This window comes from Mobula birostris, chromosome 4 (assembly GCF_030028105.1).
Source record: "Mobula birostris isolate sMobBir1 chromosome 4, sMobBir1.hap1, whole genome shotgun sequence".
NCBI lineage: Eukaryota > Metazoa > Chordata > Chondrichthyes > Myliobatiformes > Myliobatidae > Mobula > Mobula birostris.
Window position 1 is genome coordinate 21,497,467 of NC_092373.1, and position 144,179 is coordinate 21,641,645.

The following is a 144,179-nucleotide window of genomic DNA, read 5'->3' on the forward strand; positions in this document are numbered from 1 at the left end:
TGTGTTGTGAGGAGAGAGTGTTGATAGGGCAAAATTGCAGTCAATTGGATGAGTTGCAATGTAAAAGGTGGACAACATCAAAAAGGATGAATACAGGACTGGAGGTGTTGTACCTGAATGCACACTGTATATGGAATAAGGTAGATGAACCTGTAGCACAGTTGCAGATTGGCAGGTATGATGTTGTAGGCTGAACATATGGCTGAAAGATTATAGATGTGAGCTTTATGTCCAAGGATGCACATTGTATTGAAAGGTTAGGCAGGGAGGCAGAGGGGATGGTGTTGTTCTGTTGGTAAGAAATGAAATCAAATTCTTAGAAAGAGGTGACATAGGGTCAGAAGATGTTGAATCATTGTGGACAGAGCTAAGGAACTGCAAGGGTAAAAAGACCCTGATGGGAGTTGTATTCAGACCCACAAACAGTAGTAAGGATGTGGCCTACAAATTGCGATGGGTGATAGAAAATGCCCAAAAGGGCACTGTTGCAATAATTATGGGGGACTTCAATAAGCAGGTAGATTGGGAAAATTAGGTTGGTGCTTGATTACAGGAGGAGGAATTTCTAGAGTACCTGCAAAATGGCTTTTTAGAGCAGCTTGTGGTTGAGCCCATGAGAAGATCAGCTATTCTGGATTGGGTGTTGTGCAATGAACTAGAATCAATCAGGGAGATTGATATAAAAGAAACTTTAGGGGAAAGTGATCATTATAAGATCGAATTTGCCCTGAAATTCAAGAAGGACAAGCTAAAGTCCGATGTATCAGTATTACAGTTGAGTAAAGGGAATTACAATGGCATGAACGAGGAGTTGACCAGAACTGACTGGAAAAGAACACTGGTGGGGATGATGGCAGAGCAGCAATGGCTGGAATTACTGGAGGAAATTTGGAAGACACGGGATAATTACATCCCAAAGAGGAAGAGGTATTCTAAAGGAAAGATGGCACAATCGTGACTAATGAGAAAAGTCAAAACTAACATAAAAGCCAAACAGGGGGCATATAATAGAGCATATAATTAACATGAAGTTAGAGGATTGGAAAGCTTTTAAAAACCTATAGAAGGAAACTAAATAAGTCATTACAACTCACGTAAAATCCTGGAGGAGCTCAGCAGACCAGGCAACATCTATGGAAAAAAGTACAGTCGAGGTTTCGGGCTGACACCCTTCAGCAGGACTGACTAGAGAAAAAAAGAGAGGAGTAGATTTGAAAGGTGGGGGAAGCGGAGAAAGAAACACTAAATGATAGGTGAAACTCAGAGGGGGAAGGATGAAGCAAAGAGCTAGGAAGTTGATTGGTGAAAGAGGCAGAATGCTATGCAAGAAAGAAGAAAGGGGAGGGGTGGGGAGGAGTACCAGAGAGAGGCAATCAACAGGCAGGGGGTGGAGGCATTACTAGATGTTTGAGAAATCAATATTCACGCCAGCAGTTTGGAGGCTACCCAAATGGAATACAGCAGTGGTCCCCAACCACCGGGCCACGAGGAAACGATATGATTTGGCAATATGAAACAATATGAGTCAGCTGCACCTTTCCTCATTCCCTGTCACACACTGTTGAACTTGAAAGCATGTGAGGTCATTACGCAGGTATCATCCATGTCAGTGTGGGAAGAAGATCAACTCCTCGAGCTTGCAAATGACGACGGGCTGAAAAGTATGTTTGACGTAACATCTCTGCCGGCATTCTGGATCAAAGTCAAGGCTAAATATGCTGAGATAGCCACAAAAGCACTGAAAACTTTGCTTCCATTTCCAACATATCTCTGCGAAGCGGGGTTTTCTGCAATGAATGCAACGAAAACTAAATTGCGGAATAGATTGGACATAAGGAACCCCCTTCGAGTATCACTGTCTTCCATCACCCCTCGATCTTGTTGCAGGGAAACAAGCCCCGGGCTCCCACTGATTCAGCGATATTTGTGTGTTGCAATGATTTCATATGTTCATATGAGGAAAATATGCGCTGTGTGTTTAATATTAAATTCCATATAACAATTACAGCACAGAAACAGGCCATCTTGGCCCTTCTGGTCCATGCCGAACTCTGACTCTCACCTAGTCCCACCAAACGTAGCACCACACATTTATCAGCATTAAACTCCATCTGCCATCTTTCAGCCCACTCCTCCAATTGGTATAAATCTCTCTGCAAGCTTTGAAAACCTACTTCATTATCCACAATTCCACCTATCTCAGTATCATCTGCATACTTACTAATCCAATTTACCACCCCATCATCCAGATCATTAATATATATGACAAACAACATTGGACCCAGTACAGATCCCTGAGGCACACCACAAGTCACCGGCCTCCAATCTGACAAACAGTTACCCACCACTACTCTCTGGTGTCTCCCATTCAGCCACTGCTGAATCCATCTTACGACTTCAGTATTAATACTTAACGATTGAACCTTCCTAACTAACCTTCCGTGTGGAACCCTGTCAAAGGCCTTACTGAAGTCCATATAGACAACATCCACCGCTTTACCCCTCGTCAACTTTCCTAGTAACCTCTTCAAAAAATTCAATAAGGTTTCTCAAACATGACCTTCCATGCACAAATCCATATTGACTGTACCTGATCAGGCCCTGTCTATCCAGATATTTATATATACCATCTCTAAGAATACTTTCCACCAATTTACCCACCACTGACATCAAACTCACAGGCCGATAATTGCTAGGTTTACCCTAAGAGCCCTTTTTAAACAATGGAACAACATGAGCAATACGCCAATCCTCTGGCACCATCCCCGTTTCTAATGACATTTGAAATATTTCTGTCAGAGCGTCTGCTATTTCCACACTAACTTTCCTCAAGGTCCTAGGGAATATCCTGTCAGCACCTGGAGACTTATCCACTTTTATATTCCTTAAAAGTGCACTACTTCCTCTTCTTTAATCAGCATAGTTTCCATAACTTCCCTACCTGTTTCCCTTATCTTATACAATTCAATATCCTTCTCCTTAGTGAATACCGGAGAAAAGAAATTGTTCAGAATCTCCCCCATCTCTTTTGGCTCCACACATAGCTGTTCACTCTGATTCTCTAAGGGACCAATTTTATCCCTCACTATCCTTTTGCTATTAATGTAACTGTAGAAACCCTTTGGATTTATTTTCACCTTACTTGCCAAAGCAACCTCATATCTTCTTTTAGCTTTTCTAATTTCTTCCTTCAGATTCTTTTTACTTTCTTTATATTCCTCGAGCACCTCATCTACTCCATGCTGCTTATATTTATTGCAGATAACTCTCTTTTTCCGAACCAAGTTTCCAATATCCCTTGAAAACCATGGCTCTCTGAAACTTTTAACCTTTCCTTTCAACCTAACAGGAACATAAAGATTCAGTATTCTCAAAATTTCACCTTTAAATGACCTCTATTTCTCTATTACATCCTTCCCATAAAACAGATTGTCACAATCCACTCCTTCTAAATCCTTTCACAGCTCCCCAAAGTTAGCCTTTCTCCAATCAAAAATCTCAACCCTGGGTCCAGACCTATCCTTCTCTATAATTATATTGAAAGTAATAGCATTGTGATCACTGGACCCGAAGTGCTCCCCAACACAAACCTCCGTCACCTGACCTATCTCATTCCCTAACAGGAGATCCAATACCGCCCCTTCTCTAGTTGGTACCCCTATGTATTGCTGCAAATAACTATCCTGCACACATTTTAAAAACTCCGAACCATCCAGCCCTTTTACAGTATGTGCTTCCCAGTCTATGTGTGGAAAATTAAAATCATCCACAATCACAGCCTTGTGCTTACTACAAATATCTGCTATCTCCTTACAAATTTGCTGCTCCAATTCTCGCTCCCCATTTGGTGGTCTATAATACACCCCCATAAGTGTTACTACACCTTTCCCATTCCTCAATTCCACCCAAATAGCCTCCCTAGACGAGCCCTCTAATCTATCCTGCCAGAGCACCGCTGTAATATTTCCTCTGACAAGCAATACAACACCTCCCCCTCTTGTCCCTCGGATTCTATCACACCTGAAGCAATTAAATCCAGGAATATTTAGTTGCCAATCACACCCCTCCTGTAACCATGTTTCACTAATAGCTACCACATCATACTTCCAGGTATCAATCCATACTTTAAGCTCATCCACCTTTCTTATAATGCTCCTAGCATTAAAATAAATGCATTTAAGAAATTTTCCACATCTCACTCTCAGTTTATCACTAACCGTGCAAACAACTTTACTATTTTCTTTTTCTTCCTTCTCCCCTACATCTGTTCCTACACTCTGGTTCCCCTCCCCCCTTGTATCTAGTTTAAATCCACCAGAGCCTGTCTAGCAAACCGTTAGCAATTCGTTAGATAAACCCTTTTAGAAACAAAATTGAGTCTATTAGACACTTATAAGTGACTTATAGTTGACTTATCATCTATATTCCAGTCATGATTAACACCACCCCCCACCAGGGTTGCTAACTGTCCCGTATTAGCTAGGATGTCCCGTATATTTGGCTAAATTAGTTTGTCCCATACGGAACCGCCCCTTTCCCGTATTTCCCCCGCTAAGGTAGAGCATTCTTATGAAACCTTTTGTGCCGAAATGGCGTAAAGCGCAGAAGCAATTACCATTAATTTATATGGGAAAAATTTTTGAGCGTTCCCAGACCCCAAAAAATAACCTAGCAAATCATACCAAATTTCACATAAAACCTAAAATAACACTAACATATAGTAAAAGCACGGATGATATGATAAATACACAGCCTATATAAAGTAGAAATAATGTATGTACAGTGTAGTTTCACTGAGTAGAATCGCCAAAAACGATTTGTAGAAAAAAATTGGCACGTAATGTATGTGCGCATGCACACACAGGTGCCCACGCAATGCTTCATCCTCATGGTAGTCTTTCACGGGGTAAACACAGTGAGAAAGTTGGCAACCCTACCCCCTCCCCCGCCCCCTCCGGTCGGTCCGCGGTGCAAAAAAGGTTGGGGATCCCTGGAATACAGTATAAGATGTTGTTCCTCTAACTTGAGTGTGGCCTTATCCCAGCAGTGGAGGAGGCCATAGATGGACATATCGGAATGGGAATGGGAAGTGAAGTTAAAATGGGTGGTCATTGGGAGATCACACTTGTTCTGGTGGACAGAGCATAGACGCTCGGCGAAGCAGTCTTCAAATCCACGTTGGGTCTCACCGATATACAACAGGCCACACCGGGAGAACCAAACACTGTATACGACCCCAACAGACTCACAGGTGAAGTGTCGCCTCACCTGGAAGGACTGTTTGGAGCCCTGAATGGTAGTGAGGGAGGAGATGTAGGGGCAGGTATAGCACTTGTTCTGCTTGTAAGGATAAATGTCAGGAGAGAGATTAGTATGGAAGGACGAATGGACAAGGGATTTGCGTAGGGAGCGATCCCTGCAGAAAGCAGAAAGTGGGGGGATGAAGGGAAAGATGTGTTTGGTGGTAGGATCCAGTTGGAGGTGATGGAAATTGCGGTAACTTATGTGCTGGATATGGAGGCTGGTGGGGTGGTAAGTAAGGACAAGAGGAACCCTATCCCTAGTAGCATGGTGGGAGGATGGGGTAAGAACAGAGGCGTATGAAATGGAAGAAATGCAGCTGAGGGCAGCCAGCATTGATGGTGGAGGAATGGAAGCCCCTTTCTTTGAAGAAGGAGGACATTTTCTTTGCTCCAGAATGAAAAAGCTCATCCTTAGAGCAGATGCAGTGGAGACAGAGGAATTGAGAGAAGGGGATGGCATTTTTATACGTAACAGGGTGGGAGGAGGTATAGTCCAGGTAGCTGTGAGAATTCATGGATTTGCAACAGACATCAGTAGACAAGCTGTCTCCAGAGATAGAGACAGTGAGATCAAGAAAGGGGAGGGAGGTGTCAGAAATGGACCAGGTAAATTTGCCGGTAGGTTGGAGGTTGGAGGCAAAGAGGATGAAGCCGACAAATTCCGCATGGGTGCAGGAGGCAGCACCAATGCAGTCGTTGAAAAATGTAGGAAAACTTGGGGAATGATTCCAGTGTAGGCTTGGAACATAGACTGTTCCATGTAGCCGGCAAACAGGCTGGCATGGCTAGGATCCATGCAAGTTCTCATGGCTACAGATTCTGTTTGAAGGAAGTGGGAGGAGCCAAGGGGAAAATTATTAAGAGTGAGGACAAATTCCGCTAGGCGGAGGAGAGTGGTGGTGGAGGGGAACTGGTTGTGTCTGGCGTACTGAAAGAACTGGAGAACTTTGAGGCCTTCCTGGTGGGGGAATGGAGTTGTATAGGGACTGGACACCCATAGTAAAAATAACATGATGGGGGCCTGGGAACTTGAAATCATTGAAAAGATCCAGAGCGTGTGAAGTGTCACAGATGTAGGTAGAAAGGGACTGAACTAGGGAGAATAAAACAGAGATAAATCAGATACGAGTTTAGTGGGACAGGAACAAGCTGAAACAGTGGGTCTACCTTGATTAGCGGGTTTGTGGATCTTAGTTGGGAGGTAGAAACGGGAGGTGTGGGGTGCAGGAACTATGAGGTTGGTGGCGGTGGATGGGAATCACCAAAGTAAATAAGATTAGTTATGGTGAGGGAGACAATGGCCTGGTGCTCTTTAGTGGGGTCCTGTTCGAGGGATAAGTAAGAGGAGGTGCCTGAGAGTTGTCACTGGGCCTGAGCAATGTAGAAGTCAGTACACCAGACTACTACAGCACCTCCCTTATCTGCGGGTTTGATGGTGAGGTTAGGATTAGTGCGTTAGGAGTGGAGAGCAGTGTGTTTATAAAGAATGAGGTTGGAATTGGGGAGAGAAATGTTGAAGTTGAGACATTTGATGTCCCACAGGCAGTTGGCCATGAAAAGGTCCACAGTAAGCAGAAGACAAGAGCATTGTGTCCAGGAAGAAGAGGAGGGTTGAAGATGGATGAGGGGATCATTGGTAAGGGGTGGAGAGTCCTTGCCAAAGAAATAGGCTCAGAGACGGAGGTAGCGGAAGAAGAGCTCAGTGTCATGGCGGGCGCAGAAGTCACTGAGGTGTGAGTGCAGGGGGACAAAGATAAGGCCATAAGATATAGGAGCAGAATTAAGCCATTTGTCCCATCGAGTCTGCTCTGCCATTTCATCATGGCTGATCCACTTTCCCTCTCAGCCCCAGTCTCCAGCCTTTTCCCTGTATCCCTTCCTGCCCTGACCAATCAAGAATCTATCAACCTCTGACTTAAATATATATAAAGACTTGGCCTCCACAGCTACCTGTGGCAATGAATTCCACGGATTCACCACTCTCTGGCTAAAGAAATTCCTCCTCATCTCCATTCTGAAAGGACGCCCTTCTATTCTGCAGCTGTGCCCTCTGCCCTCTGGTCTTAGACTCTCTCACCATCGGAAACATCCTCTCCACATCCACTCTATCAAGGCCTTTCACCATTCGATAGGTTTCAATGAGGTCACCCGTCATTCTTCTGAATTCCAGTGAACAGGCCCAGACCCATCAAACACTCTTTGTGGCTGAAAGACAAAGTTTAGTAAGCTTCTATAAACTTATAGAAATTTGTACTATCATAGCTACTGTAGAATAAATATTTTATTGCCTGACATCAGCTGCAACTCATGCTATAATCTATGGGAAGTGTTTTTAAAAGTGATGCACATCATGTTCTTAAAGTGGATATATCAATATTAGAATTTAGAACTTAATTACACAACAGTAGAGTCAACATTCCAATCAAGTCAACATTCTTTAGAAACTACACGAGTGAAGAAGAATCATCTAACACCTTTTGTGGACCCATAGCATGCCTCAAGTCATGCCTTACATTCTGCTTGTAATTTTTCTTTCCTATAATCTTCTTTCTGCTTCATCACCTCTTTATCAATTGTACTGAGGTGACTGCATCTGGCTGATTCATGTCACTGCTTGTGTGTAATTACTTTTATTGTTACATCAGGGAGGAGGGTAAAAGAAATTCGAAGAAGGCAGGCCCTTTAAAGAGTCTTGGTCAAATGAAACCTGGTTTATGGGAAACTGGTGAGAAAAAAAATATGGTTTAAAATGAGTTCATTATATTTGTGAAGTCAGCTTAAAAGCCTGTTTATTCTGGAAATGAGACTGATGTCAATTACATTTAGAACATTTGGAAGAATCAAAGAGTCTGGACTTTTATAATGTTCAGCACCCCTTGGAGATGTTTATCTGGGTTCATTCCTCAGCCCATGCAAGAATGAATACCATGCTAGCCCTGGCTGTTACATCTTATTATCCCCCCCCGCCCCAGACATTGAAGCTGAAGTCTTTCGATCACAAGTGTTCCACATTTCAGAGTTCACCCCAAGTGCACTAATAAAATTGTAGTTTACATTCAAAGGAGCTGTTCTGCGTGGAACTTTGAAGGTTTCAATCTATAATCTATTTCAACTGGAAAAATAAACTTCCCTGTTACCGACTAAAATGTAGTTTCCAGATGTCGGGGTCAGAGGTCCAGGATAAAAGTATCAGCTTTAGGGCCCTTCCAGCTACAAGTCGCATCCAATGTGTGGGGTTGCTGATGGAAGCAGCTGGCTCATGAACTGTCTCTCCTTCCTCCTTCATTCTGTCTCTGTGAGTGGTCCTATCCTATACCAATAAATTCTGACACACATGTTTATCTTTCAGACACTTAGGCTACTTTCACGCTCGAGGCGTGGGCAGCAAATTTAAGCTTATTACCATTACATGACTACTGGAATAATTTTTAACTTCACTTAAGTTCTTGGTTTTGCCATCTTTCCTCATGTTAGCATGACTCCATTCCCAAAGGACTTCCTGAACAGATTCTTAAAGTACTGCTCTATCTCTGTAGGGCTGTTGAAAAACATGGCAAGAGCATCATGGTTCATTTTACAAGTCTAATGCAGGGAAGACCTTCTTACACATTCTACTGATTTTCTTGAGCATCCTATGTTGGTTTCTGGGAACAGATGCAAAAATATGTGTAATAAAAGAAACACAAAACAGCCCTCGGAAAAGTTCCAATGTTACCAAATTCATGAGCCCTGCTATAAAAGTATTTCAAAAGCATTCCATGTGTGATAAATATTTGGGCATGAGCAAAATTATGTATAGGTATTTTAAATTTAATGCAGACTTGCTCTTACTGGTATTTATTCATTATATTTGTTTGATGTATGGCATTTCTTCTCTCTTGTATCAATCAATGTTTGTTGGCATTGCTTTGTCCCAGAAGCAAAGCTTCCAAGATTTTGTTATATTTAGACATGTGTTTAGGGACCCAGGAGAGAAAGAAAAAAAAATTATTTTGAGCCATTAATCCTGCATGAAAAAAAACATGCATCATGCTTCAGTGGAAAACTTCTGTAGAACAAGCGGGATGATCAGGCAAAAATCTATATACCTTGATGAATAAATTTAGGGTTTGTTGCTGTAAATGGAATTCTCAGGGCCACAAAATATTGGTGAAAATTAACAGTTAAGTCTAGTTTCATACCAAATTGACTTCACAATCTGTATTTATCATGCATAACAAAAATATATATTTTTGTACTGCACATCTTGACGTTTGAATGAAGGGTGCTTCATTAGCAGGATTTCCTGCAATAAACAGGCAATCAAGTTGAAGTTTCATTATCATTCAACCATATGTACATGAATATAGCCAAATGAAACAGTGTTCCACCAGAGCCAAGGTGCAAAACATGTTACCAAAAGCACACAGCACATGGTACATATAGCACATGTAGTTATGCTAGCAGAAAAACATAGTCATACTGTCATAAAAATAATATAGCCCAAGTCCCTGAGTGGCATAGCCTGTAGATTGATGGTGCTTGCGAAGTTGTTCTGTTCCAGCATGTTCTTCCACCGAGTGAACACTGGGGACAGCACCAAGCAAACACCAGAGGGCAGTACCACTGGGAGGGGCCAGCCCCTCAAACCCAGTAGGGATTGCAGTGCACCTACGAGGCCTCTGCTCTTTCCCACACTGCATGAGGTCCTAATCCACACCACAACTGAGCAATGCAGCTCCACTGCCTTCAGTCTCACCAACTAGTTAAATGGGCTTGCAGTAGTCTGCATCACTGATGTCCAGCAATCTCAATAAAAACATCCAAGACATGCACTGCACATTGACTTGGCACAACAACAGTACGAACCAAGTCCAGGTGAGAACACAACAATTGTATGTAATAATTCCAGTTCCATCAGTATTGATCTACTCGCTGAAGGGGTAGACCGGTAGTCTTCGATGTTCTTAGTATCCAGCAGTGCCTTGCAATTGTAAAAAAGTTGTAAAGGATAAATAATTGCAATTCTGGTTGGTCACAGAGAGGACACTGTATCCAAGCATATCTTGTATTCACCCAGTGGCCACTGTATTAGGTACACCTATATACCTGCTCGTTAATGCAAATATCTAATCAGACAATTATGTGGCAGAAACTCAATGCATAAAAGCATGCAGACATGGTCAGGAGGTTTAGTTGTTTTTCGGGCCAACCACCAGAATGGGGAAGAAATGTGATGTAAGTGACTTTGACTGTGGAATTATAGCTGGTGCCAGATGGAGTGGTTTGAGTATCTCAGAAACTGCTGACCTCCTGGGACTTTCATGCATTACGCTCTCTGGAATTTACAGAGAATGGTGTGAAAAACAAAACAAAAAAAAACCCAGTGAGCAGCAGCTCTGGTGGATGAAAATGCCTTGTTGATGAGAGAGGTCAGCGGAGAATGGCCAGACTGGTTGAAGTTGACAGGAAAGCAACAGTAACTCAGATAACCATGTGTTACAATAGAGGTGAGTAGAAAAGTATCTGTGTATGCACAACACATTGAACCTTGAAGGGAATGGGCGAAAGCACCAGAAGACCACACCTGTAATACTCAGTGTTGCAACTGACATGTAAATTGCACCCTTGCCCTACCAGATCTGCGCTGATCAACACCACTCTCAATTTATTCTCCCCACATTTCCAGTAGCACCTCCAGATTCTTCGTCTCATCTGCATATTCGATCGAGTTACAGTGGCCAATTAATATACTGACCTACACCTCTTTGTGGTGTGGGAGGAAACCAGAGCACCCAAAGGAAAATCATGTCTTCTCAGGGTAAATGTAGAAATCCCACACAGACAACACCCAAGGTCCAGATTGAAAAGCTGTACCACATTTATTACAGTGTCTACCAACATATGTTGCAACTTTATAAAACTCTGGTTAGGCCACATCTGACATATTGCATTCAGTTTTGGTCCCCCCATTATAGGAAGGATGTGAGGACTTTGGAGAGGGTGCAGAAGAGGAGAAGCAGGATTTGTTTGGCTTATAGAGCATGTGTTATAAGGAAAGGTTGGACGAAACAGGACTTTTTTTCTGAAGCGATGAAGGTTAAGGGAAGACTGGATAGAAATGTATGAGATTATGAAAAACATAGACTAGGCAGCTGTTATATTTTCTTCCAGGGTCAAAATGTCTAATACTAAAGGGTATGCACTTAAGGTGAGAGAGGGTAAATTCAAAGCAGATGTGAAGGGCAAGTTTTCATGCAGAGTTGAGAGTGCCTTGAATGTATTGCCAGGAATGGGGTCAGAGGCAGATACAACAGAGACATTTAAGAGATGATCTTAGATAGGCACGTCAATGTGCAGAGAATCGAGAGACATGGGCCTTGTGTAGGCAAAAAGGATTAATTTAGTTAGGCATTTAATTACAAGTTTAATTTGTTTGGCACTACATTGTAGGCTGGAAGGTCTGTTCCAGAGCTGTACTGTCTATGTTTAATGCACAGTAATACAAATCCTTTGTTGCAGTCCCTAAATTGGATTTAAAACTTTAATAATGTTCTTGTACATCTTTGAGGATTCTGCATTATCGACGCGACTAATCACCTCCCACCTCTCCCTATTATAAACAGTCTATCTTTTTCATGTTCATTGTCAGTAATAGCTAACAAATCTTTTGCATTATTCCAGAAGTGATTGAAAAGAAAGTGCCGGTGACAGTGCCAATGGTAAGGGATAATGAAAATCTCCAGGTGTTCCAGGAACTGCAGCACACTCCAGTGAAGAGGAAGTGTAAAGATGCTTAAAAGACTTGATGGTGATGGCATCCACACTTTATTTTGGTCTGGAATCTAGTAAGAGAGACCTGCCACCTGAGTAAAGGGCAGATTTAACAAGCATGTTCATTCACCTGCTGGCATCTGTGTAGCCTAACCTGCAACATACAGGAGGTATCAATTATACTGAAGTTGATCATTGCTCCTCACTTTGAAGATACCACTTTTGACATAAGTTGAAGACTTGTGGAGAGTGTTTATTGCTGTTACTGCCTGTGTTGTTGACTAGGTATCAGATATAGAATATGCAGGCTTTGCCTGCTCCAGGTGATCCTGGCGATAAGAGGAGAAGGAATGGCATCATTGTTCTCCACACTGAAGGGCTTGGAAATGAAAAAGCATTGTTTGAGACTTCCATCACCTGAATGTATGGGGTCCCCAAGAAAATTAAGTGGGTGTTGGATCAAAAGTGAGTGGACTTTGTTGTGCAAATGCTCATCCTGAAATAATGTATCAGTTGATCACAGGTAAAGTTGGATGAAGTGCCTGAAGTTGCTGGGACATGTGGAATATATATTGATGTGTCTCATCATCTTCATTAGAGATTGAATGGTAAAGAGGGAAATAGCTCTTTGGTAAGCTTTGACGTCCATCACTAGGTCACAAACTGTTTCAACATTTCCCAGGAAGGTATGTGAGGAAATGTGAAGAAAACTTGCATCTCAGAGTCCATGTCTTATTCCTGGAACTCCTGGACAGAGAAATATTTCCCTTTAGTCATGTAGTTAAAAAGCCAGGGTTTTTCATTAGGCTGAAGACATTGAATACCTTCAGAATGCACTGAGAAACAGCACTTATACTATATAACCAAAAGAAATCATGTTCATTTGCAAGATAACACACCAATAAATTACATATTGAGTCTCTAAAAGAAAGTGCAAACCCAACATCTATGGAAGTATTGCATTGCTTCAGAAGTTGGTGTACCACAGGTCTGATGTTCAATAAGAGCACATGTGGTTAAATAGAAAACAGCACATTCTATAATTAATATACATCACAGTGCCTCTAGGTCTATCCACCCCTGTCCAATTAAATATACTTGCAGCCAACTTCATGGAGATCCAATCAAAGGAATATTTTCCCCTAAGTTCATAAGCTCAGAGGACAATAATAGCTTTGTTATTAACATTCCAGTCAATGTTAACCAACTCAGCAATGATAGAAAATTGAGCTAGGCAACTCATTCCAAATATTCCACCTGGATAGAATTGTTAATCCATTAGCATACCCTGTTGCATTGCATTTTCAGGGATGGCTGTTTTTGAAAAAAATCCAACATAACAACCTTTCAGGAATGCGTAGACTTATATGCTGTTATAAAATGATTTTTTTAAAACTCTCCCTCATTTTTTCTCTACCTTTCTTTTATTTATTCAGTGGGGGTCAATGCTGGGAGAGGAATCAGGTGAATCAGTCAGGTGTGGTAGGCAATGAAGTGGCTTGTGGTGCTTTTCAAGCATGGCTAGTGCTGACATAGCCAAGGGCTTGTGCGGAACAGAGAGCAACGCTGGCTTTGTGACTCAGACCCATCGCCAGTCTGAGCACAGCTGCAACCATAGCAACGCCTTTGCCACTGAAAACGAACTCGCGGGCATGCCTGAACCTACGTCTGGCAGGCAGAGTGAAATAAGAGTTGTCATGGAGATAGTGTCAGGTACCCCTGCCGTTGGAAAAAAAAGGCAGAGCCTGCTGGTTATCAGTCTCTTGCACTTTAAGTGTTGAAATTCAAAGGGCGCAGAATATTCTTAAACCCATTTTCCCGTTCAGTGCATTCATCAAAAGTTGCCAAAAGCAGGGTAGCTAAACAAGGCTAGTGGTTAAACAGCTGTGGCAGCCATCAAAGCACTTGGCTTAAATTACTTTAAAGCGTCAAGCGACAAAAACCAAATTAGCTGGTGTAGCATCAGACATCTGTTCATAGCTGTAGGATCTGATTAAAGTCAAACTCTAGAATGAATGAACTGCTGTAGGATTAGACTGCAGAGATTCACCACCAGCCATTTTTGATGGATGGACCAGTTTCCTCGTTGTAGGTATGACAAGACGACAAGCCTGAAATTAATCTCCGCTCACTGATATCATCTGTTGATTGCACTTCAATGGACTGAGAGCTAGTGCAACCAGTTGTGATGATCACACAATTCATACAAAATGCTACAGGAACTCATCAGGTCAGGTATCATCTGTGGAACTGAGGAAGGGTCTTGGCCTAAAATGTCACCTGTTTATTCATTTCCATAGACGCTGCCTGACCTGCTGAGTTCCCCCAGCATATTGTGTGTGTTGCTTTGGATTTCCCGCATCTGAAGACTTTCTTGTGTTTGTGATAATCACACATCTGTCCAGAACTAGTAACAGAAAGCAATCTCTTGAGAACCGAATGAAGGATCATAGCATCAAAAATTTGGGAGGGATAGGTATTATAAACATCTAAATGCACAAAACATTGGAGGAACTCAGCTGGTCAGGCAGCATCTATGGAGGGAAATGGACAGTCAAACTTCCGTGTTGAAAGGTTTCACCTTAGCAGTACAGTTACGCCACATATCAGTAACTGCAGTCTTTAGTTTCTCTACGGTCTAATCAAACCTAAATTGATCCTCTGGTCAGTTTCCTTAATAAATATAGTGCTTGCCTCAGGCAAGGTTTGCCTTCCCACTTCTGATTAATTAAGAAGCACCAGGCACTGGTCAGGAAACAATGAGTTTTCTTTTTTACTCGACAATGAGCCAGAATTGAGTTAAGATGGAAATTTGGTACATACACACAAAAAAACCCACAGAGCTTAAGTGTTGATCGCTTGCTCTCAGGTTCCAATTATAATATAGATTCCTTTAAGGCAAACAGATGTTCTAACTTCTAATGCATAAGCAAATGATAGTCAACATATCAGCATGTCAGTCCCTGGTATAAGTGTTAGTAGTAGCAGTGCAATTGTCCTTTGCAATGGAAAGTATCTGGTGAATTGGCATCCTGTACTTTTATCTTCATACACAGCAATGAATTTAATCAACATGTTTAAATAAAAAAGCTTGTTATCAGAGCAAAAACACAAAGGAGGTTCCACAATTTCAGCCAGCATTTCAACAATAAAAAATAGATCAGTGTAAAGGGTCTGAATTTTGGCATCTCACAGAGGCTAATGTGTAAAATTTTGTATTCGACTATTTACTTTCCATTAGATCATAAGATCATAAGATATAACAGCAGAATCAGGCCATTTGGCCATTGAGTCTGCCCTACCATTAGATCATGGTTGATTTATTTTCCTTCTCAACTTCATTCCCTTGCCTCTTCCCTATTACTGTTGATGCCTCTACTAATCAAGAACCTATCAACCCAATGACTTAGCCTCCACAGGCATCTGCGGCAATGAATTCCACAGATTCACCACCTTCTGGCTAAAGAAATTCTTCCTCATCCCTTTTCTAAAGGGATGTCCTTCTATTCTGAGGCTGTGCTCTCTGGTCCTAGACTTCTCTGCTACAGGAAGCATATTCTCCATATCCACTCTTCTAGCCCTTTCAATAATTGGTAAGTTTCAATGAGATCTCACCCCCTCTGTTCTTCTACACTCCATCCAGTACTGGCCCAGAGCCATCAGATGCTCCTCATATGTTAACCCCTTTATTCCTGGTATCATTCTTCTGTGTCTCTTCTGGACTGTCTCCAATGCCAGCATATCCTTGTGTAGATAAGGCGTCCATAACTGCTCACGATACTCCAAATGTGGTCTGATCAATGCCTTATAAAGGCTCATGAAGCCTTATAATCTTTTTTTTTAATTTGTATAAATTTTTATTACAATTTATGCATAGAACATAGAACAGATAACATAGAAATTTACAGCACATTACAGGCCCTTCAGCCCACAGTGTTGTGCCGACCATGTAACCTACTCGAGAGACTGCCTAGAGTTTCCCTAGCGCATAGCCCTCTATTTTTCTAAACTCTATGTAAATGCATATAACAAGCATTGTGTGGATATGAGAGTTGTGACATTCTGGTCAAGATGGCACCATCATGGTTCAGACTTAATGCTTTTTATGTCTGTAGCAACGGTTATAGGGACAGTGCTGGGTGTTAGGGGTCAGGTTAGGGATATTGATGAGAGAGTGTTAGAGGTCAGAAGCAGCAAATGAAGAGTCAAGGGCAGGAGCCAGTGTTCAGAGTCCAGATTGGAAAGCTATGCGTTTGGAGGTCAGCGATCCCAGAGGTCAAGTTGGCAGGTAGTGAGGAGCCCAGCATTCCCCAAGTTGTCGAGTTCCGGTCTTCGGTCCGTACAAGCAGGAGTTATGAGGGGCAGTAACCCTCTAGGTTGCAGATCTACGCGAGTCCAGATGTTGAGGCTCAAAAGTCAAATCTATGATTGCTGAATCCTGAGGTCAAGACACAAAGGGTCAAAGCCATGATCAGAAAGTCCTGGAGGTCTGTGAAGTTCAGAGGGTGAAGCCAAAGCTTGAATTGCAGAGCATGTGGGTCCAGAGCATAAAGCCTGAAGGTCGAAGACCAGAGTTGGTGGATCCAAATGTAGAGGCCCGATGTCTGCGAGACTGCTAGTCTGGGCCAAGGACTGGAGTTTGGAGGCCTGATGTCTGTGAGTCTGTCCAGAGCCTAGACTGATTGCCTGGGAGTGGTCTGTCCCGGGGCTGGAGGTCTGTCTCTGTGGGCATGCTATGTTGGTGCTGGAATGTGTGGTGACACTTGTGAGCCCCCAGCACATCCTTGGGTGTGTTGGTTGTTAATGCAAATGCTGCATTTCACTGTATGTCTCAATGCACATGTGATAAAGTTGTCCTGTCCAAGACCGGAAGAAGCTGCAGAAGATTGTGAACACGGCAAAGCATATCACACAAACCAATCTTCCGTCCTTGGACTCACTTTACACCGCACGCTGTCGGAGCAGTGCTGCCAGGATAATCAAGGACACGACCCACCCAGCCAACACACTTTTCATCCCTCTTCCCTCCGGGAGAAGGCTCAGGAGCTTGAAGACTCATATGGCCAGATTTGGAAACAGCTTCTTTCCAACTGTGATAAGACTGCTGAATGGAGCCTGACCCGGATCTGGGCCGTACCCTCCAAATATTCGGACCTGCCTCTCGTTTTTTTTTGCACTACCTTACTTTCCATTTTTCTATTTTCTATTTATGATTTATAATTTATATTTTTAATATTTACTATCGATTTGTAATCCAGGGAGCGGGAAGCGCAGAATCAAATATCGCTGTGATGGTCGTATGTTCTAGTACCAATTGTTTGGCGACAATAAAGTATAAAGTAAGTAAATAAATCTGAATAGGAACTCACATGGCATACTTCTCGAATGCAGTAACTATAATAATGCGGGGTCTAGGGCAGCAGAGTAATTAGCAATGAAGCAACAAGATAGTAGAAAACATTAATATACATGGCTCAGGAGATAATAATGTTTTTGTTAGATGTCCTTATTTTTAATCACTGTTATTTTTAACAATAGTCATTCTAAGTAGATAGAGGCCATGTGCAAATAGAATTAGACCAGGCAGGTGGAAGTAGCTTTAATAGGCAACATGTTCAGGAGAGACATTGTGGACTGAATGGCCTCTTCCTCTCTATACTGTTGTGTTTCTATGTTAACTTTCTCATCATTGGTTTGGAACTTCCTCATTGCTCTACTCCTTGATCTCTGTGTAGATCTCTGCAGTTGCAGACTTCTTGTGATGACAGTCAGGCCTTTTTGTCCTGAGCTCTGGTATTCAGTTCTTGGTCCTTGCTGTCTCTTTGCTTCTGGACCTCTCTTCCTTTAAGGCATATTTGAAGTCTAGTCAATTTTCAGGTTAGAATTCAAAATCTCCAGTTGCTAAATCTAAAGAGTTCAATATCTACTAAATTAATCTGTTGGTGGCATTGTAGCAAGTCTGTTTATTAATACTTCTGCAATGTACTTTTTGATCCACTTACCAGAAATTCCAGATTATCTCGTTTCAAACAGCACATATGCTCATAATAGAAAAAAAAATTCTGCAGATATTGGAAATTTTGGTCAACACACATAAAAGTCAGGCAGCATCTATGGAGTCAAATGTTTCAGGCCATGGCCCCTCACCGGTCCTGATGAAGGTTACTGGAGAAAAACACAACTGTTTATTCTCCATCAGCATTTTGTGTGTGTTGCGCATGCTCATAATCAGCATCATCATTACGTGTCGTGTTGTATGACGTGGGCAATCATGATCTTCATGCTGTTGTTCTTATTCTTTTCTCTATTCATGACCATAATTGTTCTTGGCATTTTTTTTTCCTACGGAATTGGTTTTCCATTGCCTTCTTTACAAAGTGGGTGGCCCCAGCCATTATCAATACTCTTCACAGATTGTCTGCCTGGCGTCAGTGGTCGCATTACCAGGACTTGTGATATGCACCAGCTGCTCATATGACCATCCACCACCTACTCCCATGGCATCTTGTGACCCTGATCAGGGTGTTAAGCAGGTGTTCCACCTTGCTCAAGGGTGACAAGCAGGCTAGTGGAGGGAAGGAGCACCTTATACCTCCTTTGGTAGACACTTATTTCCACACTGCCACCCTGATGCTCATAACACATCACTTAAAATTAACTAGTCGCTAGCAAATATGATGAAGGTTGGAAATCTGAAATAATGTCAGAAATTACTGCGAATACTCAACAAGTCAGGCAGTATCTGTGGAGAGTTTTTGTTTGATATCTTTTACCTGCACTGTTATTTGGTATGTTATGCCCTGTTCAGTGAACACAAAAAACAACTATACAATGTAGAAGAAAAATTGATGAGGATTGCAGTTGTGATGTTTGACATTCAGGACAGAATTAATATAAATTTGTAGTTCAATGTTATTTAACTCAAATGATTGTAAGTTTCATGAATAGCTCTTGATTCCAATTTTAGCATGAAACATTTGTTACTGATTTGAATTATTAGAGGTGTAACTAAGGACCATAGAGCAGTAGAACTGGATATACAATAGATTGCAAACAACAGGAATTCTGCAGATGCTGGAAATTCAAGCAACACACATCAAAGTTGCTGGTGAACGCAGCAGGCCAGGCAGCATCTCTAGGAAGAGGTGCAGTCGACGTTTCAGGCCGAGACCCTTCATCAGGACTAACTGAAGGAAGAGTGAGTAAGGAATTTGAAAGTTGGAGGGTGAGGGGGAGATCCAAAATGATAGGAGAAGACAGGAGGGGGAGGGATGGAGCCAAGAGCTGGACAAGTGATAGGCAAAAGGGGATACGAGAGGATCATGGGACAGGAGGTCCGGGAAGAAAGACGGTGGGGGGGGGACCCAGAGGATGGGCAAGAAGTATATTCAGAGGGACAGAGGGAGAAAAAGGAGAGTGAGAGAAAGAATGTGTGCATAAAAATAAGTAACAGATGGGGTACGAGGGGGAGGTGGGGCATTAGCGGAAGCTAGAGAAGTCGATGTTCATGCCATCAGGTTGGAGGCTACCCAGACGGAATATAAGGTGTTGTTCCTCCAACCTGAGTGTGGCTTCAATTTTACAGTAGAGGAGGCCGTGGATAGACATGTCAGAATGGGAATGGGATGTGGAATTAAAATGTGTGGCCACTGGGAGATCCTGCTTTCTCTGGCGGACAGAGCGTAGATGTTCAGCAAAGCGGTCTCCCAGTCTGCGTCGGGTCTCGCCAATATATAAAAGGCCACATCGGGAGCACCGGACGCAGTATATCACCCCAGTCGACTCACAGGTGAAGTATTGCCTCACCTGGAAGGACTGTTTGGGGCCCTGAATGGTGGTAAGGGAGGAAGTGTAAGGGCATGTGTAGCACTTGTATATATTGGTGAGACCCGACGCAGACTGGGAGACCGCTTTGCTGAACATCTATGCTCTGTCCGCCAGAGAAAGCAGGGTCTCCCAGTGGCCACACATTTTAATTCCACATCCCATTCCCATTCTGACATGTCTATCCACAGCCTCCTCTACTGTAAAGATGAAGCCACACTCAGGTTGGAGGAACAGCACCTTATATTCCGTCTGGGTAGCCTCCAACCTGATGGCATGAACATCGACTTCTCTAACTTCCGCTAAGGCCCCACCTTCCCCTCGTACCCCATCTGTTACTTATTTTTATGCACACATTCTTTCTCTCTCTCTCCTTTTTCTCCCTCTGTCCCTCTGAATATACCTCTTGCCCATCCTCTGGGTCCCCCCCCTCCTTGTCTTTCTTCCCGGACCTCCTGTCCCATGATCCTCTCGTATCTCCTTTTGCCTATCACCTGTCCAGCTCTTGGTTCTATCCCTCCCCCTCCTGTCTTCTCCTATCATTTTGGATCTCCCCCTCCCCTTCCAACTTTCAAATCCCTTACTCACTCTTCCTTTAGTTAGTCCTGACGAAGGGTCTCCGCCTGAAACGTCGACTGCACCTCTTCCTAGAGATGCTGCCTGGCCTGCTGCGTTCACCAGCAACTTTGATGTGTGTTGATACAATAGATTGCCTGTTTTCTGTAACTGGTGATAACTTTATATAAAATGCTGGTGCTGGGAACGCATTTTGCATGTTAGATTCGTCTTACATCAAGGATAGTAAGATATCCATGTGGTTGTCATTAATTTCAGATCACCTGTAGTTATGCATGGTTGCATAAATCTTGGCAGTGCCATCATGCACTTAACAAATTCGATGAAAGAAACACATTAGACAAATGAATTAAGGATGCATTTGACAAAATAATACAGGAGCAGGAATAGACCATTTAGTCCTTCAGATCTGCTCCACCATTCATCAAGATCTTGGCTGATCTGACTCAGCTTCACTATCTCCATCTTCCTTGATACTTGACCCAAAATCCATCACTTTGAATGAAGTCAGTGGCTGGCCCTCTGCAGCCCTCCTGGATAGAGAAATCCAAAGTTCTTCCAGCCTTTGAGTGAAGATGCATCTCCCCATCTCAATCCAATAAGACTGTGACTCCTGCTTCTGCATTCTTCAATTAAGAACTGCTCTTTCTGCAGCAGCCTGTAAGAAATATGAAAGGGTCAATGAGATCACATCTCAGTCTTTGGAACTTCAGCGAATACAGATCTTGTCTATACAGTCCCTCTTCACAAGATAGCAAAGACCAGCGCAGTGAATTTTGTTGCAAGCCCTCTATGATAAGCATATATATTTTTTAAAGTAATAAGACTGAAACTATACACAGCATTTTATCTGTGGTGTTAGCAAGGCTCTATATGATTACAGTCATCTTTACTTTTACACTTAAACCCTTTTGAAAAATTGTCAACGTACCACTTGCCCTCCCAGTTTCTTGCTGCACCTGCATGCTATGCTTAGTTTCCTTTGAAAATCAATAGTTCCCAACTTACCACCATTTAAAAGTATCCTGCATGACCATGATGCCTCTTCCCCACCTTGCAAGTGAACAGTTCATTAAGATGTAGGCAAGAGCGTTTCTGAAGTAAGTAACTCTCTTGCCTCAGTGTCTGACTTTAGAATTTTTTGTGCCTTAGTCAGTGCAGGACTGAGGGAATACAACACTGTTGGAGATATAATCATTCAAACAACATTTTAACCCAATATTCTAATTGTTCTGTCAGGTGGATATACAGCAAAAGAATAAAAATGATATGTCTATGAAGGTACTCAGTCATCCAGGTCATTGTATATCAAGCAGTGGTAAATCAAGCAATTGGACTCGCTGTGCTGTCTAGAAAACATTTCATCACTCATCCAAAAGGCTCCTTCTGTTCTGATCCATGGTGGGTAGTTTCCCAGCTTATAAACTCTGTGAACTGTTTAAAGGTATAGCAATCACATGAGGGTAGTTAAGAGTTGTAGAGGTAATGAGAGGGTTATTAGTCTTATCTTTGCATGAATGGAGGTGTGAACAGTAGTGGAGATGCTGGAGTAGAGATGTTAGGACTGCATTGTAAGTAGCAGATAGGTGGTGTCTGCCTCTCTTCAGGGATACGTTTTCCATTTTGATGAAGATGGTTTCTTTAACCCCTCTTTCAAACTGCCTGTCCTCCTGTCCAAAATATGCACATTTTTATCATCACAGGAATGTCCTTTGTCCTTTAGGTGTAGATATAGAGCAGAGTCTTGACCTGAGGTGCTAGCCCTCCTATGCTGGGCCATCTGTTTGTGAAGTGGTTGCTTTGTCTCACCGATATACAGATTTGTGCAGTTCTCATTGCACTGGATAGAATATACAATATTGCTCTGTTTACGTTTGATAAGACTAATGTCCCTCTCATTATCTCTATGACTCTTAGCGACCCTTACGAAATTGCTATACCTTTAAACAGCTCACATAGCTTATAAGCCGGAAAGCTACCCACTGTGGATCAAAACCGAAGAAGCCTCTCGGATGACTGGCAAAATATCTTCTAGACAACACAGCAGGTTCAGTTGCCTTGATTTATTACTGCTTGATATTAACAGTGGTACCGTTTCAAAAAAAAAGCATGTCTAAGAGCTTTTGCCTCATGTTGACTCACCTCTTCCCAACCTTCCAGTCCAGATTAATAGTCTCAACCTGAAAAATCACTTTGCCCAATTCCTTGTGCAGATCCTGCCTGACTTGCTGAGTTTCTCCAGCACCATCTGAAGTCTCCTGTGTCTCCTCTAATCTGCTTTATTCTTTTGCTCTCCAAAATGATCACAGGGCCAGTGCAGAGTGCCCATGCGGCAGTTCCCCTCCATATTAAGTATTTGGCTACTGGTGGTGGGCTCGACCTACCAGGAAAAGCTGCAGCCACTGGCACTGAATTTGGCTGTGTGGTTCAGAAGCAAGATGGAAGAAGAGGAATGTGGTAGTGGCTGGGGATTCCATTGTTAGAGGAGCAGATTGTGGTACAAAAAGGAACGGTTGCACTAGAATCCGAGGTGGACCAATATTCTTGTGAGCATGTTTTCTAGAACTAGTGGTTTAAACTAATATGGCAGGAGGATGGGAACCAGCAAAGATAGATCTGAGGACGAACCAGCAGGTTTACAAGTAGATGATGGGTGTAATATGAATGTAAGGAAGGATAAGCCAACGATTGGGTACAAATGAAGACAGTGCAAAGAGTTAAGAGTTAAATTGTACCGCAGAAGCAAAATTCAAAAGGGCGAACAATGCAGGACTGAAGATGCTGTATTTAAATGTGCGTAGCATTCGGGATAAGGTTGACAAACCCGTGGCAAAATTAGAGATTGGTTGGAATGACATTGTGGGGATCACTGAGTTACAGCTGAAAGAAGGTGGGAGCTTAACATCAAAGGCTATACTTTGTATCGAAACGACAGGCAGAAAGGCATAGGCAGTGGTATGACTCTGTTGGTAAAAGATGAAATTACATCTTTAGAAAAAGGTAACATAGGATCAGAGAATGTTGAATCTTTGTGGGTGGAGTTAAGAAACTGCAAAGATGAAAAAACCATCATGGGAATCATATATAGGTCTCCAAATAATAGCCAAGTTGTGGGGTTCAGATGGCAAAGGGAGCTAGAAAAGGCATGTAATAAGGGTAATGTCACAATTGTAACTTCAATAGGCAAGGGAAATGGTAAAATCAGATTGGCGTCAGATCATTCTTTAAGAAGGGAAGAAGGCAAAAGAAAGGAAATTATAGGCCAGTTAGCCTAACCTCAGTGATTGGTAAAGTGTTGGAGTCTATTACTGAGGTTGAGGTTTCGGAGTACTTGGAAACTAATGATAAAATAAGTCAAAGTCAGCACGGTTTCTGTATAGAGAAATCTTGCCTGACAAATCTGTTAAAAGTTCTTTAAGGAAGTAACAAACAGGGTGGACAAGGGAGAGGCAGCGAATGTCACTTCCTTGGATTTTCAGAAGGCACTTGTTAAGGTGCCACATGGGAGGCTGCTTACACCATAAGACCGTAAGAATGGAATTAGGCCATTCAGTCCATCGAGCCGTTCCACCATGGCTGATTCCAAATCCCACTCGACCCCATACACCTGCCTTCTCGCCATATCCTTTGATCCCCTGACCAATCAGGAAATATCATCTTCAGCCTTAAATATACACACGGACTTGGCCTCCACTGCACTCCAAAATTGAGGGGTGACCTTTTAGAACAGAGGTAAGGAGGAATTTTTTTAGCCACTAAATGCTGAATCTGTGGAATGCTCTGCCACAGACTGTGGTGGAGGCTGAGTCCATGGCTATATTTAAGGTGGAAGTCGATAGTTTCCTGATTGGTTAGGGCATGAAAGGATATGGTGAGAAGACAGGTGTATGGGGTTGAGTGGGATCTGGATGCGGAGAGTATGAAGTTAGGTGAAGGACAGTCAGTGCAGAGGAAATAGGGAGTCTGCAGAAGGACTTAGACTGGGAAATTGGCAAGGAAGTTGAAGATGAAATATAATGTGGGGAAGTGCATGATCATGCACTTTGGTACAAGGAATAAAAGCGTAAATTATTTTCTAAATGGGGAGAAAATACAAAAATCAGAGGTACCAATGGACTTTGGAATCCTTGTGCAGGGTTTCTTAAAGGTTAACTTGCAGGTTGAGTCAGTGGTAAGGAAGGCAATTACAATGAAAGCATTCATAGAATATAAAACCAAGGATGTACTGCTGAGGCTTTATAAGGCACTGGTCAGTATGCACTTGGAGTTCTGTGAACATTTTGGTCCCCTTATTTAACAAAAGATGTGCTGGCATTGGAGAGGGTCTAGAGGAGGTTTGTCAGAATGATTCAGGAATGAAGAGGTTATTTTTGTAGGGGGAGTATTTGATGGCTCTGAGCCTGTGTTTGGTGGAGTTTAGAAGAATGAGGGGGGAATCTCACTGAAACCTATCGAATGTTGAAAGATGTAGATAGCATAAATGTGGAGAGGATGTTTCCTATAGTAGGGGAATTTAGGAACAGAGAGCACAGCCTCAGAATAGGGGGACTTCCATTTTGAACATAACTGAGGAGAAATTCCTTTAGCCAGATGGAGCTGAATCTGCAAAATTCATTTCCACAGGTGGCTGTAGAGGCCAAGTCATTGGGTACGTCTAAAGCGGAAGTTGATAGGTTTGATTAATCATGGGGTCAAAGAGAAGCAGGTCCAAAAATGGGATTGAAAGGGAAAATAAATTAAACATGATAAAATGATAGAGAAGACTCGATGAGTTGAACGCCCTAGTTCTGCTCCTTTGTCTTATGGTCTTATCTGGCTGCTTGATCTCACCTACAGTGCTTGTTACCCACTCTGTATGGATTGTATCAGGCTTAGTGGCCCATTCCATCCCAGTGTACTGCTAATGATTCAGTGAGGAAGACCCATACCTGAAAAATGCCCAGCTGGACTACTTTGACAGCCATCAGAGCTGGGACTGGACCCTGCCAACTGTAAATACTGAAGCTGACTGATTTTGATATAGGTTTATTATTGTCACATATACCAAGATACAGTGAAAAGATAGTCTTGCATACTCTTCATACAGATCAAATTATTACACGTGGAAGAAGAACAAGGTAAACAATAACAATGAAGAATCAAGTGTAACAGCTACAGAGAAAGTATAGTGCAAGGAAATTGTAAACTCATATCAAGGTAGATTGGGGGACCAAGAGTCCATCTTATCATACTCGATTACGATTAAAGTCTGTCACAAGTCTTGTGGCCCATCAGACTCCCCCCCAGATAGGACGCCAGTCTATTGCGAGGTTAACGTCCAGCATTTTTGCTGGTACCCATTCTCAGCTGGGTAGACTGGAGCATTGTGTGGTTAAGTGCCTTGATCAATGACACACACGCTGCCCCGGCTGAGGCTCGAACTCACGACCTTCAGATCGCTAGTCCAACACTCTAACTACTTGGCCATGTGCCACACTTATCATACTAGGGAACCATTTAATAATCATTACAGCAGTGTGCAAGATATCCTTGAACCTGGTGTCTTATAGTCATAGTCATACTTTATTAATCCCAGGGGAAATTGGTTAAATTTTCAGACTTTTGCAGCTTCTGCCCAATGGAAGAGGGACAAAGAGAGAATGTTCAGGGTAGGTGGAGTCTTTGATTATGCTAGCTGCTCCACCATGGCAATGAGAAGTATAGACAGAGTCTCTGGTGGTGAGAATGGTTTCCCTGATGTATTGAACTGAGTTCACAACTCTTTGCATTGCTTGTGTACAGAGTAATTGAAATACCAAGCCATTATGCATACAGAGAACACACTTTCCATGGTGTATTGGTAAGGGTTGATGGGAGCTGCTTCTGATATATTCTGATTGTTTTGCAAACCCCTATTCTTTTTTCCCTTAAAAAAAACATTCTAATAAATTAGACAATGCTGGAACTTTGGAAGACTTAAAATGTTGTTGTGTGTGAGTGCCAGACTTTGAATAGATCCATATGAATGTTATGTAATAATATAATTGGAAACTGATGAATATTTTAGGAGATAAAAATGAAGCATTTTTAAATATTTTGCTGTTGAATAGGTTAAACAAACATAACCCAGCTTGAGAACTGTGGGATTGTTACTTTCAGTTTTCTTACTAAAGATTATAAAATTAACAGAATTCCTGAGTCCCCAGGTGTGCAGTGTAATCCTTACTAAAATATGCTTATAGATTGGCTAAAATAGATTGTATGAATATGGCTTCAGTGCTTTGCTCTGAAACACTCTAAGTGAAATATGTGAAATAATATTGGTGTGAGGTGGACCTTGACCATAATGTATAAATTACTTATAGAGGAATTCACCATAAACAATAGCAACAGTAGATCATGAAACCAGCTGAGAATATCTCAATGGGCTCCTTTTCCAAAGACAGCTGAGCTTCATTTTGCAATGCCAAGGAAAAATCTCTGCTGTGTCTTTTTCTACCAGTTGTTTAACTTACGTTTCTCTTTGATGTTCTATTTGTTTTTTGAGAAAATGCTTTGATATTGATGAATAAAGTAGAACCATTTGGTAGAAATGATGAAACTTGATAGATGTCTACTCCTGCCAACTTCTCTCACCTGTCCTCAAACTCAAGAAATAGAAACAGGAGTCAGCAATTTCTCATTTTGTGTCTTCTGTGACACTCAATAAGATAATCTTTCATGCTGACCATCACACTAGAATTTGTAATTCTACCCTGTGGTGCCTCACCCCAAAATTTGCATCCGTCTGTACGAATAATGTGAAGGAAAAAGTTACATGATGTCAGGATATCCCAAAGCAGCTAAAAGCCAATTGAAATGTGGGGAAATGTGACAGTCAACCTGTACACAGGAAAGTCCTTCGGTGTGGCAAGGAAGTAATGAATGAGTAATCGATTTTGGTGATGGTAGATGACCGATTAATATAAGCTCAAAGTCACAAAGGGGACCATGGAGAGAGATGCGTTGATATGAAGTGAAATAAGCTTACATATCCCTTTATGAAATAATACCATGTAGTCTTTTATGTCCACCTAAAGTTTAGAATACTGGCTGAATGTCACATTCCAGTAAGATGGCAGCACACCTGGACACAGTGACCACTCCAGGTCCAATCAAAAGTGTATTTGTTCATCCTTTACATCTTTTTCATAATTGCAAGTCACTGCTGGATACTAAAAACAAGAATTACTGCAGTACAATCCCATCACAGTGTTACTCGATAGTGATGAAGCTGGACTTAGTGCGTACTGTTGTTGTGTTGTTGCCTGGGCTTGTTGGATACTGTTATTGTGCTGAGTTGGTGCATAGTGTGAGTGTTTGGCTTGAACATTATTATTGTGATCACAAGACCCTGTTGGGCATTGGTAACGTTGAATACTGCGCCCAGCTCACCGGTTCATTGATGAGACTGATGGCGGGGTACTGTGTTGTCTCCTTTGTGATGAGGATTAGGCCCTCACCACAGGGTCACCCGTTGCAGTCGCTTAGGGGGGAGACACCAGAGGTGATTTGGGAAAGACCAGCGGCCTCTGTAGGCATGCTGGAATCTGTAATGGGTTTGGGGGTTAAGCCCTCCAGTGTTGCTCTGTATTGCCCTCCTGTGTTTGCTCAGTACTGCTCTCTGGTGTTCACTCAGTGCTGCCCTCCAGTGCTCACTGGGTGGTAGAACAAGCTGGACCAGATCAACTTACCATCAATCTACAGATTACCTCTCAGGGACTTGGGCAATATTATTATTTTATTCTTTGTGACTGCCTATTTCTCTGCAATCATTATCATATATGCTATTTGTGTTATGTGCTGTGACTTGTTATTAATGTGTTTTGCACCTTGGCCCCCGGAGGAACAGTTTCATTTGGCTATATCCATGTATGGTTGAATGATAATTAAACTCGAACTTTACCTTGTAGTTCAACCTGAGTGACGGTAGCTGCATTGGTTTGGCACTCCCTCAGTCCTACACTGAACAGTAGTATGAATGAGGCATAAAGTTTCCAGAGTCACACATTGAAGTGAGAGGTTTCTACTCTCGAACCAGGCTGATGCCTACATGTAAGCAGGCTAATCAGTTGCAAGGTGGGGATGGGACACCACGGTCAGTTTCTTTAAGACTTCAGAACCTGACTGAAGAGTTTACCTGGTCTTTTCTAGATCCATATGTGTGCTTCAATGCCATCCTTGCTTCAAGTTCAACTGTTGTGTGCTGTTCCTTTCCCATTAAGCTCAGCGTAGATTGAGTCATCAGGAATTCAATACAAAAACAGGCTCTTCAGACCACTGGTTCTGGTCATGGTTTCATGGACCATTGAGAAATCCGATGGCAGAGAGGAAGAAGCTGTTTCTGAATCATCCAGTCTGGCTCTTCAGGCTCGTCCCCAATGGTAGTGACACGAAGAATGGATGTCCTGGATGATGAGGGTCCATAATGATGGATGCCACTTTCTTGAGGCACCAACTCCTTTAGATGTCCTTGGTGGTGGGGAGGGTTATGTCCATGATAGAGCTTGCTCAATCTAGAACCTTATGCAGCCTCTTTTGAACCTGTGCACTGGAACCACCAAATCGGGCTGTGAATTAATCACCATGCTCTCCACTATTCATCCATAGTAATTTGTAAGGTCTTTGATAACATACCAAATCTTCTCAAACTACTAACGAAGTAGAGCTGCAGGTGTGCCTTCTTCATGATTACATCAATGTGTAGGGCCCAGAATAAATGATGAATTTAAACCTAAATTTATATGAATAAACTCTTCTCAGGCTTCCAGCTGCGTACAGGTATCGTTTATAGCTAATATTTCAATGACAAAACTCTGCCATCTTCATCAGGGATCATGCCTAGGCATGGCTAGTCTTATACCCCTGTAGTCTGTCCCTCCTAGTCACCATCCAATCAGGTTTCTGCTCTCCTATCTTGTTTACAATCGAATTCCAGTTCTTATTTAGAGCGAGACCTTTTCCTTTGTTAAAATTCTTTTCCTCTAGTTTTATTTCAATGACTTCCTTTACCAGGCAGTCCCAAAAGCCATTTGTGTGACACAATAGGTAAAGGAAGCCATTGACATAAGACTAGAGGAAAAGAATATTAACAATGATGAAGGTCCAGATCTAGGTAAGAATTGGAATTTGATTGTAAACCAGGTGGGAGAGGGGAAACCTGATTGGATGAGGACTACCCAATCAGGAAGGACAGACTACAGTGGCTATAAATACTACCAGACTAGACACGCCCAGGCATCATCCCTGATGAAGATGGCAGAGTTTGTCACAGAAACATTGATTATAATTGATATCTGTTCCTGGCTGGAAGCTCGCCAGGAGTTTATTTGTCACATACACTGGGAGAGCATTAGATCCTTTTTCTAAATTCATACAATAGGAGAAAAACAAACAGAATGATATCTCACGGTGGCAAAGTAAGATTTAAATGAGTGTAAATCCCTGTGTAGTCCAGTCAGTCTGAATGTAATTCTGTTCAAAATTACCCGATTTACCATTTCCAGAAACATCCAAACTGAGGCTGTAAAGGTAATTAAACCTTACTGCAATAGCAGCTGATTTTCTTAAAACAGCCCAGTTTCATTATAATCTGTCGGGAGCTGTTCCTGAATTATGTCATTAGTCATAATTAAACTTTATATCCATTTTACTCGTAAAGATCCCCAAGATCTGACTAATTCTTAAAATGCTAATCAGACAATTTGCACCATGTCAGACACTTAATAAGCCTGGAAGTTTTATTTTTCCCCATTATTCAGTAGATGTTAAAATGGCCATTGTATAGATTGCCTTGGCCATATTATTATCTCTGTTAAGTTCCATTTACAGCAACAATTATAATAAAATAAGAACATTAACTTCAAATGAACTTTAATATCCCAAAATCCAAAGGGAATCTGTGAAGTTACAATCGTACGATCATGGAACTGATGAGAAGACATATGACCTTGATATTCATGCCAATATTTTGAAAGGTTTTGTTCTATTCTGCTGTTTATTTTCCTTCCCCATTCAGGTTTATTCAAGTATTTTCTCAAATCCATTTAGAAATTGAATGGAGAGGGTTTATTGCTTCTTTCCTGTATAGAACTTCAAGACTTTCCACACTAGGTGAAAAATGGGCTATCCATTTCAAATGAATGGGGACATTCAGTAAATTCATTGGTCACAGCCCAAGGTGCCATTAATCACTGTACTGCCATCTTAACTCATGCTCTTGGAAACCAAAATCCATCTTTGTTGCATTCACCAGGTGAAAGGCAAGAAGGGACTGAAGGGCGATTTCTTATTAAATGCTTTGGGGGTTTATTTTCACCAAGGATTGCTGTAGTAACTTCTGGTTTCTGCAAAGAGACCTTTGACCTTCACCACTCCCAGCCTTGGCTCTCAATTTGATTCCATTACTTAAAATTTCCCACATGGACAATAAGTTAAAGTTGGGCTCTTTTCCTTTGGGTTGCACCCATCCCAGATTTTCACACCTACCCTCTTGCTTTTGTATGTCTCCTTCCTGCTTCCAGCATGTCGATATTTTACTAGTCCGAGAATGTATGGCAAGATTGGTGTGTCTAGAAAAGGCAGATTAGAAAATGGCAAAGAAAGCCAGGTTCAGAGTTAAAGTCAAGATTTTGTCGTATGCACAAGCACGTGTATAATGAAAAACTTGCTTACAACAGCATTACAGGCATATATGATTTTATGATTATGAGGACACGCAGTTCCCTTTTATTGTCATTTAGTAATGCATGCATTAAGAAATGATAAAAAATGTTTTTCCAGAATGATATCACGAAAAACACATGACAAACTGACTTAAAAACTAACAAAAACCACATAATTATAACATATAGTTACAACAGTGCAAAACAATACCGTAATATGACAAGAACAGACCATGGCACAGTAAAAGTCTCAGAGTCTCTCGAAAGTCCCACCATCTCACGCAGATGGTAAATCTCCAGCACCGCCAACTTGCTAATGCAGCATCCCAGAAGCATCCGACCACAGTCTGTCCGAAAAACTCTGAGCCTTTGACCACCTATTTGACACCGAGCACCGAGCACCATCTCTGCTGAGCGTTTTGACTCCGGCCCCAGCAACAGGCGATAGGCAAAGCTGAGGATTTGGGGCCTTCGTTTCTGGAGATTCTCGATCGCACAGTAGCAGCAGCAGCGAAGCAGGCATTTCAGAAGTTCCTCCAGATGTTCCTCTGCGCTTCATGGCTGTCCCCATCAAATCAGGATTGTGCACGGCACCCCTAGTTACACATATCGATATTCATTCCGAACGGCCGTGCACGCTGCGACGTGCCGCCATCTTCTCCTCCCTCCTCCCATATGGCATCAGATAAAAGCATTCACAAGAAATGTAAATTATATGCATATTTTTACAAGAAAAGAACACAATTAGTACAAGCAAAAACAAAGTCCATTTTATTGCAAAGTGATTATAGTATTGCTAAACTGCAGTGATCAAGGTTTATTCAAGAACCAAACGGTTGAAGGAAGTAATTGTTCTTGAACCTGGTAGGAGCTGTGGGAAGATGGCATGGCCCAGATGGTAGAGATCTTCGATGATGAATGTTGGCTTGTGGAGGCAGCATTTCCTGTGGATACTTTGGGAAGGGAAATACTGGCAATATATTGAGCTAAGTCCACTACTCTCTGAAGCTTCTTACATTGCAGCATATTTGAATTGCAGTACCACACCATGATGCATGATGCAACCAGGCAGGATGCCTTCAACAGGACATCTGTGGAAATTTGCTAGAACATTTAGTGGCATGCTAAACCTTCTTAACCTGAGAATGTAAAGGTGCTGGCACACACTACCTGCGCTGCATCTATGTGTTGACCTAGGACAGGTCATCTGATATATACTTATGGTGGGATGGAGTGTTTTGTATCATGAGGGGATTTCCCATTTCAGATGTCCCATAATCAATCTTACCTCCCCTCTCCCAATTTCACTTTGAGGACAATCCCTCATCCATAAGAACATAAGAAATCCCAGCTGCTCATCACTAACCACAGGACCACAGAGTTCAACATGAAAAGAAGTTTTACAAGAATGTTGCCCAGACTTGAGGGCAGGCTACTAGTTTATGCTTGGAGCCTAGGAGGTTGAGGGGTGGCCATACAGACTGTATAAAATTATGAGGAGAACAGATTGAAAGCACATGTTTTTTTTTCCACTGAAGAAAGGTGGCTTGGTAGTGTAATGGTTAGCACAATGCTTTACAGCACAGGCGACACAGGTTCAACTCTCGCCTCTGCCTGTTAGGACTTGGTATGTTCTCCCCGTGACCACACCGGGGGTGCTCCAGTTTCCTCTCACAGTCTAAAGATTTACCCGTTGGTAGGTTAATTGATCATTGTCAATTGTTCCATGATTAGGCGAGCATTAAATTGGGGGATTGCTGGTCAGCACGGCTTGAAGGGCCAGAAGGGCCTATTCTGCACTGTATCCCAATAAATAAATCAATCAATAAATAACCCTAGTGGACTTAGGTTTAAGGTGAGAGGATAATTTTTAAAAGTGATGTGTGTATGGAACAAACTAACTGAGAAAATATTCAAGGTGGGTACAAGAACGACATTTAAAGTATATTTGGATAAGTGTATGCATTGGAAAAGATTAAACCGGGGTTCCCAACCTCTTTTATGCTATGGACCAATACCATTAAGCAAGGGGTCTGTGGACCCACGTTTGGAACCCCTGGACAAAAGGTGGGCAAATGGGACTAACTTGGACAGGCACCTTGGTCAGCATGAATGAGTTGGGCCGAAGTGCCTGTTTCTGTGCTGTATAACTAACCCTATGGTTCTATACCAGCTAGTAACTCATTGATTAAGGTTCACTCACTGAGCTACCTAATTTGGCTTTACAATCATTCCCATTGTAATAAGCATTAGGATAATGAAATACCGCGTTTTAATTTATTGTTGTTGAGTTCAGTGCCACAGTATTAAGACCATTATAAAGAAATCACACTGTTATATTGTCTCCCACATAGACACTGAATTCTAATTATTCCCATTCTCATGTCCTGGTAATGATTCACTGTAAGCATGTATTCCAATTGGACCGGTGTGTGCACTTACATTTCTGACCCTAGTAATGTGCAGGCAAGTAAACAGACAACAATAATCTGGCTCATATTGTGTGGAATAGTAGACAGTGTTTCCCTCAAGAAGGTATTTGCGACTTCAATAAAATATAATACTGATATCAATATCAGCAGAACCCAACTAATGCATTAGCATCATCTATACTCTCAGGCTTCTGTGGATGTAAAGGGGTGAAATCTCCCTGCATCAGTGTATTTTATTCAAGACCAAGATGGACTGGGCTGTAGAATTGTTATTTTTCTTGTAGATTAAGTTTCCTATGCTGCTTATATATTTACAGTGTGCAGAGCTGACACCTCTGTCAGTCAGGACTGACCGTGAATGTTGCATCTTAGCTGTGTAGATACACTAGCCAGGGCTGTACAATATGGAGAGCAAGCTGTTGCCCGTGTAGCAAGCTCCCCCTCTCCACGCATCTGATGAAACCAAAAGAACGGCAAATCAATACAGTTTGCCACCAGCAACACTGCAGTAGTTGCCAGTCAGTGTTGAACTTAATGTGGGACTGCCTTAGGGCCACCAGCTATAGATTTTTCCTTTGCGCCTCCCTCATTTGTGGGTATAGCCGCAAGGCAGCGGAGGTTTGAGATCAGAGTTTCTGAGCTGCCAGCCATGACTGGTGAGTCTATCTGCCTGATGCAACTGGTTTTAAGGTGCCAGTACCCACCTTTGCCCCTTTTCTTCTCAGTAGAAACATTTCCGCCGGGCTTAATAACTAAGCCACATGTGAAGGTGAGGAGCTGGAAGTTTCCCAATCCTCTAACTTCCCACTAGCTTCGCTCCATTATATGCCCTCCCTTTTGCCTTTGTGCTGTTTTTGACTTCTTTTGTCAGCTCACGGTTAATTTTCAATGATGTATCTAGCTTGTGCCTTCCGAATTTCTTCCAGGAACTTCAGTCATTGCTGCTCTGCTGTCATCCTGATAGTGTCCCCTTTAAATAAACCTTGGCCAGCAGCTCTTTCATGCCCCTTACTCACTGTAATACTGTAATCAAATAACACTGTAATCAAATCCGGTTCATCACACAACACTCAATCCAAAATAGCCTTTCCCCAAGTGGGCTTGACCACAAGCTGCTCTAAAAAAGCCATCTCATAAGATTCTACAAATTCTGTCTCTTGGAATCCAGTCTACCTGCCTATTGAATTCCATAAAACCATAAAACATAGGAGCAGAATTAGGCCATTTGGCCCATCGAGTATGCTCCACCATTAAATCTTGGCTGATCTCTTTTTTCCCTCCTTAGCCCCATTCCGTGGCCTTCTCCCGGCAACCTTTGATGCCGTGGCCAATGAAGAAACTATCAAAATCTCTTCCTTCAATGCACCCAACAACCTGGCCTCCACAGCTGGCTGTGGTAACAAATTCCACAAATTCACCACCTTTTGGCTGAAGAAATTTCCACACATCACTATTTCAAATGGATGCCCCTCTATCCTGAAGCTGTGCCATATTGTCCTAGACTTCCCTACCATGGAAAACATCCTTTCCACATCTACCCTGTCTAGACCTTTCAACATTCAAAAGGTTTCAATGAGATCCCCCATCATCCTTCTAAATTCCAGTGAGTACAGGTCCAGAGCCGTCAAACGTTCCTCGTATGATAAATCTTTCATTCCCAGAATCATCCTTGTGAACCTCCTTTGAAACCTCTCCAATGTCAGCACATCTTTTCTTAGATAAAGAGCCCAAAACTGTTCACAATACACAAGGTGAGGCCTCACCAAAGCCTTATAAAAACTCAACATCACATCTCTGCTCTTATATTCTAGGCCTCTTGAAATGAATGCTAACATTGCATTTACCTTCCTTACCTCACCACTGACTCAACCTGTAAGTTAACCTTTAGGGTGTTCTGCACAAGGTCTCCCAAGTCTATTTGCATTTCAGATTTTTAGATTTTCTACCTGCTTAGAAAATAGTCTACACTATTTTTTCTACCAGAGTGCATGAGTATGGATTTTCCAGCATTATATTTCAATTACCACTTTCTTGCTCATTCTCCTATTCTAAGTCCTTTTGCAGCCTTTCTATTTCCTCAACACTACCTGCTGCTACCATCTGCAAACTTAGCAAGGAAGCCATCTATTCCATCATCTAAATCATTGATATACGGCATAAAAAGAAGTGGTCCCAACACTGGTCCCTGCAGAATGCCAGTAGTCACTGGCAGCCAACCAGAAAAGGATCCTCTATGACTATTGCGTTTTCCATCTCACATTGTAATTTTTTGCCCACATCCTGGCTACTGTTTGGAGGCTTGTGTATAACTCCCAACAGGGTCTGTTTTCCACTTGCAGTTTCCCACAAGGATTCCACATCTACTGATCCTATCTCACCTCTATCTAAGTATTTGATTTCATTTTTTTACCAGCCCCATTGCATCTGTCTACCTGCCCATCCTTGTAGATCCTTGGAGTTTAAGCTCCCAACTCTGATCTTCTTTTAGCCATGACTCAGAGATGTCCACAATGTCATTCCTACCAATCTCTATCTGTGCTGCAAGATCACCAACCTTATTCCATATACCGCCTGCATTAAATCATAACATATTCAGTCCTGTATTCATATCTTTTTTTTAGATATTCTCCCCAAGCTGCACCGTATCTCATCCCACTGACTGCAATTTTCCCCTAATATCTGCCTGTCCTTTATGACAATCTCACCGCACACGACATCTGCTTGTATACCAACTGCCCTATCACTCTGTTCCTTATCCCCCTGCCAATTTAGTTTAAGCCATCTCCAACAGCTGTAGCAAACTTGTCAGCAAGGATATTGATCTCCCTTGGACCAATTTTTGTTATCTCTAGTCTGGTATGAGAAGACCACACTACTTTTTAATCGGCTCTTTCCTTTTATTCTCTTGATGCTTCCCCTTCTTTTCTTCTGTATTACTTTATTAAATGGCTGTAACCAACAAGTTTCATGCCTCATTCTTGACTTCCGAAGAACCTTTGGATCACAAAAGCCTCTGGATCTAATAGATGTTAGATGCAAGAAATGCATGTTCGTAGCTGAGCTGCATTTCTCGTTTTCTAAGATCTCTGCAATAATGACTGTGATCTATATATTCTTTACATCTGGCATGCAAGTGTAGGCCAACTGGATCAGGTTTTTGGCATTTGGCATTCAAGAAATCATATATGTGGCATACAAGTTTAAAAAAGGCTATGCAAAGCACCTCTTCCTGGGACTGAACAGAAGTCGGTCCACTGTCACAGTTGGTTAAGCCATTTCCGAGTCCATTGCGGACCCCATGCATCGAAATCTTCTGAATTAGCCCCCGTGAGGGACTTTGTCTAATACTTTACTAAACTCCCTGTAGACAAAATCCGCTGCCCCACCCTCATCAATCTCACTCGACGCATTGTCAAAAAGTTCAAGCAAGTTGGTAAGGCACAACCTGCCGTGCACAAAGCCAAGCTGACTCTCCCTAATTAGGCCGTTGGTTTCCAAACGCTCATATATCCTACCCCTAACAATCTTCTCATGCAATTTCCCTACAACCGATGTGAGATTCATCAGTCTATAGTTCCCAAGATTTTCTCTTGTTCCCTTCTTATATTGAGATACAACATTAGCCACTCACCAGTCTTCCAGGATCTCACCTTTGGCTAGAGAGGACACAAAGGTACTGGTCAAGGCCTCTCTTGCCTCCCTCAATAATCTGAGGTAAATCCCATCAGGCCATGGGGACTTATTCAACTTAAGACTCATTAGGAAACCCAACACTTCCTCCTTCTTGACCTATAAATGCCCTAAAATATTTATGCACTCAGCACTGAACTCCTGGTCCTCCATGTCATTTTCCTTGGTAAATACTGAAGTAAAGCACTCATTAAGGACCTCATTGACATTCTCTGCATCCAAGAAAATGTTTCTCTCTTTATCCTTGAGTGGTCCTACCCTCTCTCTAGTTATCCTCTTGCTTTTGATGTAGGTAAAAAAATACTTTGTGATTCACAGTAATCCTACTTTTCGTGGCCCCTCATCGCTTTCCTAATTCCCTTTTTGAGTTCTTTTCTGGCTTTTTGATAATCCTCATGTGCTCCATGTGCTCCTAACTTCCGAAGCTTTACATACTTTTCCTTTTACTTCTTGATGAAATTCATCACCTCTCAGGGCATCCAAGGTTCTCTTATCTTTCCATCCCTGGTCCTTCCTTCTTTCCAATATTTTTTATTAGTTTCTACATAGAAGAATACAGAGTACAAGAAAGTATATATAAAAGGTCAAAAAAGATTTTTAAAAACTACAAATTACATTATATCTATTCATAATAACAATCTCATTACCCCGTATTCATGTAAGTTAATCAACAGTTATATTGAAATATACTAATTTATTACAAAAAAAGAATCTAACCCCTAGCAAGACCGAAGCTGTTTATTAAGGAGAAAACAGGTAAAATACCTTCTCATAGAATAAAAAAATAATAATAGCCAACATCTGAATTTAAACAATGAATTGAAGGTTTTGAAAATAATTCAGAAAAGGTCCCCACAATGTTTGAAAGTCTTGACGAGATTCAGATTCAGAAATTGAACAACAAATCTTCCACAAATCTAAGCATGACATAACGATGCATAACCATTGAGCATGAGTAGGAGGAAAAACATCTTTCCATTTAAACAAAAGTGCCTTCCTAGCTATAAGAGAGCTAAAGGCCAAGATATGTAAATCAGATGTCTTCAGCTTGATATCTTGTCCTGCAACAATACCAAATAGGGCCGTCAGAGGATTAGGCTTAAAATTGACTTTGAAAAGTAAAGAAAGTTTGAAAAACTTCCTTCCAATATTTTTCAAGACTTGGACAAGTCCAAAACATATGAATTAATGAAGCTTCTCCATTATTACATCTGTCACAGTAGGGAGATATATCCAAATAAAAATGAGATCGCTTATCCTTAATCATATGAGCTCTATGTACCACATTAAATTGTATGAGGGAATGGCGAGCACATAACGATGAAGTATTAACCAGTTTAAAAATTTCATTCCTAGTTTCCTCAGATATTGATATCTGTAAAACCTGTTCCCAGAGATTCTTAATTTTGTCTAAAGGAACATTCCTCGCCTCCAGTAGCATACCATAAATATTAGATATTGAACCATTATGAAAAGGTGTCAAATTGAAAATTACATCTAATAAGTTCTTATCTGAGCTTATGGGAAAAGTGCATAATTGAGATCTTAGAAAATCTATGATTTGTAAATATCTAAAAAAGTGAGTTTTGGGTAAGCTATATTTAGCTGACAATTGCTCAAATGAAAAAAAGATTTCCTCCAACAAACAGATCCCAAAAACATTTAATACCCAACCTGTCCCATTGTTTAAAAACTAAATCAGTCATGGAGGGTTTTAAAAAAAGTTAGAATAAGTGGGACTTGAAAGGGAAAATCTCAATAAACCAAACTGTTTTCTAAATTTTATCCAGATCCTCAGAGTATTTTTAACTATTAAATTATCAGCTAGTTTACTTACAAATAAAGGAAGTGAGGATCCAAGAAGACAAATCATAGAAAAATTTATTAACAGAGTTAGCTTCTAAAGAAACCCATACCGGACAGCCTACACGATTAATATAATATAGCCAAAACATAAGATATCGTATATAAACTGCCCAGTAATGAAACCTAAAATTAGGTAAGGCTAAACCTCCAGACTTTTTAGATTTTTGAAGATGAACTTTATGTAATCCAGGATGTTTATTTTTCCATATAAAAGAGGACAAAATAGAATCAAGAGAGTCAAAAAAGGATTTAGAAATAAAAAGCCTAAAAAAGATATATAAATTTAAGTAGAATATTCATTTTAGTAGAATTAATTCATCCAATCAACGATATTGAAAGAGGTGACAAATTTAATGAACAAACAACATGGCATGAACATTGACTTCTCTAACTTCCGCTAATGCCCCACCTCCCCCTCGTACCCCATCTATTATTTATTTATATACACACATTCTTTCTCTCTCTCTCTCTCTCTCCTTTTTCTCCCTCTGTCCCTCTGACTATATCCCTTGCCCATCCTCTGGTTCCCCCCTCCCCTTGTCTTTCTCCCCGGAACCCCTGTCCATGATCCTCTCATATCCCCTTTGCCAATCACCTGTCCAGCTCTTGGCTCCATCCCTCCCTCTCCTGTCTTCTCCTATCATTTTGGATCTCCCCCTCACCCTCCCACTTTCAAATCTCTTACTAACTCTTCCTTCAGTTAGTCCTGATGAAGGGTCTCGGCCTGAAGCATCGACTGTACCTCTTCCTATAGATGCTGCCTGGCCTGCTGCGTTCACCAGCAACTTTGACGTGTGTTGCACAAATTTAATGATATCCTTTTTACATGCTTCAATAAAGTAAGAAAGTTTTCTTTAAACAGGTGTTTGCAATTCTTAGTGACCGTTACACCCAAATAAGTAAATAGATTCCTCACAATTTTAAAAGGGAGATTAGTATTAATTGATACCAAATTATTTAAAGGAAATAATTCACTCTTTATGTAGGTTCAATTTATATCCTGAAAACTTGCTAAAATGGGAGAGTAAAGGAAGTACGCAAGGTAACGAGGTCTCAACGTTAGAGATAAAAAGCAATATATCATTAGCGTAAAGTGAGATCTTGTGAGTAATACCTCTCCTTAAAATACCACAGATATCATTAGATTCTTGAAAAGTGATAGCAAGGGGTTCTAAAGCTAAATCAAAGAGCAAAGGACTCAACGGACAACCTTGTCTAGTTCCGCAGTGAATTTTAAATGATCTGGAATTTTGAAAATTAGTAAGAACCCAAGCAGGAGATAGATAAAGTAATTTAATCCATTGAATAAAATCTGGTCCAAAATTAAATTTCTCTACGCTTTAAATAAATAATTCCATTCAACCCAGTCGAAGGCCTTCTCAGCATCTAAGGATATCACACATTCCGATATCTCCTGAGAAGAAGAGTAAATAACGTTTAATACATGGCGTATATTAAAATGGGAATGCCGGTTTTTAATAAATCCAGTCTGATCATCAGAGATAATAGAAGGTAAAATATTTTCAATCTATGATCCAGAACTTTAGAAAGGATTTTAGTATCAACATTGAGCAATGAAATTGGCCTATATGAAGAGCATTCAGTTGGGTCCTTATTCTTTCTTAGGATAAGCGAAATAGAAGCTGCATAGAAAGAGAGAGGCAAGTTACCCAATTTGAAAGAATCCAAAAAGACTAGGTGTAACTGCAGTACAATTAATGAGGAAAAAGCCTTATAAAATTCTCCAGAAAATCCATCTGGACCGGGAGCCTTCCCCGAGTGTAATGAACTTATAGCCTCAGTGATTTCCTCATAAGAAATCATAAGAAATCCATCTGTTTGCAATTATCTGCAGAAAGTGTAGGGATATTTAATTGATCTAGAAAATTATTCATTACAGTACTATCTTTAGGGGAATCAGAATTATAAAGTTTAGAATAGAATTCTCTAAGGTATCATTTATTTCAGAGTGATCAATTAATCTATCACCATTACTTTTACAAATTTCTTTAATTTGTCGTTTAACTACAGAAGTTTTTAACTGGCTGGCCAATACTTTGCGTGATTTATCTCCATGAATATAAAATTGAGTTTTATCTTTAAGAAGTTGAGCTTCAATTGGATATGTTAGCAGAAGATCATATTTAGTTTTAACTTCAACGTGTCTTTTATATAAAACAGGATCTGGAGCTATAGCAAATTTTTGATCTAATTGTTTCAATTGATTGGCTAATTCAGTTCTTTCTTTATTAGCTTTAATCTTACCACTCACAGTATAAGAAATAATTTGTCCTCTAATACAGGCCTTGAAAGTATCCCATACAATATGATTAGAAGTCTCTTCCTTTTTATTCTCTTCAAAAAAGAAAATAATAAGCCTCTCTAGAAATTTTAAAAATTCCTTATCATATAACAAAGTTGTATTAAAACGCCAAAATCTGTTTATTTGAGGAAGACCAGGGAGAATTAAAGATAGAAGTACAGGAGCATAATCTGAGACAGCAATCTCTTTATATTCACAGGAACAAACTAATTAAATAATTTGACTATCAATAAAAAAATAATCAATCCTGGAATATGTATGTTGGACATGGGAAAAATGAGTACTCCCTATCTAAAAGATATAAAAAATGCCAAACATCAACAATACCATATTTCAATTAAAAAGATTGAATAAACAAAGCTGATTTATTAAGAGACACTGGTTTAGAAGATGATTGGTCTAAAATTGGGTCTAGCCAACAGTTAAAATCTCCTCCCATCACCAGAAAATTAAGACTCAGATCTGGTAAAAATGAAAAAAAAAATGCTTAAAGAATCCTGGATCATCTGCATTTGGGGCATACACATTGGCGAATACTATTAATTTATTATCTAGTTTTCCTGGAACTATAACAAAACGTCTATTGGTATCAGGAACTACTTAATGTTGGACAAAAGAAAGTGTATTATCTATAAGAATTGAAACTCCTCTAGATTTGGCCTGAAAAGAAGAATAAAAACAAAGTCCACTCCAATGGCTATAAAAACATAAATTATCACATTTGCATATGTGAGTTTCTTGTAAGAAAATAATAGGGACCTTAAATTTCCTAATATAAGCAAAAATCCTATTACATTTAACAGGACGATTTAACCCTTTCACGTTAAAACTGAGTAAATTAATAGTTTGGTCCATTTTTAATTTTATTTAAAGGAAGGGTTAAAATGTAAGTTAAAACCAACCCACAAACCTTGAGAAATGGTAACCAAGCAACAAGTTGGCAAGAAATTCGAAAACAGCTTCTGAGAAAAAAAACTATACTCCCACCCACCTCCTAAAGAAAGAAGGTCGACCAATAGAAAGTCAGCATCTACAACTATGGACAACCCCCCAAAAAAACCTGGTGATCGCTCCAGTTAGTTTCAAGGTTATTTATACTCCAACCTGGACAAAACAATATCCAAACAAGAAACAACAGGAATTCTGCAGATGCTGGAAATTCAAGCAACACACATAAAAGTTGCTGGTGAACGCAGCAGGCCAGGCAGCATCTCTAGGAAGAGGTGCAGTCAACGTTTCAGGCCAAGACCCTTCATCAGGACTAACTGAAGGAAGAGTTAGTAAGAGATTTGAAAGTGGGAGGGTGAGGGGGAGATCCAAAATGATAGGAGAAGACAGGAGAGGGAGGGATGGAGCCAAGAGCTGGACAGGTGATAGGCAAAAGGGATATGAGAGGATCATGGGACAGGAGGTCCGGGAAGAAAGGGGGGGGGACCCAGAGGATGGGCAAGAGGTATATTCAGAGGGACAGAGGGAGAAAAAGGAGAGTGAGAGAAAGAATGTGTGTATAAAAATAAGTAACAGATGGGGTACGAGGGGGAGGTGGGGCATTAGCGGAAGTTAGAGAAGTCGATGTTCATGCCATCAGGTTGGAGGCTACCCAGACGGAATATAAGGTGTTGTTCCTCCAACCTGAGTGTGGCTTCATCTTTACAGTAGAGGAGGCCATGGATAGACATGTCAGAATGGGAATGGGATGTGGAATTAAAATGTGTGGCCACTGGGAGATCCTGCTTTCTCTGGCGGACAGAGCGTAGGTGTTCAGCAAAGCGATCACCCAGTCTGCGTCAGGTCTCGCCAATATATAAAAGGCCACATCGGGAGCACCGGACCCAGTATATCACCCCAGCTGACTCACAGCTGAAGTGTTGCCTCACCTGGAAGGACTGTTTCGGGCCCTGAATGGTGGTAAGGGAGGAAGTGTAAGGGTCCATTTCCGACACCTCCCTCCCCTTTCTAGATCTTTCTGTCTCTGTCTCTGGAGACAGTTTATCCACTGATGTCTACTATAAACCTACTGACTCTCACAGCTATCTGGACTATTCCTCTTCTCACCCTGTCTCTTGCAAAAACACCATCCCCTTCTCGCAATTCCTCCGTCTCCGCCGCATCTGCTCTCATGATGAGGCTTTTCATTCTAGGGCGAGGGAGATGTCTTCCTTTTTTAAAGAAAGGGGCTTCCCTTCCTCCACTATCAACTCTCCTCTTAAACGCATCTCCCCCATTTCACGTACATCTGCTCTCACTCCATCCTCCCGCCACCCCACTAGGAATAGGGTTACCCTGGTCCTCACCTACCACCCCCACCAGCCTCCGGGTCCAACATATTATTCTCCGTAACTTCCGCCACCTCCAACGGGATCCCACCACTAAGCACATTTTTCCCTCTCCTCCCCCCCGCATTCCGCAGGGATCGCTCCCTACGCGACTCCCTTGTCCATTCGTCCCCCCCATCCCTCCCCACTGATCTCCCCCTGGCACTTATCCGTGTAAACGGAAGAAGTGCTACACATGTCCTTACACTTCCTCCCTTACCACCATTCAGGGCCCCAAACAGTCCTTCCAGGTGAGGCAACACTTCACCTGTGAGTCGGCTGGGGTGATATACTGCGTCCGGTGCTCCCGATGTGGCCTTTTATATATTGGCGAGACCCAACGCAGACTTAAATTCAAATTTAAAAAATCTTTGTGCTTCAGCACTCAAATGAAACCATTTGAAGGATCCATCTTTAATGAGATTCTCAGTCAAACTGGGTAGCCAGGGGACAGCTTGAAACCCTTGTTAAAAAAAATCCAACAAAGCTTGTTTAAACTTAGCAGGTTCCTGCACAACCCCAAATGAATAATCTTTGAGAATCTTAATATTCCAACCTATTACCAATCATGTCCCTTCGACGGGATCCGTGAATTAAAAGTTTCTCATTTAATCTTGTGTCTTCATGTAAAGACAAATTAAACGGCTAGCCTTTGGATTTTAAAAACCTTTGTGCTTCAACAGTCGAACAAAACCATTTGAAAAATCCATCTTTCTGATTCTGATTCGGGCTGAGTAGTGAAGAGAAGGCTTGAAACCCTTGGTAAAAAACACGGACATAACCTCTTTGAACTTAGTATGTTCCTGAATAACCTCAGGAGAGTAATCTTTGACAGTTCTAATCTTACGACCATTATGGTCAGTCATGTCTCTTTGACGAGATTCACGAATTAACAGTTCCTTTGTTTTAAATTCATGAAAACAGATTATTACTGATCTTGGTCTACCTCCCTTAGGAGGTCTAAACATGGGAGATCTGTGAACTCAATCAATCATAGGCAAAGACGTCAAATTTTCCGGAAATAATTCTTGCAAAAAGTTTGCAAAAAATTCCATAGGATGATTACCTTTGATTAATTCTTTGAGACCCAAAACCCGGAGGTTGTTTCTTCTACTTCTATTTTCTAGGTTGATAATCTTCTGTCTTAATTTTTCGTTGGACTTCGATTGCTTTTCACAAAGCTTTTGCAATTCATCCACTTCTGTTTCCAGAGACGACAAAATTGCCTCATTATTTTTATACGTTTATCGTGTTCATTAAGAGTTTGTTGTATAGAATCCTATTTACCATCTATTTGTTTAAATTCAGACCTGAATTGTTGAAACTTCTCAGAGGCTTCTCGTATATGACTTTGCAGCAAATCCATAACAGAATCCAAAGAAGCAGGGAGATCATCCTTTTTAGTACCTCTGGCACTCCTTCCAGTCATCATGAAAGAACACCACACTTAAAAAAGAAGATTCAAGACAGGTTGGAAATAGTAAGATAATTAGAGTTGGAGCAATGGCAGATTGCTGTTACTCCACCAGGAAAAAATCGTCCTACCTTCTAATAGAAACATTCTTTTACTCTGTGCAGTTGATCTTTAAACACCCTCCACAAATCTGATGTGGACTTTCCAGAAAAATTTGTTTCAATTAACTCTCCTTAGTTCCTGCCTAATGCCATTTGCCAATATAATACTCTCCCACAAGGGCCATACCTATCCTTATCTATAGCTATCCTGAAAGTTAAGGAGTTGTGGTCACTATTCCCTAACCCCTCACCTCCAGAAAGGTCAGTTGCCTGGCCAGGTTCATTACCCAATACCAGGTCCAGTACAGCCCCTCCTTTCATTGGACCATCTACATTTACAGGCATCCGTTAGTCTTGTGATACAGGTTTCCAGGGCGCAGGCCTGGGCAAGGTTGTATGGAAGACCGGCAGTTGCCCATGCTGCAAGTCCCCTCTCCACGCCACCGACGTTGTCCAAGGGAAGGGCACTAGGGCGGATACAGCTTGGTACCGGTGTCGTCGCAGAGTAATGTAGGGTTAAGTGGCTTGCTCAAGGACACACCACGTTGCTTCAGCTGAGGCTCGAACCAGCGACCTTCAGGTCACTAGACCGACGCCTTAACCACTTGGCCACAGGACCATCTACATATTGATTTAAGAAAAGCTCCTGGATGCATTTGAAAAATTCTGCCTCATCCAAAGCCCCTGCATTAAGAACATCCAAATTTATATTGGGGAAGTTAATGACAACAACCTTGTTACTCTTACACTTTTCCTTAATCTCTTTACATATCTGTTCCTCATTGTTTCAATGGCTATTGGGAGGTCAGTAGAACAATCCCATCAGTGTGATTGCACCCTTCCGATTGTTGAACTCTACCCAAATGGTGTCAGTGTCTGAATCTTCCCTTATGTCTTCCCTGAGTGCAGCTGTGATATTGTCCCTTTTACCTTTAAACCCAAGACCTCTAGTTCTAGTCTCACCCAACCTCAGTGTAAAAAGCCTACTTGCAATAATTCTATCTATACACCTCATAATTTTGTATACCCCTATCAAATCTCCCCTCATTCTCCTACGCTCCAGGGGAAAAAACCCTAACCATTTCCTAGCCATGTGGTTACTAGGATTTCCAAAATCCTTGCAGCACAGGATTTATGTAACTGGTCTTATTGAGCTTCCAGTGAATAGAGACCTCCAGGATTTTGATGGTAATGCCACAGAATGTCAAGTGTGGGCTAGACTTTCTCTCGTTGGAGTTGGTCATTGATAGACAGGTCTATGGTACAAATATCATAACTCAATAGATCTTAGGCAGGTTTGTCTTCCTGTAAATGTTACTTTAGGGTTAAATAAAGTGAACTCTGGCATGTCTGACATTATATGTCACCATGCTTTTATTTTAATATGGTCTTACATACAAGGAATTGCTTTAATTTCCATCTCTTTCAATTAGCAGTAAACCACTGGACACAGGCAGAATCCTTGAACAGCACCTTCATTTTAAAATCAGAAAAACATCTCATTGAATTGAATTCATTTGAATGTAATTTAGTCTTGCTGAAATGAAAGGTATTTAGAAATTAAAGTGATTAAAACGCCCGATTCTTTCTGATGAATTTCTTTGGTCACAGAAAAAACAAGTGCAATCTCATTAGGCCTTCACGCTGTCCTTTTCACCCTCGCTATTTAAGGTTTAAATGTGGATTTAAACCTTATTTAAAGCCTCATCTGTGTGGAGTTACTGGGGAGAAAAGAGATTGAAACCCAGAAGTGAATTCACCTTTCACCTTATGTTTAATACTCAATTTTTAGTACAGTGAACTTGACATTTTGTCCTTTGAATCAAAACTGCTTTATTAGAAATGTTCCTTTGTTAACCACAGACTGCCTCTTTCTCTTAGGTCAAGTCTGGATAAAATTTTGCTGCGCATTATGAACCAGCTGTTTGGATGTCTGCCTCTGTTCATCTACTGACCTGTTTCAGCGTGGTTACCCAGCCTATCTTAGACCATAGCTCGTCTTTCGGATGAGACTTTAAAGCAAGCCCACTTCAATTCTCATGGATATAAAAGAACACCAGGAAACTCTTCCAGAGCAGAGCTGGAGGTTTATCGTTGATATCCTTTGTCAATACTTACTGCTATACCTGTTGCATTCAGCCATGTCTGTTAGTTCAGTAAATGATGTTTTGTTTGTGATTCCATACCTGTTACTTCTTTTAGTGAATAGCCCTCTTTAGAAGGGCTACCATCAAACTTTGTCTGTAATGGTGCCTGACATCGCTACTCATACATTGATCAACACACTTATTATACAGAGAACCACCAAACCGCACCATATTCTCACTGTATAGGTAGCGCTGTATCGATGACTGTATCAGTGCTGGTTCATGCGCCCATGCTGAGCTCATCAATTTCATCAGCTTTGCCTCCAACTTCCACCCTGCCCTTCAATTCGTTCGATTAATTTCAGACACCTCTTTCCCCTTTCTCAACCTCTCTGTCTCCATCTCTTGAGACAAACAGTTGACTGAATTCTTTTATAAACCTACCAATTCCCATGACTATTTTGACTATATTTCTTCCCACCCTATCTCCTGTAAAAATGCTATTCCCTTTTCTGAGTTCAGTTGTCTCCACCAGTTCTGTTCCCAGGACGTGGCTTTCCTTTCCAGGACATCAGAAATGTCCTTCTTCTTTAATGAATGGGTTTCCCTTCCTCCACCATTGATGCTGCCCTCACCTACATCTCCTCCTTTTCCCAAACATCTGCCTTCATCTCCTCTTCCTGCCATTTTAACAGGGATAGAGTTCCACTTGTCCTCACCTCCTCACCTATCACCCCATGAACCTTCACCCCACCTCCAATGCATCATTCTCTGCAACTTCTGCCAGTTTCCATGGGATCCTACCACAAAACAGAACTTTACTTCCCCCCGCCCCCACCGCCACCAATCCTCTGCTTTCGACAGAGATTGCTCCCTTTGTGATTCCCTTGTCCATTCATCACTCCCCTTCCTGGCACATATCCCTGCAAGTGAGGGAAATGCTACACCTGCCCATTCTCCTCCTCCTTTACCCCCATTCAGGGCCCCAAAAAGTCCTTCCAGTGAGGCAACACTTGACCCGTGAATTTGCTGGGGATGATTGTTGTATTTGTGCTCCCAATGTGGCCTTCTCTACATTGGTGAGAACTGACATAAATTGGGGGATCGCTTGTCGATCTGCCAAGAGCGGAATTTCCCAGTGGCCAACCATTTTAACTATATAACCATATAATAATTACAGCACGGAAACAGGCCACCTCGCCCCTCCTAGTCCGTGCCGAATGCTACTCTTACCTAGTCCCCCCAACCTGCACTCAGCCCATAACCCTCCATTCCTTTCCTGTCCATATAGCTATCCAATTTTAATTTAAATGACAATATTGAGCCTGCCTTTATGACTTCAACTGGAAGCTCGTTCCACACAGCTACCACTCTCTGAGTAAAGAAGATCCCCTTCGTGTTACCCTCAAACTTTTGCCCCCTAACTCTCAACTCGTGTCCTCTTGTTTGTATCTCTCCTACTCTCAATGGAAAAAGCCTATCAACGTCAACTCTATCTATCCCCCTCATAATTTTAAATACTTCTATTAAGTCCCCCCCTCAACCTTCTACGCTCCAAAGAATAAACCTTTCTCTGTAACTTAGGTGCTGAAACCCAGGTAACATTCTATTAAACCTCCACTGTACTCCCTCTATTTTGTTGACATCTTTCCTATAATTCGGTGACCAGAACTGTACACAATACTCCAAATTTGGCCTTACCAATGCCTTGGACAATTTCAACATTACATCCCAACTCCTATACTCAATGCTCTGATTTATAAAGGCCAGCATACCAAAAGCTTTCTTCACCACCCTATCCACATGAGATTCCACCTTCATGGAATTATGCACTATTATTCCTAGATCTCTCTGTTCTACTGCATTCTTCAATGCCCTACCATTTACCATGTATGTCCTATTTTGATTAGTCCTACGAAAATGTAGCACCTCACACTTATCAGCATTAAACTCCATCTGCCATCTTTCATTCCACTCTTCTAACTGGCCTAAATCTCTCTGCAAGCTTTGAAAGCCTACTTCATTATCCACATCTCCACCTATCTTAGTATCATCTGCATACTTACTAATCCAATTTACCACCCCATCATCCAGATCATTAATGTATATGACAAACAACATTGGACCCAGTACAGATCCCTGAGGCACACCACAAGTCACCCGCCTCCAATCTGACAAACAGTTATCCACCACTACTCTCTGGCGTCTCCCATCCAGCCACTGTTGAATCCATTTTACTACTTCAATATTAATACCTAACGATTGAACCTTCCTATCTAATCTTCCGTGTGGAACCTTGTCAAAGGCCTTACTGAAGTCCATATAGAGAACATCCACCACTTTACCCTTGTCAACTTTCCTCGTAACCTCTTCAATCATGGTCTTCCATCTGCCTTTAATCTATCTACAGAGTGAGGGATTGTTGTCAGTTGGGTAGACCTCCTTCACGCTGTTGCTCTATTCTTCACCATGAATTATCTCAGCAAATTTTTCTACTGGATTGGCTTGTCATTGCCCTCTTCTGGACAGTGTCTTTGCAAGACAGGTGGCCCCAGCTATTAACAACACTCTTCAGAGATTGTCCGCCTGGCATCAGTGATTGCATAACCAGGGCTTATGATATGTGCCAACTGCACACACGACCATCTACCATCTGCTCCCATGGCTTAATGTGACCCTGATCGGTGAGCAAAGTCAGTGATGCACTTTGTCCAAGGGTGACCTGCAGGCTAGCGGAGGGAAGGAGAGCCTTACACCTCCTTTGGTAGAGATGTATGTCCACCCCACAATCCGGCAAAACAAGATACATCTTCTTAATCATGCTATCAACTTGAGCAGCAACTTGGTGTGGATCTCTACAACTCCACAACTCTATTGATGTGGATCCCAAGACCTCTCTGTTACTCCACACTGCTAAGAAATCTGCCGTCAACCCTGTACTCTGCCTTCATGTTTGTCCTTCCAAAGTGAATCACTTCACACTTTTCCAGAGTGAAATCTATCTGCCACTTCTCAGCCCAGCTCTGCATCCTATCAATAGCTCATGACAGCCTTCTACGCTATCCACACCAATCAATACTTGAATGAATAACTGCTGTGACCAGCATAATAAATATAGGTGCAGATTCCGAGTTCAGGTTCTGCTCCTGAGACCAGAACACTATGGTATATATAAATATGAGTCTGTATTTAGCAACTGTAAAGTATGAATTGTTGTACTTATCGTTGCTCTGTTGAGTTTCCTCCCTGCAATAACAAATGTCAATTAATCTTAATGCAGGGTATTGGCCTAAATCATTGACAATTCCTTTCCCCCAAAAGATGCTGCTCAACCTACTAAGTTCCCTCAACAGAATGTTTGATGTTTTTCTCATTACTAGCTGTGACAGAGTGGGTCTGCCATAGTAATTTCCTCTCCTCCACCCACATCCCCCAGTAGCCCTGTAATTCTCACTATCCCTGTCTGACAGTGTTGGCATTGTCTATGCATGCTAGGCCGAAACGTCGACAGTACTCTTTTCCATAGATGCTGCCTGTCCTGCTGAGTTCCTCCACCATTTTGTGTGCGTTTGTCTTAAAAATGGTGTCTGTTTGTGGTGGCACATGCTGTGTGCTGGCTCAGTGGAAGATTTCATTTTGGGGGATGGGGGAGTGCTGCTCTTGGCTAGTTGTTCATTGCTTTTGTTGTGCAAAGTCATTGTGATCTTATTGTGATGAATATATTTGTGGACATTTGCGATTGTGAAGAAGGATGTGAATTTCTGCGTTTTGGTTTTTGTGTAATTGTTTAGGCTCATGGTAACAACTTCTCCACATTGCCTTTTCTCCTCAAGAAAAGATCCCTACTTAGTGACTCATTTTGGTGTAAGGGGAGGGAGAGAGGGTGAGTTGCTTCAGACTAATGTTTTGGAACTGTAGTCCTAGAAGTCTGATGATATATAGCTGTATTTTCTCTTTTGTCGTTTTTGTTAGTTTGGCTTTTTTTGTGCACTGTAAATATCTTTGCACTTGTAATTTTTTTTTACCTTTGGTACACAATAAACACCTTTGCACTGAATGTGCTATTGTGACCTGCCATCTGATCTTTTAAGTCTACACCTTCAAAAGAACACACAATCCTCACCAAAAAGCATGGTGTGACACCAGTTTACCTTAGTGAACGGTGGTACAGTAGAACATACAGACTTATGATAAGACTATAGGAGCAGAATTAGGTTGTTTGGACCATCAAGTCTGCTCGTCTTGCCATCATGGCTGATTTATTATCTCTTTTAAAATAATTCTCCTGTCTTCTCCCTGTAACCTTTGACACCCTTACTAATCTAGAACCAATAAACCTTAAATTTACCCAATGACCGGCCTCCACAGATGTCCGTAACAGATTCATCACTTTCAGGCTAAAGAATTTCCTCCTTATCTCTGTTCTAATGGGATGTCCTTTTATTCTGAGGCTGTTAAACAATGAATACCAATGAATTGATCCACTTGACCTGAAACAGGAGTGTGTGGGCCATGGCAGTCAAAGCTCAAACTGGGCACGGCACCTGATGAGGATGATGATGCCCTCTGGTTCCACTCTCTCTCACGACTGGAAACATCCTCTGCACATCCATTCTATATAGGCCTTTTAATATTTGATAGGTTTCATGAGATGGGAATGCTGCTGTTTGGGACAACAGCGAGACAATAACTGAGTATGAAGTCATGGAGGATGGGGGGTTCAATTTCAAATTTAGTATCATGGACATACATCTCATGTATAACTTACATGACAAGATAAACAAAACCGAAACTATAATCTAGCTAAAGCAGTAGAGATGGAAAGCAGAGAACTTATCAGAAAAACAGTATTAAACTTCTCAGCCATTTGTTCTGCCTGAAATGAGTGGAGAATTTCTTGACACCGAATATATTGTTAAGGTCCTGGAAAAGAACACAGGAAAGAGGACATGGCCATACACAAAAAAAGTGAAAGTTAATACTATGGGCTCCAAAAATTATATTACATCAGGGAGTCTCAAAACTAAAGTTTACAATCCTTATGTAGGTGGGCATTTTAACACAGCACCTTCAGCATTTTGGAGAGTTACAAGTTTAGACACTGCCAGACTGGTGTCAGTAGCTACAGGTCTGAAAGGGTAGTCCTGATGAGTGAAGGTCAATGGCTATTGATTCACTCCCTGCAAAGTGGAAGAAATCAGGATGAGAATATCATAACCACAAGAGATTCTGCAGATGCTGGAAATCCAGAGCAACATACACAAAATGCTAGATGAACTCAACAGGTTAGGCAGCATCTCTGGAGAGGAATGTTTCGGGCCAAGATTCTTCATCGGGACTGGAAAGGACGGGGGAAGAAACCAAAATAAAATGCTGGGAGAAGGGAAGAAGGACATGCCAGAACGCGATAGATGAAGCCAGGTGAGTGGGAAAGGTAAAGGGCTGGAGAAGAAGGAATCTGTCACTAGAGGAGAATGGACCATGGGAGAAAGGGAAGAAAGAGAGGCACCAGGGTAGATGATAGACAGGTGAAGTAGTAAGAAGACAGAGTGAGAAATAGAAGAAGAGGGAAGGGGAGGGGAAGGAGAAAACGATGTTTATGCTATCAGGTTGGAGGCTACCTAGATGAATATGAGAGTGGCCTCATCGTGGCAGAAGAGAAGGCCACTGGACCAACATGTCAGAATAAAAATAAGGATAGGAATTAAAGCATGGAGTAAATGAGGTGCTTGAGGAAAATAAAGAATGTAAAAAGAATTTAAGAAAGCAATTAGAAAATCTAAAAGAAGATACGAGGTTGCTATGGCAAGTAAGGTGAAAATAAATAAAGGGTTTCTACAGTTATATTAACAGCAAAAGGATAGTGAGGGATAAAATTGGTCCCTTAGAGAATCAGAGTGGACAGCTATGTGTGGAACTAAAAGAGATGGGGGAGATTTTGAAGAATTTCTTTTCTTCGGTATTCACTAAGGAGAAGGATATTGAATTGTGTAAGGTAAGGGAAACAGGTAGGGAAGTTATGGAAACTGTGATGATTAAAAAAGAGGAAGTATTGGTGCTTTTAAGGAATATAAAAGCGGATAAGGCACCGGGTCCTGACAGGATATTCCCTAGGACCTGGAGAGAAGTTAGTGTAGAAATAGCAGGGTCTCTGACAGAAATATTTCAGATGTCATTAGAAACGGGGATGGTGCCGGAGGATTGGCGTATTACTCGTGTTGTTCCATTGTTTAAAAAGGGTTTTAAGAGTAAACCTAGCAATTATCGGCCTGTAAGTTTAACATCCAGTGGTGGGTAAATTAATGGAAAGTATTCTTAGAGATGGTATATATAATTATCTGGATAGACAGCGTCTGATTAGGAACAGTCAACATGGATTTGTGCATGGAAGGTCATGTTTGACAAACCTTATTGGACTTCATTAAGGCCTTTGACAAAGTTCCACACGGAAGGTTAGTTAGAAAGGTTCAATCATTAGGTATTAATATTGAAGTAATAAAATGGATTCAACAGTGGCTGGATGGGAGAGGCCAGAGAGTAGTGGTGGATAACTCTCAAGTTGGAGGCCGGTGACTAGTGATGTGCCTCAGGGATCTGTACTGGGTCCAATGTTGTTTGCCATATACATTAATGATCTGGATAATGGGGTGGTAAATTGGATTAGTAAGTATGCAAATGATACTAAGATAGGTGGTGTTGTGGTAATAAAGTAGGTTTTCACAGCCTGCAGAGAGATTTAGGCCAGTTAGAAGAGTGGGCTGAAAGATGGCAAATGGAGTTTAATGCTGATAAGTATGAGGTGCTACATTTTGGTAGGACTAATCAAAATAGGACATATGTGGTAAATGGTAGGGCACTGACGTATTCAGTAGAACAGAGGGATCTAGGAAATATGGTGCACAGTTCCCTGAAGGTGGAATCTCATGTGGATAGGGTGGTGAAGAAAGTTTTTGGTATGCTGGCCTTTATAAATCAGAGCATTGAGTATAGGAGTTGGGATGTAATGTTAAAATTGTACAAGGCATTGGTAAGGCCAAATTTGGAGTATTGTGTACAGTTCTGGTCACCGAATTATAGGAAAGATGCCAACAAAATTGAGAGAGTACACAGAAGGTTTACTAGAATGTTACCTGGGTTTCAGCACCTAAGTTACAGAGAAAGGTTGAACAAGTTGGGTCTTTATTCTTCGGAGCATAGAAGGTTGAGGGGGGACTTAATAGAGGTATTTAAAATTATGATGGGGGATAGATAGAGTTGACGTGGATAGGCTTTTTCCATTGAAAGTGGGGGAGATTCAAACAAGAGGACATGAGTTGAGAGTTAGGGGGCAAAAGTTTGGGGGTAACACGAGGGGGAACTTCTTTACTCGGAGAGTGGTAGCTGTGTGGAACCAGCTTCCAGTAGAAGTGGTTGAGGCAGACTCGATATTGTCACTTAAAGTAAAATTGGATAGCTATATGGACAGGAAAGGAACGGAGAGTTATGGGCTGAGTGCAGGTCGGTGGGACTAAGTGAGACTAAGCATTCGGCACAGACTAGAAGGGCTGAGATGGCCTGTTTCCGAGCTGTAATTGTTATATGGTTATATGGTTATAAATTGAAACTGGGACTGTTCTTGGGTAAAATCAGCTGTGCCAGACTTGCCAAATAAAAATCACTTACTGCTTTGTCAAAAAAAAACCTCAATGTCAGATTGAATGTTGTAAGAAAAGACAAGCAGCTGGAAAGTGAGGAACAGGAGGACACACATTGTGCATAAAAAGGCCCCTTTTATTAGCTTCGGGAAAACACTTTTTAGAAAAGTAGAAATTGAAAAATGTTAATGAGTCAGCTTTGAAATCCTGCTGTGCTGTGTTTCAGTTAACAGCCCTGTCATCAAAACCCATTTACTGAAGGCAACTTGCAAAGAAATACATGGCCACAGTGCCAGGAATGTGAATGCTCCAACAAGGGGCATATTTGACTGAATTTATGAATCAGAGTTAAGGGATGGCCTGGCAAATGAAGTGAGACAGAGGGCCAGGAATGTAGTTGTATGTTTCATGTGTTGTCTATGACTATACTCAAGGCATTTCCAACGTTTAACAATTAATTTGCAAATATTTTGGATGTGACCAAAGGAATGTTAGAATGATAAACAGAAGAGATTCTGCAGACATTCGAAATCCAAAGCAAAACACACAAATGCTGGAGGATCTGAGCAGGACAGCAGTATCTACGGAAGGGAATAAACAGTCAACATTTTGAGCCAAGATTCTTCATCAGGACAACAAGAAAGTCAACATTTTGGGCTGAGATGCTTTGTCAGGACAAATGGTCCTCAGGACAATGTGTCATCAGGACAAAGATTCATGGCCAGAAACATTGACTGGTTATTCTGTTGTATAAATGCTGCTTGGCACGCTAGTTCCTCCTGCATTTGCAATGTTGGAATTGGTGTCTTATGTTTTGAATTTGTAAGATTACACGCAAAGTTGCATGTCAGTTAGTTATTGAAAGCAGAGAACCAACAGTCCTAAACTGAAGTAACACACACAAAATGCTGGAGGAACGTAGCAAGTCAGGCAGCACGTGTGGAAAAGAATAAACAGTCAATTTTTTGGGCCGAGACCCTTCGGAATGACTTGTATTTATCATCCAAACCTGAAATTTTCTTTTCATACGAAACTCTCAAAACACATACCAGCAGACTCAAAGAGAGCTTCTACCCCACTGTTATCACACTCCTGAATGGATCTCTTGTATGATAAGATGGAACCTTGACCTCACAACCTTCCACATTATGATCATGCTCTTTATTGTTTACCTGCACTGCACTTTCTCTGTAGTTTTTAAACTTCATTCTGCATTGCCGTATTTTACCTCATTCTGCCTCAACGCATAGCGCAATGATTTGATCCGCATGAACAGTATGCAAGACAAGATTTTCACTATGTCTTGGCACAGGTGACAATAGCAATAAGCCAATGCAATCGATTCTGCTACTCACATACACACAACAGGCAAGCTGCAGTAGCAAATCTACTTGCCATTCTGTATGCCTTTGCGATGTGGGAGGAAATCAGAGCAAGTAAAAGAAACCTCCACCTCTCTCCTTTGCTTCCCTCTCCCTATCCCTCCCTCCCTGTCTTCCTATTTTCCCTTCCCTCCATCTCCCTCTCTCTTCCCCCTCCCTCCCTCCTTTGCTCCCTCCCTGTATTTCAGAAAGTCTTAGGATCAACATAAAAGCCAAGCTGCAGGAAGAATTTGGGCCAGGCGGTATCTGTGGGGGCAGAGGTGTACAGACCATTCATTCAGAGTGGGATTGTACAGGGGAGAGAGCCGGCAAAGAGGTGAGGTGAGAGCTGGCAGGTGATGAATGGATCCAGGTGATAGGTGTGGTGGGCTGGTGGAGAGGGAACAGAAAAGATGGTGAGGGGGGATGGGAGGTGGCAGGTCGGGAAGTAAGGGCAATAAGCTGATGTGGACAACGACTGGGATGGGAGATGGTAGCTGAAAGGGCTTCAGACGATGGGATCAGATGGGAGAGGAAGGTGGATCATGGAATCGAATGAGAGTGGTGGGAAGGGCAGATGGGAATGTAGGGGGAGGGAGTGTTCGGTGGGAGGGTGTGTGGGTGATGTGAGAGTGTAGGGAGTGTGTTTGTGTGGCTGTTACTTGTTTTGTTGATGTTGCTGCTGCTTGTGCTGTTTTGCTGAACATTGTTGACATGCGATGTAACAACACTTGCAGGCTGCCCCCAGCGCATCCTTCAGTAGTGCTGCTTGTTAAAGATCAAGGAATAACTTTATTTGCCGTATACACTTACATGTATTAAAAATATGTTGTGGTGTGTTGGGGCAACATGCAGTTTAAAAGGGGCATTTAATAATTATACACAATAAAGCATTATATTAACATAGTTAGTATAAATATCAAATAAAATGTGCATAAATACATAAATACCAGCATGTATTTACAATGAAATCAACATTAGAATAAGAAATTTACAGTGCAGCGATGGGAATAATAGATAGAGGGTTGTGAGATGGATAAATAGAATGGTTGATCTGATTATAAGCCTGGGAGATGAAACTTTTAAGATGGTGTGAAGTTTATCTTTTAATATACTTATAGCGCTTTCCAAAAGGGAGTTTTTGGAGGAAAAGAAAAACATTTTGCTGGTTGGGTTGCGTCTGTAATAATTTTTTTGTCCATTTCATTGTCCTGGACACATACAAGTCCTGCAGTGATTGTAGACTGCAGCCAATGACATTTCCTGAGAGTTTGCTGTAGGTTTTGTATATTTTGTAGAGGATGTTGCACCAAAGCAGACAGTAATGGCTGATGTGAGGATGCTGTCTATGCTAGCAGTGTAGAATTGCACTCGTACGTTCTGCAAGCAAATGTAAATGATGCATATCACTGTAAGTTTCAACGTACATGTGATAAATGAATGAATCTGAAACCCATGTGGTCAAGAGGAGAATGTGCAAACTCCAGACAACACTGGAGGTCAGGATCAAACCTGGGTCATTGGAGCTGTAAGGCTGTGCTCTACCAACTATGCCACTGTTCCTCTGGTAAGACACCCACATCATGAAGATCCTGGAGAGACTTGTTCTGGAGCTGCTCTGGCCTATGGTCAGGCCACACTTAGATCCCCTCCAGTTCACCCACCAGCCCCGACTAGGAGTTGAGGATTCCATCGTCTACCTGCTGAACCGTGTCTACGTCCACCTGGACAAGCCAGCGAGCACTGTGAGGGTCATGTTTTTTGACTTCTCCAGTGCGTTCAACACCATCCACCCTGCTCTGCTGGAGGAGAAGCAGACAGCGATGCAGGTGGATGCTTTCCTGGTGTCATGGATTCTTGATTACCTGACTGGCAGACCACAGTATGTGTGCTTGCAACACTGTGTGTCCGACAGAGTGATCAGCAGCACTGGGGCTCCACAGGAGACTGTCTTGTCTCCCTTTCTCTTCACCATTTACACCTCGGACTTCAACTACTGCACAGAGTCTTGTCATCTTCAGAAGTTTTCGGATGACTCTGCCATAGCTGGATGCATCAGCAAGGGAGATGAGGCTGAGTACAGGGCTACGGTAGGAAACTTTATCACATGGTGTGAGCAGAATTATCTGCAGCTTAATGTGAAAAAGACTAAGGAGCTGGTGGTAGACCTGAGGAGAGCCAAGGTACTGGTGACTCCTGTTTCCATCCAGGGGGTCAGTGTGGACATGGTGGAGGATTACAAATACCTGGGGATACAAATTGACAATAAACTGGACTGGTCAAAGAACACTGAGGCTGTCTACAAGAAGGGTTAGAGCCGTCTCTATTTCCTGAGGAGACTGAGGTCCTTTAACATCTGCCGGACAATGCTGAGGATGTTCTACGAGTCTGTGGTGGCCAGTGCGATCATGTTTGCTGTTGGGTGCTGGGGCAGCAGGCTGAGGGTAGCAGACACCAACAGAATTAACAAACTCATTCGTAAGGCCAGTGATGTTGTGGGGATGGAACTGGACTCTCTGACTGTGGTGTCTGAAAAGAGGATGCTGTCCAAGTTGCATGCCATCTTGGACAATGTCTCCCATCCAATACATAATGTACTGGTTGGGCACAGGAATACATTCAGTCAGAGACTCATTCCACTGAGATGCAACACAGAGCGTCATAGGAAGTCATTCCTGCCTGTGGCCATCAAACTTTACAACTCCTCCCTTGTAGGATCAGACACCCTGAGCCAATAGGCTGGTCCTGGACTTATTTCCTGGCATAATTTACATATTACTATTTAACTATTTATGATTTTATTACTATTTAATTATTTATGGTGCAACTGTAACAAAAACCAATTTCCCCCCAGATCAATAGAGTATGACTATGACTATGACTATGACTATGCTTCAGCATAAGATGGAAAGAAAAAAATTAATCATTACTCAGTTTTCAAGTCTTTTCATTCATCCTTTGGTCGACTAGAGTTCAGCTCTGCTTCCTGCAGAGGTACCCTCTTTCCAAGATGGTGCTGGCCATATATAGTGATAGTCATAGTGATAGTCATAGTCATACTTTATTGATCCCGAGGGAAATTGGTTTTCGTTACAGTTGCACTATAAATAATTAAATAGTAATAAAACCATAAATAATTAAATAGCAATATGTAAATTATGCCAGGAAATAAGTCCAGGACCAGCCTATTGGCTCAGGGTTTCTGACTCTCCAAGGGAGGAGTTGTAAAGTTTGATGTAGCGATGCTTTGTGGGCAGCTCATAAAACTGCTTAATGAAGATCAGTGAGTTAACCTGGTTGGACAAAGATACCTGCCGAAGCATGGGCTCGTTGGGGATTTCTGCCACCCGAGCTAAGAGAGCCACCTTTCTCTTTGAATGAATCTTCATCATCTCCATTATAACCCTTTCAGGGTTCTTTTGAAGAGCCTGACCAGGAGTTACACACTGACTTCGGTTCTTTGCGGGAATGGGACCTATTCTCGGGGTCTCACGCCTGGCCATTATTCGATATACCAAGGACGCGGCCTAGAAGATTAGTTCGCCTTCGGAGTTTTGTGATTTCGTGGCTCTGGAGGCGGGCAGATTTGAGGTCGGTACCTCTGCAGGAAATCGGTGTGTCATGGCAGATGGAAGATCTCTGGCTGTGTGCCCAGAGACCCGAGTTTTTTGGGCACAGAGCTTGGAGAAAGCGAACGCAATGGACTTATAACATCGTAAATCAACAAGTTGTTTATGTCTCCCCTCTCGCTGTGAAACGGAAATACTTCTTTTTCCCTTATAGGCAAAGAGAGTGCCTGTGGTATGTCGAATCATTGGGTGAGCGAGTAGTCTTTGGGGTACTGCAAGTCTGTGCCTTTATTGATGCTTTGCTGCATGCTTGAGTGCTCAGTGGGGGGGGGGGTGCCAATGCTTTATTTGCTGGTGGGGGAGGGGGGATCAATGCTTGCTGCTGCTTACACGTGGGAGGGGACTTTGGGGTTCTAACATTTAACTGTCATTCATTCTTTAGGGCACTCCTCTGTTTTCGTGAATGGTTGCAAAGAAAAAGAACTTCAGGATGAATATTGTATACATTTCTCTGACATGAAATGTACCTTTGAACTCTTTGAAATGAATGGCAGACATAACTCATGGTAATGCTGGTACAGCATCTTAGGTGGATGAAGGTACATTGCTAAGGCCAGAAAAGTGGGACGAGGGGAGGACTCCAATCCAGACTGAAAATCAAGGTATGAAATGTCCTCTGCAACACACACAAAATGCTGGAGGAACTCAGCAGGATAGACAGCATCTATGGAAAAAAAGTGCAGTTGACATTTTGGCCCAAAGTGTCAACTGTACTTTTTCCACAGATGCTGCCTAGCCTAATGTGTTCCTTCAGCCTTTTGTGTGTGTTGTATGGTTTTCCAGCATCCTCTACCCAGATTATGAAATCTCCTCTACCCAGTATGTTCTTTGATCACTCACTAGAGAACAAGATAGAGGAGGAAAGGGAAAGCTAGATAAGACAAGTTAAATAAGATATAGGAGCAGAATTATGTCTCTTGGCCCATCAAGTCTGCTCTGCCATTTCATCATGGCTGATCCAATTTTCCTGTCAGTCCCAATCTCTTGCTTTCCCATAACCCTTCATGAGCTGATCAATCAAAATTCTATCAACCTCTGCCTTAAATATACAAAAATACTGGTCCTCCACAGCTGCATGTGGCAATGAATTTAATAGATTCACCACTCTGGCTAAAGAAGTTTCTCCTCATCTGCATTATAAAAGGATGTCCCTCTGTTCTGAGGCCCTGTCCCCTGGTCCTAGACTCTCCCTCCACAGGAAACATACTCTCCACACCCACTCTATCAAGACCTTTCACCATTCGATAGGTCACTCCTCATTCTTCTGGATTCTAGTGAAAACAAGCCCAGAGTCATCAAATGCTCTTCATATTACAAGACTTTCAATCCTGGAATCATTTTAGTGAAACACACACAAAATACTGGAGGAAATCAGCAGGCCAGGCAGCATTTAACCAATTTCCCCCGGGATCAATAAAGTATGACTATGACTATCTACGGAAAAGAGAACAGTTGACATTTCAGGCCGAGAGCCTTCATCAGGACTGGAGAAAAAATGTTGAGGAGTCAGATTTAGAAGGCTGGGGGAAGGGAGGGAGAAATACAAATTGATGGGTGAAACCTGGAGGTGGGGAGGGTTTAGAGAGCTGGGAAGTTGATTGGCGAGAGCAATACAGGGCTGGAGAAGGGGGAATCTAATAGGAGAGGATAGAAGACCATGGAAGAAAGAAAAGGGGGGAAGGAGCACCAGAGGGAGGTGATAGGCAGGTAAGGAGATAAGGTGAGAGAGGGAAAAGGGAATGGGGATTTGTGAAGGGACAGGGGGCATTACCGGAAGTTTGAAAAATCCATGTTCATACCATTAGGTTGGAGGCTACCCAGACGAAATAAGGTGTTATTCCTTCAACCTAAGTGTGGCCTTATCCAGACAGTAGTGGTATACTCTGCACTGGTTATGTATTTCCCCTCTGTTTCCTGACAGTCACCTAGTTACCTGTCTCCTGTAACCTCAGGGTGACTACCTCCTTGTAGCTCCTACCTTCACCTCCTCATTTCCCTGTTTGAGTTGAAAGCCATCAAGCTGCAGCTCCAGTTCCTTAATACATTCTCTCAGGAGCTGCAGCTCAGTGCACCTCTGCAAGATGTGATTATCCAGGAGACCTGAAATCTCCCAGATTTCCCACATCCCATACACAGCAAAAAACACAGCCCCAGAGCCATTCTCACCATACTACTCTGCCTTAACAGATGAGGAATGAACAGATAACAGAAAGAGAGAAACATACCAGATGCTTTATCTCGCCTTAGTGAGATTGCTGTATCAAAAGGAAAGAAAGGATTGCTGCATTCTCTGTTTCCAGACATGTTGGATACAATGTTCCAGACAGAGGAGTTCTCAATCCAGATAACAGAAAGAGAGAAACATACCAGATGCTTTATCTCGCCTTAGTGAGATTGCTGTATCAAAAGGAAAGAAAGGATTGCTGCATTCTCTGTTTCCAGACATGTTGGATACGATGTTCCAGACAGAGGAGTTCTCAATCCACTGGATTGTTGCAAGGAGTGAAAGAGGCGATTCCAAGTGCAGGACACAGGCACAGAGATTGAACTTGGATGCTTACACAGACATGAACGCCAAACAGCAAACAGGAGGGATCTTGACACAGAGCCCTGATATGGAGCCTTGAAGGCCATCAAGCTGCAGCTGACAGAGACAGAGTCTCATGGGTAAACCTTGAAACTAGAGCTAAACTTAGAACAAACAGTTCTAACCGTTTGGGAAACATAGATTTCTCACAGGAAAAAGACCAACAATCTGGCAACTAGTGTTTGTAATGCTGGGGTTCTTATACTGCAGGTCTTGATAGGAACCAGGTGTGCCGTCATCAAAGAGAATTAGCAGTAAATGGGAAATTAATGGTTGAAATCAAGGCATAATCAAAGAAAATTAGGAGCAAAATAGGGAATAAACGATTGGGACCATGACATGGATATACCAAAATGTTGATTTAGGCAAGGCATTTGGTGGGGGTCTGCATTTCATGATAAACTCTTTGTGGTGCTTAGATGTACTCTTGTTCTCCCAATATGGAACGTCTAAAGATTAAGTGCTGTTTGGTCCTCTTATTGAAAGAGTTCTCCTCTCTGATTCTGACCACAATTTACAAACCTTCAAAAGCAGACGTTAAGCAAGTACTCAATGTTGTCAGGAAATGTAGAGGAGGCTTGACCCAAAAGCAGAGCAGTAGAGATGATCTAACGATGAACAATAACTTAAACAATGGACAGCAAATTAACAAGCTTACGAAACAAGAGAGAATATATAGTAAACAAGAGGGTTACAAAACAAGAGAGAATATATACTAAACACAACAGGCACCAATGTAACTGAAGGCCAGGAGTAGCTGGTTAAGTCTGGCTGGTTTGATGTGTGAACAAGGACTGTGGAAGAGCGCTGGGTTTAAATAGGCTGCAGGTGATGAGTTAGAAATGAGCGGCAAGTGACTCCTATTATCTGGGCAGTGACTAGCAGATGACAAGATCAACCCCCACCCCATCACAGCACTTAAGATTTCTCCTCCCTTCCAAGTCAACCAGCTATTGCAAACCCCACCTACAATGATGTGGATATATGAACTGTTGAACCATGTGCACTGGACTACCTTCCACCATCCTAGTTCCCAGAGGTGCAGGCTCAGGTTGGTTGAGTACTCTATAGATAACAGTCTTGAGGCAGGAATGTGGAAGGTTGGTGTGATCCTGAGTGGTGGTCATAGCTGGAGACATAAAGTGACTGGTTTGGTGTGATGGGTAATCTTGAAGTGACCAATGAACCAGGGTGAGAGCTTATGGGAGTCAGTCTACAAGGGCAGAAGACAGGTGGACAGATATAGTCCCCAGGCTGGAGTGGGTCACCAGGATGGTGGTTGGCTTGGCAGCATTAGGTGCGGTTTGCAGCTAGTATGGCTCTCGGTGTCCTCGTCCGAGCACTCTGGCAAAGGTGAACCAGGGCCCTGGCAGACAGAACATTCACCATTGGTCCCTCTGTGGGAAACAGCGTGGGATGGTAACCATGAAGGACTTCAAAAGGTGACAAAATTGTGGCAAAGGAGATGTGTAGATTGTGGAACAGCTTGTCCAAGAGCAGATGCTTATCCCATGTGGAAGGGTTAGCGATGCCGAAGCATTTCAGAAACCTCTTCACGTGTTGGTTGGCTGTTTCTGACTGACCATTGGTGTGTGGATGATAGCCAGAGCATAAACTCACTGAGGTGCGGAGGAAGGAGCAGAAGTGAGAAGTGAATTTTGGGCCCCGGCCCGACACAACATCCTGAGGGAAGCCTTGAAAGTGAGTTACATGCTGGAGAACGAGGTCTGCCATCTCAGTGACTGACAGCAGTTTGGAGAGGTGCATGAAGTGAGCCACCTTGGACAGCCGGTCCACCATTGTCATAATCACCGTTGCCTCGCTGGAAGATGGAAAATCCTGATGAAATCCATGGTGATGTGGGACCAGGGTATTGAGAGACTGGCTGGCAGGGTCCACAGGGGCCGCAGGAACCTAAAGCGCTATTTATTGGTTGGAGGAATTGGACAGAATCCATTGAGGACAGGCAGAGATGAACAGATGTACACCCACAATTATGGTGGGCCACCAGAACAGGCGTTGCAGAACTATCCAGAGTCCATTGTGCCACTGGCTAGCTGAAGAGGGGTAAGGAGTGGGCCCACGGGAGCGCCTCAGTGCGCATGACCACTGGTAGAAACTTGTGATGGTCTGGTGTATTGGCTGGAGCAAGCTCATGCTGTAGAGCTCAGTGGATCTGGTTCTCAAGGTCCTGGACGATTGGCGTGAGAATCTGAGAGGATGGAATGATGCGCGGAGGTTGGATCTACATTTCAACTGGATCAAGTTTTCATGACAGGGCATCCCCCTTAGCGTTCTTGAAATCAGGGTGGTTGGAGGTGGTGAGGTTGAATTGTTTGATGAAGAGGGCCAACCAAGCCTGACGTGGGTTGAGTTAGTGGGTCTGTTGTATGAATATGGGATTCTTGTGGACAGTCCAGATCAGGAAAGGTGTGGTGTTTCCCATCAGCCGATATCTCCATTTCTCCAAGACCCATTTAATAGTAAATAGCTCGCTGTCTCCTACCCCATAACAGCACTGTGTAAAGTTGAACTTGCACTAGAAGAAGGCACAAGGGTGCGTCTTCCCGTCCAGTCCTCGCTGATAGAGGATGACCTCAGCACCCATGTCAGATGCATTCACCTCTACCACAAAAGTTCCGGAGGGGTTCAGGTGGCAGTAAGTGGGAGCGGTTGTGAAGTATCTCTTAAACTCCTGGAAAGCCTGGTCCATGACAGCGGACCAGGTTATCCATGAGGCAGGTGACTTGGTGAGGGAGGTGAGAGAAGCAGTAGTTTGGCTGCAGTTTCTGATGAAACACCAGTAGACATTGGAGAAGATCAAGAAGCACTGTAGCCATTTGAGGGAGTGTGGTCAGGGCCATTCAATGATGGGGCTCTCTTTCTCTGGGCCCATGTTACGCCTTGTAGTGAAAGGATGTAACGCAGGAATGAAATAACCGGGGTGTGGATCTGGCATTTTTCTAACTTGTAGTACAGTTGATTTTTGAGGAGATACTAAAGGGCTGAAGGGATGTGACAGACGTGGTCTTGGTGGTCCTTGGAGAGGATGAGGATGTCGTCCAGGTAGACGAACACATTCCTGCGTAGCATGTCTCGAAGGATCTTGTTAATGAAGGATTGGTAAATTGCTGGACTGCTGAAAAGTCCAAAATACACCACAGGTATTCATAGTGGCCAGTGGGTGCCATAAACGCTGTCTCCTCTCATCCCCTGGTGATTGTGGATCAGGTTGATTGCACTTCGTACATGCAGCTTGCTAACATCTGAGTCCTGTGCGGTGTTTGGAATGCATTATTCATCAAGGGGAGAGTGTAGTTGTCCTTAATGGTGATTTTGTTGAGTCCATGTTAGTCAATGCAGGGATAAAGACTCCACCTTTCTTTTTGACAAAGAAGTATCCCGCACCAGGTGGGTCTGTGACGGTGGAGACTCTGTCTTATAGAGCTTCGGTGATGTAGTCATTCATGTCTTGGGTATTTGGAGGGGAGGGGGAAAACAGACAGCCTCGGGAAGGAGTGGTGCCCTGGAGGAGGTTGATCATGCTCTGTGAGGCGGTACAGTGCTGGCTTCCTTTTTACTGAAGGTGATGGCTAAGTCGTGTTATTCCTGGGGGAGTTTGGTGGGGGTCAAGGCGTTCTATCTCCATGGATTTATGGGGTGAAGTCAACTGAGTTTGCAGGCAGGTGAGCCCCCTTCTCGGCAGTGAACCGGATGACCAGGTGAAGTGAGAGTCATGAGTGGAGTGCCAAGGGTAACTCAAGATGAGAGGAGTGTTGGGTAAGTCAGTCAGGAGAAATTGGATGAACTCGCGGTGCTCCCCGATGCTCATGTGCACAGTCTGCGCGCATGCTCCATCAATGGCCATGATGCAGAAGGAGAGAGAGTTAGGCTCGGAAAGAAATCCAAGCTGCATACACACAGAGTCCGGTCAACAAAGTTGCCTGCTGCACTGAAAATCACCAGAACCTCCTGTGTGTGTAGAGCCATTGGGTTGTGGAAGAGAACAGAGAGAGTGAGTCTGTCAATGGAGCTGGAATGATGGGCCGGGTAGAGCTTACCAGATAGAATGCCCCTTGTCTCTACCTAGTGGTGCCATTTCCCGTACACAATGTGCATTTGATGTGTGGGTGATTGACAGCTCCACAAGTGCACAAGTTGTTTCTCTGACAACGCTTATGCTCCCGATGGGTTAAGAGAGCTCTCCCTAATTGCACGGGTTCTGGAGGTGTTGGTGATGAGGGTCCTGCAGCCTGAGTTGGTTCTGAGAACAGAATCAGGGTTCTGGCTGATGATCTGAGGAGTCATTCCATAAGACGCTGGTCAATTTGGAGGGCCAGAGTGATGAGGCTTTCGAGGTTGGTAAGCATCTCCAGAGCAGACAGTTCGTCTTTCAAGCACTTTGAGAGCTCGTGATGGTAATGGGCCAGGAGCATGTCCACATTTCACCAGTTCCATGCTGTAATCTAGCACTGAACAAGAGCCTTGGAGAAGGTGAATTATCTGATCCACTACCTCCTTTTTCCTTCCCGAATGGGTGAAAACCATTCAGGATCATCTCAGCAGAGAAATTCTCATATTTGTTGCAGATGGTGGTTTTACTGTCCCAGTTAGCAGCAGCCCAGGTCAGAGCTTGCCCAGTCAAGAGAGGGATGAGGAAGGCAATCCTAGCTCAATCCATAACTTACAGAGATAGCTGGAGCTCAAAGGCTAAGACACACTAGGGCAGGAAGTTGTGACATCAGGTTGGGGATCCATTGAAGCATTCAGGGACTGGAATCCAGGACTCAGAGGGAGGAGGTTGACTGGCACAGGGTTGTTGTACTGAGATGGAGAGTTGGAAAAGAATGGCAAGAGTGGCGAAAGAGTGGTTTCCTGTTGCTTCTGGATTGTGTGCTCATGTCAACAGATAACTTCCTTCAGGAGAGCATACTCTGCTGGGTCAATCAAAGGTTCACTCATCCAGTCAAAATTCAGAGGAGGCTTGACTCAAAACCAGAACAGCAGAGATGGTTTAGCAATGAGTGATAACTTTAATAATTGACTGTAAAATATAAGCTGCAAAGGGCCACAAAACAAGAGAAAACAGATATTAAACTCAACAAGCAACAAGGTAACTGAAGGCTAGAAGCAACTGGTTGAGTCTGGCTGGTTTGACAGTGAATAACGAGCTATGTTTAAATAGGCTGCAGGTAATAAGTTAGAAATCAGTGGCAGGTGACTACTATTAGCTGGGTGGAGGCTGGGAGATGTCCGCTTATGCACACCTGACAGTTGTATTGAGTGCTGCAATTAGCAAACAAGAAGCAACTTACCCCTACGCCTTTCAAGTTATTGCTGTGGACTTCAATTGGGCTTGCTTGAAGAACTCTCTGCTCAATTACCTTCAACATTAGACCAGTAGCGCTAGGGGCCTCAATGCACAACCACTGCTACACTACCATGAGGAATGCCTACCATTCCATCCCTAGACCATATTTCAGGAAATCTAATCATCTGGCTACCCTCCTCCTACCTGCATACAGGCAGAGGCTAAAGATGAAGGCTCCAGAGGTGGTCATGGGAGGCATGATTGCTTCATGTTGGTGGACTAGGCCATGTTCAAGGACTTATCAAAGAATCTGAATGAATGGGCCATGGTTCTCATGGACTTGATAAAGTCACTCATGGATGAGTGTGTCCCCACAAAATCATTCAGATTCTTCACCAACCAGAAGCCCTAGATGAATCAAGAGATCCATGGGGATCAATCAAGAGGTCCCGTGTTTAGGCTTGGATCGGGGGATTGCTGGCTGATGCGGCTCAAAGAGCTGGAAGGATCTATCCCGTGCTGCATCTGAATAATAAATAAATAAATACATAAAATCTGGATAGCGAAGATGCATACATCATGATGCTCTTCATTGACTAAAACTCTGTATTCACCACTATTATACCCCCAAGACTAATCAATAAGCTCCAAGACCTAAGCCTCAATACCTCCTAGTGCGACTCCATCCTCAATTTCCTCACTTGCAGACCCCAATCGGTTCAGCTCCTCCACAATCACCATTAGCACAGGGGCACCAAATGGCTGTGTGCTTAGCTACCTCCTCTACTCACTCTATATCTATGACTGTGAGGCTAGTACGGTTCCAATACGTTTGCTGACGACTGCCATCGTTTAATGAAGTAACTCTTTGAATAGGGCAGCGCACGCTCAACAATTGTTAGATATGGCAGAAGAGCTGCTTTGGAGAATCAGCCATAATGTACACAAAATTAAAACAGCTGTGACTTGAAGTGATCATTTTTACCTGCAAGGCAGTGTGCTGGAGTGAAGAACTAATTCCATGTCATGAATATCGTGTAGTTAATGGAATGAGCTAATGAGAGAAATTCTTAAGAAACAGGACATTCAAAACCTGCAAGGAAAAACTCAGAAGCACTCAACAGACTGGGCAGCACCTGTTAGGAGGGAACCAGGTTTAACATCTCAGGTCAATGACCTTGTATTAGAACATTTATGATTTATGGCCACTGACCAGAAACTCGGAGAACATCTTTCTGTTTGGCCTGCTGAGATAAGTGAGCAGTTCTTCTGTTTGTACAGTGCTAACTGTGGGATCAATGGCAGAGCAGGAGAGTGGGAGGACTCCCTGCTGGTCTTTGAATAACACCAAGAGATCTTTTAAGCCCACCTGAACAGACTATGAACTCTGTCTTTATAGGTGGCATTTTACAGAGGAAACTCTGACTAGGCAGCTCCCCTCAGGGCCCTCACTGAAATGTTACCACATTTCTTACGTACCGTCCTGGAGGGGATTGAACAGACATCTCAACAAAGGAGCAAGACGTCCCATATTCTATTAGGTAACACTTCAACAAAATTGCTTTTTTTAATTATTTAACCATTCCTTGTTTTTAAAAAATACTTTCCATTAACACACACATACACTACTGCGAATGCTTATAGTTTTTAAATGCGTAAACAATCTGTAAATAATTGGTTATTTTGTTTTACAATTTCTGTCTTTCAGGTCACTTAAAACAAGATTATGGCTTTTGGATAGAAATTCAAAGGGAAGATCATTAAAACCTATCCTGGAGCTTTTTTTGTTCTGAATATAAATCCAATTGATCAGATAGAGAATAGGGAGTGATTGGGCTTATATTCAAAGGTGGTTGCAGGCATGTGAAGTTCATTTGGATTGTACTGAGGTTAGATGCAGAAAGACTTAAGAGGATTAATTAGATTGTGCTGGAAAATGGATGCTGGGATTACGTGGTGTGATTAACCCACTGTCGTTTGTGAGTGCGCACAAGTCACTTGCTGCAGACAAGTACCAAACTCTTAGCAAACTTCCAGTGCTGGGACAAGTCTTCATGCACTGCCATGGAGCGCCGTTTCTGGAGTGTCTGACTCCAACTCAAGCTGGCCTGTTGAGTAAGGCCAATTGGTGGTGGGAAGGTGGTGATGGGATCACTGCGTCAGCCAGCTACAGACACTGAGACTGTCCAACGTGGCTCTGGGGAATTGGAGGAGAGGGTTCATCTACCCGCAAAGTACCAGGATTCCCTGTGTGAAACGGCAGTGCTTAAGGTTATTACAAGGACGCAGTCCCAAGCAGATAAATGGATTGCGGTGGGAAATTCTGCCAACATAATGGGGATGGCTAAAATCAAAGGATTATCTTCAAATTGCAGCTCTTGTCAGTTGTGGCATTTACTCCGTACATTCCTCATGCTCTAAAATAACCTTCATCGTTTAGAGCAGGGGTTCCCAATCTTTTTTTATGCCATGGAGGCTTACCATTACCAGAAGGGGTCGTGGACCCTAGGTTGGGAACTCTTGATTTAGAGTGACATTCCTAAATGAGTGGACAATGTTATTTAAGAGGATGTGGTGGATGTCGCAGTCATGTTGCAGGCAGCACAATCACTTTACACAGCCATTGATCATGGACTGGGGTTTGATTCCTGTTAGTCTGTGAGGAGTTTGTACTGTGACGGGGTCTTGAATTACCCCATGAACTGTGCTTTTAAAAAGAGAGAGAGAGGTGTCCAACATCGACACCTTGTTATTAAGAGAGAGAGAGAGGCGAAGGCTGCTTTGAGATGGTGTTATAGTATCTCTGCAGCGAGTTTACACTTTTGCAAGGACACTGTCAGCTTCTGTTTTCTTACAGAGAGAGAAGGGAGGAGCTACTTGACGGACAGCTGGAGTTCAGCACAACAGTATTTAACCTAGTGTAATTGCTTGTTTCATGGGACACGCAGACACACAAGGGTGTGGTGAAGTTACTACTATCTCGTTCAGGTGCCCACGAGGGTGGGACTGTGGATCAATTACGAGGTATCAATCTGTGATTATTAGTGCGTGAAAGGGCGACCTTGTGGACTCTACTAGTATGTCCAACCCTCGCCTGGGTTGATAGAATATCATTTGAAGACGGTGCTCTTAAGTTGGTCAAGTTTAGCTAACTTGGAAGTTTCAGAGGACAACCAGAAGATTGACGGCATCAGCTCACCTGAAGAGCTAAACGCCTCTCTCTCTCTCTCCATCACTACTCAACTCCATACCATGAACTGAACTGAACTTTACCCATCACTGTAAGACTGTATCTATTTACCCCTAGGCTTGAAGAAGCTTGATTTTTCAATTTCCACACATATATATATATAATCATTGCTAACCTGTTTGATATATCTGAATTCATATTACTGTATTGCGTAGTTACTAATAAACGAGCATTAGTTAATTGCAATATCAGAATCCAAGGTGTTTTCTATTTCTGCTGGTTCTTTAACCCGTCACGGGGTACGTGACAGTACATTCTCCCATAACCACGAGAGTTCTCTAGTTTCCTCCCACAGTCCAAAGACGTACGGTTGGAGTTATGGTTAGTAAGTTGTGCGCATTCTACGTTGGTGCAGAAAGTGTGACATCACTTGCAGGCTGTCCTCAGCAGAACATTCACTGATCTGATTTGATGCAAACGCTACATTTCACTGCAGATTTTGATGTTTCAAAGTACATGTGACAAATAAAGCTAATGTTTAAACGTTTCACTCTTGTCTAACATTGAATCATTGCACACTTACCATTGTCCAGGCGTCACACCCACATGCCACATGCCAGATTTTTAACCCTAGCAGGCACGTTACCCAAACACTTCTCACCAAGGTTCTCACCTATACAGTTCCCCCTTTTCTGCAGGACATGGTAGTTGGTGTTTATCTTGCTGACAAGAACAGTGAACCAGCTGTAGTTGCTTACAGCTTCAACATGTTAAACCCTGGAGGAGAGATTCCAGGAATCATACGTTTGGAAAGAAGTCCTCTGGCTGACCAACTCCATGCTAGCCATCAACCCCCCCCCTCAACTTTACACAAGTCTGCAGTAATCCCATGCTATTCTCTTCACATTCCCTCCTTACTCCCCACTCCCCAGATTATACCACTCACTTTTATACTCAGGGCAATTTACAGTGGCCAGTTAAGCTACCAACCCACATGACTTTGGAATGAGGGAGAAACCCAAAGCTCCTGAAGGAAATATAGAAACATAGAAACATAGAAAATAGGTGCAGGAGTAGGCCATTCGGCCCTTCGAGCCTGCACCACCATTCAGTATGATCATGGCTGATCATCCAACTCAGAACCCTGTACCTGCTTTCTCTCCATACCCCCCGATCCCTTTAGCCACAAGGGCCATATCTAACTCTCTCTTATCTAAATCCATGAGGTCACTGCATGGTCTTTGGTTTCTAGCCAGCCATTCAGTCTATCTCTACCCCATTACAGAATTTCACTGTCCTCCTCACAACATACACTTCCTATCTGTTCTGTAGTACTGGAGAGACTTCCCCTCCTGAAGCTTCTTTCCCATCGAAAGCCGGCTGGAAATGTGATTCAAGTGAATACAAAGGCCCAGCTATCTAGGAAGAAACCTCATGTGTGTTTTTTCTGTGCCCTGTGCCCGAATGGATCTGGTTTAATTGACATGGCTAGTATTTATTGCTCATCCATTAATGCCTTTGGCAGTGAGATGTCACCTTGAACCTCAGCTGTCCTTCTGGCGAAGGCACTCCTATGGTATTCTTGGAGATGGGTTTCCTGAATTGAAACCCAGTGTGGAGAAAGGAATTGTGATGAATTTCCAAGTCAGTTTGGAGTTCATATCATGGGAAATCTTTCTGGGGTCATGTTCCCATGTGCCTGCCGTCCTTTCCCTTCCATAACTTAGGAGGTGTTGTCAGAGAAAACTTGTTAACTAAGTACAATCCATAGTACATACTGTAGTGTGCATGTGCTGGTGATGGAGGGAGTGAATGCAGCTCTCTGGCAAGAGAGGATGGGATGAATTGTGCTCTGTTACAACAGAAAGCGTTCATCAACTCACTAATACTCTTCCAACCAATGTTATGTCATTGGAGAGGATCAGCCCTCAGTGTGTCTTTGGTACTCCGAAGACCCTACCAAATTTCTACAGATGTACTGTGGAGAGCATTCTAACTGGTGTGGAGGGGCCACTGCACAGTATCAGGAAGAGCTGCAGAGGGTTGTAAACTCAACAGGCCTCTCCAGCATCAAGGAAATCTTCAAAAGGTGATGGCTCAAAAAGGTGACACCTACCATTAAGGATCCCCATCACCCAGGATATGCCCTCTTCTCATTAATACCATCACTGAAGAGGTACAGGAGTCCGAAGACCCACACTCAGTAATTCAAGAACAGCTTCTTCTTCTCCACCATCAGATTTCTGAGCAGTCCATGAACTCGTGAGCACTACCTCACTATAAATTTCAAGAAGTATGTCAGTGATAATAAACCTTATTCTAATTATCAGAATCAAGTTTATTATCACTGGCAAGACGTGAAATGTGTTAACTTAGCAGCAGCAGTTTATTGCAATACATAATCTAGCAGAGAGAAAAATAATAATAATTAAAAAAGAATAAAAATAATAATAAACAAACAAGTAAATTAATTACATACATTGAATAGATTTTTTTAAAGTGCAAAAACAGAAATACTGTATATTAAAAAAAAAAGTGAGGTAGTGTCCAAAGATTTAATGTCTATTCAGGAACCGGATGGTGGAGGGAAAGAAGCTGTTCCTTGTTGGCCAGAAAGAATGATAATCTACAAATCAGTGAATTCAAATGAATCGAGGACAGTGGAATCAGTCTTTGTTCTTGCCACATGCTTGGGGATGGAGGCTGCCATTTTGTGGAGACACTCTGTTCTCCATTTTGTGAGCTTGACATGCTGGGCTTGATCAATGTTTTAAAGAAGACACAATGATTCTTCAGGTAATCTGGTGGACTGGAGATCATTTCCAAATAAGGAGTTATTTGTGAGATGTTCTTTGGTTGGCTGTAACATGTGAGTGTTGGGGTTGATGCCTGCCTAAAGTGATTCGAGCTCATTGCTGATTGAGAACAAAGAGCCATAAATTATCGACTGTCACTTGATGGGAAGAGGGCAATAAGTTGATGCTGGCTTGGAGCAGAGCCAATAACGAGGTGTTAAAGGACAGGCACATGGCCTGTGGCCAATGACACTGGAATGTGATATTTGAATTGATAAGGAATGGATATAAAATTAGATTCTTTGTGTGTGCTGGTAGCGGGAACTTCGAAGAATAACCATCGCAGGTACAAGTGTAAGCAACCCTGTGTGAAACACGTGGTGAGTGAATCGGAACAATGGGGAACGCCTGACCAGCGTAAACTCCTTTGCCCGGGTAATATCTTTGCTATTCTTTCACTATTCAGGAGAGTCAGGGATACCTAGCGAGTGTGCACACAAGATGTTCAGTGTATGAATTCACCTACTTGTTAGTTTGAACAATAAAGGTACTTGTCAGTAAATACAGATCTCTCTGTGCCTCACTAAGCATCGTTATAAGTAGAAGTAGTATTTTTTTACAACGTCCTGAATTGCTGAGTGTGTGCCTTCAGGCTTCTGTACCTCCTACCTGATGGTAACAGTGAGAAAAGGGCATGCCCTGAGTGCCGGAAGTCCTTAGATATGGACGCTGCCTTTCTGAGACACCACTCCGTAAAGATGTCCTGGGTACTTTGTAGGCTAGTACCCAAGATGGAGCTTTACTACAACTTGCTTGGATTCACAGCTGTGGACACTGATGATCACTGTGACCCACACTGCCCCTGGTGATGCGGTTCTGGCCCTGCTCAGTGACAGGGGCATATCTTCATCAGCATCACTTTGCAGAAGCAGACTCCCCGGTGCATTGGTGAAGAGCACGTAAGAGAGCTCTTAGTGTACAGAACTCCAGCTGAGGGCCATGAATTTCTTCCTCGCTCTTCAGAGGGATGTCCATTAGAGCGATGCCTGGAAGTTGTTGTGCTTGGCTGAGGGTTTAGAGCTGGGACACAAGCCTTCCCTCTTTACTTCACAATGGACATCAGAGCCATCAAAAAAGAACAAACACTTTGCACCAGCTGTCAGTCCTGCAAATCAAACAGGAACTAGTATGTGACAAACTGATGATGCCTTTCAATAGCCCAAGTCGTTTCTCCACCAGCTAAAGACCTTTGAAGTGAAGAGGCAGATGGTATCTGCTATAGACCTGTTTTGGCAACAGATGAATTCCAGTGGGTTGAGGTTGTCTGGGAAGCTGGAGTTAATGCATGCCATATCCAGCCCCTTGAACCACTTCATGTTGCTGTGTGTTAGAGCCAGTGGCTGGTGTTCCAAAACTTCAAAACCAATGAAATACTTTTAAAATGTTGTCAATGTCGCTTACTCTGTTTGTGATTACAGGATCGGGATGAATATTATATCGGAAATAAGTAAAAGTGCTTTTTTAAATCCACCTGAGAGGATCTCCTTTAATGCTGCATCTATAAAACAGCATCTCCAATAATGTAGCATTCCCTCTGCACTGCCCTTCTGAAAGTGCAGCACTGTCACTGCAACACACTTTCCTTCCCACTGTACAACCCTCACCATGACTACCGTGGTTTTGAAAATGCACCAGACCCTCAGTCCAACTTCTGCAACCGTTCCGCACCTCCTCGGTTACTACCCCTCCAACGGTGCAGAGCGCCTCGCTTGCAGTCTTGCACTCTCTCAGCATTGCCTCCTTTATAATCCCGCGTTTCCAGCACACCCTCACTCCTCAGAATGTGGCTCTCTGTCAGGATGCAATTCTGACAGGCCTTCCCTCTCTTTGATTCAGAGTCATAGGATCACACAGCAAGGAAACAGGGATGTCAGCATGTGACCAAGCTAAGCTAGTCCTACATGCCAACTTTTGGCACAATTCATAGTCATAGTCATAGTCATACTTTATTGATCCCGGGGGAAACTGGTTTTCGTTACAGTTGCACCATAAATAATAAATAGTAATAAAACCGTAACTAGTCAAATAGTAATATGTAAATTATGCCAGGAAATAAGTCCAGGGCCAGCCTATTGGCTCAGGGTGTCTGACCCTCCAAGGGAGGAGTTGTAAAGTTTGATGGTCACAGGCAGGAATGACTTCCTATGACGCTCTGTGTTGCATCTCGGTGGAATGAGTCTCTGGCTGAATGTACTCCTGTGCCCAACGAGTACATTATGTAGTGGATGGGAGACATTGTCCAAGATGGCATGCAACTTGGACAGCATTCTCTTTTCAGACACCACCATCAGAGAGTCCATTTCCATCCCCACAACATCACTGACCTTACAAATGAGTTTGTTGATTCTGTTGGTGTCTGTCACCCTCAGCCTGCTGCCCCAGCATACAACAGCAAACATGATAGCACTGGCCACCACAGACTCGTAGAACATCCCTCTAAACGTCCAATCCATGTACTTGTCCAAGTACCTATTAATCATTGTTAGTATACCTGCTTCAACCACACCCTCTGGCAGCTCCTTCCAAATCAGTCCAGCCATCATCTATGGCAGGGCTAAGAAAATGATGTCAGGCAGCATCGATAACAACAGCATATTCACTCCTGATGAGCTTAATGCATTTTATGCACGTTCTGAAGAGAAGGGAATGGGTATGACTCCACCCACCCCGACGGTCTCCAATGTACTTGAATCTACAGTCACAGATCATGTGACTGGCCATTTTCTATGTGGATCGGCTAGCAGAGGCATTTGCAGACATTTTTAACCTCTCCTTGCTTCATGCTGTGGTTCTGTCCTGCTTTTAGAAAACCACTATTATCCCAACACCCCAGAGAAACCAGGTAATGTGCCTTAATGATTACCACCAAGTGGCTATGACACCTACCATCCTGAAGCGTTTCAAAAGGCTGGTAATGACATGCTTCATCTCCAGTTCTCCAGTTAACCTCAATCCACTGCAATTTCTGTACTGCCAAAAGAGGTCTACGGTAAATGCCATCTCCCTGGCCGTACACTCATCTCTGGAGCCATCTCCTTGGTCCTACACTCATTTCTGGAGCATCTGGACAGTAAAGACACCTATACTGAACTGTTACTTACCGGTGACAGTTCTGCCTTCAATACTATTATTCCATGCAAACTCATCACAAACTCCAGAACTTGGGAGTTAATGCCTCCCTCAGCAACTGGACCCTGACTTACTGACCAACGGACCACAATCAATAAGGATAGGTAGCAGTAACTCCACTACAATTTTTCTACGTTCTAAACATGATTACCCTAGCTCCCTACTCTATATCTTCCACATGACTACATGGCCAGATTCTGTCTGTCTCAAACTTTGCAGGTGATACTACTGTACTAGGATGCATCTCCAAAAATGATGAGTCAGAGTACAGGAAGTTGACGGGGAGCTCAGTGACATAGTATCCTGACAACAACCTCTCTCTTAATGTCAACAAAATAGCAGGTCACTGACTTCAGAAAGACAGGTTTTGCCCATGCTCCTGTCTACATTAATGGTGTTGAAGTTGAGAGGGTTAAGAGCTTCAGGTTTCATGGAGAGAATATCACTGGCAGGTGGTAAGAGTGGGCTCCCTCACCTCTGCCCCTCTGACCCTCAATACAGGTGCCTCTCAGGGCTGTGTCCTAAGCCCGCTCCTTTACTCTCTGTACACCCATGACTGTGTCGCCACCAACAGCTCCAATCTGCTAATTAAATTTGCTGACCATACTACACTGATTAGCCGAATCTCAAATAATAATGAGGCAGCCTGCAGAGAGGAAGTCATCACCCTAACGCAGTGACGTCAAGAAAACAACCTCTCCCTCAATGTCGCAAAAATAAAGGAGCTGTTCGTGGACCACAGGAGGAATGGAGACATGCTAGCCCCTATTGACATCCATGGATCTAGCTTTGAGAGGGTGAACAGCTTTACATTCCTTGGCGTACACATCACTGAGGATCTCACGTGGTCTGTACATACTGGCTGTGTGGTGAAAAGGGCATCACAGAGCCTCTTTCACCTCAGACAGTTGAGGAAGTTTGGTATGGGCCCCCAAATTCTAAGAACTTTCTACAGGGGCACAATTAAGAGGCATCACTGCCTGGTATAGGAACTGTACCTCCCTTAATCGCAGGACTCTGCAGAGAGTGGTGCAGACAGCCCAGTGCATCTCTAGATGTGAACTTCCCACTATTCAGGACATGTACAAAGACAGGTGTGTAAGATCACTGGGAACCTGAGTCACCCCAACCACAAACTGTTCCAGCTGCTACCATCCTGGAAACATACCGTAGTATGAAATCCAGGACCAACAGGCTCCAGGACAGCTTCTTCCACCAAGCCATCAGACTGATTACTTCATGCGGATATAATTGCATTTCTATGTTGTAGTGACTGTCCTGTTGTACATAGTATTTATTATAAATTACTATAAATTGCACATTGCACATTTAAATGGAGACATAATGTAAAGATTTTTATTCATCATGTATATGAAGGATGTAAGTCATAAAGTCAATTCAGTACAATTCAATTCAATGGCCTGTCCTTATCCAGAGACTTGATGTCATAGTCAAGAAAGCTAAACAATACCTCTACTTCATCAGGAGGATAAAGAAACTGAGCGTGCCTGTTACCAATATTTACTGATGCACCATAGAAAGCATTCTGGCCGGATACATGGTGGTTTGGTATGGCAGATGTTCTGCACGTGACCATCAGGAACTGCAGGGAGTTGTGAATGCAGCTCAGCACATTACAGGAACCAACCTCCCCTCCATGGACTCCGCTGACACATCTCGCTACCCTGCTGAAGTAGCCAGCAGAATCAAAGACCCCACTCACCACTGACATTCTCTCTCCTACCCCCTCCCCTTGGACAAAAGATACAGAAACCTGAAAGGCCACCAGGCTCAAAGGTAGTTATCACACTCCTGAATGGACCTCTTGTAATAAAATATACTCTTGACCTCACAATCTACCTCATTATGATTTTGCGTGTTATCGTTTACCTGCACTGCACTGTTCTACTGTAGCTTTTACATTTTATTCTGCATTGTTATTGTTTTACCTTGTTTTAGCTTAATGCACTGTGTAATGATTTGATCTGTTTGAACAGCGTGCAAGACAATCTTTTCACTCTGTCTTGGTACATGTAACAATAGTAAACCAATTCCAATACATCTGGGTGAAAAGGCTGTTACTGAGGTTCCTGTTAAATCTCATGCCTCTCACCTTAAAGCTATGTCCTCTGGTTCTTGGTTCCCTGACTTTCGGAGCAATTGATTTAAAATTGTCCATTCCCAGTGATGGACACTGGGGGGCGCAGTGATACAACATATAGAGGCACAGACCGAGCCGAGAGAGTGACAGGTGACAGAATTAGAGGGGGGAACGGCGTGATCCCAGTGTGTGGATCACAACGTGAGGGTTACAAGCCTACTGTTAGAAACCAAGCTCAAAGTGTGTGGGTCACTGTGTGAGGGTGGTAGAGAGGGTCACACAGTGACTACCTCCAAGCAGGGGTCACAGAGCAACATGTACAAAATGCTGGAGGAACTCAGCAAGTCAGGCAGCATCTATAGAGGGGAGTAAACACTCAACATTTTGGGCTGAGACCCTTCATCAGGACTGGAAAGTAAGGGAAATAAGCCAGAAATAAAAAAGGTGGGGGAGGGAAAGGAATACAGGTTGGCCCATGGTCAAAGAGGCAGGGAGCAGCAGACATGACAGAGGAGGAGCAGTGAGTGAGGGCCTCGCTGAATTCCCAGCAAAGAGAAGATTTAACCCTCTTCAGGGCAAACATACTTCGAAGAGACTTGGAGCAGCAAATCAAAGATGCAAGAGATTCTGTAGAAACTGGAAATCTTGAGCAACACACACAAAATGCTGGAGGAACATGTTAGGCAGCGTCCATGGAGGGAACTGAATAGCCACAGAGTGTGCGATGTAGAGCAGGGTCATAGGGTGAAGGTCACATGGTTACAATCACAGAGCTGGAGTCAAAGCATGAAGGTCATACTGCCCGCCATCTTGCAGGGGTCGTTGTGACAGAAAGAGGTATCCTAGACCATTGGGTCAAAGTTCACTGGGTCACAAGAGGCCAATAGCTACAGTGAGTCTGCTCACATGTTCGGCAACCTCTTCAGCCACTGTTAACCTGAACTGGACTGCGCTCAGAAGGTAGTGGAAGGAGACAGCATGTCTTTTAACAAGGGCCGGGGAAACTGAAGTGATGTTCCTCCTTGTCACTGAGCCACATGCTCACTAGTGCTCACTGTGTCACTACTGCCTGCCAGTCCTAGGCCCTGAAGGGATACAGAGATATTGAGTCCTCTTTAAATAGTCAAACATCGATAAGTGAAGCCTAAATCCAACTGAACCCACTAACAGTTTTGCTTGGAATACAAGAACACTGGGAAGTAGGAACAGGATTCGGCCAGGAGGCCACTCAGGCCTGCTCATGTCTAATCTACCTCCAGCCTCAACTCCACTTTGGTGTCACACATACAAAATACTGGAGGGACTCCATGGGTCAGGCAACATCTATGGAGGGAAATGAGCAGTCAACGCCTTGGGCTGAGACTGACGAAGGATCTCTGCCCAAGACATTAACTGTTCATTACTCTCTGTGGATGTTGTTTGATCTGTTGTGCTCCTCCATCCCTGACGTGATGGGTTAACTGGCAATTATAAACTATCCTTTTGTGGAGACTGGCAACAAAATTGTGGATGTTCAAAGTTCGAAGTACGTTTATTATCAAAGTATGCATACAGTATAGAACCCTGAGATTTGTCTTCTTGCAGGCAGCCACAAAACAAAGGAACACCATAGAACCCGTTAAAGAAAAACCCTGCACAACAAGACCATCAGATGAGTGAATAAAAGAAAAGATCGCGAAAACAACAAAAAGCAAATGAATAACTTACAGAATATTAAACATCAAACCGCAGAACCTCAAAAGCGAGTCCAGAGACACCGAGGCGAGTGAAGGCAGTCCAGGAGCCAATGGCCGTGGCCACAACCATCATGTCCGCACCATTTTGACGGCCGTGACCATGTTCCACACTAAGGACGTTAAACATCAAACCGCGGTCGGAAGTGAGTCCACATCCACGAGCCACCGAGGTGATTAAACCAGCAGCACCGAGAGGGAGACCGGTCAAACGTGAGCAGGTGGCACTGAACACCTGCTCACTTTCTGCTCTCGTCCTTGTCGATTTTTATCTTGCTCAGAGCTTCAGTCAGCACGGACAAACGTAGCCGACCACGAGTTTGCGTTCCGCCACTAGGGATCGACGCACCCCTCCCAGGGACAGCTGTCGTTGCACTCTATGCCAAATCCTCCAGGAGATCACAGAAGCGCCAGATCGTTCACTAGGCCAAAAAATACTTTCTTGAAAGAGAACATACAGGCTGCCGATAGCTACAGTTCAGGAGGAGAAGTATACCTGGAAAAAGGAGAGTATCCAGTAGTTCTGTAAGCTCTCTGCAAGATGTCACCATTGGTTACAGGTGCCATCTTGCCAGAAATCCAAGTGTAGAAGGAATAAGCTGAAGGGGTACAGGGAAATAAAGAGAATGGGAATGGGACCAAGAAGAGTCAGCATAGACCCATCAGACCTAATGGTCTCTTTCTATTTTGTAATACGTGTAAGAGCAATTTATGAGTAGAGAAATGATAAGATAAAACCAGTACAAGTGGAGAAAGAGTTTGGGAGGAGCTCTTCAGATCCCCTCTGCAGATCACCTTTGTTCCAAATGATTTGTACAAGAGTAGCCATTTGCAGCCTAGTAGACCTCCGAACGATGTCCCATTGTGGACATTAGTGATATGTTAGAGGGTCTTTGAGTTCAGCTCCAGGATGAGACCTTCATCAGAGTCCATGAAAAAGCTGAACTGGATCATACCTGACAATGAAGATTTGGCTATCTTTTTCACCGACATAACTCAAATCAGTGGGACTTCGTTAATGAAAGTTGATGGAACAACATCATCAATAAGTGCCATTCTGATCAGTTCCAGGGTAAGTGTTACAGATTACCACAGGCATGCTAGCCATGTCTGTCTGAATCCAAAATCTAGACATGTAGGTCAATATAAGATGTAAGATCCCACCACCTCTTTAAGAAGAGGGGGACCATTTAAGAAATAATGACAGTACAAGGGTAGAGGTGTGGAGATACGTCCTGACCAAAGGAGGTGTAAGGCACTCCTTCACTTCACTAACCTGCAGATCACCCTTTACAAGTTGTAGACCCACACATCCCCCCCACCAATCAATGTCAAATGAAGCCATGGGAGCAGGTAGTGGATAGTCCTATGAGCAGCTGGTGTATAACACAAGTCCTGGTTATGCGACAACTAATCCCAGGCAGACAATCTCTGAAGAGTATTGATAATGGCTGGGGTCACCCATCTTGTACAGATACGGTCCAGAAGAAGGTAATGGCAAACCACTTCTATAGAAAAATTTGCCAAGAACAATCGTGGTCAAGACCATGATCACCCATGTCATACAGCACAGGACATAATGTTGATCATGATGATGATGGTAGAAGAAAGTTTATTCTTCATTACACCTTTGGCTATTTCCAGAAAATCAAATTGCTAACAGTTGAATTTGTATTTGTGCAATCCCTATCTGATTTCTCAAAATAGATTATTTGACATTTATTGAGATTAAACTCCATATGCCAACACTCCACCCAGCTTTCCATCTGATCTATATCCTACTGTTGCTTTAGACAACCTGGCTTGGTTTTTGTAATCTATGCAATGACATATGAGGCAGGCAAAAGCAAGTATATGCCTAGTTCACCATCTTATAGTCATGGAGTCATGGAGCACTGCAGCACAGAAACAGGCCCTTTGGCCCATCTAGTCTGTGCCAAACCATAATTCTGCCCAGTCCTGTTGACCTGCACCTGGACCATAGCCCTCCGTGCCCCTCCCATCCACTTACTTATCAAAACTTCTCCGAAATGGTGCAATTGAACCTGTATCCACCTCTTCTGCTGGCAGCTCGATCCACATTCGCACCACCTTCTGAGTAAAGAAGTTCCCACTCAGGTTCCCCTTTCACTTTTCACCCTTAACCTATGACCTCTAGTTATTGTCTCACTAAACCTCAGTTAAAAAAAAAGGCTGCTTGCATTTTTACTCTACCTATACCCCTCATCATTCTGTATACTTCTATTAAGTCTTGGAGGGCGGAGTAGAGCCACGTCTCTACCAAAGGAGGTGCAAGGCGCACCCTCCCTCCGCCAGCCCGCAGATCATCCCTGGACAGGTCTCCCTGTAATGCCACTTGCAGGGAATGAAAGAATATATCCCTCAGGTCCTTCTGTTCATTAACATTCCTTTTTTCCCACATCCCAAAAAAAGTCCTATCCTCATTCCCATATTTCTGTGTTCCTGTTCTAGTTCAGGATGAATATGAAACCAAACATTAACATGATTAGAGTTTCATTGCATTGCCCAGGTCTTAATACCAATACATCAAAATGAGAGAAACAATGGACAACAACACACATCAAAGTTGCTGGTGAACACAGCCAGCCAGGCAGCATCTCTAGGAAAAGGTACAGTCGACGTTTCAGGCCGAGACCCTTCGTCAGGACTAACTGAAAGAAGAGCTAGTAAGAGATTTGAAAGTGGGAGGGGGAGGGGGAGATCTGAAATGACAGAAGACAGGAGGGCGAGGGATGGAGCCAAGAGCTGGACAGTTGATTGGCAAAAGGGATATGAGAGGATCATAGGACAGGAGGCCTAGGGAGAAAAAAAAGGGGGAGAGGGGAAGCCCAGAGGATGGGCAAAGGGTATAGTGAGAGGGACAGAGGGAGAAAAAGGAGAGAGAGAAAAAGAAAGTGTGTATATAAATAAATAATGGATGGGGTACGAGGGGCAGGTGGAGCATTAGCGGAAGTTTGAGAAGTCAATGTTCATGCCGTCAGGTTGGAGGCTACCCAGACGGAATATAAGGTGTTGTTCCTCCAACCTGAGTGTGGCTTCATCTTTACAGTAGAGGAGGCCGTGGATAGACATATCAGAATGGGAATGGGACATGGAATTAAAATGTTTGGCCACCTGCTTTCTCTGGCAGACAGAGCATAGGTGTTCAGCGAAACAATCTCCCAGTCTGCATCGGGTCTTGCCAATATATAGAAGGCCGCATCGGGAGCACCGGACGCAGTATATCACCCCAGCTGACTCACAGGTGAAGTGTCGCCTCACCTGGAAGGACTGTCTGGGGCCCTGAATGGTAGTGAGGGAGGAAGTGTAAGGGCATGTGTAGCACTTGTTCCGCTTACACAGATAAGTGCCAGGAGGGAGATCAGTGGGGAGGGATGGGGGGGACGAATGGACAAGGGAGTTGTGTAGGGAGCGATCCCTGCGGAAAGCAGACGGGGGGGGGAGGGAAAGGTGTGCTTAGTGGTGGGATCCCGTTGGAGGTGACAGAAGTTAGGGAGAATTATATGTTGGACCCAGAGGCTGGTGGGGTGGTAGGTGAGGACAAGAGGAACCCTATTCCTAGTGGGGTGGCGGGAGGATGGAGTGAAAGCAGATGTGCATGAAATGGGAGAGATGCATTTGAGAGCAGAGTTGATGGTGGAGGAAGGGAAGCCCCTTTCTTTAAAAAAGGAAGACATCTCCTTCGTCCTGGAATGAAAAGCCTCATCCTGAGAGCAGATGTGGTGAAGACAGAGGAATTGCAAGAAGGGAATGGCATTCTTACAAGAGACAGGGTGAGAAGAGGAATAGTCCAGATAGCTGTGAGAGTCAGTAGGCTTATAGTAGGTATCAGTAGATAAGCTGTCTCCAGAGATAGAGACCGAAAGATCTAGAAAGGGGAGGGAGGTGTCGGAAATGGACCAGGTAAACATGAGGGCAGGATGAAAGTTGGAGGCAAAGTTAATGAAGTCAACGAGCTCAGCATGCATGCAGGAAGCAGCGCCAATGCAGTCGTCGATGTAGCGAAGGAAAAGTGGGGGACAGATACCATCAGGTGTGTGTAGACCAGGGCTTCTCAGACTGAGCTGCTCGCACTGGTTGCTTACTGGTATAGGTCCATGGTATAAAAAAGATTGGGAACCCCTGGGCTAGAGGAAGTGAAATTTAATAAGCAAAACGCTTGCAAAGTATATGTTGACAATACTAAGTTGCAGTGGGTGGGCCAGAATTTTAGGCTCAGGCTAATATACCACAAATAAAATTAGTTTATTCAGAAAACAATCAACTGAAACAGTTGAGAAAATATAAATATATAGGCTGACAGAAACTGCAACAAGCTTTCAACTTCTCCAAATAAATGCAGGGTAGATTTTTTTCCAGAAAGCAAAATGCAACAGGCAGAGGATAGTTGTCTGGTTCAAGGATGTAACATGTATCGCTGAGGATCCTCATCGCCCAGGACATCTCATCTTCTCAGTACTGCCACTGGGGAGGAGGTACAGGACCATGAGGACCCACACTCAATGATTCAGATAAAGCTTCTTCCCCTCCACCATCAGAGTTCTGAGCCGCCCATGAACACTACCTCATTATTCCTATTTTGTACTCTCAACTTATGTTGCAATTTATAGTAAATTTATGACTTTGCACTCTTTAGCTCCTGCAAAGCAACAAATTTCATTGTTAGTGATAATGAATCTGATTCTGATTCTGATTATCGGCATAAAATAGGTCAGTATCAGGGGATATGTGGCTTCCTGTAGATCCCCCAAGTGCTAGCCTAAAGCATTAACTGTTTCTCTCCCCACAGAAACACAGGCAGAGAGCTTTTGGCACTTGCTGTTTTATTTCAGATGATTAGCCTCTGCAATATTTTGATTTTGTACCTTTAAAAAGAATGTTTTATTGCTTGTTTATTGTTTTATTTTTAAAAACTTTATTTCAGTTTTCATTTATTTCTAAATCCTTCAGAAACATATCAAGCAATTGCGAAGTTGGTGGCAAAGCTGGTACCAGGAAATTCAGGGCAGAGTTTCTCTTTGATGGGCGCTCGGAAGCTGAATTTGGTGTGCAGGAAGCAAGGGAAAATTTGTCTTTCAGATTTTCTCAATGTATCACCTTCCAAATATGTAGCTAGTTAAGATTTTTCTGGAAGATCTCATGTACTGAGATGACATACTAAGTTCTAAGAGTATCTTACACAAAAAATGCTGGTGAATGCAGCAGGCCAGGCAGCATCTATAGGAAGAGGTACGGTCGACGTTTCGGGCTGAGACCCTTCGTCAGGACTAACTGAAAGAGGAGATTAGTAAGAGATTTGAAAGTGGGAGGGGAAGGGGGAGATCCGAAATGATAGGAGAAGACAGGAGGGGGAGGATCCTCCTTGAATTTCCAGCATCTGCAGATTTCCTCGTACAAGAGTATCAAGGAGGGTGATCCTTCTGCTCTCTGCCTTGCAGACATAAGGTTTGGAAAAAGTTGTATTACTTTTGCAGTTGTTACATGAATGTTAAATTACTTAATTAATACGGTAACTGTCATTAACGTATAAAATATATTGCTTGACACCACAACAACAATTTACAAGTACTTTTGAACTAAGTGTGTTTGAAGAGGAGAGCTTGACAACACAAGAAGTCTTGTAAAAGGAATTTACTGGGAGGAATGTTTCACATTGATCAGCATGACTTCTTTCATCTGAGACTTCTTACATCTGATAGACGTCAGCAGAGACACATCAATAATCAAATCAACCAGGCCTGGATTGGACGGAAATTGGCTTGCACATCAACATAAACCCACTGATATTTCAAACCAGAGAAAATGAGAAAAAGACATTTTAATCCAACATGGAACATCACAAACAGGGTAGAGGCAGACCTGAATGTGTGCGATGGAAAGGAGCACAGAGAGCGAGCAATCTGCTTTTGCGTCTATTCAGAGAGTTGGGGGATGTTACATGAGCGTTTCCTTTCCTGGTGTTTCATTTGTGGTCCAGATGCTGTGGGTCCCTTGGGAGGCATTAAACAAACTTGCTCCCCAGAATCCGTATATTTCTCTGGAATAAAGCAGTCGATTCAACTAATGTCACTGCAACATCTGTTGAAAAACAAACATACGGTGGTATTGCCAACTTGGCACAGTAATTGGTAGTGCCGGAGATTTATTAATCACTGGACATTAACCATCTTGGAGTAAACTGGTCACCTGTCACAGGGATCTTTTCCTAAAAGAGCTTCAGCCTTAATTTGATTCTTTTCCAGACTTGCGACCCTTCCTGAATTTCATCTCCCCAATAGTTGCCACACCTTCAATTGCCACAACAATAACGGCTGCTTCTATTAATATGAAACCCCCTAGTTTCTTTGGCTGCATAAGTCTAGGGAAACCACCCTCCAGTCCCGCCAAACTCGTGAGACTGAGACGGCTCTCCCATCCCAAACCCCGGTGTGTGTGGATGCTGTGTAATTTGCCTCCTTGTTACAAATTAGTGTCATAGAAACATAGAAAATAGGTGCAGGAGTAGGCCATTCGGCCCTTCGAGCCTGCACCGCCATTCAGTACGATCATGGCTGATCATCCGACTCAGAACCCTGTACCTGCCTTCTCTCCATACCCCCTGATCCCTTTAGCCACAAGGGCCATATCTAACTTCATCTTAAATATAGCCAATGAACTGGCCTCAACTGTTTCCTGTGGCAGAGAATTCCACTCTCTGTGTGAAGAAGTTTTTCCTCATTTCGGTCCTAAAAGGCTTCCCCTTTATCCTCAAACTGTGACCCCTCGTTCTGGACTGTCACGAAATAACATACAATTAAAGGAATTATATTTTGAATCCTAATTAAAGGGTTAGTAAAGAAAAACAAAAAGAAAAGGGCACGTTTCAATTAAAGAGTCAAATGTGCACAAGTTCGAGCTCATCTTGAACTTCTCTGTCACTCACACATTTGGCCTTTGGTCTGCATGAATTGCACACACCTTCTGAACGTCGCTCGCGATCCATCTCCAACAAACGGGTCTCCCACCGGGTCATATCTTACGACCGGTTCTCCCCAGCATCTTCGCTCTCCATCTCCCGTCAAACAAAAAGAAAACAAGACCAATCTTAGTGTCCCTCACCAAGAAAACCTCCCCCTAATTGGATGGCACACACTCCACATCAACAATAACCCATACAGGGTGAAAGTAGAACAGACTGCTCTTACAGAGCAGCTAAATGAAATACCAACAACATAACAGTAAAGATGTATAACAGCCTTAATCAGAAAATATCCCCGAATCCTTCAATCAGGTTTTCAATTGTACTGCATGAGAAGACATTAAGGCAAGTGGAAGACTTGAAAAGCATCTTACGGAAGAGGAAGTGGACGGATGAAGATCAATGGTGAAAATCTGAGAGTAGCCTGGCTTGAGAGAAAGAGTATCTCTATAGAGTCTGCTTGTGAAGCCAGAACCAGAGGAGGCAGGTCTTTTAGAAGGTTGTAAGGATGGCAGGCATACGGAGGGATATGATTAGCAAATAGGACATGAAACCTGACTCTTAACAATTTTTATTGATACACCATAGAAAGCATGCTGGCTGGATACATAACGGCTTGGTATGGCAATTGCTCTGTAGGTGATCACAAGAAACAGCAGAGGGTTTTGACATAGCTCAGCACATCATAGGGACTAGTGTTCCTTCCACGGACTCTCTCGACACTTCTCACTTAAATGGTAACATTGCAGACTTAAAATTAGATAATAGAAAGTAGAAAATTATAGCTCTGTACAGGCCATTCAGCCCACAATGTTGTACTGACATTTTAAACTATTCTAAGAGCAATCTAACCCATAGTGCTCCATTTTTCAATCATCCACATACCTATCTAAGAATCTTTTAAAAGCACAAGACGTTCCAGGCGCTCACCGCTCTCCCGAAGAAACTTATCTCTAATTACTTTAAAAGTAGATCTCACAAATCTTAAGGTTCCCATCCCTCCATGTTACACCTCTGTCTATAACCTCCTCTATGTAAGCCATCAAGATTAATTTTTTAAAATTTAATTTAGAGATAGAGCACGATACAAGCTGTTCCAGCCCAGAAAGCCCACACCACCTAATTACAATGATGCGTTCAATTAACCGACTAGCCTGCATGTCCTTAGAACGTGAAAGGAAAGTGGAGCACCCAGGGAAACCCACACGGTCACATGGAAAACATACAAACTCCTTACAGACAGCAGAGGGAATTGAACCTCTGTCTCTTCTGCTGTAACAACATTGCACTAGCTGCTACAGTACCATGTTGCCCCAAAGATGTCTTGTTGCATACACCTGTTAGGGTGCATTCTCCAGTTATCTTATAAGGTAACCGTAGCCTTCAGCCAGGAGCAGATGTCATCAGGTGGTTCCCAACCTTCACAGAGTGTTTCGACCCTTAAACACAACACTCTCCAGTTGGTGGGCCGGCAGTGGTGGCCAAATCACTGCCCATCTGCTCCTGGCTTCCAGTTTCCCTCCTCTCGCCTACTCCAAATCCAACAAGAGGCTCGTTCTGCCTCTTCCCCCATCCTACGAGCTGCTTGTTTTTTGCTCCTTTCGTCCAGGCCCAGATCTGACAACAACCACCATGCTGATTTGGCTGGGAAACCTCTGCAGCCGATCTCCACAGGGAACAACCATGCCTGCCATCCCTTGTCTTTACAATGTCTTTTTTATAAATATATTCAAGAGGAGTTAGGTGTTATTTTTCGGGATAGGATCAAAGGATATGCAGTGACAACTGGAACAGGGGACTGAATTTGAATCAGAGTCAGGTTTAATATCACTGGGAAATGTTGCAAAATTTGTTGTTTTGTGGCAGCAGTACATTGCAGTATATAACAATAAAAGATCTATAAATTACAATTAGCATATATAAAACATCCAATTAAATAATGAGTGCAAAAAGAGAAAAAAAGTGTGGTAGTGTTCATGGATTCATTGTTCATTTTGAAATCTGATGGCCAAGGGGAAGCAGCTGTTCCCAAAACAATGAGTGTGTGTCTTCAGGCTCCTGTAGCAATGAGAAGAGGGCATGTTGAATTAGGATATTAGTCTTGATCATATTGAATGGAGGGGCAGTTCTGAAAACTCCTATTTTCTGTGTTTCTGTCTCCATTTTCCTCCAATTCTGATTCCTTGCAAATTACTACACAAGTGATTATAGACAGATTCCCAGGACTCAAGTAAAATGCCAGTGGACAGCAATAACTGGATAACTTTTACCAAAGCGTGCCACAGGCACAATGGGCCAAATAATATCATTCTGTGCAACACACACAAAATACTGGAGGAACTCAGCAGGTCATGCAGCATCTATGGAGGGAAATAAGCAGTTGACACTTCAGGTTGACACCTTTCAATCACGACAGGACAGGAAGGGGGCAGAAGCCAAAATAAGAAGGGGAGATGAGGAGTACAAGCTGGTGGGTGATGGGTGAGAGGCAAGTAGGTGGGTGGAGGAGCTGAGGATGATGTGAGAAGGTTTTGATCCAGATTGTCAAGTGTATATTCTACCCCCCACCCCCCATAAATGCTGCTGGACCTGCTGAGATCCTTCAGCACTTTGTGTACATTGCTTAAAATTTCCAGCAACTGTAGATTATCTTGTCTTCTCGGAGTTAATGTCTCAGGCCATTTTGCTGAGTGTTTCTAGCTTTTTCTGTTTTTGCGACAATTCTATTTGTGTAGCTTTATTTTTACATTTGAAAACTTGTCAAAGCACATTACTTATAACAATTTCTTGCAAAATAATGCAGAAAGTTTGGATGGGATTACACAGCTGAAAAATCCACCACAGGTTGGAGAATCTACTCTCTCCATTCAGTGGAGAGAAGAGGAAGAAGAATTGTTGGCCAGAATACTCCTGGTATTCCTAAACCTTTGAGTTGATGATGAAGTATTTCATATCGACCTAAAGATATAGAAAGAGTCACAACCAAAAACAGCTCTGTTAACAATGTAGCATTCCTTCAGTTCTGCCTGGAATGTAATGTTAAATTCTCCTATAATACAGTAAAGGTTTGGACTTGTGGGGAGAAAATCTTGGCAAGTGTCCCAAACAAGAGATTATATTTCAAGACATCATACTTTGGGTGTTGGCTTTTCAAACTTCAATAAGATTTTCATTGGTGAGAAATCCCTGTCCTAGGGTTTTATATTACCACACTGGAGTAAAGCAGCTGATATAGATAATAAAAATATTAGAGAATATTCCTGCTACTTGGAAAGTTAGACTACTGTTGTTGGCTGAATCAAAGGAGGTGAGGAATCGCCATATATGTAGGAGGGCATTGAAAGTCTACTTGAGTGATGCCACAACAACCTCTCACTCAACATCAGATGATTATCAACTACAGATAGAAGAAACCAGAGGTCCATGAACCAGTCCTCGTCAGGGGAATGGAGGTGGAAAGGGTCAGTAACTTTAAATTCCTTGGTGTTATCAAATCAGAGGATCTATCCTGAGAACAGTACATACAGTAAATGACATTACAATGCAGGTAAGACAGCACCTCTGCTTCCTTAGAAGTTTGCAAAGCTTTGGCATGTCTCCAAAATATTTGACAAACTTCTATATATGTATAGTGAAGATTATCATAACTGGTTGCATTCACCACTACTCTGAACTAATACTATGATCTACAGAATCACTTTGTAGGATTCTTTATAACTCATAATCTTAATATTAGTTTTATTTTCACAGTTTATCTTCTTCTACACATTGGTTGTTTAGACCATAAGACATTGGAGCAGAATTAGGCCATTCATCCCATCAAATCCGCTCCGCCATTTCATCATGGCTGATCCTAGATCCCTTTCAATCCCATATACCTGCCTTCTCGCCATATCCTTTGATGCCCCAGCCAAAAACGAATTTATTAACTTCCACTTTAAATATAAGCATGGACTTGGCCTCAAACACAGTCTGTAGCAGAGCATTCCACATACTCACCACGCTTCAGCAAAAAAAAATCCTCCTTACTTCTGTTCTAAAAGGTCGCCCCTCAGTTTTGAGACTGTGCCCTCTAGTTCCAGATACCCCCACCATAGGAAACATCTTCTTCACATCCGCCTTATCTAGTCCTTTCAACATTCAGTAGGTTTCAAAGAGATCCCCACACATTCTTCTAAATTCCAGTGTGTACAGGCCCAAAGCTGCCAAACACTCCTCATATGTTAACCCCTTCATTCCCAGAATCACCCTTGTGAACCTTCTCTGGACTCTCTCCAATGATAATACATACTTTCTGAGATAAGAGACCCAGAACTTTTGACAATATTCCAAGTGCGACCTGATTAGTGTCTTATAAAGCTTCAGCATTTTCTCCTTACTTTTATATTCTATTCCCTTTGAAATAAGTTCCAACATTGCATTTGCCTTCTTTAGCACAGACTCAACCTGTGAATTAATCTTCTGGGAGTCTTGCACAAGGACTCCAAAGTCCATTTGCACCTCTGATGTTTGAATTTTCTCCCCATTTAGATAATAGTCTGCACTATTATTCCTTTTACCAAAATATATTATCGTACATTATCCAACACTGTACTCCATCTGCCACTTTTTTGCTTATTCTTCCAATTTGTCTAAGTCTGCTGCAATTGCATTACTTCCTCAGCACTACCTATCTTCACATTATCCGCAATCTTTGCCACAAAGCCATCAATTCCATTATCCAAATCATTGACAAACAATGTGAAAAGTAGCGATCCCAATGCTGACTCCTGAGGAACACCACTAGTCACTGGCAGCCAGCCAAAAAAGGCCCCCTTTATTCCCATTTTCTGCCTCCTGCCTGTCAGCCATTCCTCAATCCAGGCCAGTATATTTCCTGTAACATCATTGGATTTTATCTTGTTAAGCAGCCTCATGTGAGGCACCTTATCAAGTGCCTTCTGAAAATCTCAGTAAATGACATCCACTACCTCGCCATTGTCTACCCTGCTTGTTACTTGTTCAAAGAATTCCAATTGATTTGTCAGGCAAGATTTCCCTTCACAGAAACCATGCTGACTCTGACTTATTTGTCAACTTTTGTCTGTTTCCAGATAGTTTTTTGTTAAAATTCTGTTGTATTTCTTTTTTTTCCTGTAGATGCCTGCAAGAAAATGAATCTCACATAGTATTTAACAATGAGAACATACACTTTCAGTTCTTAGATTTAACTAAACCAATTTATTTGTAAACTTTTAGAAGCTATCATGAAAGAAGATATCGCAAGACATCTAGATAGAAGTGGTTCCATCAGGCAGACACAGCATGAATTCGTGAAAGTCGGGTACTATTTGACAAACTTTCTGGAGTTCTTTGAGAATCTAATGAGTGCAGTGGATAAAAGGTTACAGGTAGATGTTGTATACAGTACTTGGATTTCCAGAAGGCATTCGATAAGGTGCCACATAAAAGACTTATTCATAATATAAGGATGTGTGGTAAACCAACAGAAGGCTGATTGGTAGTCAGTAATGAATGTAGTGTGGCAAGGGCTGTTGCTGGGCCTGCAACAGTTCACAACATACATCAACAATTTGGAAAAGGGGACCAAGCATAGCATATCTAAGTTTGCAGAAGACACCAAATTGAGTAGCAAAAGCAATTTGTGCAGAGGATGTGGTGACTCTGCAAAGAGATATAGACAATTTAAGTCAGTGGGAAAGCGCCTGGCAGATGGAGTACAATGTTAGTAAAAGGAGGTCATCCACTTTGGAAGAGAAGGTAAAAAATCTGATTATTATTTAAATAGTGAAATATTGCAGTGTGCTGTTGTGCAGAGGGACTTGGGAGTTATGTTTGCAGGTGTAACAGGTTATCAAGAAGGCAAAAAGAATGGTAGTCTTCACTGCAAGAAGGTTTGAATTTAAGAGCAGGTGGGCTATGCTGCAACTGTACAGAGTACTAATGAGGTCACACCTGGAGTACCGAGTTCAGTTCTGGTCTCCTCACTTGAGGAAAAATATACTGATTTCGGAGACAGTGCAGAGGAGATTCATCAGGTTGTTTCTGGCGATAAGGAGGTTAATCTATGAGGAGAGATTGAGTCATATGTGACTATACTTACTGGATTTCAGAAAAATGAGAGGGAATCTTATAGAAACTAATAAGATTATAAAGGAGGTAGTAATTATGATAGGCAGAAGAATTGTTTCCACTGGTGAACTAGGGAACATAGCCTCGAGATTTGCGGAATAGATTAAGGATGGAGATGAGAAGAAACTGCTTTTCCCAGAGAGTAGTGAATCTGTGGAATTATCTGTAGAGTCTACTTCATTTGATATATTTAAGGCATAGTTTGATAGATTTTTTGTATAGTAGGAAAATTAAGGATTATGGAGAAAAGATAGGAAGGTGGAGTTGAATCCACAGCCTGTTCAACCATGATCTTATTGAATGGTGAAGCAGTCCTGACAGACCAGATGGCCAAAACTTGCTCTTATTTCTCATGTTCTTATGTTTTTATTTGCTCCTTTGGTCCTCAGAGTATTTAAACTTATCTTTAAATTTCTACAGATTCTACTCTGGGTACAGATAATTCCCACAAATGACATTTCCAGATTAGCATTGTACGTACGAATCTCAAGTCCCACTCTGTAATTGTGATCTTGAAAATGAATAATCAGAAATACATTGCATATTTCTTGAGCAGCAACTGTAGCACCAATTTTAGGATGCCCACCTTCATGCCTTTTTCTCAATTAGCCTCATTTTCTGCAATCCACTTTGGTTTCCTGTGGAGACTGGACCTTTTCTCTCCCCTAGCTGAAGTTAGGTGATCATTGTCTGAGAATGTCCATCTCTGGATTCTTTCCAAGGCATAAAACCACCAGTACTTCTGCCTCTCTTGCAGAAAGTGACTACGGTGGATTAAGAGAAAAGACAAGGTTTTTCATATGAACTTTTGAAACTTCAAGTTTTAGGTAAATACCTCATCAGAGTCTAGAATATGCTTATATTTCTTCCTATAAGCTTCAGATCAATAATAAAATAATCAATTCAAGCTTTGAAACTATAGAATTTTGTGAATAAAACATGTGAAAGTCATTTTATATACTTAACAAAAGCCACAGCCCTTTATTTCCATTATGAACAAACCAAAAGCAGTCATCTCACACTGACGTCATTACATCAGACTCCACCACCGAACACAACAACTCAATGATGGTGTTTGTGACTTATGTAGAACAGTTTCTATTATGAACAATAAATGTCATCTGTCACACATTACTTTACACGGGCCTCTCCCACCCACCCCCCAGAGTTCACCAAAACTAGCATTGTGAGTCTGTCTGGAGCTTGCATGAGCCACCAGGCTCAGTTCCTACGTGCCTCAGTTGAAGTAACAGCAGGTGCCCCTGGTTCACATGAAGCAGAGGCGATGGGAGTGGAACCATCCAGGTCTCGGTGGGCTGGTTTAAGGCGATTGACAGAAATACATTCAGGTTTACCTTTCTTATCTACAATGTAAGTCTTTTCACCCCATTCCAAAACATGGAATGAGGTATCATAAGGGAAATTAAGGGGGTGTTGTTGTGCATCACAGTGGACAAAAATGAAAAGGTGGAATGTAGGTCAACTGAAACCCAGGAGTGTTGTACACCATGATGGAGGGGGGGGTAGGAATGAGTGCAAGGGAATTGAGTTTACTGAGGAGTGTTGAAAACTGCTGAGATGCTGACCAGGTAGTCATGGCATCCGGAATAAAATCACCCAGCACCCATAACAGCTGCCTGTACACCAAATCAGCTGTGGACGACTGCAGGTCATCTTTTGAAGCCATTCTGAGCCCCAACAAGACCCATGGGGAGATGATTGTGCCAACACCTATCCGTCAGGGAGGCCCTCAGAGCAGACTTTAAGGTACGGGTAAACTGCTTGCACAGGCCATAGGACTGCAGGTGATAAGCTGTGGTGTGATGCAAATTAACGTGGAGGAATTGGATGTGGTCCAGGAGTCTGACGTGAATTGGGAACCGTGGTCGGTAGAAATAAAAGATGGCGTGCTGAACCAAATGACCTAGGTGGCGATGAATGCCCGAGCCTGTCTGGAGCCATATCGGCTCAAGAGGAACAATGTCTTGTCACCTGGTGGTATGGTCCATCATGGTGAGGAGATGTGTGAGACCGTGGGAGGAGAGGACCAACCAGGTCCACATTGACATGGTCAAACCATTGCTCAGGGACCTCAAAAGGTGCTTATGGTTCCAGAATGTGATGGTTAACTTTCATCCACTGACAGACAACACAAGCTACTCTCCAGTCTTGCACATCGTTGCTAAGGCCGTGCCGCACACAAAATTTAAAGCAACCAGTTTCTGTGAAGTCTTCCCACTGGATGTGAGAGATTGTGAATGATGTTAAAAACAGTAAGCCTCCAGTTTGCAGGTATTATGGGGCAAGGTTGACCTGTTGAGACATCGCACAGGAGGGAAACTCCTGCATCCCCAAAATTTAAGTCAGCCACCTGCAGGCCTGAGTCATTTGGGTCAGTAGCTGCCATGCTGGCATAGTCAATCTCAATGTGTATGGCATTGGCAGTGGGCCGCGAGAGGCAATCAGCCACAGCATTATTTTTCTCCTTGATATGTTGTATATCCATTGTGAACTCGGAAATGTAGGCCAAGTGGTATTGCTGCCATGTAGGCCAAGGGTCTGACACTTGGGCTATTGAATGCAGATTGGATTTGTGGTCAACACTGCCTAGTAAAAAACCAAAACGACAGACGGCCAGATAGAGACTGAGAAGCTCGCAGTCAAACGTGCTGTACTTCCGCTCAAGAGAGTGGAGCTGTTGGCTGAAGAAGGTGAGCGGCTGCCCAACGCTTCCAACGGACTGTTTGTGCACAGCACCCACAGCATAGTCTGAGGCGTCAGTATTAACGGCTATAGGTGCATTAGGGAGTGGGCTCACCCATAGGGTCGTATTTGGTGTCATCAAATGTTTTGGTCACATCCGCTGACCACCTAAGCATGCAATTAGGGGCACTTTCTTTAAGGGCAGTATGCAAGACAAGCATGAGGTCAGCAGCTCGCAGAATGAAATGGTGATTGAAATTCACCATACCAAAAAGCTCTTGCAGTCCTTTGATTGTCCAGGTCAGTCCATAATAACAGCAACCTTTGATGGCAGGGGTGTCACACCTTCTGTGGAGGTGCGGTGGCCAAGAAAGTCAATTGCAGACAACTGACACTGGCATTTAGCAGGGTTAATAATCAGCCCATATTGGCTTAAGTGCTTGAGAAGGGTGTGGAGATGTGATAAACGCAACACACACAAAATGCCGGAGGAACTCAGCAGGCCAGGCAGCATCTATGGAGAAGAGTACAGTCAAGGTTTCGTTTCGGGCCAAGACCCTTCAGCTGAACTGAGATGTGGTAAGTGTTCAGTTCAGATGTGCTGGTGACAAGTATGTCGTCCAGGTAAACAAGAAGAAAATCTAAATCTTTTAACACAGAGTCCACTAGTTGCTGGAAAGTCTGTGCTACATTTTTCAGCCCAAATGGGATGCACAGAAGTCAAATAGGCCAAAAGGGGTACAGCAATTTTGGGAATGTCCTCAGTGCACACAGGCACTGGAGCAAAAATTATCTTTCTGGTTAAACATGCAAAAAGTCTTGAATATGTGGGACCCGGTAACAATCGTGGGTGGTGGCCCCATTTAGGCAGGGGTAATCGTCACACGGACAGCAACCACATTGGACTGAGGACCATGTGGAGGGGTGAAGCCCAAGAGCTATTTAACCTGCGTACAATGTCAAGCATTTCCATGTTAGCAAACTCAGCCTCTGCACTGGCCAGCTTTTCTGAGTCCTGTCTACGCGTACGGACGTGGATTGGCAAGCCAGTTGTAGAAATGAGGTGTTTGACCCCCATGCTTTGTAACTGTAGTGGAAGATATGGGCTTGGTGAGGTCTGGGAATTTGCTCAGCAGGCGAGTGAATTCCCATGTGGGGGTGCATGCGCTTGACAGGGTCATTGTTGGGATCTTACTTGGGGTACAGGGTAACGACCCAAAGTCCTTTGCACCCACCAGCCGGCAGTTCTTAAGATCTTCTAACAGTCCTCTGGCACACAGGAATTCTGTGCTGAGCAGAGGTCTAGCAACTTTAGCCAAGACAAAATTCCATGTGTAGCGCCATCCACTGAAGCAGATCATTACACATTGTGTCCCATAATTCTGAATCTTGCTTGCCTCCAGCAAGCGTCTGTTGTTCTCTGCCTTATAATCAATGGGTGATTCTGGCAGCACACTCACTTGAGTGACTGTGTCACACAGGAAGCATCACCTTGAAATGGTGTCCAAAAGAACAATGGGCGACCCTGGCAGCTGGAATCCATGGTGTTCACAGATCGCCATTGTCCCGACGGTTGGCACTTCTTGGCATTCGTGCCAGATTGTGCATGGTAAAAGCCAGCGTACTCTGGCTCGGAGCCGTGGGTGTGAGTCTGCGAGAAGCTCTGCTGACAGGGTTTATTGAGACAGGGAAAGGAGGAGGAACTACGCACATCTGCTTGGCTTAGTGTAGACTGTTGGCCATTTTAGCAAGCTCCCATTACTCCCTTCACTGATATATTAGCGAGGGCTGTGTGAACTTCATCAGGTGTTTGTTGCATAAAGTGTTTTTTAAAAACAAAACAAGGATGGTGATTGCCTAGAAGAGATAGGAATTTGAGAAAATTTGGTTTGTCACCTAAAACACTCGAAAACTTCTACAGATCTACCATGGGGAGCATTCTGATAGGCTGCATCACCATCTGGTATGGGGAAGGGGATCGAAAGAAGCTACAGAAAGTTGTAAAATTAGTCACCTCCACCTTGGTTACTAGCCTCCACAGTATCCAAGACATCTTCAAGGAGCAGTGCCTCAGAAAGCTGCCATCCATTATTAAGGACCCCTATTACACAGGACATGCCCTCTTCTCATTGTAACCATCAGAAAAGGAGGTAGAGAAGCATGCAGGCACACACTCAGCAATTCAGGAACAGCTTCTTCCCCTCTGCCATCCAATTCCTAAATTGACATTGAACCCATGATCACTACCTCACTTTTTTAAATATTAGTTCTGTTTTTGCACTATTTTTAATTAACTATTAAATATACTTTATACTTTATTGTCGCCAAACAATTGATACTAGAACGTAAATCATCATAGCGATATTTGATTCTGTGCTTCCTGCTCCCTGGATTACAAATATATATACATAGACTGTAATTAATTTACTTTTTTTCTATATTTATCATGTATTGGATTGTACTGCTGCTGCTAAGTTAACAAATTTCACAACATATGCTGGTGATATTAAACCTGATTCTGATTCTGATAGCATATGGTCCATTGGTTCTGAAAGACTAGCGCACCCAGGCTGGTCAAGGAGAGCAACTGTTTGGTACACTCAGCCAGTCCAAAAGTATGTTATAAGTGTACTTTCAGAGTGATATATTTATCACACTTAGGTGAGTCTTCTAGTAGTCTCACCACTCCGGCTGTAGTGGAACTACGTAGTGATGCTACAACATAGTCAGATTTGGTATTGTCCATGGTGATTTCTCACAGCACTAACTGGGCTCTCACTTGAGCAAACCACGTGGTAGTGTGCTGCTGCCAAAGCACTGACAGCTTCAAAGTGACTGTGTTGATCAACGTGTGGCTGAGTACCTCTGGAATTGTCCGAGAGCGCCGAGGTCACCAATGTAGGGTTTTGTGAATAAAACATGCAAGAGTCTTTTTATGTCCTTAACAAAAGCCGCAGCTCTTCCATTTGAAAAACCAAAAGCAGCCACCTTACACTGACGTCATTACACCATCTCATGACACCATGACACCATCTCATAAAGTGAGCACAGCTCAATGACGGTGTTTGTGAATTATGTAGATCAGTTTCTATTATGAGTAGATATAGGTCATCTGTCACCTATTACATTACCACACCAAACCATATGTATTCTATTCCAGGATTGAAGGGTTTGTCATATGAACAGCTTCTGAGAGCTTTGGGACTGTACTCACTGCAATTCAGAAGAATAAGGGGTGACCTCATTGATACCTATTGCATGTTGAAAGGCTTCGATAGAGTGATGTGCAGATGCTGTGCTGGGGGAGTCAAAGACAGGAGGACACAGCCTCAGAAGGAGGGGTGTCCTTTTAGAAAGGAGATGAGGAGGAACTTCTTTAGCCAGAGAGTGGTCAATCTGTGGAATTCGTTACCAGCTGTGGAGGCTAACTCATTAGGTATGTTTAAGGCAGGGGTTGACAAATTCTGGACTAGTCAGGGTGTGAATGGACATGGGGACAAGGCAGGAGATTGGGGCTGAGAGGAAAAATAGATCAGCCATGGTGAAATGGTGGTGCAGACGCGATGAGCCAAATGGCTTAATTCTGCTCCTATATCTTATGGTCTTATGACCTTACAACATTGGGTCATATTGTAGAATTTAATTGCTTCATGCAAAGATTAGTAACATCTAGACAAATATAAATATACAAACATCAACAATCAGAACAATGTAGAATCCCACCAACCCTGGTTTAATAAGATGGGCATACCAGTTTACAATCTGTATCCGTTTCTTCAATTCCCCCCCATATATAGTCTCTTGCAAAGATAACTAAACAGCAGACCATGTATTAAATTTTGCATTAAGGCACATTCCCGTTGACTATGGGTTAGTTTGTCCTTTTTGTTAGAAACTGGGTTGAAAATGACCCAAAATAAATTTCAGATAAGAACCTTTCTCCAGCAGAGAGTTGACTTTGATCTGGTCAAAGGAATACAGCATGGAAACAAGCCGTTTGGCCCAACAAATTTGCACTAACAATCAAGCACCTATTTACACTGATACCATCTCAATTCTCTCCACATTCATTTCAATGTGACCCACGTTCCATCATATTCCCAAAAAGATAAAAAGAAACTGCCACTTAACACACAGTGCTACCTTTATTATTTTTACAATGTCATAACAATCTGCTAATTATAAATGAAAGTACATCAAAAAAAGACTTTATTCATTTTGCCTTTTGGAGATCTCAGCTGCAGAGCAACATCCTTTTAATGGATTTCAAGGGGACTAATTGTTTACATTGTGAAGTAAGTTACTTCCGTATAAAAGTTAGAGCACAGTATCAAATATTGTTCATATTGTTAACACTGTTTTGTACTGTCCCAAAGCAGCACAACCATTCTTTGAGTGGAAAATGCTAACAACAACAACTTTCTCAATACCATGACATACAAGGCAAAAAAAACTTTACATTTGCACAAAGATTAGACATAGAGTCATAGTTAGTGAATGCAGAACGAGACCTTTCAGCTCAACTTCTCTACTTGTCCAAGATAGTCATATTTGCCCATATTTGGCCCATACTTTTCTGAGCCTTGCTATGTTACTTACCCAACACTTCTTCCTGATGAATGGAAGAAATCTTTAAGTAGTCCATCTGATAATCATTTGCACCTGGTCATTTCTATTTGGGTCCAAACAATAGGGAGTTACCAGTTAAATTCAGAAATGACAAAATGTGGCACAGTAGTGTAGTGGTTAGCACAATGCTTTACAGTAGTAGCAGCCCAAGTTCAATACCCTCCACTGTCCATAAGGAGTTTGTTACGTTCTCCCTGTGAGCACATGGGTTTCCTCAAGGTGCTCTGGTTTCCTCCTACAGTCCAAAGACAAACTGTTTGGCAGGTTAATTGGTCATTGTAAGTTGTCCCGTGATTAGGCTAAGGTTAAATTGAGGGTCACTGGGCTGGGTGGCATGGCTTGAAGGGCCTGAAAGGTCTCTTTTGCACTGTATCTCAATAAAATAAATGTAGAAAAAGCCCATTATCATAGAATTGTAGTCTTTCTCCGGTACCTCTGGAGTCAAAGCTCTGGAAAACTTATATTTTGAATCCAATAAGATTCCATCCATATCCATTAATTCCCTTATAATGATGGTCTGCACTTTGTATCTCCGTCTCAGTTTGGAAAAGTTTTCTGTAAGTATGGAATGATTAGTTTCAAGACTGTGACACATGAGTCATTTATGTTTATATTATCTCTTGCTATAAAGGTTATCTGGTTTTATTGAAGCAATTATTCAGCATGTTTTCCCATTTTGCTGGCTGTTTGTATTATTAAGATTCGCAGTCCCCTGATATCTTTCAAATTCAAGGCCAAGGTAGTATAACGGTTAAGTTATTGGACTACTATCCAGAGGCTTGGACTACTTAGCCAAAGGCATGAGTTTGTATCCTGTTACAGCAGCTGGGGAATTTAAGTTCATGTCGGAAGCTAGGAACCATAACAGTACCGGATTGTTGTTAGAAATGCATTTGGTTCACCAATCTTTCTCAGAGAAGGGATCTATTGTCACCACTTGGGCTGGGCTTATAAGCAACATCCCCTTTAATTTGCGATGACCAGTGTGTGCAAAAATCTTGTGCTGTGCAAGTTTTTGCAGAGTGACAGCAACCTGTATGCATTGAATAATTTCTTCAACTAAAAGAGTATGAATAAGCCAGTTCTAAAATCTGCAGAAAAATCATCCCAATCTCCACGTCTGCCAACACCGTCCACATCAGAAACCAAAAAAAGGAAATGTGAATTTGTACGATTGTGAAATATACTTAACAAGCCAATGAGGTAGAGAATGGTAACTTTTTGTGCGCAGTTTAAATTTGTTTGTGCTCTATTAGCAAAAAAATGTGTGTGGATGCATACGAGTACACCTTAGAGGGAACATTGCTTATAAATAACTCCAGACCAACTAACATAACTGAGCGTCAACATATTCCTGCAAGCCCTTATATTCAAGGTTGGATAATAATTCTTTCCTAGTGCCGTCTAAATACTCAGATCAAATATAGAATGAAAATATTTCCTTGAAAAAAAAATCACTCCAGTTTTATAAATGCAGTGGACTCTCACCCTGTCATATGAACAAGGGGCTTTTTATTACTCTGACCTGGGGCAGATTTTAGGGCCTTATGCCTGTAACAACATGGACTTATCCTGCAACAGTCACTGCCATTGCTGACCATACTCAGGAAATTGATTTAGGAGGATGGCACATTAGTATAGCAGTGAATGGTAATGCTTCATAGCATCAGCTGTAAGATTGTTATGATTATGAGGACACACAGTCCCCTTTTATTGTCATTTAGTAATGAATGCATTAAGAAATGAGAAAATGTTTTTCCAGAATGATATCACGAAAACACATGACAAACCGACTTCAAAACTAACAAAAACCACATAAATATAACATTTAGTTACAACATTGCAAAGCAATACCGTAATCTGATAAGAACAGACCATGGCACTGTAAAAGTTTCAAAGTCTCTCGAAAGTCCCATCATCTCACGCAGACGGTAAACCTCCAGCGCCGCCAACTTGCCGGTGCAGCATCCCGGAAACATCCGACCACAGTCCAACTCCGAGTCCGTCCGAAAACTCCGAGCCTCCGACCACCTCTTCGACACCGAGCACCAAGCACCATCTCTGCCGAGCGCTTTGACCCTGGCCCCAGCAACAGGCGATACGCAAAGCCGAAGATTTGGGGCCTTCATCTCCGGAGATTCTCGATCGCACAGTAGCAGCGGCAGCGAAGCAGGCATTTCAGAAGTTACTCCAGATGTTCCCCTGCACTTCTTACGGCTGTCTCCATCAAACCCGGATTGTGCACGGCCCCCTAGTTACACATAATCGATATTCATTTAGAACGGCCATGCGCGCTGCGTCGCGCCGCCATCTTCTCCTCCCTCCTAGATCAGGGTTCAATTCCCGTTGTTATCTGTCAGGAGTTTTTATGCTATCTGTAAGGCCCCGTAGGTTTCATTCAGGTGCTCTGATTTCCTCCCACATCAAAAAGATGTACGAGTTCGGGTTAGTAAGTTGTGGGCATGCTATGTTGGTGTTGAAAGCAGGGTGACACTTGTGGGCTACCCCCAGCACATTTTTGGGCTGACCTTGGTCATTGATGCAAAACGATGCATTTCACTATATGTTTAGATGTTTCCATAAGACCATTGGAAATAGGAGCTTACATTGTATGATATTGTACAATATTGACAATATTGCTTATATTGTACAGTATTGTGCAAAAGTTTCAGGCACATATATATAGCTCGGATACTTAAGATTTTTGCACAGTTCTGTAATTGTCAAAGATGAGCAGAGAGCAAGTTTGTAAACCTGGTGGGAGCAAAGCATGTTGGGAATGGTGAGGATGGAGTGCCAAGGGAGGGTGTGGGACATCTGGCAGAGAAGGAGTGCTGGAGCGGGGGTTGGCATGAGTACAGATACACCTTGTCTTGAGACACCAGCCAAGGTCATCTGGTCCCAAACAATTTGTTTATTGATCATCACAGAATGTCTCTTTGGTGTTTTCTGCTCCCCCCCCCAAACTACCTTCCCCTTTTCCCAAGCAGGATTCTCCTTTCCCTGCCCCCTTCCCACTCTCTGTCCTCAATGGAGACCCATGTAAGAATCAGGTTTATCATCATTCACATATGTCATGAAATGTGTTTTTTTTGCAGGAGCTATGCAATGCCATATATAAAATTACTTTATGTCCTAGCTATATATATGTGCCTAAGACTTTTGAATAGTACTGTACATGTGACAGATAGAGCTATTTTTTGTGGACGAATCTCTGCAAACATGAAGCAATGGGAAGCAAAGGAAAATAAATGAAATTGTTACTATGTGATACATGTTACAAGGAATTTAAGATTTGGGTGCTAGCAGTGCATAGAAGCAGGGGTATAGATAGGTTGGAGTTCGTTAGTTGTGTTCAGGAAGGCTTCTGCACACAATATGCAGACAAGCCTACAAGAAGAGAGGCTGTACTTGATTTGCTATTGGGAAATGAACCTGGTCAGGTGTCAGATCTCTCAGTGGGAGAGCATCTTGGAGATAATGATCATAATTCTATCTCCTTCACAATAGCATTGGAAAGTGATAGGTACAGACAATTTAGAAGGGCATTTAATTGGAGTAAGGGGAATTATGAGGCAGGAAATTGGAGGCTTAAATTGGAAACAGATATTCTCAGGGAAAAGTACTGATGAAATGTGGCAAATATTCAGGGGATATTTGTGTGGAGTTCTGCATAGGTACGTTCCAATGAGACAGGGAAGTTATGGTAGGGTACAGGAACCGTGGTGTACAAAGGCTGTAATAAATCTAGTCAAGAAGAAAAGAAAAGCTTACAAAAGGTTCAGAGAGCTAAGTAATGTTAGAGATCTAGAAGATTATAAGGCTAATAGGAAGGAGCTTAAGAAGGAAATTAGGAGAGCCAGAAGGGGCCATGAGAAAGCCTTGGTGAGCAGGATTAAGGAAAACCCCAAGGCATTCTACAAATATGTTAAGAGCAAAAGGATAAGGTGTGAAAGAATAGGACCCATCAAGAGTGACAGTGGGAAAGTGTGTATGGAACCAGAGGAAATAGCAGAGGTACTTAATAAATACTTTACTTCAGTATTTACTATGGAAAAGGATCTTGGTGATTGTAGTGATGACTTGCAGCAGACTGAAAAGCTTGAGCATATAGATATTAAGAAAGAGGATGTGCTGGATCTTTTGGAATGCATCAAGTTGGATAAGTCGCCGGGACCAGATGAGATGTACGCAGACTACGGTGGGAGGCAATGGAGAAGATTGCTGAGCCTCTAGCGATGATCTTTACATCATCAATGGGGATAGGAGAGGTTTCAGAGAATTGAAGGGTTGCAGATGTTGTTCTTTTATTCAAGAAAGGGAGTAGAGATAGCCCAGGAAATTATAAACCAGTGAGTCTTACTTCAGTGGTTGGTAAGTTGATGGAGAAGATCCTGAGAGGCAGGATTTATGAACATCTGGAAAGGTATAATATGATTAGAAACAGTCAGCATGGCTTTGTCAAGGGCAGGTCGTGCCTTATGTGCCTGATTGAATTTTTTGAGAATGTGACTAAACACATTGATGAAGGAAGAGCAATAGATGTAGTGTATATGGATTTCAGCAATGCATTTGATAAGGTACCCCATTCAAGGTTTATTGAGAAAGTAAGGAGGCATGGGATCCAAGGGGACATTGCTTTATGGATCTAGAACAGGCTTGCCCACAAAAGGCAAAGAGTGGTTGAAGACAGGTCATATTCTGCATGGAGATCAGTCACCAGTGGAGTGCCTCAGGGATCTGTTCTGGGACCCTTACTCTTCATGATTTTTATAAATGACCTGGATGAGGAAGTGGAGCGATGGGTTAGTAAGTTTGCTGATGACACAAAGGTTGGGTGTGTTGTGGATAGTGAGGAGGGCTGTCAGAGGTTACAGCGGGACACTGGTAGGATGCAAAACTGGACTGAGAAGTGGCAGATGGAGTTCAAGCCAGATAAGTGTGAAGTGGTTCATTTTGGTGGGTGAAATATGATGACAGAATATAGTATTAATAGTAACACTCTTGGCAGTGTAGAGGATTGGCAGGATCTTGAGGTCCAAGTCCATAAGACACTCAAAGCTGCTGCACAGGTTGACTGTGTTGTTAAGAAAGCGTACAGTGTATTGGCCTTCATCAATCATGGAATTGAATTTAGGAGCCGAGAGGTAATGTTGCAGCTATATTGGACCCTGGTCAGACCCCACTTGGAGTACTGAGCTCAGTTCTGGTCGCCTCACTACAGGAAGGATGTGGAAGCCATAGAAAGGGTGCAGAGGAGATCTACAAGGATGTTGCCTGGATTGGGGAGCATGTCTTATGAAAACAGGTTGAGTGAACTTGGCCTTTTCTCCCTGGAGCGCCAGAGGATGAGGGGTGACCTGATAGAGGTGTATAAGATGATGAGAGGCATTGATCATGTAGATAGTCAGAGGTTTTTTCCCGGGGCTGAAATGGTTGCCACAAGAGGACACAGGTTTAAGGTGCTGGGGGTAGGTACAGAGGAGATGTCAGGGGTAAGTTTTTTACTCAGAGAGTGGCGAGTGCGTGGAATGGGCTGCCGGCAACGGTGGTGGAGGCGGATATGATAGGGTCTTTTAAGATACTTTTAGATAGGTACATGGAGCTTAGTAAAATAGAGGGCTACAGGTAAGCCTAGTAATTTCTAAGGTAGGGACATGTTCGGCACAACTCTGTGGACCGAAGGGCCTGTATTATGCTGTAGGTTTTCTATGTTTCTATGTTTCCAACCTGGGGTCCACAGACCCCTCAGTTAATAGTAAGGCTGGCAACCCCAGGCATAGAGGAAACTTTTCCTTCTTATCACAGTGCCTTATTTTTTATATCAAGAAAAGTATATTAGAAGCAGAAAGAAGCAGACTTCTGACTTTGTGTAAATTTAATGATAACACATTTGTAGTCTGCTTTAAAATTCTCCTCACTTTTATCTCCTTTGAAGATAATCCATTAACATAATATCCAGGTATATTTCTTGCACTCTTTGTTGCAGAGCTGGGTAAAGAATGGCCATTGTCTTGATTCTGTTTGACAGGTGGGCAGTGCTGGCCCTGAGGATTCTGCGTACTTCCTGTCCTCCCCAGGAGTCCTGAAAGGATCCGTCGTATTTATTAAGTAGTCCAGGATGGACCTCTTTCTAGGATGAGTGAGCTTTAATTTAATGACAAATGAGCTTTGGTCTGGCTCTTTTGTCTGTAAGAGTAACTACTTTTGTACTTTGTTGGCTAGGCAGCATTTTGGAACATTCTTAAATTAGGAAAGGTGTTATATAAATCCAAGTCTTCCTTCCTAAAATATGTGATTGGTGCTGGGAGTAACAGCACCCTAATAAGCATTAAACCTATCAGTAATTTATGTTTTACAAATTTGATTCGTGTATGTCATCAGGATCAAACACTGAAACATGTGGCATGTAAGGAGATCGTTCAGCCCATCAAGGCTCACTGGCTCAACGCAAGAAGCAAGCCAGAAAGTTTTAGATCCCTGCCCTCTACAGACCTGAAAGCCTTTCCTTTCAGATATTTGTCCAATAACTTTTTGAACACCAGCAATCAGATCTGCTGCCAAGGCTACCCCTGAACAGATTCCCATTGCCTGCTTGGAGAGGGTTACCATACACTTTCTTTTAGAAATCTCCTTCATTCTGAGTCCTCTGATTCTTAATCCTTCTGCCAATGGGAACCATTTTCCCTATTGACCCTCTCTTTATCCTTCATGATTTTATATTCCTCTGTCTGATTCCCCTCTGTTCCAAGGTGAGCAACCCCAGTTTCCCGAGCCTTTCAAAGTTCAAAGTAACTTTGATAGCAAAGTACATATATATCACCATATACAACGCTTAGATTCATTTTCTTGCAGGCATTCACAGTAAATACAGGAAACACAATAGAATCAATAGAAGACCACACCCAAAAGGGCGGACAAACAACCATTGTGCAAGAGACAACAAACCGAGCAAATACAAAAAGAAAGGAAAAAGACCTGAAAAAAATAACTAAATGTCCCCCATTCCTGGGATCACCTCTGTCACTCCCTTCTGTGCCTATATTGTTCATGTACAGGGGCATGAACATGATGGGCCGAATGGCCCATTCTGTATAATTCTATAACTCACTAAAGCCTTCACCATCGCATCCAAACTGGACACAACACTCCAATCATGGCGTAATCAGCACTTTATACAAAGCTCATCATTTTCAAAACTTACCTTTCAACAGAAACACTACTACATTGTTTGTATCCTCGGAAACAAAATCTGTGTGAAAATAGTGAATGCACAAAAGAATCAAAGCATTTACACAATTAAATTCAATGTCTGTTAAAAAAACAAGATTCCATGTCCTTCCTTCCACATACTTTTCAAGTTCAATTCTTTGAGGAATTCTGGAAATACGTTTTTGCACTACACTCTAGCCTTTATGCTCTACAGATTCTCATTAAGTTATACCCTGACGAACCAGACAGTAGCAGAAATGAATCATTAAATTTTGCACGTTGTTAAGATAGCACACCATAGAATCCCCAGACTGCTAGGGCTGAAAAAAAGGAGACATGTTTCATCATCTTCTGAGATGCCCAACAAGGCATGAAAAGCTATGACATCAATACTGCTAAAACAGAAGAGAAAATGACTGATGTTATTGCGAATCTTAACATCAATCACTGCAAATACAATACGAAACAATATAGTTTTGTTTGCATTTCAGAGGTGACAAACCACTCTCCTGGCTGATTTAACATAGTCACTTTCCATTAGTTAACACAAGAGGCAAGGTTGGAATTAAAATGTGGCCTTCAGTTGCTAAGCATTCAACTCGCCTTGATATGGTGGTTAGATTCCCATTCATCAGCTGACAACAGCAAAATGAAAGAAGTTTAGAGGAGAGAAAAAAAGCTGATAATAGTGTTCAAAGGAGGGGGATAATTAGCGGTGCTGGCCTGCACGGCTGTGTGTGGAAACTTTCCGCGCGGCAAAGTGAAGACTGTCACAGAAAATTCAAAACTCCTGTATACAAACTTGACCCGAACACTTCTGTAGGAAGCAGTCCCTTTGCAAGTGCTGTGTATTGATGTCAAAGGGCTGCAGCGATGAAAGCCTTAAATAAGATGACTAAGGCCTCACGAAAGAATGGAATCAATACTTTTGATTTAATCCATTCATAAAGAAAGGTATTAAGTGCCACTCTCGAATTAACTGGTTAAAAAGGGAGGGGCATATCCATATAAATAAATTATCTGAGTACTCCGAAGTATCTGTTCCTTTTTAAACCTACCTTTATGCTTCAGAAGTCTAATATTTTGAAATAGATGTTAAGTACATGGATGGAAGTTTTAGACTATTGCAGAGGGATGAGTATTTCAAAGGTGTAAAAACCTTTCAGCATCACATTGATGCACTGAGAATGTATTACATGGTTCAGTTAGCTCAAACTTTTATTCCACTGGATAGATTATGTTGGCCTGAAAATGTGCACCCACATAATAGAAGCAGGAACCAATTAGCGCTGGATTAACATTCATGGTTATTTACAGTTGCTTTTGTGCTTTGACTTCCTAAAATTTCACAACCCAAAGAATCAGAAAAATGGGGCTGTTTAGACGCGAGGTGGAAGGAGGTGACTACAGGCTTTGTGTAGTCACCACCTCTCTCATTATGGCCCCCTCAATCAACACTCTGCACACAGGAAGCCGCAATAAAGCCCATCTGCCACGGCTAATCTGCAGGCAGACCCGCGCCCATGGTTGTGCCTGTTACTCCTCAGACTTATTATTTTCTGATCCAAAGCTTCATCAGGGATCAGCCAAAGTCCATTTAAGTAAATAATAGTGGGAAATAACGGGCTTAGCCGCGACTGGGAGGAGGCTGAAGACCAGGCTTAAGTTGAAAGCTGTGATTAATAGAGTAAAGTGGGGGGTTGGGGGGATGGGGGGTGTGGGGAGGACAGAAATGACCTCAAACTGCTCCAGAGAATTCCTGAACCTTGGTTGTCAGGGCAAACGCTACCATCTGAGCTGTCAGTGACCCTTGTATTTCCTTTGCTTTGATGAAGCTGAAAATGGGGAACTCATAAGGTTCAGCAAGGCCCCAGATCTCAGCTGGAGAACCGTCTGGATTCAACCTGTTGGGGAAAGAGAAAACTCTGCTTAACACAGGGACTTTTATGGGTTGGATCCAAACCAGTTCCTCCCCCCAACCCCGCACAGCAAAAGGTCTTCATTGCTGGAGTTCTAATCACCTTTCAATATGTCAAAGTGCATTATTAGAAGCTTCCTAAACTGTGGAACACATCCCGTGTTCACTCTTTACCTCAAACTGTGAGGAAGATTGTTGTTAACACTCCAGGCAACAATATAAACTAATATTACTAACTCTGGCTCATTGTGCACAGGACAGAGGTGGGGTCAGGATGTTGACATCAACCTGTCAATGGCTTCCAACTGTGTCCTGCGTTTCTCTCTCAAATTCCTCCCTCTTGGTTCCTGATACTCTCTAGCTATCTCTGCTGCCTTGCTTCGGATGGCATTCATCTGGCACTTCCCTGAACAACAGATTGAAGGAAGCTGTTCGACCACATGCAGTTAGAGGGAGAAAGTTTAAGGAAGATGTGTGGAACAAAATCTTTACACAGATATTGGTAGGTGCCTGGAACAGGCTGCTGGGGGAAGTGTTGCAAGCAGATATAATATGATGTTTCAAAGACTGTTGTTAATATGCAGGGAGTAGAGGGATATAGGTCATCTAGAGGCAGGTGAGTTTAATTCAACATCATGTTTGGCACAGATATTGCGAGCTGAAGGGCCTGTTTCTGTGCTGCACAGCCCTACGTACCTGGAGTACCACAATACAAGCGAAAGCGACATTGTCCAAATGTGTGCAGCCTCGACGCCAAGAAGCCTGGAGACCATGACTTACTCCGGCTCTTGCCGATTAAAGTGCCAAAAAAGATTGGAATCATTGGACAATAGAGCCACAGTTCTGGGTCTTGGGCAAGACTTAATTGACGTGGTTTGTGAACTGGACTCTCTGTTTCACGTTGTGATGTGTTTCTGGTTTCCGGCTGCTCCTTTTTTTTGTTGCTATTTTGATTGGGGCGGCTTGCAGATGATGAACTGAATTGAACTGAATATGCCTGGACTCTTCCGGTTCTGTGCTTTATATATTGTATCTTTCACTCTTTTTTTGCTCCTGTTTGTGTGATTTATTGGTTTTTTTTGCACATGGTGCGGGGTGGAGGGTTGATGCTTTTCTTTGAATGGGTTCTATGGATTTCTTTGGCTTTTTGGCTGTCTGTGGGGAAGATGAATCTTAGGGTTGTATACTGCATACATACTTTGATGATAAATGTACTTTGAATCTTTGAAACAGAAAACTCTCCAGTACTCTTCTTCATAGGAGTTGGAGGGAAACCAGGCAATAGATATTAAAGACTGAAAGCATGTACCACCAGGCTCTAGGACAGCTTCTACCTCGCTGTTATGAGACTAGTAAATGGCCCCCTAGAAAAATAAGCTGGACCCTTGACCTTACATTCTACCTCTAGTTTCTTAGAAGTTTGTGTAGATTCAGCATACCTCCTAAAATTTGACAAAGTTCTATAGATTCACGGTGGAGGATATCGTAACTGATTGCATTGCAGCCTGGTATGGAAATACCAAAGTCGAAGAAAGTAAAAGTCGATACAAAAAGTGGTGGATACAGCACAGTCCATCACAGGAAAAGTCCCCCGGTCCATTGAGCATATTTGCATGGAGCGCTTTCACACAAAGCAGTGTCCATCAGCAAGGGCCCCTAACAGCCACACCATGCTGGTAGGGCAGAAGATAGAGGAGCATTTTCTCCCACACCACAAGGTTCAAGAACAGTTACTACCTTACCAGCATCAAGCTCCTGAACCAATGTGGATAAGTCATAGTCATACTTTATTGATCCTGGGGGAAACTGGTTTTCATAACAGTTGCACCATAAATAATAAATAGTAATAGAACCATAAATAGTTAAATAGTAATATGTAATTATGCCAGGAAATAAGTCCAGGACCAGCCTATTGGCTCAGGGTGTCTGACCCTCCAAGGGAGGAGTTGTAAAGTTTGATGGCCACAGGCAGGAATGACTTCCTATGATGCTCTGTGTTGCATCTCGGTGGAATGAGTCTCTGGCTGAATGTACTCCTGTGCCCACCCAGTACTTCACTCACCACACCTCTGAACTGATTCTGCAACCTTCAAGGACGCTACAACTCATGTTCTCAGTATTACTTATTTTTTATTTGCAGAACTTGTCTTCTTCTGCTCATTAGTTGATTGTCAGTCTTTGCTTATGTATAGTTTTTTCAAAAATTCTGTTGTATTTCTTTATGTCCCTGTAAATGGCTGCAAGAAAATGAATCTCAGGGTAGTATAAAAGGCGGAGGAGAAGATGGCGGCGCGACACAGCACGCAGCAGCCACTCTGGTGAATAATATCTGTAATCTGTCAAGTAGGGTGCCGTGCACAATCCTGATTTGATGGAGACAGACGTGAGAGTACGGAGGATCATCTGGAGAAACTTCTGAAATGCCTTCTTTGCTGCCGCTCCTACTGTGTGATCCAGAATCTTCAGAGGAGAAGGCCCCGAGTCCTCGGCTTTGCTTGTTGCTCAGCGGCCAGGGCAGGGTCGAAGCACTCGGCAGAGATGGTGCTCGGTGTCAGAGGGCTGGTCGGAGGCTCAAAGTTTTCAGGCAGATTCAGAATCGGCTGTGGTCCGGTGCTTCCAATACATCGGCAGTTGTCGGCGCCTGAAGGTTTATGGCAGGGAGAATTTCTCCCTTTTGCCGCCTGCTATCGGGACTATCGGAACTTTGAGACTTTTTCTTACCGTGCCCATGGTCTGCTCTTTATCAAATTATGGTATTGTAACTATATGTTATAATTAAGTGATCTTGTTATTATTAGTCTTTGGTTTGTCCTGTTTTTTTTGTGATATCACTCTGGAGGAACATTGTATCATTTTTTAATGCATGCATTTCTAAATGACAATAAATGAGGACTAAGTGTCCTCATAATCTAAAAAAAAATCTAAAAATATATGGTAACGTATATGTACATTGATAATAAATTTACTTTGGACTTGCAGTTGTTAAGATCAATCATCTTATTGTCTACCTACACTGCACTTTCTCTGCAGCTAGCACAGCCTTTCCATTTCTGTTTGTCCTTGACAATGTGCTATTAAGACATTTTCTTAAACATGGTGAACCACTGTGTTCTGTATGATGAGAGTATTCCCACAATACCTCTAGGGAGACATGTCCAGGATTTAGAACCAGCACATTGAAGAACAGAAAGATATGGAGTATGATCTGGATGGGCATTAACATGTGGTGGTATTACCATCAACTGGTTTCCCAGGTGCTTCTTAGTGATAGAGATCCTGGACTTGGGAGGTGCTGCTGGGGTAGCCTAGGCAAGTAAACACAGTGCATCTTGTGGATAGTACTGGCTGCAAACAATGTGTGCCTGTGGTAGAGGGAATGAATGATTAAGTTTGTGGATCTCTTCTTCCCTCTCCTATCAAGCATAGAATACAAAAGCCTGAAAGTACTTTGCACCAGGCTTAGGAACAGCTCCCATCCCATTATTATCAGCCACTTGATCAGACCTCTTGTACAACAAAATAGGTTCTTGACCTCACAATTTACCTTGTTATGATCTTGCACTTTATTGTTTACCTGCACTGAGTAGCTGTTAAACTCTATTCTGCATTGCTATTGCTTTATCTAGTTCTACCTCAATGCACTGAGTAATGATTGGATCTGTATGAACAGTGTGTAAGACAGGCTTTTCACCGTATCTCAATAATGTAACAATAATGAACCAATACTAATCATCAACAGGACAGTTTTGAGCTTCCTATTGGGGCACAGTCCATAACTGGGTGGGCATTACTCCACCACACTTCCTAACCTGCTCTTGGAGATAGAAACATAGAAATATAGAAAACCTACAGGCCCTTCGACTCACAAAGTTGTGCCAAACATGTCCCTACCTCAGAAATTACTAGGCTTACCCATAGCCCTCTATTTCTCTAAGCTCCATGTACCTATCCAAAAGTCTCTTAAAAGATCCTATTGTATCTGCCTCCACCACCATTGCCGGCAGCCCATTCCACGCACTCACCACTCTTTGAGTAAAAAATTTACCCCTGACATCTCCTCTGTACCTACTCCCCAGCACCTTAAACCTGTGTCCTCTCGTGGCAACCATTTCAGCCCTGGGAAAAGGCCCCTGACTAGACACACGATCAATTCCTCTCATCATCTTATACACCTCTATCAGGTCACCTCTCATCCTCCGTCGCTCCAAGGAGAAAAGGCTGAGTTCACTCAACCTGTTTTCATAAGATGGTGTGAAGGCTTTGCGGTGATAGGAGATGAGTCACCCATTTCGGGGCAATTAGCCTCTGACCTGCTTTTGTAGCCAGAATATTTATCTGGCTAGTCCAGCTGAGCTTTTGATCAGATGGTGATGGACGGTGAATCTTCTTGAAGTCATTAGGGCTCAGTAACTGTATAAGGATGATATGCAATCAAGAGTAATCCCCTCTCTCCTCTGAAATCTGATGCATCTATAATACCATGCACATCCATGTATCATAGAGATGTGTAACCAGTTCTGGTGGAGGTAGACCTTTACTTGGGACTTCTGCTTCCTCTCTCTATTTATTTCTCTCTCTATCGCTCTCCCTCTCTCTCTCCCTCTCTCCCTCTCCCCCTCCCCCCACTCTCTCCCTCTCTCCCTCCTTCCTCCCCTACCCCCACCCCCCTCTCCTCCCCTCTCCCCCTCTCTCTCCCTCTCCCCCTCTCCCTCCCTCTCCCCCTCTCTTTCGCCCCTCTCCCCCCTCTCTCTCCCCCTCTCTCAGCCCTCTCTCCCCCCTCTCCCCCTCTCTCTCCCCCTCTCTCAGCCCTCTCTCCCCCTCTCTCTCCCCTCTCTCTCCCCCCTCTCTCTTCCTCTTTTCCCCCTCCCTCTCTCTCTCTCCTTCTCTCTCCCCTCTCTCCCCCTCTCTCTCCCCCACTCCCTCTTCTCTCTCTCTCTCTGTCTCCCTCTCCCTCTCCCTCTCCACTTCACTCTTCCACACACTGAGCAACAACCACTTTCAGAGGAACACCTTGTCTGCGGTTCAGAGATTGGTTTTTAATTCAAGGAATACTCTAAGAACAGAAGATTTAAACAGAGATGAATAAGACAAAAAAATCACTAAGGAGTAAGGAGTCAGTCTTCTTTTTCGGAGTGAGTCCCTCAGGGTTGGGCTGACCTGTTTCCACTCCGGTTCTGTGGGCTCTGGGCATGACTGACGTGGGAACTGCAGACTATTCTCCAAGTGAATCGGTGATGTATAAGGTAGGTTGGTGGGGAAGTTCTGTATTCCTTCCTCTCTTTGTAGCTGCTTCTGTTACTGTATAGAGACTGGCAGCGCTTAGTGCCTTATTGAATGCTCCTTTTCCATTTCAAATGGGTGCAATTCTCAAGTGTGGATGAGAATGATACCCTTTACTGAAGAGATTTTGAAAACATATTTTCTATCTCCCTAGAGAGCGCTCACTATTACGGAGTTTAGAACAGTGTGCTTTCCTCAGGAGCCTGGTTTTAGGCATTTGATGGAAGTGACTTGCCCACGAGAAATGGCTATGTGTGACAAGAGCTATTAATCAGGGAAGAGGAGGCTGACATTAACTTGTCTAACCCTTCAATTAATTGGGTGGATTTTCTGCGGGCAGCATTGGTTATTTACCTCCTCAGAGATTTCAGGTACCGCTGTTAGTAGTCCACATGTCCAAAGTACATGGAATCACTTCTGCTCTGTAGATGATGGATAATGTTGGGCTGAGCTTTTGTTCTTCGAACTTCAAAGTTAAAAGTTCAAAGTAAATTTATTATCAAAGTATATATATGTGTTACCATATACCACCCTGAAATTCATTTTCTTGGGCAATTACAAGGGAAAAAGTACAACAGAATTTGCAAATCACTCTACATAAACTGATAAACAAGCAATGTACAAAAGAAGACAAACAGTGCAAATAATTTAAGACAATATATTGAGAACATGAGTTTAAAACAGTCCTTGAAAGTGAGTTCTTAAAATTTGTTCAGAATGGTGATGAATAAAGTTATCCATGCTGGTTCAGGAACCTTATAGTTGTAAGATAATAACCGTCCCTGAACCTGGTGGTGTGCATCCTAAGGTTTTTGTATCTCCTGGCTGATGGTAGTCACAAGAAGAGGGTATGGGCTGGATGGTAGGGGTCTATGATGATGGATGCTGCTTTCTTGTGTCAACACTGTGTGTAAATGTACTCAGTGGTGGGTATATCTCAAGCTGTGTCTCGCTACAATTATTAGGAGACCATTTATTATTATTTGTGGGGTTTGGTACCATGCTACAGGAAGTCAGTTGAATGTGTCTGACGGGACCTTTAGAACATTTAAACAGGGAAAACTATAAGGAGACTCCCAAAACCTAACCGTGTCAGTCTCCTTTTCCTCCAGTGCTGCCAAGTCAAAAGTACACAGGCAGCAACACTCACCTATCGTTGTCTCACGAACCCCATAGCACATCCTTACACATCTGATACATCATGGCGAAAAATCTCCCCTAAACCTTCCTGGAGGTTGAGAGTGCTTCTTAAACGCAGGCACCATTTGGACATGTGAGCACCCTGTCAGAGCAGACACATCTCTGGCTGACACCGAAATTAGTTCAGCAACAGTATTACTCACCAGCTCAGAATCATGTTAGACCATAACACCACAAGATATAGGAGCAGAATAAAGCCACTTGGCCCATTGAATCAGCTCCACCATTCAATCTTGTTTTCTCTGCCTTCTCCCTGTAATACTAAACCAACCCCTGCCTCCCCCCACTAATTCTGCAATATTTACCAATGAAGAACCTACCAATGAAACTGCAGAGTTGTGGATACAGCTCAGCACATCACAGGGACCAACCTCCTCCCACCCCCCCACTTGAAAGCACATACCACCAGGCTCAAGAACATTCTATCCTACTGTTATAAGACTATTGAATACTCTCATACCCTACTATGATAAAATGGACCCTTAGCCTCACAAGCTACCTTGTTATGACCCTGCAACTTATTATCTACCTGTACTATGATTTCTTTGTAACTGTAACACTCTTATTGATTCACTTTGTACTACCTCATAGCACTGTTGTAATAAATTGATCTGTGGGAACTACATGCAAAACAAGTTTCTCACTGTACTTTGCAAATACAAAAACAAAATAACCAACCAAACTAATCCAATGACTTGGCCTCCACAGCCCTTTGTGGCAATGAATTCCACAGATTCAACATGCCCTTGCTGAAGACATACTCCCTACTCCCTCTTCTCAGTTTTAAAGAGATGTCCCTTTAAATTTAACCTATGTCCTTTGGATCGTAGATTCTCATTCTGATAGAAGTATCTTCTCCACGTCCTCTCTCTCCAGTCCTTTCAGTACCCAGTAGGTTTGAGTGAGATCCCTCCCCCCATTATTCTGAACTCCATCGGGTACAGCCCAGAGGCATCAAATGCTCCTCACACTTTAAGCTTTTTATTTGCAGGATCATGCTTGCGAATCTCCTCCGGAGATCCAGGGCCAGAACATCTTTCTTTAGGTACAGGATCCAAAATTGCTCATGAATCCCAAATGCTGTCTGACCAACAGTACAGCCTTGCGTTTATATTCTCGTCCTCTCAAAATGAATGCTAACGTTGCATTTTCCTTCCTTACTACCAACTTGTCCTGCAAGTTAACTTCAAGGTATCCTGAACAAGGGCTTTCAAATCCCTTACTCTGAAGGAGACTTGGGCATTTTTTTCTGCACATATCAGAGTATCTTGATGCACATGGAAAGCAATTATTTGCAATTACTGTCCCTTGCATCTTCATAATTTATGATATCCCATTGGTACACTGAGAATAATTATTTAAGTAGATGTGGGGATAGGAACCAACCGTCATGTCCTTTGAATGAGATCCCCCCAACCACCTCATTAGTTTGAACTCCATCGAGTAAAGAGCTTGGTTCTGATTAAATCAGAGCAGAAAGCACAGTTTAGGAAGCTTTTCTTTCCAAAGACACGACAGTTATCATGCAATGAATACTTTACCCCTCCTCTCCCCAGAGATTACTCTTTACACTGCCCTTGAGGTGCCAGAAGTGCTGTGTTGGCCAGCTTCTTTTATGCCGAGCTAAAAGTGATAGTCTTGTCATATTAAAAGCCAAGGTTAAAATACAATTTAATCTGTACATCCCTCTAGAAATCAATAAACAGCACAACGAAAGTGTAAACACTGCAGTCAGTGACAATGTTGGAACCAGAAAAAATTAGCATGATTGGCTAATTCCCCTATCAATCAGGCCTGAAGACTGCGGTGCTGGAAGTGGCTAAGTTAAAATTACACTTAGCATTTAAATGACGCTATCCTCCACTCACTTTTTAAGAGAAATCGTTCTGCTCTTATTGAAAACTATTTTAGTTTCTGTGTCCCCTGCTCATTACATGAACCAATTTTTTGCAGTAAATTGAGTTTGATTGCTGGCAAGACTGGAAGAAGTCTTAGACAAAACACAATACACAGCAACAGTAGCTTGCATAAGTAAAAGTAATCAAAATTGGTATAACCATTAAAGAATTTTTTGTTCACTCAGGTTAGAACCTCATTGTAATTTGGCCGCTGTTTACAATTATCTCCTCCACGCAGGTCATTTCTACAGAATCTTCAGCAGTTTCTAATTTTTCAAATAGATGTCCATACTCCCTTTTGTGGCCAATTTAATAAGGTCTGATCTACCTTGACTTTATTCAGTTATTCTAAATAACAGACAACTGATTATGCTAATACAACACTGAAAAAAAGAGCCACTTCTGCCTTGTCTCAGATCAGCAGTACCACTTCAGCTAATTGCAAAAAAAGTTCCTTATCATAGTTAACCCAAATTTATTTATTTATTAAGATAGCGCACAAAATAGGCCCTTCTGGCCCTTTGAGCAATGCAGCCCAGCAACACCTGGCCTAATCATAGGACAGTTTCAAAGACCAATTAACCTAGCAACCAGTATATCTTTGGACTGTAGGAGGAAACCAGAGCACCCGGAGGAAACCCATGAGGGAACATACAAGTTCCTTCCGTTTAGCAGATATATAGTTTACAAAATAGTTGCCCAATACCTTAGCCCTTAACTTACTGAGACCAACTTCCCATCATTCTTGATAATTAAACTTTTACAAATAAAGCTCAAGAGATGTTTCTTTTGGTGCGACACTTAATATGGAAGATGGTTTGCTGTGAGTTATACAATCCATCCCCAAAACTCATTGTCATTAACAATAAAGTAAAGATAGAAACACTGAAAATATTCAGAAGGTCAGGCAGCATCAGTGAAGAGAGAAATGGCTGATATATCAGTTTCTGGCTTCTTCCTCCTTTCTTTTAAGTCGTGATGAACGGTCTTGTTCTGAAACAATGACTATTCTACTCTATCAATACTGCCTGGCCTGCTGAGTTCCTCCAGCATTTTGTGAGTGTTACTCTAGATCTCCAGCATTTAACCAAGAAAATGGAGGGATTATTTAACATTTTCATCCCTAACCTCGTATAATAGATTTCTTCTTAAAAGAACACGTAGTGTGTTGTTTGTGTGTATCCACTTCAGTGTACAGTTCTTTTCAGCTTTTCAACTTTCACAATTCAAGTTTTATTGCCCTTGCTAGTATTTTGCTGAACCATTGTCTCCTATCATAGGATGGCATAGTGGTGCAGAGGATAAAGCGATTGCCTCAAAGTGCAGAGCGTCAACCTCACAGTGCAAGAGACCCAGGTTCAATCTCTGGCCTGTGACTGGGTTTCCTCCAGATCCCAAAAACATCTGGTTTGGTAGGTATTTAGCTACAATTAAACTAGTCCGAGTGGCAGGGGAATTAGAGGTTGGGGCTGTATTTGATGATGATATTTGGAGAATAGAAATTGGATTTTCTATTTTCTCTAACTCCCTTCTCCCTTGTATCCCTCTATGGCTCCTTGCTACCTCTGACTCTATGTCTCCTTAAGGGGAAAGTTTAGTCAAGTTTTCACCAACGTAAAGTTCAAGAACAGTTATTACCCTTCAACCATCAGGCTCTTGAACCGAAGGGGAATACTTCACTCAACTTCACTTGCCCCATCTTTGAACTGTTCCTACAACTTATGTACTCACTTTCAAGGACTCGTCATCTCATGTTCTCAATATTTATTGCTCATTTATTTATTAATATGAATTATTTATTTCTGTATTTGCACAGTTCATTGTCTTTTGCACATTAGTTGAATGCCCAAGTAGGTGCAGTCTTTCACTGATTCTCTTATTCTATGGATTTATTGTGTATGCCTGCAAGAAAATGAATCTCAGGGTAGTACATGGTGATACATATGTACTTTCAAAATAAATTTACTTTGAGCAACATATCAGCATCAAGGTCAAGCTATTCACAGGTGCTTAATGAAGTTCCTACGTCTCCCCAAGCCTTATATCTAATAATGCCTTCTGCCTCTTGCACTCCAGTTCTTATTCCAAATTGTTTTGACATATTTGAAATACAATTAACTGAATTGTTTTTTTCATCTACCTGGATTATGTATGAGCACTCAGTCTCTCACACCCTGAGCTTTCCCTTTGTTAAAACTCACTTGCTGACACTGAAACAAATACTTCTTTTTAAGTGATTCCTCAGTGTGAAGATGAAGCATAAAAAAGAGAGATTTAGGTTTTATACACTGCTTTTCATTACTCTAGGACGTCACAGTGTTTTACAACCAATTAAGTACTTCTAAGGTACAGCTACTCTAGAAAACTCAACCTAATGTAGTTAGCAATTAGACCACATTTAGAGTATTGTGCACTGTTCTGGCCACTCACAATCGAAAGGATGTGGTGCACTGGGAAGAGTGCAGAAGGAATTGGAGGACTTTGGCCAGGGGAGAGATTGGATAGGTTGGGTTTGTATTCTCTGGAGAACCGTGGGTGACCTGACAGAATTATATTAAACAATAAAAGACATACAGTATAAAGAGTAGATGGTTAAAATTGTCTTCTAGTGACAGGGGTATCAAAATAAGATAGCATACTCGACATAGGTTTGAGGTAAGAGGAATGAGTTTTTAAAGGGATATGATGGGAAAATTTATACGCTCAGTTTGGATTGAATTGGTCCCTGATCTTGGCATTCCACTTGCAAACGCTTCATCACTATAGGAAGAGACATTATCAGTGTGCTATTCATTTGTGGTCTGTTCTCTGAATAATTGGCTTTTATATACTTATCAATCAGTTATTACAAAACTCATTTATTTTATTTATTTATTTGTCATTACAAAACTCAATTGCGATGTTGGGAGGAGGTCTCATTGCTGATAGGTTATCTGGTGAACTGCATGCATTGTCTGGAATTTTGCCTGCATTAGCTTATAAATGGGATCGAGGTTTACATGTCTGTTTATAGAATTGTTTACGGAAAACAATGCTTTTAGGAATTCTCTTCTGTGCCATGTGTTTGCATATGCCATGACTTCCACTGATGCCCAGTCGGATTTGTGCCCCTCTCGATCTCCATGGGTAGAGACTAGAGTGAGTTGGTCATGCTGCTTGACAGCCAGTTGATGTTCATGGATCCTTGTGGATAGTTTGCTCCCAGTTTGGCCTACGTAATGTTTGCTGCAGTGCCCACATTGGATTCTGTAGACCACATTGGTCTTTTCCATTAGCTTAGTCTGCAGAGCACTCTCCTCAACATTGCTGTTGGTTTATGCGTGGCCAAAATTCCAGGTTCTTGGAGCAGTTGGTCTGTCTTTTCTGAGATATTTCAAATGTATGGAAGGACAATCAATTTGGTTGCTTCTTGGTTGGTTTGTTGTCGAACTCATAGGCATCTTCATATGAAGTTATATAGGTATCCGTTTCATGTGAATACTTTGAAGAAAAGTTTCTCCACCTCATCCTTTAGCTCTGCCATGCTGCAGCATGTCTCTTTATACACTCAGTTGCTACTTTATTAGGTACATCACCTGATAATGCAAACATCAACAACTCAATGCATAAAAACATACAGACATGGTCAAAAGGTTCAGTTGTTGTTCAGACCAAACAACAGAATGAGGAAGAAATGTGACCTAAATTACTTTGACTGTAGAATGATTGTTGGTGTCAGACAGGGTGGTTTGAGTATCACAGAAACTGCTGTTCTGCTGGGAGTTTCATGCACAATATCTGAAGGGCCATTGTTGTGCAATATAACTCTGTGACTCCTGCACACAAAAATCTCCTTTTATATACTCAGTCAAGGGGTGTGCACTTTGCAGGCTGAGCCAGCATTTAATTATGCCCAACACACAAAATGCTGAAGGAACCCAATGGGTCAGGTACCATCTCCTGTATTATAATATCCTGCATTGGTTCATTATTACACTGAAAAGCTTGTGTTGAAAACTGTTCATACAGATCAAATCATTACACATACCATTCAGGAAGAACAAGATAAAAAAAAATAACATTACAGAATAAAGTGTAACTGCTACAGAGAAACAGTAGTGAAATAAAGTGCAAGGTCATAATCAGATAGACTGTGAGGTCAAGAGTCCATCTTATCAAACTAGGGGTCTGTTCAAAAGTCTGACAACAGGAGGATGGAAACTGTCTTTGAGCTTAGTGATATACGCTTTCTGCTTCTTATGTCTTCTGCCCAATGGAAGAGGTGAGATGTGAGAACTTTATCATCTAGGGAGCAAATTGGGCAGTTGACCCTTTAACTGGAATCCGTAACATTGACTGTCCACTTCCCTCCATGGGTGCTGCCTGACCCACAGTTCCTCCAGCATTCTGCACGCTGCTCTAGATTCCAACATCTGACTTCTTTTTTGTCTCCAGTTACTTGCCCTTTCCTGGTTGCCTCTCCATCCCCAGATAAGAGAGAATTTTGTGACTTTGATCTACTTTGTATTAATTTTTCATTCAGAAGTTTAATTTCTCTACTCTTCAGCTAGACAATACTGTACCATGCACTCTGTCACCAGAGCAAAGGGCTTTCCCCGCAGTAACAAGCTCTCCCCAAAATAGGAAATTTAAGATGAGTTTCATGCTGAAAAGTGAGGCTGGAAGGTTTCATGAAGGCAGGGATATCAAGTCCAATGAAGTTAAGGCTGGTGAATGTAGTTGAGATGAAGGTCAGCTATTAACTATTGAGAGACCCACGCAAGGGGCAGAATGCCTGTTCCTATTTGGTCTGATGACAATCTATCAAACAACACATTTTTTTCAGTTTCCGATTCATAATTTGCCATGCTGGGATTTGAACTCCCGACCTCCGGTTTACAACCCTACTATTGCACTGGAGGGCTAAGTAATCCGAAATTTACTAGAGATTTCTGTGGAGCGAGATCTGACTGAACTCTAACTGAACCTCAGAGATCTTTACCAACCAGGAAATAATCCAGTCTACTGCGCCTCTGCAGCGCTTGGGCATGCGCACTATTCCAGAATCCATGCGGGATATCCTTTCTCCCCCACATCTCGCAGCATGTAGGTCTATAATTTAGGATAGTGATACCAAAAGGTATGAACCCAGCTAACCTTCCGAAACTTAAATGAAACTGTGGCCGTGACCTTTACATCCAACTTCTGAGAGGCGTAAATAAAATGCGTTTCTGTAACAGGTCCTGACTTAAAAAAAACATTCCAAAAGCAGTGCAGCGCGATCTTCCAATAAACCATTAATAGTTTTATTTTCTCACCTTTTACGTATTGCAAATTAAAATTGCTAGGGTAATCGCCGAGCCTGAAGCCGTGCAAATTCGTTGCCGAATTCAACGCCGATGCAGTGTTAGCATCTGGCGTTAATCCGGCTCACTTTCGGCTTCTGCTCTACTGGTGGAGTTGCAGAGTGAATGTGTACGGCGGGGAACACAAAACGGACAGTAATCTTTAAACTGGCCCTTACTTAACACCGCCCGCTTTCCACGTCATTGAAATCACTGGACCGGTCAGTGTGCGTTCACCAGCAACTTTGAAGTGTGTTTCTCGAAACCATCCGTCCAAGGCCATTTTATGCCACTCAGTCTATCAATTTGACTTCCTTCTGCGATTGACTATTTTGGTTAAAATAAAGCCAGAGACAACCTAACCTCGGTGGCCAGTAGCCGGCTGCAAACTGGGATTTCAATTTTAGTATAAATTTACAAGCGTTAAATTCTACTGAGAATATCCTTACAGAGTGGAACCCATATATTGCAAAGAACACATAGTCATTGCACACCACATAATAAAAATGTGCTAAGTTTAATTGTACACAAAGCCAATCAACACATCTCCCTGTGTCTGCAGGACTTATCTCCAACTTTTCACGGTGATCTCGGACTGTACCCGAAACGTGAACCGCTGCCCTAACTGAAGTGCTTTCAGCTACTTTTCTTTTTAAAAAAAAATCAGGGGGTTCTTTTATTCGTTCAATTACATTTATTAAAATCTTGCGCGGTGTCTCTGAATTCTTCAAAATGGCGGATATAGGTAGGTGGATCGGTGACTAACTCACAAACTCCACTAATACTTTCTAATGTTGTGAGGATATGAACAATTAGCCATACAGCTACTGGTCAGAAGTATAACCATAATTATATAGTGATAAACACGTAACCCGCCGCAAAACTCTTCATTTCAATTGCATTTGGTAGCAGGCAGGCTATTTAAAAAAAATGCCCTATTTTAATTCATTTTAAGTAAAAAGGCCAAAAATTATATGCAAATATGAAGTTTTACATTAATATATCAACCAAAAGCTTACCAAAGTCTGAACATTTTCATCATTGTGCGAAAAGTATACACGCTGAACATCTAGAATTAATTTACTGGACAGTATATCTAATTCCAATGCTCCATAAAAGAAATTTTCTCTCACAATCATAAACAGATTCAACACCATACAAAACACTCCACATGGCGCTAATTACATCTCAGAAACAACCCATTTGATCTTAAAGCCAAATACTGTATTCAGGATGGCGAAAATTTGGAATAAAAATAGAAATTCCTGGAAATAGCCACAGAGAAACGGCTACTGTTTCAGACCGACGATTTTCATCATCGTGATCTTTTCAGGGAATTAAGGAGAAACACTAAAGATCACAAACAGTACAGCACACAGTACGCTGGGCACTGCGAGGCTGCCGTAAGCGTGTGTGTATAATACTTTGGACATAAAAGATTGGCAAGTCACAAAGATGAAACTCAGAAAGGAACTCTCGCTTGCTAACAATGGAGTTTGTTTGACGTCATGTGTTTTAATATGCAAAATGGGCATGAATTTTGCACAAAACTGCTAATGTTGGTGCTGTGGTAAAATGCCATTTTTGATACAGTTCCATTCCAAGTGCATTTTTCTTGTCTACATCAGATTTCCTTCTCTGCTTCAGAAAGATGAAAAAGTTTTCAGTGAGATTGAATGCTCTTGTGCATAAAACAATTAAGCATCCTTACTCACCATGGCAACCCTAAACTAGCGCTGTTCCACTGTTAAAGTCAAGTTCTAACTTTTTCTACTTCAAGAACACCGCCCACTGCGCAAACTGACTAAAGTTCTTAACAGCTGTCCAATCAGTAAATCCCAGAATGATCAGACACGGTTTCTGTTTACCTTCGACACGACCCCACATCTACCCATAGATAGCGAGTTAGTCCGTGTGCACTTTATACATTTCAGACATTAACCTGCAAAGTGTCACACATTGCAACAGTTGCGAAACTTGTTTTAAAAATAAATTACAAAGGGAGAGAGAGAAAATCAGTTATTTCATAGCGTGTTTTTGTTTGGCTAAAATACGATTAGAGGGGAACCGTGGGATTTACCAGGAGATGCCATTCGGCAGGGAATAAACTTTTTAATCACTCTCAAATCTGCCATTTTACAGCATTTAAACGTCGCTATCTTAAAGGGGGCAATCAACGCAACAATATCTTGAGCCATATACGAGATATTGACTTTTTATTCGCAAACGGGGAAGTGTAAGCGTTGATTTACCGTGATTAATTTCGTGGGGCGGAGTTTGTAACGGTTGCCAAAATCGCCATCTATTTGAGTTCTCTTTCAGCTGCACGGAGTACATTCTCTGCAGTTCTCTCATTGTGATTAAACATGCGCGATTGGCTGTGTACATCAAGCAGCGATATTAGGCGAGTGGGACAGACAAAGCCCCTGTTATTTTCCATCTGCTAATTTGAATAGAATGGACAAAATAAGATTCCAAAGCAGTCAACGCCGACCGCCTATCTCATTGTGGATTTTAATAACCGAGGTGAGATTTCTATTAATACATTTCATTCACAATTCCAGGACAAAACCAAACTCTTTTCTGCAAGCAAAATTCTTTTGAAATGCCCTCAACTTGTTATGGAGGAAATGTAACACCAATTTGTGCACAAGAATGGATAATCGTTTTTTTTTGGCGTCAATTCTGGGATAAATTTTGACTGGGATTCAGAGAGAGCTCCCAGTCACCACCCAGCTGAGGAGGCCACAGTTTTAAGGGCACAGCTGGCAGTGAAGCTCTCCTTCAGTAGTTTTCAAGGACGACCATCCCATATACTTAATTCACCACATTTATTCTTACTATCCTGTGATTCAGATAAGAGGATTGCTGTTTGCTGTGCTACCATTGAACTATTAACTTGCCTGTCCTAGCATGTGACGTCAGCTTCAACAGACTGGGTTGATCAGATCAACAGTAAATTCCAATGGCCAGGAAGGCAGTTCTGCAACACTTTGTGGAAAGCAAAGGGTATGACAAGGCACAGAAGAAATCATAGAAACATAGAAAATAGGTGCAGGAGTAGGCCATTCGGCCCCTCGAGCCTGCACCGCCATTCAGTATGATCATGGCTGATCCTCCAACTCAGAACCCTGCACCAGCCTTCCCTCCATACCCCCTGATCCCCATAGCCACAAGGGCCATATCTAACTCCCTCTTAAATATAGCCAATGAACTGGCCTCAACTGTTTCCTGTGGCAGAGAATTACACAGATTCACCACTCTCTGTGTGAAGAAGTTTTTCCTAATCTCGGTCCTAAAAGGCTTCCCCTTTTTCCTCAAACTGTGACCCCTCGTTCTGGACTTCCCCAACATCGGGAACAATCTTCCTGCATCTAGTCTGTCCAATCCCTTTAGGATTTTATACGTTTCAATCAGATCCCCCCTCAATCTTCTAAATTCCAATGAGTATAAGCCTAGTTCATCCAGTCTTTCATCATATGAAAGTCCTGCCATCCCAGGAACCTTCTTTGTACTCCCTCTATGGCAAGGATGTCTTTTCTCGGATTAGGGGACCAAAACTGCACACAATACTCCAGGTGTGGTCTCACCAAGGCCTTGTACAACTGCAGTAGTATGTCCCTGCTCCTGTACTAGAATCCTCTCGCTATAAGTGCCAGCATACCATTCGCCTTTTTCACCGCCTGCTGTACCTGCATGCCCACTTTCAATGACTGGTGTATAATGACACCCAGGTCTCTTTGCACCTCCCCTTTTCCTAATCGGCCACTATTCAGATAATAATCTGTTTTCCTGTTTTTGCCACCAAAGTGGATAACCTCACATTTATCCACATTAAATTGCATCTGCCATGAATTTGCCCACTCACCTAACCTATCCAAGTCACCCTGCATCCTCTTAGCATCCTCCTCCCAGCTAACACTGCCGCCCAGCTTCGTGTCATCCACAAACTTGGAGATGCTGCATTTAATTCCCTCATCCAAGTCATTAATATATATTGTAAACAACTGGGGTACCCCACTAGTCACTGCCTGCCATTCTGAAAAGGTCCCATTTATTCCCACTCTTTGCTTCCTGTCTGCCAACCAATTCTCTATCCACATCAATACCTTACCCCCAATACTGTGTGCTTTAAGTTTGCACACTAATCTCCTGTGTGGGACCTTGTCAAAAGCCTTTTGAAAATCCAAATATACCACATCCACTGGTTCTCCCCTATCCACTCTACTAGTTACATCCTCAAAAATTTCTATGAGATTTGTCAGACATGATTTTCCTTTCACAAATCGATGCGCCCTAGGAAGACCCCAGCTGTGATGACCACTTGAATTGGGACTTCCAAGGTTTAGAGCAGGGGTTCCTAACCTTTTTTTTTATCCCATGGACCCCTACCATTAGCCGAGGGCTCCATGGATCCCAGGTTGGGAACCGCAGCATAGAGAATGGAACTGTTCCAGTGCAATGGCTTTTCCACTTAAAAAAAACTCTCCCATACAGGGAGAGCAGTTTACATCATCTAGAAGAAATGCACAAATCTAATTGTCATTGTTAGAGACAATGGACAACTAATCACTATTGCACCAACAGAATAAGGAAGATGTGAGTTATAGAGTCATATGGCAAAAAATAGGTTCTTTGGTCTGCCTCATTCATGATGAGCAAGATGTCTTCCTCAACTAATCCTATTTGTCTGCATTTGCCCCTTACTCCTCTGAACTTTTCCATCCATATCTCTGCTCAAAGATCTATTAAATGTTGCAACTCTACCCACCTCTACCACTTCCTCTGGCAGCCCATTCCATATACCTACCATCTTGCCAGTCAGATCCCATTTAAACCTATTCTGTCTCACCTTAGATCTGTGCCACCTTGTTTGAGCTTCCCTTGTTCTGGGAATAAGTATGACGATCCATGTCATCTGTGTCCCTCATAATATTGTAAGTATATTTAAGGTTACCCCTCAACCTCATTTGCTCCAGGGAAAATAATTCCTGCCTATCCATCCTCCCTATAATTCAAGCCCTTTGGTCCTGTCAACATCCTTGTGACCGAGATTAGGAAAAACTTCTTCACACAGAGAGTGGTGAATCTGTGGAATTCTCTGCCACAGGAAGCAGTTGAGGCCAGTTCATTGGTTATATTTAAGAGGGAGTTAGATATGGCCCTTGTGGCTACGGGGGTCAGGGGGTATGGAGGGAAGGCTGGTGCAGGGTTCTGAGTTGGAGGATCAGCCATGATCATAATAAATGGTGGTGCAGGCTCGAAGGGCCTAACGGCCTACTCCTGCACCTATTTTCTATGTTTCTATGTTTCTATGAAATTGATTTATTATTATTGTCCCATGTACTGAGATACAATGAAAAACAACAGATTGTCATTACACAGTGCATTGAGGTAGAACAAGGTAAAGCAATAACAATGCAGAATAAAGTGTAACAACTACACAGAAAGTGCAGTACAGTCATACAATAGGATGCAAGATCATAATGAAGTAAATTGTGAGGTCAAGAATCCATAAGATTATACTAGGAGACCACTTACTAATCTTATAACTGTGGTGTAGAAGCAGCCTTTGACCCCGGTGGTTCGTGTTTTCAGGCTTTGCATCTTCTGCCTAATGCAAGAGGGGAGAAGAGGGAATGTCCTTGGTGAGTGAGGGCTTTAGTTATGCTGGCTGCTTTATTAAGTCAGTAAGAAATATAGTCAGGATCCATGTAAGGGAAGCTAGTCTACCTGATATGTTGACCAGTGCCCGCAGCTCTTTTTCGTTTCATGTGTTCTTGTGCAGAGCAGTTACCGTACTAAGCTGTGGTGCATCTGGATAGGATGCTTTCTAAGGTGCATCAATAAAAATTGGTAAGGGTTGACAGGGGCTTGCCAAATTTTGTTAGCCTGAGGAAGTAGAGGGGTTGGTGATCTTTCTTGACCATGGCTTCTACCCAGCTGGACTAGAACGGGCTATTAGTGATAATAATGTCACAGCTTAACAGGAACATAACATCATATAAAGAAGATTCACGGTTAAAGCACAAAGGAAACGTAGATTATACACAATTTTTATGAGAAACAACACAATTCTTTCCCCCACCATCCAAGCCATAATCTTGCCATCAAGCGGACTCGATGGGCCAAATGGCCTACTTCTGCTCCTATATCTTATGGTCTTATGGTCTTGCTACTACCGTTGGGCAGGATGTCTTGAGTCCCACAGAACCAGGTTCAAGAACAGTTATTTCTCTACAACCATCAGGCTCCTGAACTGGCATAGATAACTATGCACCCCACAACTCAGAACTGATGCGTTCACCAGCAACTTTTATATGTGTTGCTATGACTTACAGACTTACTTTCAAGGACTCTTTACAATTCATGTTCTCAGTATTAATCTTTTTAATTTTTACACTGACTTCTTTTGCACATTGGTTATTTTGTCAGTCTTTGCTTATGTGCAGTTTTTCTTAAATTCTACTGTTTTTTTTTCATTTTCTTGTAAATGCCTGCAAAAAATGAATCCCAATGAATCTTATGGTAACATATAGATACTTTGAGTACAAAGTGATCAACAAGCTCATGGTGTTGTTAAATTGTAGTGATTACAGTTGTGCCAGTTGTTTTAAGAGCTGGAGCAGAAGTAGGTCCCTCAAAATTCCTTCATTGTTCAACGTGATCATGACTGACCTATGCCAAAAGTGAACTTCTCTGTCCCAGATTCCAATGCCCTGATGCTTCAAAAATGTAACTGCTTCCACTTGAAATACTAATAGCTTCCACAACTCTCTGGATTTGAGAACTGCAGACATTCACCACCCTCTAAACGTAGTAAGAATGACTAAACTGTGTACGTACATCTACTGATGCCTCTGGACACACATTCAGTGGTGTTCCTGGAATCATCGGCTGTTTCGGGTCTTTCAACATCATGCAACCTCCTCCAGGTGACCCAGCCGAGGCTGATCAGACCCCAGCTTGTGTCCAGATGGCTAGCTACTTATGACTCCATGGCTCCCCTCTTTTGAGCCACAGCCATCTTGAGGCCCTCTCTGCCGCATCGGTGGTACTGCGGATGGCTCTCCTATTCCTCTCTCCCTCGATGCACAAATTGCTGAAGGCTGTAACTAAGGAACGGGCTGCGAATCCCCTACAACCAACCTCCACTGGGAGACACCTCGCTCTCCATCCAGCCTGCTGACAGTTGCTGACCAGTCCTGCGTACTTGGAGAGCTTCCTTTCAAAGGCCTCTTCCAAGCTATCTTCCCATGGGACTGTCAGCTCCAGCAGCACCACTTGCTTAGTAGACTCAGACACTAGGACAATGTCTGGTCGCAGGGTGGTGGCTGCGATATGGTTGGGGAACTTCAGCTGCCGTTCGAGATCCACCAACAGCTGCCAGTCCCTTGCTGAGGTCAGGATGCCTGCAGATGTTCTTTTGGCAGGTATTGGCGGCTCCCCAGCTCTGACAAAAGCAATGGTCTGCTCGGAGGGTTGGGACCACTTCGCCCACTCAACTCCTGCGCTGATGGCTTCAGCGATGATCTTCAGGACAAAAATATTTTTTAAAGAATCTATCAGATTCTTTAATTCCCTGCACAGGAGGAAATCTGCCATATTCAGTTATCTTATGCATGATTCCTGACTCAGGCCACATGGTCGTCTTTTAAGAGGTCCGGAAAACCATTCAATTCAAAGGCAATAAATTCTTGCCTTGTCAGTGACAACCAGATCCTAGCAGGTCAATTTAAAATAAAACCTTCTAAGATTGGCAATGAAATGTGAATCAAAGGGTCTTCCTTCTGATATTGATGGACTATGACTCATTCAACATCTGCCAACTGTAGTTAGAGTGTTTACCAATTTATTGTTTGATCACAGTATATTTGTTTTATGTACAGCATAAAATGCAGTGATCTACACCTCACTAATCATCCCGCACCTCAGAGGCTAATGGCTAGGAATCAGGACTGACACTGATATGGAATTGGTCATGCACTCATATTACCATCTACCCTTGCCCGGGTTTCCCCTCACCTTCCTGACAGCCTTGTATATGGATGGATGTGCCTTCACTAGAGGCTGTGGTAGAACAAAGGACCCTACGGAAAATCCTGGCAATTTTCGACAATGCTTCTCACCCTCTGTATGCCACCTTGGCTGAACAGAGGAGCACTTTTAGTAACAGACTAAAACAACTGTGCTGCTCCAAAGAGTGCTATATGAAGTAATTCTTACCCTCAGCCATTAGGCTCTATAATGAGTCAACCTATAGCTGAGGAAGTGATGACCACCTCCTGTTAGACTGAGGTAACCTTTTTTTTTAATTCTTTCTTACTTTTCTAATATTTGCATATTTGTCTATCTGTGCACTTGTGACACTAATTTCCTTTGGGATCAATAAAGTATCTATCTGTAATGGGAGAGGGTCCTTTTGCATTAGGTGACTTCCTAGTGCAGTGAAGGAAATGAACATGAGAACTAAGAGCATAAGTAGACCAACTGGCCCTTCGAGCAGCCTCTACTAAACATTGTGGCCAATCTTCCACCACAATGCTAAATTGAGGTGATGATACCCAGATCTAGAGATGTGGGTCAATATGATTATGAAGACACATCCTCTTTTATTGTCATTTAGTAATGCATGCATTAAGAAATGATACATTATTTCCTCCGGTGTGATATCACAAAATACAGGACAAACCAAGACTGAAAAAACTGACAAAACCACATAATTATAACATATAGTTACAAACAGTGTAACAATACCATAACTTGATGAAGAAAGTCCGTGAGCACAGTAAAGTTCAAAGTTTCTCAAATGTCCCACATCTCATGCAGACGGGAGAAGGAAGAAAAACTCTTCCTGCCATGCCGACCACAATCCAACTCTGAGTCATCCGAAAACTTTGAGCTCTGATCAGCTTTCCGACACCAAGTACTGAGCACCATCTCTGTCCGAGTGATTTGACCTCCTTCTCGGTCACCAGAAGCAGGCAAGGCCGGGGATTTTCAGGCCTACCCTCCGAAAGATTCCCGTCCACACAGTAACGACAGTGGCGGACGGGCGTTTCAGAAATTTCTACAGATGCTCCTCTGTGCTTTCACGTCCATTCTCCATCAGATCAGAATTGTCCACGGCCCCTATTTAACAGATACAACATCATTTTTCATCGGAGGACTGCGCACGCACGGCGCGCTGCCATCTTCTCCTCTCGCCTCCAGCTTAATGACCCTGTATGTATTTTATGGATTGAAATCTGTAATAACACCCCTCCCCCCCCCCCCCGATGATCAGCAGACACAAAACAGGCACCCGGATGCCTTCCCTATCATTGTGGGGGATTTCAACCAGGCCAGATTGAAGTGTCTCTGAACACCTACCACCGACGTGTCACCTGTGGAATCAGAGAAGCCAACGCACTTGACCGCTGTTATACCACCATCAAGAACACTTACCATGCCAACCCGTGCCCACAACTTGGAACGTCTGAACACTGGGCTGTACTCTTACTCCCAGCATATAAGCAGAGACTAAAGACTGCAGTACCAGTGGTGAGGACCAAGAAGGTATAGTCCGAAATGGCAGATTCATAGTCAGCTGAGGGCAAGATCTGTGGTGTTCAAAACTGGTGATCCAGAAATAATCAATAATTCCAGGTACAACCTGCAGAAATCCAATTGAAGTTAGAGACAGAATCAAATGCAAGTCAGGACTGGCAGGGTTTGCAGGCCGTTACTTCCTCCAAGGTGAAACCCTAACACCATGAAATGGCTGTAATGTTTCATTCCCAGATGAGCTCAACGTGTTTTATACACACTTTGAAAAGGAGAATAAAACTACACCTGTGCAAATCCCTGCAGCATCTGTTGATCCTGTGACCTCTGTCTCAGAGGCCAATGTCAGAACATCTTTTAAAAGGATGAACTCTTGCAAGACATCAGGCCCTAATGGTGTACCTGGTGGGCCACTGAATATTTGTGCCAGCCAACTGGTGGGAGTGTTCAGGACTTCTTCAATCTCTCACTGCTGCAGTCGGATGTTCCTATCTGCTTCAAAAAAGTTGACAACATATCAGTGCCCAAGAAGAGCAGGGTGAGCTGTCTCAACGACTCTAGCTCAGTTGCACTCACATCTACTCCAATGAACTGTTTTGAAAGGTTAGTCATGGCCAGAATCAACTCCTGCCTAAGCAAGGACCTGGACCTGCTGCAATTTGCCTATCACCACAATAGGTCTACTGTCACGACACTCGGATATGGCCCAAGTGCGGAGCAAGAGACTCTGAAGCGGGTCGATAGTTCATAGACTTTAATGTGAACAGAGTTAGAGGGAACAGAAAACAATAAACGCAAGGCCAAACAGGGCTGTTAACTAAAACCCTCAAATGGAAAATGAAGCCAACAGGGCGGCAGAAAGGAATAATTAAATATGAAACGAATACCGCTAGTCTTCAGAATCAGTTGACTCGGCAGTCCAATTTCTCAAGCAACGCCAAATGCAAGCAAGCAATGAAACATTGCTCTACTCTGCTCAACTCTGACAAGCACTACGACAAAAAGAATAGAGTTAAATACCATCACAGTGAAATAATAATTAGCTGACACGTGCATATTCACGAGTGCAATTGCTGTATCTGTTGCGCTGCCGAATCTGTGATTATGAAATCTACGATGGATACAATCTCAGTGGCTCTTCACCTTGTATCGTCTGGACAATTGTAATACCTACATCAGGCTGCTGTTTATTGACTACAGCTCAGCATTAAACACAATCATGCCCTCAGGTCTAATCAACAAACTCCAAAATCTGGGTGTCTGTACCTCCCTGTGCAACTGGATCCTTTACTTTCTCACCAGGAGATCACAGTCTGTGCGGATCAGAAATAACATCCCATCCTCGCTGGCACTCAACACTGGTGCACCTCAAGGGTGCATGATTGTCCCACTGCTCTACAGTCTCTACACCCATAACTGTGTAGCAAGGCACAGTTCAAACACCATCTATAAATACGCCTCAAAAAAGGTGCCTCCATCATTAAGGATCCCCTTCATCCAGGACATGCCCTCTTCTCATTACTACCATCATGGAGAAGGTACAGAAGCCTGAAGAGACAGATAGGGCATTTCAGGAATAGCTTCTTCCACTCCACCATCAGATTTCTGAATAGGCAATTAACCCATGAACACTACCTTACTAAATTTATTGCTTTCTTTTTACACTACTTACATAATTTAGTTTTTGTGTAGATTTCTGATTGTAATTTATAGTTTTTATTATTATGAATTTCAATGTACTACTGCCATAAAACAACAAATTTCACGACATACTGAATGCCAGTGATAATAAACCTGATTCTGATTTTGATTCTCAGATCGCTTGTCTTTCTTCTAAATTTGTGCAGTAACGGTGCATAAATCTTCTAATGGTGCAGTATGCTTTACTTTTCCTGATATGATAAACCTGCCAAGCCTGGAAGTGGCATTGGGTATTGTTGCTGCACTCGTCTATAAGACATAGGAGCAGCATTAGGCCATTCAGCCCATCAAGTCTACTCTGCCATTCCATCATGGCTAATTTTTAACCCTCTAAATCGCATTCTCATGCTTTCTGTCCATAACTTTTGACGCCCTGACTAATTAGGAAACTATCGACCTAAGGCCTAAATACACCCATTCACTTGGCTCCACAGACCTTCCATTCAGCAATGAATTCCACAGATTAACTACCATCAGGCTGAAGAAATTCCTCCTCATCTCTGTTCCAAAGGGATGTTCTTGTGCTATAAGGCTGTGCTGTCTGGTCCTAGACTTGCCCATTATTGGAAACATCCTCGCCACATCCACTCTATCTAGCTCTTTCAATATTCAATACATTTCAATAATATCCCACTCATTCTTCTAAACTCTGGTGAGTACAGGGCCAGAGCTATTAAGCACTTCTTATACATTAACCCTTTTATTCTTGTGAGCCTCCTCTGGAACCTCTCCAATGTCAAGGCATCCTTTTTTAGATAAAGGGCCTAAGACTGCTCCCCAAGACCATAAGACAAAGAAGCAGAAGTCACCCATTCGGCCCATTGAGTCTGCTCTGCTATTTTATCATGAGCTGATCCATTCTCCCATTTAGTCCCACTCCCCCGCCTTCTCACCATAACCTTTGATGCCCTGGCTACTCAGATACCTATCAATCTCTGCCTTAAATACACCCAATGACTTGCCCTCCACTGCTGCCCGTGGCAACAAATTCCATAGATTCACCACCCTCTGACTAAAAAAAATTTATTCGCATTTCTGTTCTGAATGGGCACCCTTCATTCTCAAGTCATGCCCTCTCGTACTAAACTCCCCCATCATGGGAAACAACTTTGTCACATCCACTCTGTCCATGCCTTTCAACATTCGAAAGGTTTCTCTGAGGTGCCCCCTCATTCTTCTAAACTCCAAGGAATACAGTCCAAGAGCGGACAAATGTTCCTCGTATGTTAACGCTCTCATTCCTGGAATCATTCTAGTGAATCTTCTCTGTACCCTCTCCAACGTCAGCACATCCTTTCTTAAATAAGGAGACCAAAACTGCCCACAGTACTCCAAGTGAGGTCTCACCAGCGCCTTATAGAGCCTCAACATCACATCCCTGCTCTATTCCTCTAGAAATGAATGCCAACATTGCATTCGCTTTCTTCACCACCGACTCAACCTGGAGGTTAACCTTAAAGGTATCCTGTACGAGGACTCCCAAATCCCATTGCATCTCAGAACTTTGAATCCTCTCCCTATTTAAATAATAGACTGCCCATTTATTTCTTCTGCCAAAGTGCATAACCATACACTTTCTAACACTGTATTTCATTTGCCACTTCTTTGCCTATTCTTCCAATCTATCCAAGTCTCTCTTCAGACTCTCTGTTTCCTCAGCACTACCGGCCCCTCCACCTACCTTCGTATCATCAGGAAACTTAGCCACAAAGCCATCTATTCCATAATCCAAATCGTCGATGTACAACGGTAAAAAGAAGCGGCCCCAACATGGACCTCTGTGGAACACCACTGGTAACCGGCAGCCAACCAGAATAGGATCCCTTTATTCCCACTCTGTTTCCTGCCGATCAGCCAATGCCCTATCCACATATGTAACTTTCCCATAATTCCATGGGCTCTTATCTTGTTAAGTAGCCTCATGTGTGGCACCTTGTCAAAGGCCTTCTGAAAATCCAAATATACAACATCCACTGAATCTCCCTTGTCTAGCCTACTTGTAATTTCCTCAAAAAATTGTAATAGGCTTGTCAGGCAGGATTTTCCTTTAAGGAAACCATGCTGTGTTCTGTCTATCTTGTCATATGCCTCCAGGTACTCTGTAACCTCATCCTTGACAATCGACTTCAACAACTTCCCAACCACCGATGTCAAGCTAACAGGTCTGTAATTTCCTTTTTGCTTCCTTGCCCCCTTCTTAAATAGCGGAGTGACATTTGCAGACTTCCAGTCCTCCGGAACTATGCCAGAATCTATCGACTTTTGAAAGATCATCGCTAATGCCTCCGCAATCTCCACAGCTACTTCCTTCAGAACACGAGTGCATTCCATCTGGTCCAGGAGATTTATCTACCTTTAGACTATTCAGCTTCCTGAGTACTTTCTCTGTCGTAATTGTGACTGCGCACACTTCTCTTCCCTGCCACCCTTGAGTGTCCGGTATACTGCTGTCTTCCTCAGTGAAGATTGATGCAAAATATTTGTTCAGTTCCTCTGCCATCTCCTTATCTCCCATTACAATTTCTCCAGCATCATTTTCTATCGGTCCTATATCTACTCTCACCTGTCTTTTACTCTTTATATACTCAAAAAATCTTTTAGTATCCTATTTGATATTATTTGCTAGCTTCCTTTCATAGTTCATCTTTTCTCTCCTAATGACCTTCTTAGTTTCCTTTTGTAAGCTTTTAAAAACTTCCCAATCCTCTGTCTTCCCAATAGTTTTTGCTTCCTTGTATGCCCTCTCCTTGGTTTTAACTTTGGCTTTGACTTTTCTTGTCAGCCACGGTTGCATCCTTTTTCCATTCGAAAATTTCTTCTCGTTTGGAATATACCTGTTTTGCACCTTCCTCACTTCTCACATAACCTGCTGCTCTGCAGTCCTTCCTGCTAGTGTCCCTTTCCAGTCAACTTTGGCCAGTTCCTCTCTCATGCCACTGTAATTTTCTTTACTCCACTGAAATACCGACACATCAGATTTCGGCTTCTCTTTTTCAAATTTCACAGTGAACTCAATCATGTTATGATCACTGTCTCCTAAGGGTTCCTTCACCTCAATCTCTCTAATCACCTCCGGTTCATTACACAATACCCAATCCAGTACACCCGATCCCCTCGTGGGCTCAACAACAAGCTGTTCTAAAAAGCCATCTCACAGACATTCTACAAATTCTCTCTCTTGAGATCCAGTGCCGACCTGATTTTCCCAATCCACTCGCATGTTAAAATCCCCCACAATTATCATGACACTGCCCTTCTGACAAGCCTTTTCTATTTCCTGTTGTAATTTGTAGTCCACATCACTGCAGCTGTTTGGAGGCCTATAAATAACTGCCATCAGGGTCCTTTTACCCCTGCTATTCCTTAGCTCAACCCATAAAGATTCTGCACCTTCCGATCCTATATCACCTCTTTCTAATGATTTGATATCATTTCTTCCCAATAAAGCCACACCACACCCTCTGCCTACCTTCCTATCCTTCCGATACACCCTTCATCCTTGGACGTTCAGCTCCCAGCGACATGCATCCTTTAGCCACGTCTCAGTGATGGCCACAATATCATACCTGCCAATCTGTAGCTGTACGACAAGATCATCCACTTTATTCCTTATGCTGCGTGTATTTAAGTATAACACCTTAAGTCCAGTATTTGATACTTTTCGCTTTGATTGCACTGCAACTCATCCCAATGGCTACAAATCTGCCCCATCACCTGCCTCTCTTTCCTGACATCTTTACTGCTCACTATCTTAGATTTATTTCTGTTTTCCCTTTCCTCCTCTCTATCATTCTGGTTCCTATCCCCCTGCCAAATTAGTTTAAACCCTCCCTGACAGCTCTATTAAATCTTCCCGACAGGATATTAGTCCCCTTCGGGTTCAGGTGTAACCCGTCCTTTTTGAACAGGTCATACTTCCCCTAGAAGAGATCCTAATGATCCAAGAATCTGAAGCCCTGCCCCCTGCACCAGTCTCTCAGTCACGCATTCATCTGCCTGATCCTACTATTCTTGCCCTCGCTAGCACGTCATAAGGCATCTTCAGTCTTGTAGTTAAATCATCTAGTAATGAAGACCAGCTCACCACTTAATGTATGTACAGCTAAGATTCTATTTATTTATTTATTTATATTTATTGGGATACAATGCAGAATAGGCCCTTCTGGCCCTTTAAGCCACATCACCAAGTAGCCTGGATAGTTTATTCAGAGACAATTTTACAAACTACTAAATGGTAGCGCCCGGCGGAAACCCATGTGGTCATGAGGAGAACATACATACTCCTTTCAGACAGCAGTGGGAATTGAACCCAGGTCACTGGTACAGTAAAGCCTTGTGTTAACCACTGTGTTAATGGATTTGTCCGAGACAGGAAATACAACAGCACATTGGGCAGCTTTATTGCAGGACTGGATGGGTTAGGATTAAGGTTAGCATACAACATCATCTTTTTTCAGTCGTGCCCAGATATGAAGATGTTCAAAAAGTCAGAGGGGAAGGAGGAGGATGGTGGAGAAAAAGAAGAATAAAATGAGAAGCTCCTCCCTTTGGTTCTCCGCCTCCTTCCCTTTATTCCATGGTTTACTGTCCTAACAGATCCCTTCATCTTTAGCCTTTGGTCTCTTCCATCTATCTCTTCCCTTCTTATTATTCCCTTATCACCATGCTGCCTCATCTCCCTTTCACTTAGATTCACCCATCACTAATCAGCTCGTGCTCCTGCCCCTCCCCATATCTTTTCATTCTGGCTTCTGCCCCCTTCCTTTCCAGACCTGATGAAGGGTCTCGGCCGAAGCGGTGACTGTTCGTCTCCTATAGACGCTGCCTGACTGGCTGCGTTCCTCCAGCATTTTGTGTGTCTGTTGCTCAAGTCACACACTCGCCTCACTTGCAATTATATCTCTGGTGCTTCATCATTGCTAGAATTCTCTGCCTCATATCATTGGGGGAGCACCCCCATGAGAGGGACATCAAGGCTTAAGCTGGCCAATTCTGATGAGAGCCAGACTGCTCTGCTGGGTGTTGTGACACTCCATGTGCCTGCTCCTTCCAATACTGTGACTGCTTACATTGTCACCCCTGTGGGTAGCAGTGACCCCAGGGAACACAACTGTTTGCTTGATGGATGGCAGAGTTCAAAAATGTTCAAAGTCCATTTATTATCAAAGTATGTATAAACTACACAACCTGAAAATTCCTTACAGCCAGCCACAAAACAAGAAACCCTAAGGAACCCATTTATACACCCAATGCACAGAGGGAGAAATCAACAATTTGTGCTAGCAATGAAAGCAGGAACAGCGTTCAAAACTGAAGTGAGTCTGTAGACACAAAGCTCAGAGCAAGTCCACAGCAAGTCCACAGCCATAACCACAGCCTCAGTTCTTCACACAGCGGAGCAAAACTGAGCTCGCAGACATGAAGCCTGGAGCAGCCGGAGTAGGCCACGGCCTCAGCGTCAATGCCACGTAGAGTAGAGCAAATGTCGCGCGACAGTGAGCAGAGCCGGCTAATGCTTGTCACTCCATTTTACCGGTGCTTTTCAGCCAGGTTCCACATTTGTCTGCTATTCGTGGTGATGACTGCATTTTGAAGTGGTGTCATTCAGCTGCAGAAGGGCCCACGGGCATGTTTCAGGTTTATCTGCATCCATTCCCACTGCAGAGTCTCTTCCTTTGCAGTCATTGCACACTGCCCTCTCACTCGCAGTCTGCTCCATCATGTCCTATGTATCCACCTCTGCTCAGCAGCTTGCCCCCACTGCATCTACAGCCTTCTTCAATGGCAGCCTTTCACCAGCTGCTCTCAATCCTTAGTTTTTCTCATCCTTTTAAACTTCTGAACTTAGAGTTCAGGTAAATCTTTCTCAGTCTCTCTTTACTGGACAGCCACCTCACTTCAACACAAATATTTCCTTTCCTAGTTAAGAGACCGAATCCACACCCCATACTCCAACAGCGTTCCAACCTAAATAGTGTATGATATCAGACGATTTCCTTACTTTTCTATTCCAAATCACCTGCAATAAAGGCTAATATATATGATTAGTTTTCCTAATGGCTTGTCATACCTGCGCTACTACTTTTAGCTTTTCATGAAGCACCATTACACAGTTTGTCTTGTACAATAACGCTGGATAATTTCCTTTTGCTTTGGAAAATATTCATCTCAAGTTGCTGCTTATCAAATGGGAACCTGTACAGAATAGTTGGCTTGGCATGATAAAAATGAAGTTCAAAGTTCAAAGTAAATTTATTATCAAAGTACATGTATATCACCATATACAACCCTGAGATTCATTTTCTCGTGGGCATACAAGAAACAAAACAGAATCAATGAAGGACCACACCCAAAGGGGCAGACAACAATCAATGTGCAAATACAAAAAGAAAGAGAAAAATAAATAAATATTAATAATAATAAATAAATAAGCACTAAATATTGAGAACATGGAATAAAGAGTCCTTGAAAGTGAGTTCATAAGTTGAGGGAATATTTCAAAGGTGGGGCAAGTGAAATTGAGCGAAGTTATCCCTTTGATTCAAGAGCCTGATGGTTGAGGGGTAATAACTGTTCCTGAACCTGACGGTGTGAGTCCTGAGGCACCTGTACATTTTTCCCGATTGCCAGTAGCATGAAGAGAGCACAGCAAGAATGATGGGGGTCCTTGATGATGGATGCTGATTTCCTGAGACAGTACTCCGTGTAGATGTGCTGAATGATGGACTTTACCTGTGATGGACTGGGCCATACTCTCTATTTTTGCAGACTTTTCTGTACAAGGGGACAAATAGAGGGGGAGGAGAAGACATGGTCCATAAAAAATGCAATTGAATAGCATCAACAGTTGGCTAAACCTTGCCTTAGCTCTGTCAGCTGTCAATATTTTTAAAAAGCTATGGAAGAGACATAGATGGCAAAAAACTTCCCCTACCCGATGAGCTCAATGCCATTTATGCTCACTTTGACTGACAAGGCTTGGAATCACCTTCACAAACTCACACAGCCCCAATGACCCTCAATCTCTGAGGCCAACGTGAGAGCATCCTTCAGAAGGGTGAACTCACGGAAAGCATCTGGCCCCGACGGGGTACCTGACCTGTGCTGATCAACTGCCTGGAGCGTTCACTGAGATCTTTAACCTCTCGCATCAGCAGTCTGAGATACCCACTTGCTGCAACAGCTTCAATTATACTGTTGCCCAAGAAAAATTACTATCGTCCAGTAGCACTTACATCTGCTGTGATGCAGTGCTATGAGAGGTTAGTGATGAAACATATCAACTCTTGCTTGAGAAGTGACTTGGATTCTCTCCAATTTGCCTAACATCACAGCAGGTCAACAGCAGATGCCATTGAGTTGTCTGTTCAGTCAACCTGGAAACATCTGGTCAGTGAAAATGCTTCCATCAGGGTGCATTTTATTCACTACAATTTGGCATTCAATAGTATCATCCCCTCAAAACTGATCAATAAGATCCAAGGCCTCAATACCTCCTTGTGCAAATGGATACTCAATTTCCTCCCTTGCAGACCAACTCATTGCAAATTGGTAACAATATCTCCTCCATAATCTCCATCAGTACAAGTGCACCATAAGGCTTTGTGCTTAGTCCCCTGTTCTACTCTCTTGACACTCATGACTGTGAGACTAAACAGCTCCAATGCCATATTTAATTTTGTTGACACCACCACTGTTGTTGGCTGAATCAAAGGTGGTGAGAAATCAGCATATAGGAGGAAGAGTGAAAATATGGCAGAGAGGTGTTATAGCAACATCGATTTAGAAAGATGGTACTGATAATTGACCTCAGGAGAAGGAAACCAGAGAACCATGAGCCAGTCCTCATCGGGGAATCGGTGGTGGAGAGGGTCAGTAACTTTAAACTGCTTGCTGTTATCATTTCAGAGGATCTGTCCTGGGTTCAGAATATAAGTGCCATTACAAGAAAAGCATGGGAGAGCTTCTAATTTCTTAGAAGTTTGCGAAGATGTGGCATGTCATTTGAAAACTTGACAAACCACTATAGATATGCTTTGGAGAGTATATTATCAGGTTGCATTATGGCTTGGTTTGGAAACATGAATGCCCTTGAGCAGAAAGGCCTACAAAATGTAGTGGATATGGCCTGGTCTATTACAGGTAAAGTCCTCCACATCATTAAGCACATCTACAATGGAGCTCTGTTGCTGTAAAGCACATCAACAAGGATGCCCACTTTCCTGGCCATACTTTCTTCTGGCTGATGCCATCAGGAAGGAGGTACAGGAGTCTCAAGACCCTCAACCATCATGTTCTTGAAAACCAGAGGGGATAATTTCACTCAACTTCACTCACCCCAACACTGAACTGTTTCCACAACCTATGAATTCACTTTCAATGACTTTATCTCATGATCTCAATATTTCTTTCTTATTTCTTTCTTCTTTTTGTATTTACATGGTCTGTTATCTTTTGCACACTGATTATTTGTCCGTCCTGTTAGGTGTGGTCTTTCATTGATTCTATTGTGTTTCTTATATTTACTGTGAAGACCTGGAAGAAATGATTCTCAGGGTTGTATATGGTGACATATATGTACTTTGAAATAAATTTACTCTGAAGTTTGAATGTTTCTGAAATATAAAATCATCTTAAAAAGCTACCAATAATTTCAGACTTAATGCGTTAGAGATTTAAAAGAAAATACACCAAAAAAGTTTAAGACATTTATAGAATCAATAAATAATATTTAAAAAAAATACAAAAATGTATTTTAGAC